General features: G+C 41.8%; 1 protein-coding gene and 98 non-coding genes across 99 annotated transcripts; 34 read left to right on the top strand and 65 right to left on the bottom strand.

Moving 5' to 3' along the window:
• Positions 1 to 26455: 26455 nt before the first annotated feature.
• LOC144060993 (neuropeptides B/W receptor type 2-like) lies at positions 26456 to 28677 on the bottom strand. Its single transcript, XM_077580994.1, has 2 exons — positions 28510 to 28677; positions 26456 to 28434 (listed from the first exon to the last, which is right to left on the bottom strand). Exon 2 carries the CDS (start codon positions 28052 to 28054, stop codon positions 27035 to 27037), a length of 1020 nt encoding a protein of 339 aa, XP_077437120.1. The 5' UTR covers positions 28055 to 28434; positions 28510 to 28677; the 3' UTR covers positions 26456 to 27034.
• An 11354-nt stretch (positions 28678 to 40031) lies between these two features.
• trnal-aag (transfer RNA leucine (anticodon AAG)) lies at positions 40032 to 40113 on the bottom strand. The gene has a single exon. It is a non-coding gene; the product is annotated as a tRNA-Leu (tRNA).
• An 836-nt stretch (positions 40114 to 40949) lies between these two features.
• Positions 40950 to 41031, bottom strand: trnal-aag (transfer RNA leucine (anticodon AAG)). The gene has a single exon. It is a non-coding gene; the product is annotated as a tRNA-Leu (tRNA).
• An 848-nt stretch (positions 41032 to 41879) lies between these two features.
• Positions 41880 to 41961, bottom strand: trnal-aag (transfer RNA leucine (anticodon AAG)). Its single transcript has one exon. It is a non-coding gene; the product is annotated as a tRNA-Leu (tRNA).
• A 1224-nt stretch (positions 41962 to 43185) lies between these two features.
• trnal-uag (transfer RNA leucine (anticodon UAG)) lies at positions 43186 to 43267 on the bottom strand. The gene has a single exon. It is a non-coding gene; the product is annotated as a tRNA-Leu (tRNA).
• A 632-nt stretch (positions 43268 to 43899) lies between these two features.
• On the bottom strand, positions 43900 to 43981 carry trnal-aag (transfer RNA leucine (anticodon AAG)). The gene has a single exon. It is a non-coding gene; the product is annotated as a tRNA-Leu (tRNA).
• Positions 43982 to 44837: 856 nt separating this feature from the next.
• On the bottom strand, positions 44838 to 44919 carry trnal-aag (transfer RNA leucine (anticodon AAG)). The gene has a single exon. It is a non-coding gene; the product is annotated as a tRNA-Leu (tRNA).
• A 1224-nt stretch (positions 44920 to 46143) lies between these two features.
• trnal-uag (transfer RNA leucine (anticodon UAG)) lies at positions 46144 to 46225 on the bottom strand. Its single transcript has one exon. It is a non-coding gene; the product is annotated as a tRNA-Leu (tRNA).
• Positions 46226 to 46849: 624 nt separating this feature from the next.
• trnal-aag (transfer RNA leucine (anticodon AAG)) lies at positions 46850 to 46931 on the bottom strand. The gene has a single exon. It is a non-coding gene; the product is annotated as a tRNA-Leu (tRNA).
• Positions 46932 to 47787: 856 nt separating this feature from the next.
• trnal-aag (transfer RNA leucine (anticodon AAG)) lies at positions 47788 to 47869 on the bottom strand. The gene has a single exon. It is a non-coding gene; the product is annotated as a tRNA-Leu (tRNA).
• A 1224-nt stretch (positions 47870 to 49093) lies between these two features.
• Positions 49094 to 49175, bottom strand: trnal-uag (transfer RNA leucine (anticodon UAG)). The gene has a single exon. It is a non-coding gene; the product is annotated as a tRNA-Leu (tRNA).
• A 624-nt stretch (positions 49176 to 49799) lies between these two features.
• trnal-aag (transfer RNA leucine (anticodon AAG)) lies at positions 49800 to 49881 on the bottom strand. Its single transcript has one exon. It is a non-coding gene; the product is annotated as a tRNA-Leu (tRNA).
• A 1224-nt stretch (positions 49882 to 51105) lies between these two features.
• On the bottom strand, positions 51106 to 51187 carry trnal-uag (transfer RNA leucine (anticodon UAG)). The gene has a single exon. It is a non-coding gene; the product is annotated as a tRNA-Leu (tRNA).
• A 624-nt stretch (positions 51188 to 51811) lies between these two features.
• Positions 51812 to 51893, bottom strand: trnal-aag (transfer RNA leucine (anticodon AAG)). The gene has a single exon. It is a non-coding gene; the product is annotated as a tRNA-Leu (tRNA).
• An 856-nt stretch (positions 51894 to 52749) lies between these two features.
• trnal-aag (transfer RNA leucine (anticodon AAG)) lies at positions 52750 to 52831 on the bottom strand. Its single transcript has one exon. It is a non-coding gene; the product is annotated as a tRNA-Leu (tRNA).
• Positions 52832 to 54055: 1224 nt separating this feature from the next.
• On the bottom strand, positions 54056 to 54137 carry trnal-uag (transfer RNA leucine (anticodon UAG)). Its single transcript has one exon. It is a non-coding gene; the product is annotated as a tRNA-Leu (tRNA).
• A 624-nt stretch (positions 54138 to 54761) lies between these two features.
• On the bottom strand, positions 54762 to 54843 carry trnal-aag (transfer RNA leucine (anticodon AAG)). The gene has a single exon. It is a non-coding gene; the product is annotated as a tRNA-Leu (tRNA).
• Positions 54844 to 55699: 856 nt separating this feature from the next.
• On the bottom strand, positions 55700 to 55781 carry trnal-aag (transfer RNA leucine (anticodon AAG)). Its single transcript has one exon. It is a non-coding gene; the product is annotated as a tRNA-Leu (tRNA).
• A 1224-nt stretch (positions 55782 to 57005) lies between these two features.
• Positions 57006 to 57087, bottom strand: trnal-uag (transfer RNA leucine (anticodon UAG)). Its single transcript has one exon. It is a non-coding gene; the product is annotated as a tRNA-Leu (tRNA).
• A 221-nt stretch (positions 57088 to 57308) lies between these two features.
• trnam-cau (transfer RNA methionine (anticodon CAU)) lies at positions 57309 to 57380 on the top strand. The gene has a single exon. It is a non-coding gene; the product is annotated as a tRNA-Met (tRNA).
• Positions 57381 to 57711: 331 nt separating this feature from the next.
• Positions 57712 to 57793, bottom strand: trnal-aag (transfer RNA leucine (anticodon AAG)). Its single transcript has one exon. It is a non-coding gene; the product is annotated as a tRNA-Leu (tRNA).
• Positions 57794 to 58230: 437 nt separating this feature from the next.
• trnam-cau (transfer RNA methionine (anticodon CAU)) lies at positions 58231 to 58302 on the top strand. Its single transcript has one exon. It is a non-coding gene; the product is annotated as a tRNA-Met (tRNA).
• Positions 58303 to 58649: 347 nt separating this feature from the next.
• On the bottom strand, positions 58650 to 58731 carry trnal-aag (transfer RNA leucine (anticodon AAG)). The gene has a single exon. It is a non-coding gene; the product is annotated as a tRNA-Leu (tRNA).
• Positions 58732 to 59168: 437 nt separating this feature from the next.
• trnam-cau (transfer RNA methionine (anticodon CAU)) lies at positions 59169 to 59240 on the top strand. Its single transcript has one exon. It is a non-coding gene; the product is annotated as a tRNA-Met (tRNA).
• A 715-nt stretch (positions 59241 to 59955) lies between these two features.
• Positions 59956 to 60037, bottom strand: trnal-uag (transfer RNA leucine (anticodon UAG)). Its single transcript has one exon. It is a non-coding gene; the product is annotated as a tRNA-Leu (tRNA).
• A 221-nt stretch (positions 60038 to 60258) lies between these two features.
• trnam-cau (transfer RNA methionine (anticodon CAU)) lies at positions 60259 to 60330 on the top strand. The gene has a single exon. It is a non-coding gene; the product is annotated as a tRNA-Met (tRNA).
• A 331-nt stretch (positions 60331 to 60661) lies between these two features.
• trnal-aag (transfer RNA leucine (anticodon AAG)) lies at positions 60662 to 60743 on the bottom strand. Its single transcript has one exon. It is a non-coding gene; the product is annotated as a tRNA-Leu (tRNA).
• Positions 60744 to 61180: 437 nt separating this feature from the next.
• trnam-cau (transfer RNA methionine (anticodon CAU)) lies at positions 61181 to 61252 on the top strand. The gene has a single exon. It is a non-coding gene; the product is annotated as a tRNA-Met (tRNA).
• Positions 61253 to 61599: 347 nt separating this feature from the next.
• On the bottom strand, positions 61600 to 61681 carry trnal-aag (transfer RNA leucine (anticodon AAG)). Its single transcript has one exon. It is a non-coding gene; the product is annotated as a tRNA-Leu (tRNA).
• A 437-nt stretch (positions 61682 to 62118) lies between these two features.
• trnam-cau (transfer RNA methionine (anticodon CAU)) lies at positions 62119 to 62190 on the top strand. The gene has a single exon. It is a non-coding gene; the product is annotated as a tRNA-Met (tRNA).
• Positions 62191 to 62905: 715 nt separating this feature from the next.
• On the bottom strand, positions 62906 to 62987 carry trnal-uag (transfer RNA leucine (anticodon UAG)). Its single transcript has one exon. It is a non-coding gene; the product is annotated as a tRNA-Leu (tRNA).
• A 624-nt stretch (positions 62988 to 63611) lies between these two features.
• On the bottom strand, positions 63612 to 63693 carry trnal-aag (transfer RNA leucine (anticodon AAG)). The gene has a single exon. It is a non-coding gene; the product is annotated as a tRNA-Leu (tRNA).
• Positions 63694 to 64130: 437 nt separating this feature from the next.
• Positions 64131 to 64202, top strand: trnam-cau (transfer RNA methionine (anticodon CAU)). Its single transcript has one exon. It is a non-coding gene; the product is annotated as a tRNA-Met (tRNA).
• A 715-nt stretch (positions 64203 to 64917) lies between these two features.
• trnal-uag (transfer RNA leucine (anticodon UAG)) lies at positions 64918 to 64999 on the bottom strand. Its single transcript has one exon. It is a non-coding gene; the product is annotated as a tRNA-Leu (tRNA).
• Positions 65000 to 65220: 221 nt separating this feature from the next.
• trnam-cau (transfer RNA methionine (anticodon CAU)) lies at positions 65221 to 65292 on the top strand. Its single transcript has one exon. It is a non-coding gene; the product is annotated as a tRNA-Met (tRNA).
• Positions 65293 to 65631: 339 nt separating this feature from the next.
• Positions 65632 to 65713, bottom strand: trnal-aag (transfer RNA leucine (anticodon AAG)). Its single transcript has one exon. It is a non-coding gene; the product is annotated as a tRNA-Leu (tRNA).
• A 434-nt stretch (positions 65714 to 66147) lies between these two features.
• trnam-cau (transfer RNA methionine (anticodon CAU)) lies at positions 66148 to 66219 on the top strand. The gene has a single exon. It is a non-coding gene; the product is annotated as a tRNA-Met (tRNA).
• Positions 66220 to 66558: 339 nt separating this feature from the next.
• Positions 66559 to 66640, bottom strand: trnal-aag (transfer RNA leucine (anticodon AAG)). The gene has a single exon. It is a non-coding gene; the product is annotated as a tRNA-Leu (tRNA).
• Positions 66641 to 67493: 853 nt separating this feature from the next.
• On the bottom strand, positions 67494 to 67575 carry trnal-aag (transfer RNA leucine (anticodon AAG)). Its single transcript has one exon. It is a non-coding gene; the product is annotated as a tRNA-Leu (tRNA).
• Positions 67576 to 68012: 437 nt separating this feature from the next.
• trnam-cau (transfer RNA methionine (anticodon CAU)) lies at positions 68013 to 68084 on the top strand. The gene has a single exon. It is a non-coding gene; the product is annotated as a tRNA-Met (tRNA).
• Positions 68085 to 68799: 715 nt separating this feature from the next.
• On the bottom strand, positions 68800 to 68881 carry trnal-uag (transfer RNA leucine (anticodon UAG)). The gene has a single exon. It is a non-coding gene; the product is annotated as a tRNA-Leu (tRNA).
• Positions 68882 to 69102: 221 nt separating this feature from the next.
• trnam-cau (transfer RNA methionine (anticodon CAU)) lies at positions 69103 to 69174 on the top strand. The gene has a single exon. It is a non-coding gene; the product is annotated as a tRNA-Met (tRNA).
• Positions 69175 to 69505: 331 nt separating this feature from the next.
• Positions 69506 to 69587, bottom strand: trnal-aag (transfer RNA leucine (anticodon AAG)). Its single transcript has one exon. It is a non-coding gene; the product is annotated as a tRNA-Leu (tRNA).
• Positions 69588 to 70024: 437 nt separating this feature from the next.
• trnam-cau (transfer RNA methionine (anticodon CAU)) lies at positions 70025 to 70096 on the top strand. Its single transcript has one exon. It is a non-coding gene; the product is annotated as a tRNA-Met (tRNA).
• Positions 70097 to 70811: 715 nt separating this feature from the next.
• Positions 70812 to 70893, bottom strand: trnal-uag (transfer RNA leucine (anticodon UAG)). The gene has a single exon. It is a non-coding gene; the product is annotated as a tRNA-Leu (tRNA).
• Positions 70894 to 71114: 221 nt separating this feature from the next.
• trnam-cau (transfer RNA methionine (anticodon CAU)) lies at positions 71115 to 71186 on the top strand. The gene has a single exon. It is a non-coding gene; the product is annotated as a tRNA-Met (tRNA).
• Positions 71187 to 71525: 339 nt separating this feature from the next.
• Positions 71526 to 71607, bottom strand: trnal-aag (transfer RNA leucine (anticodon AAG)). Its single transcript has one exon. It is a non-coding gene; the product is annotated as a tRNA-Leu (tRNA).
• Positions 71608 to 72041: 434 nt separating this feature from the next.
• trnam-cau (transfer RNA methionine (anticodon CAU)) lies at positions 72042 to 72113 on the top strand. Its single transcript has one exon. It is a non-coding gene; the product is annotated as a tRNA-Met (tRNA).
• A 339-nt stretch (positions 72114 to 72452) lies between these two features.
• trnal-aag (transfer RNA leucine (anticodon AAG)) lies at positions 72453 to 72534 on the bottom strand. Its single transcript has one exon. It is a non-coding gene; the product is annotated as a tRNA-Leu (tRNA).
• Positions 72535 to 73387: 853 nt separating this feature from the next.
• trnal-aag (transfer RNA leucine (anticodon AAG)) lies at positions 73388 to 73469 on the bottom strand. The gene has a single exon. It is a non-coding gene; the product is annotated as a tRNA-Leu (tRNA).
• A 437-nt stretch (positions 73470 to 73906) lies between these two features.
• Positions 73907 to 73978, top strand: trnam-cau (transfer RNA methionine (anticodon CAU)). The gene has a single exon. It is a non-coding gene; the product is annotated as a tRNA-Met (tRNA).
• A 715-nt stretch (positions 73979 to 74693) lies between these two features.
• On the bottom strand, positions 74694 to 74775 carry trnal-uag (transfer RNA leucine (anticodon UAG)). Its single transcript has one exon. It is a non-coding gene; the product is annotated as a tRNA-Leu (tRNA).
• A 221-nt stretch (positions 74776 to 74996) lies between these two features.
• trnam-cau (transfer RNA methionine (anticodon CAU)) lies at positions 74997 to 75068 on the top strand. Its single transcript has one exon. It is a non-coding gene; the product is annotated as a tRNA-Met (tRNA).
• Positions 75069 to 75407: 339 nt separating this feature from the next.
• Positions 75408 to 75489, bottom strand: trnal-aag (transfer RNA leucine (anticodon AAG)). The gene has a single exon. It is a non-coding gene; the product is annotated as a tRNA-Leu (tRNA).
• Positions 75490 to 75923: 434 nt separating this feature from the next.
• trnam-cau (transfer RNA methionine (anticodon CAU)) lies at positions 75924 to 75995 on the top strand. The gene has a single exon. It is a non-coding gene; the product is annotated as a tRNA-Met (tRNA).
• Positions 75996 to 76334: 339 nt separating this feature from the next.
• On the bottom strand, positions 76335 to 76416 carry trnal-aag (transfer RNA leucine (anticodon AAG)). Its single transcript has one exon. It is a non-coding gene; the product is annotated as a tRNA-Leu (tRNA).
• Positions 76417 to 77269: 853 nt separating this feature from the next.
• trnal-aag (transfer RNA leucine (anticodon AAG)) lies at positions 77270 to 77351 on the bottom strand. Its single transcript has one exon. It is a non-coding gene; the product is annotated as a tRNA-Leu (tRNA).
• Positions 77352 to 77788: 437 nt separating this feature from the next.
• Positions 77789 to 77860, top strand: trnam-cau (transfer RNA methionine (anticodon CAU)). The gene has a single exon. It is a non-coding gene; the product is annotated as a tRNA-Met (tRNA).
• Positions 77861 to 78575: 715 nt separating this feature from the next.
• On the bottom strand, positions 78576 to 78657 carry trnal-uag (transfer RNA leucine (anticodon UAG)). The gene has a single exon. It is a non-coding gene; the product is annotated as a tRNA-Leu (tRNA).
• Positions 78658 to 78878: 221 nt separating this feature from the next.
• trnam-cau (transfer RNA methionine (anticodon CAU)) lies at positions 78879 to 78950 on the top strand. Its single transcript has one exon. It is a non-coding gene; the product is annotated as a tRNA-Met (tRNA).
• Positions 78951 to 79281: 331 nt separating this feature from the next.
• Positions 79282 to 79363, bottom strand: trnal-aag (transfer RNA leucine (anticodon AAG)). The gene has a single exon. It is a non-coding gene; the product is annotated as a tRNA-Leu (tRNA).
• A 437-nt stretch (positions 79364 to 79800) lies between these two features.
• On the top strand, positions 79801 to 79872 carry trnam-cau (transfer RNA methionine (anticodon CAU)). The gene has a single exon. It is a non-coding gene; the product is annotated as a tRNA-Met (tRNA).
• Positions 79873 to 80587: 715 nt separating this feature from the next.
• Positions 80588 to 80669, bottom strand: trnal-uag (transfer RNA leucine (anticodon UAG)). Its single transcript has one exon. It is a non-coding gene; the product is annotated as a tRNA-Leu (tRNA).
• Positions 80670 to 80890: 221 nt separating this feature from the next.
• trnam-cau (transfer RNA methionine (anticodon CAU)) lies at positions 80891 to 80962 on the top strand. Its single transcript has one exon. It is a non-coding gene; the product is annotated as a tRNA-Met (tRNA).
• A 331-nt stretch (positions 80963 to 81293) lies between these two features.
• Positions 81294 to 81375, bottom strand: trnal-aag (transfer RNA leucine (anticodon AAG)). The gene has a single exon. It is a non-coding gene; the product is annotated as a tRNA-Leu (tRNA).
• Positions 81376 to 81812: 437 nt separating this feature from the next.
• Positions 81813 to 81884, top strand: trnam-cau (transfer RNA methionine (anticodon CAU)). The gene has a single exon. It is a non-coding gene; the product is annotated as a tRNA-Met (tRNA).
• A 347-nt stretch (positions 81885 to 82231) lies between these two features.
• Positions 82232 to 82313, bottom strand: trnal-aag (transfer RNA leucine (anticodon AAG)). The gene has a single exon. It is a non-coding gene; the product is annotated as a tRNA-Leu (tRNA).
• A 437-nt stretch (positions 82314 to 82750) lies between these two features.
• On the top strand, positions 82751 to 82822 carry trnam-cau (transfer RNA methionine (anticodon CAU)). Its single transcript has one exon. It is a non-coding gene; the product is annotated as a tRNA-Met (tRNA).
• A 715-nt stretch (positions 82823 to 83537) lies between these two features.
• On the bottom strand, positions 83538 to 83619 carry trnal-uag (transfer RNA leucine (anticodon UAG)). The gene has a single exon. It is a non-coding gene; the product is annotated as a tRNA-Leu (tRNA).
• A 221-nt stretch (positions 83620 to 83840) lies between these two features.
• On the top strand, positions 83841 to 83912 carry trnam-cau (transfer RNA methionine (anticodon CAU)). Its single transcript has one exon. It is a non-coding gene; the product is annotated as a tRNA-Met (tRNA).
• Positions 83913 to 84243: 331 nt separating this feature from the next.
• On the bottom strand, positions 84244 to 84325 carry trnal-aag (transfer RNA leucine (anticodon AAG)). The gene has a single exon. It is a non-coding gene; the product is annotated as a tRNA-Leu (tRNA).
• Positions 84326 to 84762: 437 nt separating this feature from the next.
• trnam-cau (transfer RNA methionine (anticodon CAU)) lies at positions 84763 to 84834 on the top strand. Its single transcript has one exon. It is a non-coding gene; the product is annotated as a tRNA-Met (tRNA).
• Positions 84835 to 85181: 347 nt separating this feature from the next.
• On the bottom strand, positions 85182 to 85263 carry trnal-aag (transfer RNA leucine (anticodon AAG)). The gene has a single exon. It is a non-coding gene; the product is annotated as a tRNA-Leu (tRNA).
• Positions 85264 to 85700: 437 nt separating this feature from the next.
• trnam-cau (transfer RNA methionine (anticodon CAU)) lies at positions 85701 to 85772 on the top strand. The gene has a single exon. It is a non-coding gene; the product is annotated as a tRNA-Met (tRNA).
• A 347-nt stretch (positions 85773 to 86119) lies between these two features.
• trnal-aag (transfer RNA leucine (anticodon AAG)) lies at positions 86120 to 86205 on the bottom strand. Its single transcript has one exon. It is a non-coding gene; the product is annotated as a tRNA-Leu (tRNA).
• A 433-nt stretch (positions 86206 to 86638) lies between these two features.
• Positions 86639 to 86710, top strand: trnam-cau (transfer RNA methionine (anticodon CAU)). Its single transcript has one exon. It is a non-coding gene; the product is annotated as a tRNA-Met (tRNA).
• Positions 86711 to 87058: 348 nt separating this feature from the next.
• On the bottom strand, positions 87059 to 87144 carry trnal-aag (transfer RNA leucine (anticodon AAG)). Its single transcript has one exon. It is a non-coding gene; the product is annotated as a tRNA-Leu (tRNA).
• A 1220-nt stretch (positions 87145 to 88364) lies between these two features.
• trnal-uag (transfer RNA leucine (anticodon UAG)) lies at positions 88365 to 88446 on the bottom strand. The gene has a single exon. It is a non-coding gene; the product is annotated as a tRNA-Leu (tRNA).
• Positions 88447 to 89069: 623 nt separating this feature from the next.
• On the bottom strand, positions 89070 to 89151 carry trnal-aag (transfer RNA leucine (anticodon AAG)). The gene has a single exon. It is a non-coding gene; the product is annotated as a tRNA-Leu (tRNA).
• Positions 89152 to 89588: 437 nt separating this feature from the next.
• Positions 89589 to 89660, top strand: trnam-cau (transfer RNA methionine (anticodon CAU)). The gene has a single exon. It is a non-coding gene; the product is annotated as a tRNA-Met (tRNA).
• A 339-nt stretch (positions 89661 to 89999) lies between these two features.
• trnal-aag (transfer RNA leucine (anticodon AAG)) lies at positions 90000 to 90081 on the bottom strand. Its single transcript has one exon. It is a non-coding gene; the product is annotated as a tRNA-Leu (tRNA).
• A 437-nt stretch (positions 90082 to 90518) lies between these two features.
• Positions 90519 to 90590, top strand: trnam-cau (transfer RNA methionine (anticodon CAU)). Its single transcript has one exon. It is a non-coding gene; the product is annotated as a tRNA-Met (tRNA).
• A 347-nt stretch (positions 90591 to 90937) lies between these two features.
• Positions 90938 to 91023, bottom strand: trnal-aag (transfer RNA leucine (anticodon AAG)). Its single transcript has one exon. It is a non-coding gene; the product is annotated as a tRNA-Leu (tRNA).
• Positions 91024 to 91456: 433 nt separating this feature from the next.
• On the top strand, positions 91457 to 91528 carry trnam-cau (transfer RNA methionine (anticodon CAU)). Its single transcript has one exon. It is a non-coding gene; the product is annotated as a tRNA-Met (tRNA).
• A 348-nt stretch (positions 91529 to 91876) lies between these two features.
• On the bottom strand, positions 91877 to 91962 carry trnal-aag (transfer RNA leucine (anticodon AAG)). Its single transcript has one exon. It is a non-coding gene; the product is annotated as a tRNA-Leu (tRNA).
• A 1220-nt stretch (positions 91963 to 93182) lies between these two features.
• trnal-uag (transfer RNA leucine (anticodon UAG)) lies at positions 93183 to 93264 on the bottom strand. The gene has a single exon. It is a non-coding gene; the product is annotated as a tRNA-Leu (tRNA).
• Positions 93265 to 93887: 623 nt separating this feature from the next.
• trnal-aag (transfer RNA leucine (anticodon AAG)) lies at positions 93888 to 93969 on the bottom strand. The gene has a single exon. It is a non-coding gene; the product is annotated as a tRNA-Leu (tRNA).
• Positions 93970 to 94406: 437 nt separating this feature from the next.
• Positions 94407 to 94478, top strand: trnam-cau (transfer RNA methionine (anticodon CAU)). The gene has a single exon. It is a non-coding gene; the product is annotated as a tRNA-Met (tRNA).
• Positions 94479 to 94817: 339 nt separating this feature from the next.
• On the bottom strand, positions 94818 to 94899 carry trnal-aag (transfer RNA leucine (anticodon AAG)). Its single transcript has one exon. It is a non-coding gene; the product is annotated as a tRNA-Leu (tRNA).
• Positions 94900 to 95755: 856 nt separating this feature from the next.
• On the bottom strand, positions 95756 to 95841 carry trnal-aag (transfer RNA leucine (anticodon AAG)). Its single transcript has one exon. It is a non-coding gene; the product is annotated as a tRNA-Leu (tRNA).
• Positions 95842 to 96274: 433 nt separating this feature from the next.
• On the top strand, positions 96275 to 96346 carry trnam-cau (transfer RNA methionine (anticodon CAU)). The gene has a single exon. It is a non-coding gene; the product is annotated as a tRNA-Met (tRNA).
• Positions 96347 to 97061: 715 nt separating this feature from the next.
• Positions 97062 to 97143, bottom strand: trnal-uag (transfer RNA leucine (anticodon UAG)). Its single transcript has one exon. It is a non-coding gene; the product is annotated as a tRNA-Leu (tRNA).
• Positions 97144 to 97767: 624 nt separating this feature from the next.
• Positions 97768 to 97849, bottom strand: trnal-aag (transfer RNA leucine (anticodon AAG)). Its single transcript has one exon. It is a non-coding gene; the product is annotated as a tRNA-Leu (tRNA).
• Positions 97850 to 98286: 437 nt separating this feature from the next.
• On the top strand, positions 98287 to 98358 carry trnam-cau (transfer RNA methionine (anticodon CAU)). Its single transcript has one exon. It is a non-coding gene; the product is annotated as a tRNA-Met (tRNA).
• A 347-nt stretch (positions 98359 to 98705) lies between these two features.
• On the bottom strand, positions 98706 to 98787 carry trnal-aag (transfer RNA leucine (anticodon AAG)). The gene has a single exon. It is a non-coding gene; the product is annotated as a tRNA-Leu (tRNA).
• Positions 98788 to 99224: 437 nt separating this feature from the next.
• Positions 99225 to 99296, top strand: trnam-cau (transfer RNA methionine (anticodon CAU)). Its single transcript has one exon. It is a non-coding gene; the product is annotated as a tRNA-Met (tRNA).
• A 715-nt stretch (positions 99297 to 100011) lies between these two features.
• On the bottom strand, positions 100012 to 100093 carry trnal-uag (transfer RNA leucine (anticodon UAG)). Its single transcript has one exon. It is a non-coding gene; the product is annotated as a tRNA-Leu (tRNA).
• A 632-nt stretch (positions 100094 to 100725) lies between these two features.
• Positions 100726 to 100807, bottom strand: trnal-aag (transfer RNA leucine (anticodon AAG)). Its single transcript has one exon. It is a non-coding gene; the product is annotated as a tRNA-Leu (tRNA).
• A 5907-nt stretch (positions 100808 to 106714) lies between these two features.
• Positions 106715 to 106796, bottom strand: trnal-aag (transfer RNA leucine (anticodon AAG)). The gene has a single exon. It is a non-coding gene; the product is annotated as a tRNA-Leu (tRNA).
• Positions 106797 to 121896: the final 15100 nt, after the last annotated feature.

Below are 121896 nucleotides of genomic sequence, written 5' to 3' on the forward strand. Positions count from 1 at the left end.
GACAGGACAGGAGCAGTAAGCCAGCCGAAGCTATCCGTGTGTGCTATGCGGTGCCAATCACCTCTGTAAAGAATGAGTGCAATTGAGAGCTCAATCTGGGAAGATAAAAGGATCACAAGGGCTGTATATGGCAATTAGAGACTTCCCTAGCACCAAGCCATTAATTCCCATGGGTGCATTTCTAACGAGGAATGCTCATGATGAACATCAATACAAATGCATGTGGACATTATCAGAGGTGTCCAAAGTTGTTGTGCATGCAGGCACAATGTGGACGGAGGCCTGTCCTTAGACCCATACAAATATTATTGTTAAATTTCATTATTTATTTTTTGCTTCTGAAAGCATTTTGTGCGCACTGTAAAATTTTTTTACATGCAGTTGTTCATTGAAAATAATAATTCCCATTCAAAACAGGATCAAGTTATTGATTTGATTGTGAAAAACATTTATTTTGCATTGACAGACATTCTTTTTTATTTGTACGGAACTAAATATACATCCAAAGGACCCAAAATAAAGTTTTTAATTTCCTTCAAATATTTAGTTTTCTCCATGCCGTCCAGGTTCTATATTTAGTTTGAGTCAAATGGACTTGTGCATGCACATTGAAAACAACAACACATCAGTACCACCATGGCATTGTACTGTAGCTGTAGCCATTTAAGGCTATGCTATATTGTTGGGCTTTGAGTGACTGTTTTGAATTTGGTAATTTGAGGGTCAACTGCTTTCAGAAAGCAGTTTTTCATTTGATATTGTGGTCAGGTTGTGTTTGTCCGGGCTCATTTGCTTGTTACACAGTCTCGGAAAATATTATAAATGGGATATTCTGCCTTCTCCGTCATCTTCTTTCTCTTCTCCTCTCTTCATCCTCACCTCATCTTTAGTTCATATGTTGCATTTGGCTCATGTTTTAAGATTAATAAATATATTTTGAGTATATACTCTGTTGGTCAAGTGTCTTATTGCATCAGGTTTATGAGATCGGAAATACAAATTATTATTATAATATATATTTTTTCAAATAAACTTAACCAGCTCAGTGTCCACCCTGAAACTTATACCAAAAGACTTCTTCTCCTCAGCATTGCGGGTTGGAATTGGGGGGTTAGATGACCAAATGATCAGTCATTTAAGACATGACCGGTTTCTCCAGTTCAGTTATGAGCATACATATGAAAGTTATTAATTCACATGAATAACACTTGTGCGTGTAATTTTCCTCTTTTCCTCAGAGATAAAACTGTAAAATGGATGTCATCCTCTGATAAGATCGTTTGTGTATCTCAAAAGCCTCATCATCGCACCTCCACTCGACTCCATGCTGCTCCTGGTTCTGAGGGTGACCCAATTAGCAAATGCCAGCATGCAAATTCGTATTTGTTTTCTAAACACAGCCCACAGAGACGAAGGTAAAAATATTCAGGGAGACTAATTGAGCGCAACATGAGATGTGCGCGTCTAAGTTTTGCGAAGCCTAACGGACTGTTGTGATGTTAAACAAGTCTCCGTCTTAAACAACACATGAAGATCCTGTGACCATTTAAAAAGAACCAAACTTTGTGAGGGGGGACAGCTGATGAAGAGTAAAGCAGCAATAACAGAGACATATTGTTGCTGCATTTTCCTTAACAATTAAAACAAATCCCAGGTGTGATAAAAATGTGCTTGTGATGAGCTTAGCCCATGGATCTAAATTATAGCACGCTTTACACAACCTTTTTTGTTTTGCTGAAATTAGCTCTTGCAAGTACTGGTAGGCCAAAGGGGAGCCCGCCAACACTGATGTTACATACACCTTGGATCAGGGAACCTGTCAAAGGAGCCATTTTAGGCCAAATAATTAATAAAAAATCTGTTTGGAGCCGCAAAACATTTGAAGATTGTGATGATGGAAACAGTGTGTTAGTTTTAGTCTAATACACTGAGGGCACAAGAGCTAGTTAGAGCTGTGCCAGAACAGAAAAATATGCAGCATCCAATACGTAACGATTCCTTTTCTTCTACCTTTCACTTTTTGAATTTCTTTTATTTTACGTATTTTAAATATATATATTTTTTTAGACTTCATTTTTCATAAATTTTTAGACTTTTTGGCCTTTCTGTCAAATTCCTGAAATTTTTGGCAATTTTATGGATATACTATGGTTATTTTCTGCCTATCTTCTTCTTTTTGTTGGACATTTTATGGCTTTTTTTTCTTTTCCCCCCTGCCTTAGTTATATACATTTTCTAACATTTCTGGCAATTTTGTGGGTATTTTATTGTAAATTGGGGGATTTCTTCTTTTGTTTTTGGATTTTATAGTTACTTTTTGAACGTTTTCTTTCCCGACTTTTCTTAAATACATTTTCTGACTTTTGGGCAATTTTGTGGACATTTTATATTTCATTTTTTTTATCTTTTTCCCTGCCTTTTTTATTCAATTGGCTGACATTTTTTGCAATTTCATGTACATTTTGTGGTAATTTTCTGCTTTCCTCGTCCTCTTTTTGACATTTTATGGTCACCTTTTGGACATTTTTAAGTAATTTAAAACTTTTTCATCGACTGTCCGTCTCTCTTTTTTTGACAACTTCCAAATTTGGACTCTGACATTTTTTTTTTAAATGTTTAATTCTTCTTTAAAAAAAAAATCTAAATCATGAATTAATTTAAAGAAAAATATATATATTAAATATATGTAAAACAATATTAATTTCTGCAAATTATTTTTAGAGATCCACAGGGAGCCACATGTGGCTCCAGAGCCACGTGTTGCAGATCACTGCCCTAGATTTTGTAATGTTATTAAAAATGGCATAACATTTTTTCCCTTTAGACAGAAAATAAACAGTTTTATGATTTTGCATTTTGCTACCTTGCCATACTTAATGTGAACTAAACCATGACATTCATGTGCCATTACAGTATTCCTTTAGTTATGTTTATTAAATATTGCAAATTGTCTTCAATGCATACAGTTGGCTTATTAAGAAATCTATGTGGTCATAAAAGCTCGTGTGCCTCTCTGTGTCAGTCCTGTGATTGGCTGCGGGTGATCAGTCATCCCGCCTTTCACCCAAAGTTTGCTGGAATGGAGCATAAAGTGGTATTGAATATGGGTGTATATGCATCAATAAGGCCTACGGATTTGACACTTATCTACATTCCCAGAAATGAAAACACTCAGCCTCACAATATAGGGTGTCAAATCAATTGCATTCAACAGGAAGTGGGGAGTGTTATTTGCCAGGGATTGGTTGACACTCACGTACATCTGTCAACAAAGCGTGTGGGTGCGCGCAGGTCACCTGGCCGATCCTCCTTGTCAAAACATTGTGCTGGAGGGCATGACCATGTGCACATTGATCTCATCTTGGCGAACAATCGGACAGCCGAGCATGCGAGTGTCACTTCTTGTCATCTTAAGTGGTGACAGGGAGGAAGGTCTGCCAATATGTGGAATATCAACACTCGCATACACACACAAACAGGTATGGAGATGAGGACTGAGGGGGACACTGCCCCACCCCCCACCCCCCATTAGACACTCAATTATCTAGCTATGTATGCTTTACTATTATTGTTTTTACTTTAACGAGTGTTTGAAAGTTTTTGTTAGTTACTTCTTTTGCCGATATGGAGAGAGGAGCAAAAATGCTGAACTATCTGCCCTTTCCTCACACTTATGAAATAATCGCAATGCCCTTGCACCCATGCACTGATCACATTTTGTCATGAGAGTCTTTTACAGTTAAGGTCAAACCAATTTGTGCTCATGGATACATTCTGAAATCCTGTCATAATTCTTTGTCTTTCTCGTCGTCTGGATCGTCTTTCTCACCTCAATAGTGCTAATGAGTGAAGCAGGAACAGGTTGATGTACTATGTCAGTAATTTGCTTCACAGTGTGACAGAAAGTGCAAATGATTGTCTCACTCTGCGCATAACAACTGGATTTTTTTGCACATGCTGGTATTTTGTCTCCGCAGCTCAACAGTGCCTGGCTGTGCTTTATTTCCCACAATGCTTGCCCAAGATGAAAGTCCCTTGCTGGACACAACATGCAACTGCATGAAGAAAGGACAACAAGGACATAACTGACAGAAAGACTGACATAGCTTTTAACTCTTAACCTATACAGGTCTGATTTACTAAGCCCGTATCCCAATGAGGGGCAGACATTTGCAGGTGTTGCTAAAGGTATACAATTACGCTCCCGTCAGAGTTCGTACAAGGTTCGCAAACGTTCACAATGACTAGACAGTTCAAAATTTCCTTGCAAACAAGAAAAACTATTAAAACTGTTTGCAAACTTTTAGTGAATGTTGTGACCTTTAACTAAGTCCTACAAGAAATTAACATTCTCTAGCTTTGCAAACCTTCACCCCTCAGTGGGATACGGGCTTATAGCAACTCTAAGGAACTTTCAGTTTAAGTTGATGATGGCGCTGCCACATGGGTAAAAGCAGTAATGTTATGCCACGAGGACAAGAGCATTGCGTCGTTTTTTTTAGCTCACGCCAGCGAGTGAAAGTCGGGCCAATGTTGATCCTTGACTGTCCTTTTATCCGGGTAGCTTCTCTTTTTCAGAGGTGGGTAGTTACATTTACTCCGTTACATTTACTTGAGTAACTTTTTGAAAACATTTTACTTCTAAGAGTAGTTTTACCACACAATACTTTTTACTTTTACTTGAGTAGATGTGTGAAGAAGAAACGCTACTCTTACTCTGCCCCATTCATGTATTAGATTTACCACATTTTCACGTAAGCGCTCTACTTGACTGACAGTGTGGGAGCATTTCCGCGGACACTTTGAGGCGCAATTCTTGTAATGTCCCATCTCGCAGTTCTGTAGGAGGTGCTCATGATTACGAAAGATAGACGCCCGGAGTTGTTAATATTACTTTAAAAACATCTCCCACCCCTCATCGGACGGGTTCGGACATTTGGTATTGGTGAGTCTGCTTATAACTCGTGTTATGGTGCGGACGGATGGATTTCAACGACGACATGCGCCGTATGTTGCTCGTCTGCTCGTTGCCAGCGGCAACGGCCATTTCTCATGCAGCGATATGGGACGTGCGCTGAACAGCGGCTTATTGGCTCCATAACTGAATCGCTTCGGGCTTAAAAAGACTTGTTATCCCCTCCCGAGGGTTGCTCCGACATGAAAGCGAGTGGCCCCGTACTCCCTACTTCCTTTCCTCCGTGACCGGGCCGGGGGTCACATGACTACAGGGAATGCGCAAAAAGTGTTTCCATGACACTTTTGTGAAATACTTCTATTTCGAGACGTCTCAAAAGCCACCTCATGAGAGCGTAAAAACTATATTTTTTGCGATATTTGAGAGTTGTTTTCGAAAATCATGTGTTTCCATTACCAGCTTGCTTTTGAGCAACTTGGCTTTTGCGCAAAAGAGGGTAATGGAAACGCACCTTGTGATTATTGCGTGCAGTGCTTACATTGACGGCAAAGCAAATAGCCTTAGTACACTTTTACTTTGAAGTTTGCCCACGTCGTTGCGTGATGGCTAGCTTGACTTCCCTTTTTATCGTAGTTGACTGACATTGACCAACATCAACACAAAGCTATCCCGAACACACATCCAATCGCTAATTTAGGGCGCTAAAAAAACGCTAATTAACTACGCTGTCATTGTATGACACGGCAGAAGTCTCCGACGTAAGTGGCTAGCGGCTACCTGTTAGCATGACCAACGATGACTGTCTGAATGTCTGGCTGCCGGCTGATAAGTAAGTTTGACAGCTTACTTTAATTATTTTTCAATATTCTGGACCAAGGCTACTTTGTAACTCACTCTCCATGTTAAAAGACAGGGAAGTGCCTTAAATTCCAGATTGAAGTCTTTTCATTATTATTATTTTATTTATATATTATATATTATATTTTATATATATTATTGTATTATTTTAAAGATAAATAGAACTTTGTCATCATTTATTTCATAAAACATTTTTGCCTATTAAAAAAAGAAAAACATTCAACTCAAAATGTCAAAATTATCTGTTTAGAATAGAGGAACACAACTTGAAGCCATTAATACCTTGTTATTTTACACATGAACCATGTAAAAATAAGAATATTGCACTTAAAAGTTCCTAAAGCTTACACGGCTATATTAGACATTTTGAAAAAAATAGTTTTTTAAATGAATGGGAAAAAGCACTTTAAAAAATAAAGACAAAGTACTATTCTTTTTTTTTGTGGCGGGGGGTGTGGGGGGGGGGGGGCTCAAAGTGCATTCTGTTCTTTCAGGCACGCCTTCCAGTTGTCATGATTTTTGACAGCTGAGAAGCACCGTTTAATGTGTGCCCTCCCGCCATTCCCAACCTCGAACTCCATCTCATTCAACTCCCACTGCTCTCATCAGCTAAACCTCTTCATTTGCATTTGTTGCTTTCCTTCCCTTCATTTTCTGCATCGCAGATTTCTTCCCAGCCTGCATCCACACGCTTCCACAATGCGTCTTCTAAATTGATACGGCTGTTGCTCTCCACTGAACTCATCCTGTCACACCTTTCTTGATGCATCTGTCTTTCCTCCCTCGTCTCGACATCCCCTTTTTGCTTCCTTTTTGCTCCATTCACTCCGTCCTCCCCTCTCCATCTCCATCCTCTGGTTCTCCTCATTTTCTGTCACTGACTCCACCATCTCTACCAGCCCATGTGATCTTTATAAAAATAAATCTACCACACTCTATAACAGTATATAGTTGTGGACCTAATGTGTTGTGTGCATTATTGCGTAACGGCTCTTGTCCAACCAGAATATGGGAGTACATTTTTTAAAAGCCTTATGGGATGATTGGCTAAGGAAAATTTGAAATGCTGCATCGTTTTATATAACCCCAGGCACTCTATGAGGTAACACAACATTCGTTTATTCCCATATAAAATATCCAGCTTACCAGATTTAGATTTTTCTTTTGGAACTCTTCACATGCTACACATTTTAGTTTTGTATTTCTTCCATTGTGTGAGTGGAGCAGATTGTCAAAGGTTAGCCAAACAAGCAGCTACATTATTTTAGCTGCAGTGTTGTACTGTATGAGACACCAGCAGCAAACTTCTCAGCAAAGCATGCTCATGTTGCGCAGAGGGTGCACGAGGACCACTCATCATGACATCCATCTCTCCACATTGATTACGGCCTACAGCATGCACAGTGAGACAATAACATTTCAGGGCCTCTTTTATGTTGTTTTGAAATAGCACCTTGAAAATGATAGCAACACTATCTTGTAATAAAGAGGACCAAGTGTCTGTCAATCTCATCTTGAGTGGAACACTAGCATTATGCTAACATTACTTTGGAAAGGCCTTGCTACATACCCACTTATTTCTCCAGCCTGCATAATTTGTCAACCATCAGCCTCGCCAGCCCCCACCCCTGAAGTTATATTTTTCAAACAATTATTACCAAAAAGGACTTAACCCTTATGTAACACAGGTACAAATTTAAGTTAAGAAAAAATAACTACTTTTGTAGACCGAGAAAATAGAGTTATAAAGAAATAACATTTGTGTTTAATAAAACAAACAGAAAAGAGAAAGATAATGATTGTATTTGCATTTGTATTATTTTATTTTTTTTCACAAGTGCATTTGAAGGCCCCTTGCCCTCAACGAATCAAAAGCAGCATAGGTCACATTCAGTCTATGAATTGAGAGGTCAGTTTAAGGGTGCTTCCGCCTTAGTACTTCCTCTTTTACCTCGCGAGTTTACGTGACACGGTTACGAGGAGGTGAAGCAGTGACATAAGCAGAAAGTTTTGGTGGTAAAATAAATTTGAGACCTGCTTGCTGTTACTTACAGTTAGTAAATACTGTTTTGAGCAGTGGCGAGTCCAAACGCTGGTTGGACCGGAGTTAATACTGCATATACTAGAGAGTCCCCCCCACCCCCACCCCATTTTTCTTTGTTGTACGTGGTGAGAGCATTCGACGGCGCCCAGTCATCAAGGCTTACTGCAACGGTCAGGTTTTTTTGTTTTTGGGGGGGTATGGACGACTCTAAGGACCAGTACACGATTATGGATCACATCTGGATGGCGAGCTAACCCAAGAACCTTCAAGGAGAAAAAACAACTTCATATTCCCTAATGGACGGTTGGTCGAGGTAGGACAAACATTTCATACATCTTTTGGATTTAGCCTACTCTTGCATGTGACAGACAGTCACACAGAACAAGTGAACTTTAAATGTTTAGAAAAGGCCCCAACAGATTTGAGTTTAAAAGGACTGAGCTTTTTTTTTTGGTGCGCACAATTTCCTTTTAATTCATTATTTTTCATACCATTTTTTAAAAAATATAGCAATACATGCGTTGCTACGCAATTGTTAATCTGTGTTGTGTCAATATTGTTGCTCAAACATATGGCTCCATAAGAATCTGGGTTCTTCTGATGTTAGTCCAAGTTTGTCAAATCTTAATTTAAAGATTTATTACATCGTTATCTCACTTAATCTGATAGGTGGGTTACAGCTCATGTGTCCCAAATGCAATGTCATGATTTGCAACATGTTTTCTAAATATGTTTTTATTTTCCTCCTATCGCCTAATATGCCTTTCAAATGCATCTTAATATCTTAAGAGTTCTTTTTGGGGCAGTTATTTTACAAAAGGTCCACATTTGCCACTTTAAAGTCACATCTTTATTCAACAAACCTGGATATTGATACAATATAAACTAGATTTGCAGGTTTCTCTCTTATCGGATGAAAGAGTGCTTGGAATATTGAGCAATAAAACACAAGTGGACTCAATTTCGGTCCTGTCAAAACATATTAGGCTCTAACTGGCTGCACTCTGACCCACAATGCAACAGTGTGAAGCCCTCTCTGTATCCTTGGATAAGCTGCCAAGTGCAAAGCGAGATGGCAACAGAATCAGTGGTGGGTCTGACTGCTGTTACTTTTATATGCAAAGAGCTCATTAGCTTCCCCAATTTTCAAAGGTATGTGCTGCTTCTAATTTAAACAACTTTTTTTTGTCCCAGTTGGAGCAATTTTTTTTAAAGAAGCTGAAAGAAAGGGGGAAAAAAACTGTAAAAAAAAAAAAAAGTATATATTTCAGAGAAGCATTTAACAATACAACATAGGATAGGAAAAATGTGCAGCTATGCCAGCAGTGCCGTTTGAACCAAACATATGCTTAGTGTTGCACCCTTACTGTCAAGGTATGAAAAAAAAAAAAAATATATATATATATATATATATATATATATATATATATATATTTTTTTTTTTTAAACAGCACTGACAGCTATACACAGTCAGCTAAGCTGTGGTATTTTGTGGACTAATTTTATTAAAGAGGGAACCATCCCTGCAAAACTATTGGTAAGGTAACTGTGTTTCTTTGCCACTTAACACAAGCTAACGCTAATAAATGTGTCCAGTCATCCATTTTCTATTGTGCTCATCCTCAGTCAACCCAAAAAGTATTTCTGTACAATATGTTGTCTAGTGTAAACATATCATTGTGATTAATATTACGTTTGTTGTTGAATATGAGTTATAATCCAGCCACTTTTATCCATCTCAGGGGGCGGCCATTTTGCCACTTGCTGTCCGGTGAAGATGACATCCATTTGCTCAAGACCAATCACGTCTCACCTTGTGAATTCACATGACCAAACAGGTGAGCCATGATTGTCATCACAAAGCCTGCAAAACTCTTTGCAAATGTATCTCGTTTTGGCAAATGTGGAAAAGAGGCAAGGGATTAGAAAGAGGGTGATGAGGGTAATTTTGCCACGGGCATTTTGTTAAATCACCTAAGTAGAGTTTGCATTGGTGGTTAAATGACATAATATAATGTCTAATTTATATCATGATCCATCTGTTCACCATCCTCCATGAACCAGGAAGTAACTTGCAAACTGAGGAACAGTTGGATAAACAAACACAAATATGGAACTCTTCTTTTTGTGTAACTTTTTTAACAAATCAGTCTAGTTTTCCATGTCTCACTATTCCTACACAGTTGATTCCAATGACAGCTCAACAGCAAGCTCTGGAGAAGCCTGATACAGATTCTCAGCTGCGTTGTAATAGGGAGACATTGAAAACAGGCTGGATAGTGTGCCCCGAGGACCAGGGTTGGAATGTACGGAATAACATTTGAATTACACATGGTCATTACAGCACTGCTGGAGCAACACATAAATTGCACATGCAAGGAGGTAGGCTACTGCATAAATGTCAAAATGTAGTATCCCAACATGATCAAACCAAAAAGGAATTCTTTGGACATCGTCATCATCCACCGTCCACTGTTTATTAGCATAAGTGATACACTGATTAATGAATTCATCGATCACATCTCCAATCATCCTTTGGCAAGTTTCGGTAATCTGTTGATCTGAAGATTCTAGCTGCCTATCAGCAGCTTTGTTGTTATTGCGATGTCCACTTCTTATGAATTATTTTGTAAGAGCAAAGCACTTTTCATTCATCTACCATCCGTTTCTTTCTTTTTTTTCTTTTTTTTAAACCACACTTGAAACCACTGTTGGCACTTATTCATCAGGCTGAAGTTCTTTGCTGCATTGACACATCATGCATGCTTTTGCATAGTTCATCTCCTGATTCCAAAGCACTACAGATGATGCTAATCAGTGTCGGATATCACCACAATCTCTTGTATTATTTATGCTGTCCGTTGTCCGTGTCATTGTTTCCCCATGAGTAACATGGTCCAAAATGCAATAATTAGGTAAATGATAAGGGTGAGAATCAGGGTAAGTGTGCCATTAACAAAAACACTTTGCTTGAGTGCTTGCATCAAGACTTACAAAGATGATATCAACAAACTGATTTTGAACATGTATCGACTGTGTCATGATTCACTCACCTAATTTGCAAGCAGCATTCGTGTAATATTCCCACTCAGTGTAAAATGGTGTAAATGTGAGTGTGAATAGTTGTTGGTCCCTATATGTGACCCGTGATTGGCTGGCCACCAGTCTCACGCATTCTTGTTGTCAAATAAAACAAAAATGCAACCTGTCTGCCTAATGTGAAAGTTCAAATAAATAAATAAATAATGCAAAAAGGTTTCAGCCAAATTTTGGACTGAACTGCTCAAATGATCTCTTTTTTGAGAAATAAAAGCATAAAAGTAAACACCTTACTTATTTATTACAAAAAAACAAACAAAAAAAAAAGGTCCTGTTCCTCCATTTCATTTTTGCTTCTCTTCAGGCACCTTTGGAAGAGTTGGTGGGCGGAGCTTCCTGGTCGCACCTGTTGGCAATTATTGACATGCTATTTAATGCTGCATGCGAGGCTGGTTGGAAGTTGGACTTTTCCAAGTTCAAACCAGGAAGTGTGTGCGGGAACACCACCTTGAAATCGGAAATCCCATTTGGGGGAGAAAAAAGGGAAAAAATACGTACCCCGACTTCACCGACAGACTACTGTACAATGTGACGACACTCTACAATGGCGACCCCTTTGGAAACGCAGACAGTGAATGGTAAAACACAATTTACTTGAGTAAAAACAAGATAGCTTTCTTCATTCAAAAATAATCGACATAACTCCACGTAACGCAGCTGTAAACTGTGCTTATGAAATAAGATAAAAACAATAAATGAAGCAAAATTGCTCCTAGAAGGCAAGTTTGCTGGAGGTCAAAATTAGTTTTGAGGTCCAAAATTAAAAACTATTTATCACTATCCGCTATTTTGGTTCTTTACTTTCGCCTCAAACGCTTTCAGGTTGTAACTGGGAAAAAACAACTCGGATAAATCCGACTCCCGACCATCCTCAAATGCAGCACCAACTCTGTGACAGAAGAAGGAAGGTGCTGGATTAGTACTTCTGATTTTTTTTTTTTTTTAACACCAACTCTAAAGCCACATAGTCCTGTCCCGTTTTTTGACAGCATGTATTATTTCTGTCCAAGTTTCCAAAGTACTGCTGTTTAATTTCTTGATATTTCTCAGCTTTGAGCCTCGGGTTCTTTATTGGTTTTGAATATTCTAAATACTACAGTAGCTGAGGTCAGAGGCTACAGCATATTGGTACATTTTTGTAGTTCAACAGGCCAAATTCTCAAGTCCTGTACAGGTTTTTTAGGACATATAGTTATATATGATTTGTTTTTGTTTTTAAGCACATAGGAGGCCTAAAATTCCGTCAGTTCTCAGCTGATTCTCTTCTGACAACCTGTTTTCTTATACAATATATGGATGCTACTGATTTTAAACATATAACACCAGATGGCAAGGTAGTTGACATCTAAATATGTTCCTTGGCAAGTCACTGTGTTTTCAACTCTTCTTCTTCAAACCTTCAACGTATTGATAGGACTGAGAGCTGTATTGGTTTTAATTGAGATCCTGGCTGTGCGACGTAGTTGAAAGTTATTTGCCAGTACGCTGCTTTCATGCTTCCTTGGCATAGCATTCTAAAATGATGGTTGTGGCATATCCTATTAAAAAGTCAAAGGAAATGGAAAACTGGTATAACTAGTGGCTTTGAGGAGGCGATTGGCGCCTTCATGCTCCCCGCCACGCTGCCGCCAGCTTGCACACCTGCTCCCCCTCAAGTTTATTGAGTTAGAAACAAGTGAAGCACGCTGTCTTCCTGGGTCACAGACAGAACCACTTTAGTCAACTGGTACCAGTCCATGAGAGCATCTGGACTGGATTCTGGGATGTGGGTGCTAATGAATAGGCATTTGTAATCATGGAAACATCAAATATGAGCATTTAGTTTATTGGAGGTGAATGTTATGACTTTTAATGTAGCTTTCTGGGTTCAGTAGCAGCTGCTTGAACACATCCTCCAATTAAGATAATTATTCTCTTCAATTTACACAAAACATCTTGTAGGACTGTTGACAGTTAGCAGCTGTCAGTAATGCTCTGCAATTTTCTCCCAGGAGTTTTTATTATGCAATTTTCTAACAAGCAAATCAAAACAAGCAGGAAATAGGAGCAAACATACAGTACATATGTCATTTGTGAAATCAATGGACACCGTTGTGGTATGTTACTGCCTATTGATGCCAAATCATGGTGGCAAAGCAGTGCTTTGGTCTAAATGAAGCTCCTAAACCCACTTCAGCTTAGTTCCTTTGCAGTGAGATTCCATAAAATGACCCATGTGACATTTTTATCAAATGAATTGAGGAATAATTATTCTGAGTCTTGGTGCATCACTGACTACAAACTTTATTTACCACTTTGTCACCTGCAGCACCAGGCAGGTAGCTGTAAGCAGCCAAGACAAACACGATGAGGATATTTATGAGGAATAAATTAGCAGCATTGGAAATATTTTAGAGATTGGAGAAAAGACAGGTGAAATTCAGCTGAGTTGTTCTGTCGGTAGATGTCTAGTGTGGTGAGTATGAAAAATGTATACAACACTCAGCCATTTGTTGTGCTGTGAAAGGGGGAGTACTCTGCTAGCTGCTATGACAGGTAAAAGGCCACAAGATTAAGCAAATTCTGACTAGCATAAAACCATTATTTTTTTTTTACAGTAGTTGACAATTAGGCTTGTTGTCAAGGTGATTATTGATATTTGTATGGTGTTCCTATTTTTTTTATCTAGTTTGTGGCTTTTAACTGAACACAATACAGAAAAATTTCATCACTTGCCTTTAGTATGATAATTGGTAAGTGCAGAATCACTAGAATCATCTACTTTTCGTAAACATGTATTTTTTTTACTCTTTTTTTTTTATTTTACTTTGCTTCTAGCTGAGGGGAACATGAACCAGACAATCCAGACTCATAACTTCCTGTTCATCATTACAAAAACATTCCGAAACATTAGGCATACAACATGCAGTAATGGATGAGAAGTCATTTCTGTGGTGTTTTTATGACCTACTAAAACATTGTGCTCCTTGCAATAAACACTAAATTGGGAATTCTTGGGTGTCATTGGACAGCGACAAAATACTTTGATATATTTTCACCTATATCAGTAATCTTTTTCTGGTACATTAATTTAACACTTTGTTAAAATGATAATCGTATGCCTGCACATCCCTGCTGTATAAATTTAGCTGCAAATATATCTGCTTAAAGCCTCCTGTAATTGGAATATGTCCCACGGGTTCAAGCGGCGCTAGCCACCAGCTAGTTCTCAGGTTAACAGGCTTTTTCCTTGTTCCTCACCCTAGCACAGTCCAGGACAATTCCAGTTGTAAGGCAGTCATGATTCTTGGTGAGCAGCGAAAATTATGTTATTGAATATAAATTTGTAAAATTAGGCATACAGATCATCACACCTTATTCATCCCTTGGTAACGTTCAACATCCTAACAGCGTGAGCGATGTCTTAATTTTGCTTGTACTTGTGTATAATATGCACACTCAATATTTAATTGTTCTTTTTAGCAAAAAATAAAATAAAATTGTGTTCCATACTCAAGAAATCATGGTAATGAATTATTATTCCACATTGCTCCTAGAATGAAGCATCAACAGGCAAACACCCGAAACGATTTGAATCGGGAAACTGCTTTTGATTTACAAGTTGTGAGTGCATTAAATTCAACCATGTCGAATCTTTAAGGCATATCAAGATAGACATCAATTTTTTTGTTTTTTTATTGGAGAGGTACATTTTTTAAGGAATTTACATTTTACATTCTATTTACAAGTTCATTCATATGCATGTAAAATGACAACAACAAACTTGTTGTTTGATATCCTCTCAAAATGAGCCGTACCATAGTGAATCAAATTATAATCCCATTGAATTGAACCAAATGGAATCGTTCCACTTAAAATTCAAACCAACCATCCCATCGTATTGCACCTCGTCTATCATCAACATAAGTATGGAATCTTCTTTTATTGGAGACGTGCACAACCCTGGCAACTATGGTAATAACAAAAGATCATGGAACTCTGTGAAGGGTTGTTTCTTTCTAGATTTGTTTTTCTATTCAGCTCGCAGCCTGACTAATGTGAGGGTCCAACCACATATCTTCAATGACTGCTTCAATTCTGCTCAAAGTGGGTGCAGAATACAGTACTAATGAAAGAGTTTCATTTTGAAAACGTTCTGCAAGGACGTCGATGCTGCTGCATCGGGAATACTTGGACCCTTGTAACACCTTCAAATGGAAGGAATATAAAACAAATACAGTACTGGCCTGAGTCTATCTGCTGTGTGATTTTTTGTTAAATCCGATATTTTTATGCACTGTTTACATTACAAAAACAAATGCGACATCTAATGTGAACGCAACGCGCCCGTGATGCAACTCGCATGCGCAAAGAGCACACGTCGAGTGACGTACACCCAAAACAACGTCACGTTGCAAGTGTTCACGGAAGTAACCAGACTCGCAACTCGCCAAGGCCAAAGCATCAGTGCCATATGCAAATTTAGCTGTGCTAACGCACACGATACAGATTGGTAGACTGGTGGATTCGTTTTGCGGACGTATTAGGAATTTGATTCCTGTGTCGTGTCTGCATACATTATGCTAATTCAGGCTTTTGATGACGTATGAATCGGATGCGTGCGGATGACCTTTCACAGTGCAGACGCATCGCATACATATCCGATTTATATCCAGATACGAAAGAGTCCCCGGTCGGGTGTGAAAAAATTCTGAATTACTTAAATTTACATCTTTCCCGTTTGTAGTTGTGTCAAACTGTTGGGACCGATCCATTATGTTTAAACGTGTTGCAAAGTCAGCTTTGAGCAGGCTTTCACTAACAAAACAGTCATTTGAGAAATGGTGTCGGTACACGTCCTTCAAGAATAAAATAAATCACTGTCTTCTCAAAGAATTGGGACGAAGGAAGCAACCACTTTTTTCCTGATCAATGTTTCCCCTCTCCACGGAGCATTTGCGAGCAGGGAGAGAAAAAGAAAGGAGCAGCCAGCTTCTCGAATTTCACTGGGCGTGACAAACCTTTACCAGACGTGGTGCCACTAACCCGAGGGGGCTGAGTCGAGTGCACTTCCGTGTCTTCTTGACGTCACTAAGTCACGGAAGTTTAATCTGCCCATTTGAAGCACACATTGTAGAAAGGAGGAGAAAGCTAAAGAAGTCGCAGACGGACTTTTTTCATTCCTGTTGGGATTGTACAGTAGACAGACCGGGGATGCATATTATTGATAGAAAACCCCTCCAAAGTGCATTTTCATACTATGGGTGTCCTTCTCCTTTGAAATCATTAAAAATCTGGTCTCAAAAATAAATGATTAAAGGAACATTTATTCAAAAAAAGATATATGAAAAATATAAATAAATAACCAGCTATTTTGTGAAATGGTTAATTTAAACTCTTCCCTGAAAAAAAAAAAGTCAATTTATGTTGAGTGATTATTAATATTTTTGCATTAAGTACAGTATCTGCCATTTTCGGATAGTCACATGATCATCGTGACGTATCTTGTGCTGTAAACACGCAAAGAATAACATGGCTGGCAATGACTACAAAGAGACTCACAAGGAATTATTGCGTCCAAAGAAGCACTCAAGTTATCAGTCAAGTCACAATGCCACAAGCCACATTGGTCACTCTGGAAATGTAAGTTGTGGATGGTCCCTAACCTGGACAGTAAACATTCGTCTGACTTTTACTCACTAGGTTAGCTACATGTTGTGGTGCTTAGCACGCTTACCCCACATTAGGGGACCCCCCACACAGAAAGACATGAATCCTGACGTGTTGAGGATTACTCCGTTCAGAACTGGCAGAGTATTTGGCAATAGAAGACAGCATTTTTCTTGCCCATTACATCAGCAAACTCCCATTCAAATAAACAAAGGCGGATGTCGTTTATGCACCGGATACAACATCACAATTATGTCCATTCATCCATCCATCCATCTTCTACCGCTTATCCGAAGTCGGGTTGCGGGGGCAGCAGCTTTAGGTGGGATGCCCAGACTTCCCTGTCCCCAGCCACTTCAACCAGCTCCTCCGGCGGGATCCCAAGGCGTTCCCGGGCCAGCCGAGAGACATAGTCTCTCCAGCGTGTCCTGGGTCATCCCCGGGGCCTCACGCCGGTGGGACATGCCCGGAACACCTCTCCAGGGAGGCATCTGAACCAGATGCCCGAGCCACCTCTGCTGACTCCTCTCAACGCGGAGGAGTAGTGGCTCCCTCCCGGAACTCAATGTCCCCCGCCTCCCCCGGTACAAGGGAGAAGTTCTGCCGGAGGTGGGCGTTGAAACTCTTTCTGATAGGAGATTCCGCCAGATGTTCCCAGCAAACCCTCACAATACGTTTGGGTTTGCCAAGTCTGACCGTCATCTTCTCCCACCAACACACCACCAGGTGGTGATCAGTTGAAAGGTCCGCCCCTTTCTTCACCCGAGTGTGCAAAACATGCGGCCACAAAACTGATGACACGACTACAAAGTCGATCATCGAACTGCGGCCTACGGTGTCCTGGTGCCAAATGCACATGTGGACACCCCTATGTTTGAACATGGTGTTTGTAATGGACAATCCTTGACAAACACACCCCTCCCACCGGTGGTGAGCCCATGGGAAGGGAGACCCACGTTGCCTCTTTGGGCTGAGCCTGGCCTGGTGTAGGCCCGGCCACCAGGCGCTCGCCAACGAGGCCTGGATCCAGAGGGAGGCCCCGGTGACCCGTGTCCAGGCAACATAGGGGTCTTTTGAGCCGTGCTTTGTCTGGCCCCTCACCTAGGACCTGTTTGCCATGGGTGACCCTGCCAGGGGCATAAAGCCCCAGACAACATAGCTCCTAGGATCATTGGGACACACAATCCCCTCCACCACGATAAGGTGCCGGCTCACGGAGGGGATCACATGACCAGGATAATGGCGTATGTTCTTATTTTGATAATTAATCGTTTTTTTCTTGTTTTTTAATAAATCAGGGAATAAGATGCCAGAGATATTTGCACTTTTATTCTTTATACATAATGACAAGTGATGCCAGTTGGCATATGACAGGGTAGGTCGAAGCCTTCTAGTATGGGAATACACAGGGTTTTTAGGACAATGACATTGAACAGCCTGGCGTTTCTCAACCCTTGCCCTCGGGACACACCATCTAGCATGTTTTCCATGTCTCCCTATTCCAACGCAGCTGATTCCAATGACAGCTCATCAGCAAGCTCTGGAGAAGCCTGATAATGAGCCTCATGAAAATGAGCCTCAGCTGCGTGGAGACTGGTCTGCCAAATTGGCAATTGCACGGTAAACCTTGAGCTAATATGAAAATCAAGATCCACCAACATTTTGTGCCACGGTGCATTTGGGCTGTCTCTAAAGTGGAAGTCAACCTTAAATATTTCTTGGCAATAAAATGTTATATGTGACCTCACTAGTCTAGTCTATAATATTACATTTGTGGAATATGAGTTGTACAGCAAAATCGGGCCACTTTTGTCCATCTCAGGTGTCGGCCATTTTGCCACTTACTGTCGACTGAAGATGACATCACAGTTGTGCAGGGCTGAGGTAACGACCAATCACAGCTCACCTGTCTTATAAAGCTGAGCTGTGATTGGTTGTTACCTAAGACCTGAGCAACTGTGATGTCATTTTCACTCGACAGCAAGTGGCAAAATGGCCGCCTTCTGTTGGATTTGACTGCCTATATCATATTCCACTAATGCAATATTAACCAGTAGTGGGGCTGCATAGAGCATATTATTGTCAATAATATTTTTTGGGGTTGACTTCCTTAAAAAAAAAAAGAGAGAGAGAAAGAGTGAAAATAACAACAATAAATAAATAAATAAATAATACATGAGTTGTCCATACACTAGCTCCAAATTGTGTGTTTTTCTTGTTATCCAAAATGCAACACAAACTTTACATCGGCATAAAAACTGCAACAAAAAAGCTAAATACTTTTCATTGGACATTAGTGTTGTGACAAGATATCCTTGGAACTCGAATGGCATCTTAAGACAGCGTAATGACTAATTTTTAAATAAAGAAGTCAAGTAAAAAAAGTAAATGAGGCAGAGTGGATAGCAAAACCTCACATTCACGAAGTTGTGGGTTCAAATTTTGACTCTCAACCTCCTGTGTGAAATTTGCTTTCTCTAAATAGTTTTGCTGCTGTTTTCCTGGTCTTTAGTCTGCCTTTGTAACTCTTCCTGAATTCAATTGTTACAATTTTTAGTTAGTTTAGATAGTTTTATCCTGTGAGGCCCAGTTCAGGTAAGCATCATATGGAGCACTGAAGGTGACATGCAAAAAGAAAAGAAAAAACTTGCAATAATTTAACACAAATCTTTGCGACGGAATGCAAAGAGTTTTTGTGTGTGTGTTTTTCTTCTTCTTCCATGTCTCCTTCCATGTCTCCTTCCATGTCTCATCAATGACCATAGAAGCAGAGAGGGTGGGGCCATTCTCTCGGACATCTTTAGATTCAAATCAGTCCTCAAATCAGGAATGTGTAATATCTGCCAAGGTGTATGTCATGTAAGCAGACAGATTGGATATTACACGTCATTGTGCATACACAATTACACACATTTACACAACTCACTGCAAAAGTAAGGACTAGTGTTTTTTTTTTTCTTAGTGTGAGGCTTGCCATCGCTGGTGCGACCAGGGAACTTTGGTTCAGCAGGGTGGGCCCTGGGAAGAATAAGAAAAAACTACAACTAGATTATTATGACCACTATATCAAGCTACTGTATGTTAAGAGAGAGATGCGACATGCAGTCTTGGGAAGGTATAAGCAGTTTCATGTTCAATAAAGGGAGACTACTCGCTGTCCCACACTTTTAAAAACCACGGGATCATTAAACAGTGACAACAATGTAGACTGAAGGGATGAAGACAGGGAGAGATGGTTCAGACCAAACCCAAGCAAAATGCTGTGTAATGTTTAAAAGGGACATAAGTAAATTTGAGTTATCTGTCTATTTCTGAAAATGTGTCTATGAGTGAGCCATTTTGCGCTTCTGCAGCATTGTCATTAAAGAGTGAATGTGGTTAACATAATAACTCGCCACACATTTGTCAAACAATGACGCAATCGGCTAGGCTGACTGAAATTTCAGACGGGGGGAAAAACACTGAAGCGGCGGCTAAAGTGCTATCATACCAAACCAGAAGGTAAGCACACTGTATTGTTAGCACAGATTAGCGCTGACTAACAGTGTGACCAACACGAGCTTTCTGATAGTAATATTTGAATTGTGTCTGGCTAAATTGTTGACGTTTACGGGGTATTAATGTTTGACGGATGAATTCATAAGTGTAAATTTTCAAAGTTTCCCGTCATCTATTAATTGTCAAGAAAACAGGCGTCCGTCATTGAGTGATTGGGGGACTTTCCATCAATATTGACGGAATGTCCACCTCTGCAAACGATACATCAATGGAATCGCTTTGGGCATTCACGTTAATAAGTGAATTAGCCGGTGGTATTATAGCAGCTTTAGCTTCTGAATCGGCAGTTGATTGCTGCATGAATAAGTGTGAGGGGTCATCTGCTTTTGATGATGGTCCATTCATCGCATGCACAGGGTGAACTGAGTTGTTTTAGCATTTTCAGGTCACAGACTTTACTTGCCTGCATGTGTGTGAGCTGGTTCTCCGTGAGGTGTGCGATGCACAATTTAATCTCTCCTATTATGAGTACTGTGTAATATTTTATATATATATATATATATATATATATATATATATATATACAATAAAAAAATAGGCATGGTACTTTTTTTTCAAAGTTAATGGATGATGACATTCCATTAAAAAAAAAAAAAAAGACAAATTAGAAAGTGGCAAACTCCAACAATGGTTGAGATTTAGATGATTAATTGAGATTTTGCGAACTTACTATTAGGCAGAGAATACTGCTAAAAGATATGGAGAAGCCCTCCATTGTATTCATTTATAAACACCCCTCATATCTAGACTAAACCACAAGCGTGTGATGGGTTTCCAGTTGACATGTTTGGATTTATTTGCTTCATATTTACATTTTTCCGTGTGACCTCAGTGTGGCCAGGAAGCGTTAACAAGAACTGCTCTCATGCATACTAATTATCATCTATGAAAGTCACTTGTGACGACGAGTAGGGTGGAGGGAACACAGACGAGACTGCCAGGCGCCATTTTGGCTTCGGGTGATCAACAAAGCGTGGGTCAAACTAATTTACCTGATAACGGTTTAATCTCTTCATCGCTCAGACGGCCTCTTAGCAGCAGAGAGGACACGCAAATATGAGCCGGATCCTCGTACAAACAAGGCTGAATGACTACCACGTATACAAATGATAGATGAAAAAGACGTGGTTCTTAATTTAAACCAAATTAAAACAACATTTGGGAGCCACACTCTAAAAGACATACATTTTGCAAGCCAACGTACCGTTTTCTCTAAAGTGTTTTCAGCAAGAGTTTTTTTTCTTTTTCTCTGCATCTTTTGAGTGTTTTTGATAATGTGATGATGTCTAGGATATTGGATGTATTGCGGCCTATTAAAGTATTACATGCATCTCTGTCCTGATTGCTCAGTACAGCCTTTGTAAACTTAGTTTATATTGATTGGTAAGACTTGAGAGAACATATTTACATTTCCACTTCAGTAAAATTTTAGATGCTACTTTTTCAGAGACAATATTGAGAATACCTTGGGCATGTCTGGCGATGAGTCCAGGGTGACGGGGGGTGTCACATTGGCCTATGACCCAAAGAAAATGTGTTTTGTTGTTGTTTTTTTTTTGCCATATATACAGTACTAGGTAAGCATAATTGCACTACTACTAGAACACAGTAGATGGCAGTGGCGTTTTCTCATTGTCCGTATCTGCACAGAGAGTACAATATGTACCTACCGATATTAATGTTAGGTTCACAGATATGAACTTTGAACTTAACAATATAACAATCTGAATGGTCCTTTTCCTCTTTGGCCCAGTGGACACAATATAAATGACTTCCAAAAACAATTTGAAATGTGAACTTGTCAGACCACAGAAAGCACGCTTTTCCACGTTGCGTCAGTCCACCTCTGATGAGTTACAGCCTACAGTAGAGGAAGCAGCTGCGTGTGTAATGGTACCTCTAAAGCAACGGGGAGCAAAACAATTTCTGTTGGCCTTCAAAAACAGGCAACATAACAAACATGTTTAATCGTTTGAAGAAGTAATACTTCTCAAGTGATTATGTGGAAAGCATGAACATGTGAGTGGAGTCTGCACAGCCTTCACACACGTACCATCAGCAGTTTAGATGCTACCAATTAGTGGTACAGCCACTATTTTACCAAAGCAGCATTTTTATCATGTACATTTGCAAGTAACAACGAACACTGTATATAGTATCATAACTTCAAAATTATAATTTTTACATTTCCAGGGTTGTTTATTATTCCGAGGGGGCATTCACAAAAAAGGTTTTAATATTTCATCAATATGCTCATATTGTTCATTTTATCTGGACCCAACCCCCCATCATATGTAAAAATAAATAAATATATATATACATGTTCATGTTTAAAAAAATATACTCTCTTGCTTAGTTTTCAGCACATATGTCATTGTATTCTGTCATATTATTCACATTACACAGCTTCCCAATTCAAATTGGGATTTATACCACGTTATATTTTTAATTGAACTTATAAAAACATGTTTCAAGAATAAATTGACCACAAATATTTCATTAAGGATTATTGGAAATATCCTATGTTAATGAGCAATTCAATTCACTAGACTCATTCATGCTGAATGCAGCGGTCAACCATGATTGTGCCCAGCAGACTGAATCATGTGCCGTTAGCGCCCCTCAGTGGTCCAAGTGCATAATTTTCTCTCTCTCTCTCTCTCTCTCTCTCTCTCTCTCTCTCTCTCTCTCTCTCTCTCTCTCTCTATATATATATATATATATATATATATATATATATATACACACCCACCTCTCATCGCTTTATGCACTGGCAGACAGTCCTGTGAGCATTTCCCTCCACCTCTTCACATTTTGGCCATACAGATGCACTCGTTCTCCTTTTTTTAAACACATGAAGTTCTTCAGGCGTATACGAACATAGCGTTGCGCGCCGGGTGGCACGTAATTGATGTTGTGGCGCGGGTAGCACACATGCAGGAGGGAAGGGATGGAAAAGTGGGCACAAACTGGACATAGGGAGAACACGCAACACAACACCAACACGCAGATACTACGCCTCATGAAAAAGAAGACAAAATGGAGCCACCGCTCCCGAATCACCGACTGTCAAAGTGCACCTGAATGAATAGTGACTGTCCGAAAAAAGTGATGACGGTTATGGCAAAATTCCTAAGTCACAGGAATGGAAAAAAAATAAAATAAAATAATTAAAAAAACGAAAGCGGCGCAGGGGCGGCGCAGGGGCGGCGCAGGGGCGGCGCAGGGGCGGCGCAGGGGCGGCGCAGGGGCGGCGCAGGGGCGGCGCAGGGGCGGCGCAGGGGCGGCGCCAAAACCCAAGCAAACGCATGTGGATAGCCAAAACAGCTACCCAGCTCCTCGACTGGCAGCAAAAGGCTTTTATTGCGCTGGCACACCTATAACCAATTCGGTAATTAATGCTCCTCCCTTGCTCCGGTTGGTGGCCGAAGCCAGGGACGAGGACCACCAATCAGGGACGAGCACCAACACACGCACACAATCCACCACTTAAAAAAATAAAGAAAGAAAAATGGCCACGAAACATCGTGGACCGTAACAATAGGCAGTATGATGTTTAGTACGGTGATTCCCAACTTAGTTATTGTGGCATGCTGGAAATTACACAATTTAATTATTTAATTGGTATGAAATTTGTTATTTGTTTACTATAAATAATTTTGTGATAAATACAGTAGTTGGCAGAAAGTACCCGTTACCATTCATACAACAAATACGACCAAAAATAACTTTGTTAAACTAAGCAGACCCAGATGTCACACTAAGTTGTGAGAAAATTGAGACAAAATCATAATTATTCAAGCATATTTACTTTTTGTGACTACAGTACTACTTGTTTGGCTTGCAGTGATATTTTTTTTTAATGTAAAATATGTTTCAATTAATTATTAACCTCAGCTCCAGCTCTCTTGTGTGGAGTTTGTATGTTCGCCCACGCTTTGGGTTTTGTCTGCCTTCATTAAAGAAACAGAACGTGGGTGTTGTTTGTCGACATTTGTCCTGTCTGTGATTGGCTTCAGACCAGTCCATTGTGTATCCCATCTCCCGCCCAAACTCATGAATGGAACTACTGTATGTAGGATTTAATTTCAAGGATTTCACTCCATCACGTTGAGCTTTATTGATATATTCATTTGTGAAGTCACATGTTACATTTATTTAATTGTTTGCTGTGTGCAGAAGAATACAAACACGTTACAGTTACAAAATCTGTGAAATAAAGAGCAAGCACTTTTCTATCAAGCACTTTTCCCCCATGTGTGATGCCTTCATAATGAGAGGAAGCAGCAGTCGATGAGATTGAAACTGCGACCTTTTGCCGGCGGGTCACTAATTCATTCTGCCACTGTTTGGCTCAGTGCTGATTGACATGACCTTGGGACTGACCCAAGCTTCCACTTTGGCCGTGGCCTTACTTTCTTTTTCCACCTAATGACAAACAACGGCATACGAGCAGGTGATTAAATGTCTGCACCGGTAGGCGTTTGTCCATCAACACATCAATGTACAGCAGGCCTAAATACAAATGGTCTGTTTCGCTCCTAAAACATGAAATGCACATGAAATAACAATGAAGCAGTCGTGTGCAATTACACAACAGTGGACCCAAATCACATTCAACGCATCTATACAACTAATGAAAGGTCACATTCAAAGGTGAGGCAAACTCGTACCAGGCTTAAATTTAAAAAAAAAAAAGTTTGCAAAGGAGAATCTTTGCATTGACATTTAAAAAGAAAAGAAAAGCGAGAACTATCCAATGACCTTGATTAATTCAAACTCCCCATCATTGACTCACAAACTTAAACAGCAAAGAATTTTTCATTTGAAACACCACAGAGACTTTGATTCATTACATTCCTTTTTCAATGGTAAACATGCATGAAAGAAGCCTTTAGAAAAATCGTTTTTTTTTTATCTTCATATTTCTGCCTTATCTACACCAACAAAAAGAAAAGACAAAAGATTCAACTTGAAATAAAAAGACCAAACAGTACTGTACATACAGTATTGCCTACATTTATTGATTAGGATGGGCAGAGATATTCAGAACAAAGATTAAATGACATGAACATCCAAAAAGGGAAACTTAACACACCCACACACAAAACTTTTTGACCTGCTTAGAATATGGGTAATACAATATAAATCAGGCACTTTTCACAAGTGGAACCAATTGATATTTTGAGGATTACGTTCAAAAAATTTGGTGTGGAAGAAAAGCTGTGATTGGAAAAGGAGTAATTATAAAAATGTTTTGCTACTTTTTAAAAGGTTTTCTCAAATGTCAAACTTGAGATTTGCTATCCCCCAATTTGGATGGGAAATATGTTAGAATGTGTATTAGGGAGCACTATCTGCATCTAGCAGGTGAGATGCAGCAATATCTAAAATAAATAAAAATATTTGATACAAAGTTTGATAAACAAAATAACATATTATTAATGTTTAGTTTAAGGCAATATGTTAAGTTACTGTTAATGCTGAACTAAATACAGTATATATGCAATAATGGTATTTAAAAAAAGACAATCTAACTGTGCTTCACATGGATAAATGAAGTGGCAATGCAAATTTCATATTTCTTTGAGTGATCTATTGTCTTTTGTCCGTATGTAAGAAACATTTGATTCATGTAAAAGCAAAAACTAAACAGCAAGATGTGACTGTTGTAATACACGTCTACATCTGCCAGGGGGCGACAAAAGCTTACAAACACATACATTAGAGATAACCAAGTAGGAGCCCTCCTTTCCCATGTTTGTGTTACATTAAGGCCAAAAGTAACACACGTCACAAGTCAGATTTTTGCAAAACACAACAGCACGTCAACAACAGTCAACATTACCACTAAAGTGATGACAAAGATTGTAATAACCTTTAGCAGAGGGGCAAAGGCGGTCTTAAACTATGCTCATTAAAACAATAATGCTAACGTTCTCCCTGTGCTTGTATGGGTTTTCAGCAGGTACCGTGTCTTCTGCCACATTCCAAAAGCATGCTTCTTAGGTTACTAAAGACTTAATAGTGAACTTTTATTTGACTATGATGTGTCAGTCTGGACCAGTGACCACCCTTTAAAGCAGGGGGAGGGAACCCTGGTCCTCGAGAGCCGCTGTCCTGCCTGTTTTCCATGTCTCCCTCCATCAACACACCTGATTGATGAACAAAATCGTTTATCAGGCTTCTACAAAGCATGCTGATTAGCTGATCAGTTGAGTCAGCTGTGTTTGAGGAGAAAGACGTGGAAAACCGGCAGGACAGTGGCTCTCAAGGACCAGGGTTCCCTATCTCTGCTTTAAAGGGGTACTTGTCTCATTGAGCCATTCTAAGCAGCTGTCGACTGAAGATGACATCACCTGAGGAAGCAGGTAATGACCAATCGTGGCTCAGTTTGCTGACCAAACCCAGAAAGCCAGGTCAGCCGTGATTGGTCGTTACCTATTTCCTCAGCACAGGTGATGTCATCTTCCATCGACAGCAAGTGACTAAATTAGTTTTTTAAAGTATTTATTGTTAATGAAGAATAATTCATTAATTATAAACCAAATATTTTTTTACTGTTGAAAATGGCTCAATGAGTCAAGTGTCTTTTTAAAACATCTTAGTGGACAATTGGTTTAATTATGAACTTCTTCCAAACAAATTAACAATACATTGGTGTTGATGAACTGCACGTGCAAGAATAAATTCTGAAAAAAGTTTCACATTTTAAATATTTAGTTGATATAAGTGCTTGAGTCTTTGCTGATTGTTTTCAGGTCCTTGAATAACGCGACACGAAATGTGGTGGGCATCATTTTGTAATTAGAAGCCAAACATTCAGATGTATGCACTTGTTTTTTTACTGGTGTAGCTTGAACAAATGTAATTTTTTTTCCTCTCCGTGGACCCACGTGTCTGCACTGCGTTCAGGCAGGCCTGCATTCCAGCATCTTCTTGAAGGCCTTCCTAAAACTGTCATCTAGGAAGGCATAGAGAAATGGGTTGAGGCAGGAGTTGGCATAGCTAAGGCTGGTGATGAAATAGGAGATCCCAATGAGCAAGGGCGTGGGCCTCAGGTCGGTGGTCAGCGCCACAATGGTGCTGAGGTGGAACGGCGTCCAGCAGAACAAACAGACGGCCAAGACGATGAAGACCATGATGGTGACCTTCTTCTTGGCTTTGTCCAGCGCTTTGGCGTTACTGTTGAGCCGCATGTTCCTCAGCTTGTAGAGCATCATGGTGTACAAGATGCAAATGGTGGAGACTGGGATGGCGAAGCCCAGGATGAGGGTGTAGATCCGACTGGCTTTGAACCATGAGCTCTCCGGTGTGGGGAAGCTGAGCACGCAGCTCTTTCTGCCATCGTTGGGGTCGATGAAGACGCCGGCAAAAATACTGAATGGCATCACGATGACGATGACCAGAACCCACACGCACAGGGAGATGATTTTGGCCGCCCGGTAGGTGCGGTACGGCATGCGCTTGGACCTCACTGTGGCCAGGACCACCAGGTAGCGGTCCACGCTCATCACAGTCAGGAAGCAGATACTGGAGAAGATGTTATAATGGTCGATGCTGAGGATGATTTTGCACAAAACCTCCCCGAAGGGCCAGTAGTGCAGCAAGTGCTCGGCAATGCTGATCGGCAGCACCAACGTGAATAAGTCGTCGGCAATGGCCAGGTTGAGGATGAACATATTGGTGACCGTCTTCATCTTGGGAGCTTTGAGGATAACGTAGATGACGGCCGTGTTGCCGGTCAGGCCCACGGCGCAGATTACAGAGTAGATGACGGGCAAGATGACATAGAGGTCAGCGTAGAAGTACAACTCGGAGGGAGGAGTGCAGTTCAAGTCGGTGCGGTTTCCCGAGGAGAGAGCATAGAAGTCAACCGTTTCGTCGCACAGCGGAGGCGACAAGACGTCGGGGTCGGACACGTTCTCCATGTTTTGGACAGGAACCAAAGAGACGCTAATGATTCATATCAAAGGATAATTCCAGAGAAACGTCTTCATGCACACTTGAGGTTAAAGATGAATCTCAAACAAGTCTGAGTGATGTGAAGTAAGATCCTTAACTATACAGCTACAATGGCTACGTTAAAAATAATCCTGACAGTTGGAATTGATTTGGAATAAACAAAAAGTTCAGCTAAAGAAAGACCCCGTCATTTTTCCTCCACATGCATCCACTTTTTTTCTTCAAAGTCCGTAAGCCCTTTCTCCTCTGAATCTTTTCTCTCTCTCCAAGTGTCCCTCCAAAAGCTGTACTACGCTCCTCTGCTGGGTGGCCCCCGCTCCCTCCTCCTGCTCCTCCTTCGTGCACCCTAGAGACAGAGAGGAATATAGTCAAAATATTGCATAGGAAATGTATTTAAGATGACAAAATCATTAGAATTTACCTTCAGTAATGAGATCCAGCAGAAGAGAGGAACAACGATGCATTTAAAAGCAGCTGAAAAGAAATTTTAAAATGACTAAATGTCTTCTGTGATGTTTTTAAATAAGCTATCAGACATTTTTGAAGAAGTGTTTGAATATGGAAAATAATTCAGCTGTCGCAGCATTCAGCCTCTTCACCCCTTTCTCGACTCCTCAGCCGCTCAAGCCACAGCATCTCTTGCTCTCTTGCTTGCTCGCTTGCTCTCTCTCTCTCTCTCTCTCTCTCTCTCCCTCTCTCTCCCTCTCATTGTGAGAGTTTTATTTCCCTGTGTTTTTTTTTTTTTAAAGAATGTACTGATTATCATCAATAACAGGAGTGATCAAATTGATTCTGACATTCACAAGGATGTCATGAGCAAGCTCGCCAGGGTCTTCCCTAGGGCCTCATCCCGTTTGCACATGCCCAGAACACCTCACCAGGAGACATCCTAACCAGACGCCCAATTCACCCACGTCAGGTTCCTCCGAAACAACACTTCTGTGAGATTTTCACCCTGCTTGTTCCATCATTGTGTTCTTTGGACAACATCCACTGCTCAAACCAACAGGTGAAGGGGGGAACATACATTGACTGTTAAAACCTTCTTCACCACGTCAGACTAATGTGGAATTTGAATCTCCAACCTAGCCCTTTCACGGCTAGTGGTTACTACACAGTAAATTCTGTAGAGTAAATGTGACTTTATTTAAAGAAAAAAAATTCCTAGGCGGTATTGTGACCCGTTTTGGGCTTTTTGATGGTTCTGACCAAGCCATTTCAAAATAAAATACTGCCCACGGGCTCTTTAGAGTGGGACCAAATAGAGTCAGTTCTTGGAAGAAAGTAAAAAAGTCACTCAAGGGTTGAGGAACGAACTCACGACCTTCAGCTTGAGAGACTGCCACACTACCATCTGAGCTATGCCACTCTTAGTGTTTGCTTTTATCCAAGAGGAGGCCAAACACATTGTTTTTGCTCTTGGAGTTACAAAGATTCCAGCTGACACGAGCGATATACTAACTTACAGCAGCAGCTGCGTAGCTCAGGGAGTAGATCGGCTGTGTCCAAAGCTGAAGGCTGTGAGTTTGTTCCTCAACCCTTGAGTGACTTGTTTTTTTTCTTCCAATTCTTTCTTTTACTCTCTTCCAAGTGTAAATACTACTCTAAAACTTAGTCTATTTGGTCCCACTCAGAATTTACTGTGTGTAGCGGACAGCTATTAAAAAGTTGTTTTCTCCCATATTAACAAATCTTTTTAGCCACTCCAGTGGACACTAGTTTCATCTTGACATACACTGCCATCCAGTGGTCAACCTTTGTAAGTGCAAAAAAAAAGACCAACAACGGGATCTCCGACAGAAGTGTACTGAAGTGTAATAAAAACACTTGAGAAAAAAATCCCATATATACTGTATATGTATAATTTGTGCATGAAGGGTGACAGAGAGAACGTCACTCTTGTTAGGGTGAAGAGCACAAATTGATGAAGCCAGCAAACACAGAACACTTGGTTTCCCCGGCAGGCTGGTAGAATTGTAAAAGTCGAGGTCAGCTCAGCATTGCCCCATCGCCACCATACACAGTGTTGATGGTGCACCACTTCCCCTGCCTGTAGATCTCTTTGACCTCACCAAACGCTTTACAGGCCTGCATTTTTACCTCAGCCACCCCTAAATCCACATTCCACTTGACGGTAACCATAAGCCACCTCACCCAAAAATTAATGATCATATTGCTTCTTTCCACCGTGCCTACAAACACCATTACCTGTGCAAATGGACTTGTTTTTGTAGTTTTTAAACATAAATACTGGTTGATTTTTTTTCTTCTTCTTTTTTTTTTTTGCTGGTTAAAGTCAGCTTTGGGATAAAAACAACAAAAGAAAATAATAATCTTTATGATTGAACGCAGTGGTTAGTTAAAGCAGTAACAGTTTTTTTTTTCAGTCAGATAATGCAGTTGTGGAAATGTCATGGGCGTGATTCAAAATCAAGAACTTGCCAGAAACGTGTAGCTATAAAACAGACATCAAACTGAGGTTCAGTTTTGAGCAACACTGTTGTCATGGAAACATGTCTGTCGTGAAACATCCAGAGAGTTTGTTGCCTCCCCGAAGTGAGGTTTCCTTCTCTACCTGCACACTCACAAAATACTTAATAAAAGTCAGCAAGGATCTGGAATAAGGAATTAAAGGAGCTTTCAGATAACTGACCACCGCTCATTTTCTTTCCAGCTTTCCCCTCTTTGAATATTTTAAAATACCGAAGCCCAGTGGAACCTCTTGACTGTGAACAAATAACTAAAATCTAAACAGAATATTTTATGTTAAAAACATCCCCAGGTCCCTCCTCTGGGCTGAGTCCATATGGTTTGTGTGCTTCAACCATCTCTTTGTTGGTTTCATCAAAAACATCAACCAGCCACCCACCCATTCAAGGTTGAATTGAGCGCAGATTTCCAACTTTCTACCTTCATTTTATCCCATTCTTACTACTCCTATGGATCACAACAATCTCATCTGCATGATTTTTTTTTAAACTAATACATATTAAAATATGTAAAACTGTCGAACACTCTTTCTGTTCCGAGTATTAGCATAATACAGCAGAATTTCTAAGGCTGAACACAAGTACATAGCTATATCTATAGTCCCTAAAATGCTTTACAGTACGGCTGGCTGGTGGCTGGTTTTATATACGGCTTAAGATGTTTCACTACAAGCTAGAATATTGGGCCTACTCTGCATAGAGTGCAGACCTCCAATGCTTGTTCAAATTCAAAACATGCCACACCGGCCTTGATTTTAAAAACACATACTTATTAGGTGATATTGTTTTAGTGCAGTGGTTTAAAGGTTAAATTGTAGACAGCAACTATCATAGCACAGAAAACTGGCTTTCACAATCTGCTGGGTCATTGAATCACTCGACTTATTGCGAAAATATAGTCCATGGTCTACAACATTTCATAAAGAAACAGTGTTTAATGACTTAAGCAATTAAAATGACAACACACAAAATGAACCTGCCTGGTCACGTCATTAATATAATGTTTACGAATTAACCTAAAAGCCAACCATTTATGACGACAGATTGGATAATTTAAAAGCAGTTAGAAGGATCAAGTTGGCAGCATTGACATCTCAAGATGACATCTCTGACATCAGGTCATAAAGCTCCTGTGATCATCCATTAACACATGCAAAGACTCGGCGGGAACACAAACATCCTGACATCAGAGGTGAGCCTGCCATGATGAATCAGACTCTAGCCTGCCAGTGTCTCTAAAGCACTCAACGCCATGACAACATCTGTGAAATAATCTATCAGTAGCTGCCCTCCAGAATTGTAGATTGAAGTCAAAAGCCCAATACAACCATGGGTCACCAGTAGTGGCTGTTGTGGAATTAAAAAAAAAACAATTTGTTCTAATACAGGGATTACACAAATTAAAATTTTAAAGACAACAGCGCTTGCACCGTTTATTGTCTTGGCAAAAAAGACAAGTAACAGATACAGTATCAAGCAGTGCTATAGTAATACCTGGTGAAGAGGAGAGCTCATGCACAGATCTTTATACTGTACTTCTCCACATGCTAATGTATCAGAACAATAAACTCACAGCAGGGAGACAAATGGATTGAGACATTAAAAATAACAAATTAGCTGAGGTATAATATCGCTTTCTTCTTCTTCTTCTTGCAATATGTGCACATTGGGTAAGTCTACTACATACCCCAGTTCAAATGCCGGCTTTTTATGATTTAAAAAAAAAAGTGAAATCATTTAGAGAGGGAAAGTAAAAATAAATAACTGAGATCATGTGATTGCACAAGTGTGCACACCCTCTCAAAACACTTCACATTGAAATATTCACTAAAATCTACTCTCTAATAATTTTCTTTTTTATTGAGTCGTCCAATTGACAGGTCATAATAATGGTGGAAAAGCCTTTGAAAGGATTTGCTGTCTGTTTTTTTTAATGTTACAAAACCCTGGCATTTGAACATGGGTTTGTAGACCTTGCTGAATAACTTTGCCCCTCAACAGATGCTGTGTTTTACCGCTGCTGCCAGTTCCTAGTCAGGCACGCGTCCTTGTAATCTAACTAAGCCAGGTGTTACTCTCCCATGATTCACTAAAGCATGAAGGCCAAGGAACACAACAGAATTTAGTTTTACCGTAATAAGATTGCACAACCAACCTACTAACCCCCCAATTCCAACCCTTGACACTCAGTATAAAGGGTTGGAATTGGGGGGGTTAGATCACCATGTGATTCCCGAGCGCAATCATTGCTGCTCACCGCTCCCTCAGGGGATGGGTCAAATGCGGAGAACGAATTTCGCCCCCACTTAGTTGGGTGTGACAATCAGTGGAATTTACCTTACCTTACCTTACTTATTGGTTGTGGTAAAGGCACAACTACCACACTATTCTCAGACAAGATCATCTTAAAAAATAAATCTCATCTAGTTTCTTTATTTATGACATTTTGTCAAATTCTTTTGTTTTTGACTTTGACAAGAATCATCGTTTTAAGGTCTTATCCTGGATAGAAGCAGCCTGTCATAAAATCCAACTACAGTCATTTCTGGACTATAAATTGCACCAGACTACAAGGCGCACTAGCTAAATTTGGGGAATACTCGAGTTTCTTACACATATAAGCCGCACCCGACTGTAAGCCGCGGGTGTTTTAATGTTACTGCACTGGATTCTCGCTACTTTCTTTTCCATAATGAGGGCGCAAATTGTCTCGTTCTGTCTCTCCTACTGTATTTGGGCTCACTTAGTTTGTTTTGCGCTGCCTGACGCTTTTGCGCTTCCTTTATAATGCGCCCCATTGTGATCTGATGGATAAGCCGCACCTTTGCTACAGGGTCGGATGCAAGTGAAAAAAGTAGCGGCTTATAGTCCAGAAATTACTGTAATCACATTTCAGTTCACACTTAGTTGGGTGTGACAATCAGTGGAATTTACCTTACCTTACCTTACTTATTGGTTGTGGTAAAGGCACAACTACCACACTATTCTCAGACAAGATCATCTTAAAAAATAAATCTCATCTAGTTTCTTTATTTATGACATTTTGTCAAATTCTTCTGTTTTTGACTTTTGAAGAATGAAGTCAAGAATCATCGTTTTAAGGTCTTATCCTGGATAGAAGCAGCCTGTCATAAAATCCAACTACAGTCATTTCTGGACTATAAATTGCACCAGACTACAAGGCGCACTAGCTAAATTTGGGGAATACTCGAGTTTCTTACACATATAAGCCGCACCCGACTGTAAGCCGCAGGTGTTTTAATGTTACTGCACTGGATTCTCGCTACTTTCTTTTCCATCATGAGGGCGCAAATTGTCTCGTTCTGTCTCTCCTACTGTATTTGGGCTCACTTAGTTTGTTTTGCTCTGCCTGACGCTTTTGCGCTTCCTTTATAATGCGCCCCATTGTGATCTGATGGATAAGCCGCACCTTTGCTACAGGGTCGGATGCAAGTGAAAAAAGTAGCGGCTTATAGTCCAGAAATTACTGTAATCACATTTCAGTTTATATATTTCCATTTGGTTTTCTTTTTGGGAGGAAGGTGTGATTCTCAATTGATTCTGACTCTTAATTGAGTTGACAACAACCTTTTTGTAATGATTTCAGGAATAACCGGATAGTGGATCCCACAAACGCCGAGACACAAAGGGTGTGGATTGACAAATTTAATTGTACACAACGGAATTCTACAAAAAGCGCTGGACGAAGCCAGAAGAAAAACAGTTAACTAAAGTCGCTTGCAAAGTATGCAAGGAAAATAAAGTAACAAAAATACACTTGAGGGCTGTAGAAACGCACAATGCGTATAAGAAAAAAAATAATACAAAACGAGCTATACAAAGCGGATAAACACAAAGCGATGTGGGAAAAACAACACGTGGATACCAATCACTCAAGCGTAAAGCTGAGGAAACACAAGACTACGGAGCAAAAAAGGCTCAACACGTGGTTAACAAGCACTCAATAAGCCGAGGAAACAACAATATAAAACTACGTGTCAAAAGACTCACGTGAGAAACTGGAAAAAATTAACGAAGCTAGAGATAAGAATTTGGAACACAAAGTCAGAATAAAGCTCTTGGGCGAGGACGTAGCGAGGTCAATACTCCGAGGAAGAGTATCGGCAGTTCCAGTCCTTGTAAAAGCGTTAATTTGTGAATGAGAAACATATACGGCGCAGGAGGACACGCCCCTCTACTCAATCAGAGACTGAAAAAAAACAGAAACACGCACAAAGAAAGCACAACCATTAACACTTTTGATATTGACCAACAGCGCCAATTTTCAACCGATTGTCTTTAACAATTCTCTTTTTTATTGTTAGTTTTCAAGATGGTTTCTCTGTTCTTTAGTTAATCGAGTCTTATTTCGTGTGTGTGTGTTTATTTGTTTGTTTGTTTTTTACCAATGATGGCCAATGTATCAAATGGCAACACATGTTTTTTGACTGATCTTTTTTCTTTCTTTTTTTGAACAATTCTTGGATTACTGTCCTTCATCTATAGAACCCAATTGATTTCAAAAGATAGACAGCTCAAGATGGCCAAGGCACCTACTGTCCAAAGTCTGTAATTTGCAGCAGTGCGCAATGTAACACACACACACACAAACACTTAGAGAGACAGGCTTTCAGGCTACAGATATGTGTGCAATCTATGGCTTGTTCAGACTCCATTAAAGCCCAGAGTAATTGACTTGCTGCTGAGAGATATTTCGAGGTGAAAGGCATGTACGAGGCAAGAATCCCCCCCCCCCCCCTTATGCATCAACCCTTGGAAACACTTGGAGACATTAAGAAGCAATGTGTGAGCTGCTTAAAGATGTGGAGGTTAAAAATGTTGACAATGATGGAGCTTAATTACCATGGATAGTGAAGAGACGTTTATCTACAGTTTAGTGTTCTTGTTGAAGGTTAGCACATAGCATAGGATGCACCTGGCATCAATATTCCGTTTTTTTTACCAGCTTTTCCTCCCAAACCTATTGTCAGTCACTTATTACCTCTCCCCACAGTGCCTCATTGCCAGGTAACCATCCAATGCGGATGGGCTCATTTTTGTTGATTGGCTGTGTTCCCATGTGACCTTGACACACTCTCTCAACAAAAGTTTTGGGGCATACTAGTGAAAGAAGAAAATGTTGACATCTCGGAATTTGTCAAGTGATGCTGTCACCTGAGAAAAAGCCTGTTTGCTTGCCATCTCTACTCAAATAACTGTAGCAATAAATTAAACTCATAGTATTTGGCTGATGTATAACTAAACTAGGGTTTACTTAGCCTAACCTTAACCGGCCCCGCGCCAAAATAATGAACTTTCATCTTAGCTCAGCACATTCAAAATTAGTTGTTTTTTACTCCTCCAAGTATGGCCAGGAGTGTGCGAGGGTTGACTGTCTTTTCTGGCTATGAGCCTCCTCGCTGCTGGTACTCAGTTGGGACATCTTGACATGGACATCTTGAGTGTGGTGAGTTGTCAATGATTTGTGTCACATGAAGGTGGGATGCATTGCTTACAATGTAATGGTGTTGGAATAGTATATGTTGTTTATTCTTCTCATTCAACCACAGTAAAAAAATCAATCTCTCCTGACACAGTTTATCCGGATTGGTGTTTTAACAACAATGACAAGCTGGAATCCAAATCCAAAATGAAATAGTAATAAGACTGTTTTTACTTATTTTCTTGTTTTAGTGTTAAGAGTAGAAGTACAGAGTAGGCTGAAAATGTACTACTACTAACCCGTTAAGAATAGAGAACGTATAGATGGAACAAAGTATGTTAAATTTGTAACTTGACATATTTTCCAGTACCCCATTGTGCTGCAGAACATTTAGCAATCTGGGATGATTTAATCTCCATTAAGATGTAGCATGCTGTATAAATGAGCTCACGTTTGCTCTGTTCTCCCTGCTGCTTAAGGCTGGTGACAGAGATAATTACCAACTCGGTTCGCATTAGAGTCCAATTCCAGCACATTAGCTTTTTCACTTCACAGCCCATCTAAGACCAGATCATGGCCGGCTCACTCCCACAATCCTATTTCTTCAACTCTGCCAGAATCCAATAATCACAAATCAACTTTTATTCTGATAAATGAGAGCAATATTGGTCAGAGTGGTCTCACCTGAGCTGCATCGTGCTTCACCACTTTGTGTAGTTTTTGTTCCTCCTTATCTGCCCACTTTGAAGACTGCAAGATTTCGTCAGCATTTTTCTCACATTGCAAACACTAGACTGAGCCCACAAAGTTAAAAACAGGCGCGTGCTTTTCTACAATGTAAAAATATCAAAGTCGTCTTGTTCACTTATTGTCCAATTCTGTGTCCCATGACTTTTGATCACGGTCACAAACAAGATTGCGTTGTTAGTAGATAAGTGCTACACAAGGCTAAATTAAAGCACACATAATTTTGCACATTGTGGGATAAGTTTATGAATGAATTCAAAAGGGTAATGTGATTTATCAAACTGAGACAAATCGGCTGATTTTGCGTCTTAAAATAGCACACAAGTCTGAAAGGCAGGTGCATCCATATGAGAGGCGACACGTTGGCAGGGGAAACTTTTCTGCATGTGTAATCATTTTGCAAATGAAAAAAATATATATTGCTACATAACGACTACTCAACACCCACCAAGCATTTTTCGGTCTAAATGTTACTTAGACGTCTAGGCTAAAAATGGTCTACAACAGGTCTAAAAAATAACGTGTTTTTTTTAGACGTCTAAGCTTAGACGTCTACGTCTAACAGACGTCTACGTCTAGACCACTCGTCTATCCTTAGACGTTTAAATAACCGCTAATAGACGTCTATTTATAGATCTCTTCATTTAGACGCTTGCTAGACGTTCACTTTTATACCAAATTTAAACTCCATTACACATATAGATGTCTGTTAAACATGTGTTATTCACAGCAAACCAATATTAAAGGAAATTTAAGTGATCAAAATTGAATGTTAAATCGGGTTGTCTAAAAAAGGGACCAAATTTAACCTGTAATCCTAAACTTGATTTAGTTCTAGGATGACAATTTACATCACATTTTTTTGGGAACTTTTATTTAGGTTTCAGTAACACGAATGTCATGCTTATTTTACCACTGGATATGAATACATCTCTTGATGTTAACAATAACCAAACTATCTTACTTAAATCTAAATCAATACATTGTTTTAAAAACATCCAACCATCACAAACATTTGAATGTGAAGATATAGTATTAATTTCTTTACACATTTTTAAATGTATTGCAATGAAAAAAAAAAAAAACAACAACAATATTATATGTGCATAACATGTACCCTGCTCTGATCCATGGGAAAATGTCACATAATTCTTCTTCAGCGACAAGAAAGTACAAGACAACAGGTTTCACTTCAGTAGCAGAGTGGTGCAGCAGGACCGTGCTGGGCTCATAATCCAAAGGTTGATGGATCCAAACCATCCTCTCCTATCTGGACCTCATTATTTATTAGCACAATCCTGAGACTAGGATGTTGTTGAACATCAAATAGTTCTTTTGAAGGTTAATCATGTGAAGTTAAAAAATTAATACTCATTGGCTCTGGCCAAGGGATTTGACAAATTCTTCAATTCATTTACTTCACTTTGGAATATTGTGCCATCTTTCACCATTCTTAGTCTGATTTCTCTGTGTTGTCACTGATTAAGTAGTCAGTCCAACTTAGTGTGGAAGGCAAAAATACTGAAATTTAGGGAAGGGTGGTAAGAAGACAAAACACAAACAGAAAATCTAATTCCTATACTTTGCTACAAACAAAACTCTAAGGAAGAAATGGCAGTGGTGGGAACACACGCTTCCTAAGAGACTTGATCCTAAATCCAGCAGCTTCGACCACTCGGCCACACTACCTTAGAAGCCATCAACAGAAAGGAAATTTTTGGGCAATTTAAGTCAAGTTGCGGTCTGAGGCGCAGACTTGGCGGACAAATAGGTTTTCACACCAACATCCAGGTTCATGCTGTCCTGCCTTGTGCATAAAGTAATGAAGCCTGCTCTGATCCATGAGCAAATGTCAGACCTACTTCTTCTTCAGCTACAACTGGGTGCAGGACAACAGGTATCACTTCAGTAGCAGAGTGGCGCAGCGGAAGCGTGCTGGGTCCATAACCCAGAGGTCGATGGATCAAAACCACCTCTGCTATCTCGACCTGGTAATTTAATAGCACAATCCTCAGTCTAGGATGTTGTTGAACTTTCACAAAGTAGTGTTTTTGAAGGTTAATCAGGTGTAAGTAAAAATTGGCTACTCATTGGCTATGGCCAAGGGATTTGACCCCTTCTTCAGTTTATGTACTTCACGTTGGAAAATTGGGCCATCTTTCACCATTCTTAGTCTGATATCTCTGTGTTGTCACAGATTAAGTAGTCAGTCCTGCTTAGTGTGAAAGGCAAAAATACTGAAATTTCGGGAATAGTGGTAAGAGGACAAAACAAAAAAAGAAAATATAAATTCTATACTTTGCTACAAACAAAACTCTAAGGAAGAACTGGCGGTAGTGGGATTTGAACCCACGCCTCCTGAGAGACTGCAGCCTTAACCCAGCGCCTTTGAGCGCTCGGCCACACTACAGTACCTGCAAAGCTGTTTTCAGTATAAATATCAGGTTTCCACAAGAACATCCAGGTTGGTGGTGTCCAACCAAACCTTGCGCATAAGGTAATGAAGTCTGCTTGGATAAGAGGTAAATTATTATTATTATTATTATTATTATTAAATGGTTGTAGACCTCATGCTTGTTAGCCTAAATCCGGCGCCTTCAACCAATTGGCCAGACTACCTTAGAAGCCATGAACAGAAAGGACATTTTTGGGCAATTTAAGTCATTTTGTGGTCTGAGGCACAGACTTGGCGGACAAATAGGTTTCCACACCAACATCCAGGTTCATGCTGTCCTGCCTAGCCTTTTGCATAAAGTAATGAAGCCTGCTCTGATCCATGGCGAAATGTCAGACCTAATTCTTCTTCAGCGACAAGAGAGTACAGGCCAACAAGTACCACTACAGCAGCAGAGTGGCGCAGCGGAAGTGTGCTGGGCCCATAAACCAGAGGTCGATGGATTGAAACCATCCTCTGCTATGTCAACCTGGTAATTTAATAGCACAATCCTCAGTCTAGGATCTTGTTGAACTTCCACCAAGTAGTGTTTTTTAAGATTAATCAGGTGAAAGTAAAAATTGGCTACTCATTGGCTATGGCCAAGGGATTTGACCCCTTCTTCAATTTATTTACTTCACGTTGGAAAATTAGGCCATCTTTCACCATTCTTAGTCTGATTTCTCTGTGTTGTCACTGATTAAGTAGTCAGTCCCACTTAGTGTGAAAGGCAAAAATACTGAAATTTTGGGAATGGTGGTAAGAGGACAAAACACAAACAGAAAATCAAATTCCTATACTTTGCTACAAACAAAACTCTAAGGAAGAACTGGCAGTGGTGGGATTTGAACCCACGCCTCCTGAGAGACTGGAGCCTTAATCCAGCACCTTTGACCGCTCGGCCACACTACCTGTAAAAATGCTTTTAGTATAAATATCAGGTTTCCACAAGAACATCCAGGTTAGTGGTGTCCAACCTAACCTTGCGCATAAGGTAACGAAGCCTGCTTGGATCAGAGGTAAAATATCTTCAGCCCAACCAGAAACGTCCAATGGCAAATGGTTGTAGACCTTATGCTTGTTAGCCTAAAACCAGCGGCTTCAACCAATCGGCCAGACTACCTTAGAGGCCATCAACAGAAAGGACATTTTTGGGCAATTTAAGTCAAGTCGCGGTCTGAGGCGCAGACTTGGCGGACAAATAGGTTTCCACACCAACATCCAGGTTCATGCTGTCCTGCCTTGTGCATAACGTACTGAAGCCTGCTCTGATCCATGAGGAAATGTCAGACCTACTTCTTCTTCAGATACAACTGGGTGCAGGAGAACGGGTATCACTTCAGCAGCAGAGTGGCGCAGCGGAAGCGTGCTGGGCCCATAACCCAGAGGTCGATGGATCAAAACCATCCTCTGCTATCTCGACCTGGTTGTTTGTTAGCACAATCCTCAGTCTAGGATGTTGTTGAACTTCTACCAAGTAGTTGCTTTGAAGGTTAATCATGTGAAGTTAAAAATGAAATACTCATTGGCTCTGGCCAAGGGATTTGACCAATTCATTTACTTCACGTTGGAAAATTGGGCCATCTTTCACCATTCTTAGTCTGATTTCTCTGTGTTGTCACTGATTAAGTAGTCAGTCCCACTTAGGCTGAAAGGCAAAACTACTGAAATTTTGGGAATGGTGGTAAGAGGACAAACAGAAAATTAAATTCCTATACTTTGCTACAAACAAAACTCTAAGGAAGAACTGGCAGTGGTGGGATTTGAACCCACGCCTCCTGAGAGACTGGAGCCTTAATCCAGGGCCTTTGACCGCTCGGCCACAATACCTGCAAAACTGTTTTTAGTATAAATATCAGGTTTCCACAAGAACATCCAGGTTAGTGGTGTCCAACCGAACCTTGCGAATAAGGTAATGAAGCCTGCTTGGATCAGAGGTAAATTATCTTCAACCCAACCAGAAACGTCCAATGGCAAATGGTTGTAGACCTCATACTTGTTAGCCTAAATCCAGCGCCTTCAACCAATTGGCCAGACTACCTTAGAAGCCATCAACAGAAAGGACATTTTTGGGCAATTTAAGTCATTGTGTGGTCTGAGGCACAGACTTGGCGGACAAATAGGTTTCCACACCAACATCCAGGTTCATGCTGTCCTGCCTAGCCTTTTGCATAAAGTAAAGAAGCCTGCTCTGATCCATGGCGAAATGTCAGACCTACTTCTTCTTCAAATACAACTGGGTGCAGGACAACGGGTATCACTTCAGCAGCAGAGTGGCGCAGCGGAAGCGTGCTGGGCCCATAACCCAGAGGTCGATGGATCGAAACCATCCTCTGCTATCTCGACCTGGTTGTTTGTTAGCACAATCCTCAGTCTAGGATGTTGTTGAACTTCTACCAAGTAGTTGCTTTGAAGGTTAATCATGTGAGGTTAAAAATGAAATACTCATTGGCTCTGGCCAAGGGATTTGACCAATTCATTTACTTCACTTTGGAAAATTGGGCCATCTTTCACCATTCTTCGTCTGATTTCTCTGTGTTGTCACTGATTAAGTAGTCAGTCCCACTTAGGCTGAAAGGCAAAACTACTGAAATTTTGGGAATGGTGGTAAGAGGACAAAACACAAACAGAAAATCAAATTCCTATACTTTGCTACAAACAAAACTCTAAGGAAGAACTGGCAGTGGTGGGATTTGAACCCACGCCTCCTGATAGACTGGAGCCTTAATCCAGCGCCTTTGACCGCTCGGCCACACTACCTGCAAAACTGTTTTTAGTATAAATATCAGGTTTCCACAAGAACATCCAGGTTGGTGGTGTCCAACCGAACCTTGCGAATAAGGTAATGAAGCCTGCTTGGATCATAGGTAAATTATCTTCAACCCAACCAGAAACGTCCAATGGCAAATGGTTGTAGACCTTATGCTTGTTAGCCTAAATCCAGCGCCTTCAACCAATTGGCCAGACTACCTTAGAAGCCATCAACAGAAAGGACATTTTTGGGCAATTTAAGTCATTGTGTGGTCTGAGGCACAGACTTGGCGGACAAATAGGTTTCCACACCAACATCCAGGTTCATGCTGTCCTGCCTAGCCTTTTGCATAAAGTAAAGAAGCCTGCTCTGATCCATGGCGAAATGTCAGACCTAATTCTTCTTCAGATACAACTGGGTGCAGGACAACGGGTATCACTTCAGCAGCAGAGTGGCGCAGCGGAAGCGTGCTGGGCCCATAACCCAGAGGTCGATGGATCGAAACCATCCTCTGCTATCTCGACCTGGTTATTTGTAAGCACAATCCTCAGTCTAGGATTTTGTTGAACTTCCACCAAGAAGTGTTTTTTAAGGTTAATCAGGTGAAAGTAAAAATTGGCTACTCATTGGCTATGGCCAAGGGATTTGACCCCTTCTTCAATTTATTTACTTCACGTTGGAAAATTGGGCCATCTTTCACCATTTTTAGTCTGATTTCTCTGTGTTGTCACTGATTAAGTAGTCAGTCCCACTTAGTGTGAAAGGCAAAAATACTGAAATTTTGGGAATGGTGATACGAGGACAAAACACAAACAGAAAATCTAAATTCTATACTTTGCTACACACATAACTCTAAGGGAGAACTGGCAGTGGCGTGATTTGAACTCACGCCCGTTGACGGACTGGATCCTTAACCCAGCACCTTTGACTGCTCGGCAACACTACCTTCAAATCTCTGTTCAGGAATATGAGTTTGTTGGCAGTGTTAAGACATTTTGGAGGAGTAGAAATATTAGGTTTTTACTGGAAAATCCAGGATAGTGGTGTCCAACCGAACCTTGCGCATAAGGTAATGAAGCCTGCTTAGATCAGAGGTAAATTATCTTCAAGCCAACCAGAAACGTCCAATGGCAAACAGTTGTGGACCTCATGCTTGTTAGCATAGTAAAATAAGCATATTGATTCAAGTCATCCACATAAATGGTGGGAAACTACTTCCATTGTTGCAGATCTGGCAGTGGTGGGATTTGAACCCACGCCTCCTAAGAGACTGGAGCCTAAATACAGCGCCTTCGACCACTCGGCCACACTACCTTAGGAGCTATGAACAGAAAGGACATTTTTGGGCAATTTAAGTCAAGTCGCGGTCTGAGGCGCAGACTTGGCGGAAAAATAGGTTTCCACACCAACATCCAGGTTCATGCTGTCCTGCCTTGTGCATAACGTACTGAAGCCTGCTCTGATCCATGAGGAAATGTCAGCCCTACTTCTTCTTCAGATACAACTGGGTGCAGGACAACTGGTATCACTTCAGCAGCAGAGTGGCGCAGCGGAAGCGTGCTGGGCCCATAACCCAGAGGTCGATGGATCGAAACCATCCTCTGCTATCTCGACCTGGTTGTTTGTTAGCACAATCCTCAGTCTAGGATGTTGTTGAACTTCTACCAAGTAGTTGCTTTGAAGGTTAATTATGTGAAGTTAAAAATGTAATACTCATTGGCTCTGGCCAAGGGATTTGATCAATTCATTTACTTCACTTTGGAAAATTGGGCCATCTTTCACCATTCTTAGTCTGATTTCTCTGTGTTGTCACTGATTAAGTAGTCAGTCCCACTTAGTGTGAAAGGCAAAACTACTGAAATTTTAGGAATGGTAGTAACAGGACAAAACACAAACAGAAAATCAAATTCCTATACTTTGCTACAAACAAAACTCTAAGGAAGAACTGGCAGTGGTGGGATTTGAACCCACGCCTCCTGAGAGACTGGAGCCTTAATCCAGCGCCTTTGACCGCTCGGCCACACTACCTGCAAAACTGTTTTTAGTATAAATATCAGGTTTCCACAAGAACATCGAGGTTAGTGGTGTCCAACCGAACCTTGCGAATAAGGTAATGAAGCCTGCTTGGATCATAGGTAAATTATCTTCAACCCAACCAGAAACGTCCAATGGCAAATGGTTGTAGACCTCATACTTGTTAGCCTAAATCCAGCGCCTTCAACCAATTGGCCAGACTACCTTAGAAGCCATCAACAGAAAGGACATTTTTGGGCAATTTAAGTCATTGTGTGGTCTGAGGCACAGACTTGGCGGACAAATAGGTTTCCACACCAACATCCAGGTTCATGCTGTCCTGCCTAGCCTTTTGCATAAAGTAAAGAAGCCTGCTCTGATCCATGGCGAAATGTCAGACCTAATTCTTCTTCAGATACAACTGGGTGCAGGACAACGGGTATCACTTCAGCAGCAGAGTGGCGCAGCGGAAGCGTGCTGGGCCCATAACCCAGAGGTCGATGGATCGAAACCATCCTCTGCTATCTCGACCTGGTTATTTGTAAGCACAATCCTCAGTCTAGGATTTTGTTGAACTTCCACCAAGAAGTGTTTTTTAAGATTAATCAGGTGAAAGTAAAAATTGGCTACTCATTGGCTATGGCCAAGGGATTTGACCCCTTCTTCAATTTATTTACTTCACGTTGGAAAATTGGGCCATCTTTCACCATTCTTAGTCTGATTTCTCTGTGTTGTCACTGATTAAGTAGTCAGTCCCACTTAGGGTGAAAGGCAAAACTACTGAAATTTTGGGAATGGTGGTAAGAGGACAAAACACAAACAGAAAAACAAATTCCTATACTTTGCTACAAACAAAACTCTAAGGAAGAACTGGCAGTGGTGGGATTTGAACCCACGCCTCCTGAGAGACTGGAGCCTTAATCCAGCGCCTTTGACCGCTCGGCCACACTACCTGCAAAACTGCTTTTAGTATAAATATCAGGTGTCCACAAGAACATCCAGGTTAGTGGTGTCCAACCGAACCTTGCGAATAAGGTAATGAAGCCTGCTTGGATCAGAGGTAAATTATCTTCAACCCAACCAGAAACGTCCAATGGCAAATGGTTGTAGACCTTATGCTTGTTAGCCTAAATCCAGCGCCTTCAACCAATCGGCAAGATTACCTTAGAGGCCATCAACAGAAAGGACATTTTTGGGCAATTTAAGTCATTGTGTGGTCTGAGGCACAGACTTGGCGGACAAATAGGTTTCCACACCAACATCCAGGTTCATGCTGTCCTGCCTAGCCTTTTGCATAAAGTAATGAAGCCTGCTCTGATCCATGGCGAAATGTCAGACCTAATTCTTCTTCAGATACAACTGGGTGCAGGACAACGGATATCACTTCAGCAGCAGAGTGGCGCAGCGGAAGCGTGCTGGGCCCATAACCCAGAGGTCGATGGATCGAAACCATCCTCTGCTATCTCGACCTGGTTATTTGTAAGCACAATCCTCAGTCTAGGATTTTGTTGAACTTCCACCAAGAAGAGTTTTTGAAGGTTAATCAGGTGAAAGTAAAAATTGGCTACTCATTGGCTATGGCCAAGGGATTTGACCCCTTCTTCAATTTATTTACTTCACGTTGGAAAATTGGGCCATCTTTCACCATTTTTAGTCTGATTTCTCTGTGTTGTCACTGATTAAGTAGTCAGTCCCACTTAGTGTGAAAGGCAAAAATACTGAAATTTTGGGAATGGTGATACGAGGACAAAACACAAACAGAAAATCTAAATTCTATACTTTGCTACACACATAACTCTAAGGGAGAACTGGCAGTGGCGTGATTTGAACTCACGCCCGTTGACAGACTGGATCCTTAACCCAGCACCTTTGACTGCTCGGCAACACTACCTTCAAATCTCTGTTCAGGAATATGAGTTTGTTGGCAGTGTTAAGACATTTTGGAGGAGTAGAAATATTAGGTTTTTACTGGAAAATCCAGGATAGTGGTGTCCAACCGAACCTTGCGCATAAGGTAATGAAGCCTGCTTAGATCAGAGGTAAATTATCTTCAAGCCAACCAGAAACGTCCAATGGCAAACAGTTGTGGACCTCATGCTTGTTAGCATAGTAAAATAAGCATATTGATTCAAGTCATCCACATAAATGGTGGGAAACTACTTCCATTGTTGCAGATCTGGCAGTGGTGGAATTTGAACCCACGCCTCCTAAGAGACTGGAGCCTAAATCCAGCGCCTTCGACCACTCGGCCACACTACCTTAGGAGCTATGAACAGAAAGGACATTTTTGGGCAATTTAAGTCAAGTCGCGGTCTGAGGCGCAGACTTGGCAGACAAATAGGTTTCCACACCAACATCCAGGTTCATGCTGTCCTGCCTTGTGCATAACGTACTGAAGCCTGCTCTGATCCATGAGGAAATGTCAGACCTACTTCTTCTTCAGATACAACTGGGTGCAGGACAACGGGTATCACTTCAGCAGCAGAGTGGCGCAGCGGAAGCGTGCTGGGCCCATAACCCAGAGGTCGATGGATCGAAACCATCCTCTGCTATCTCGACCTGGTTGTTTTTTAGCACAATCCTCAGTCTAGGATGTTGTTGAACTTCTACCAAGTAGTTGCTTTGAAGGTTAATCATGTGAAGTTAAAAATGTAATGCTCTGGCCAAGGGATTTGACCAATTCATTTACTTCACTTTGGAAAATTGGGCCATCTTTCACCATTATTAGTCTGATTTCTCTGTGTTGTCACTGATTAAGTAGTCAGTCCCACTTAGTGTGAAAGGCAAAAATACTGAAATTTTGGGAATGGTGGTAACAGGACAAAACACAAACAGAAAATCAAATTCCTATACTTTGCTACAAACAAAACTCTAAGGAAGAACTGGCAGTGGTGGGATTTGAACCCACGCCTCCTGAGAGACTGGAGCCTTAATCCAGCGCCTTTGACCGCTCGGCCACACTACCTGCAAAACTCTTTTTAGTATAAATATCAGGTTTCCACAAGAACATCGAGGTTAGTGGTGTCCAACCGAACCTTGCGAATAAGGTAATGAAGCCTGCTTGGATCATAGGTAAATTATCTTCAACCCAACCAGAAAAGTCCAATGGCAAATGGTTGTAGACCTCATGCTTGTTAGCCTAAATCCAGCGCCTTCAACCAATTGGCCAGACTACCTTAGAAGCCATGAACAGAAAGGACATTTTTGGGCAATTTAAGTCATTTTGTGGTCTGAGGCACAGACTTGGCGGACAAATAGGTTTCCACACCAACATCCAGGTTCATGCTGTCCTGCCTAGCCTTTTGCATAAAGTAATGAAGCCTGCTCTGATCCATGGTGAAATGTCAGACCTAATTCTTCTTCAGATACAACTGGGTGCAGGACAACGGGTATCACTTCAGCAGCAGAGTGGCGCAGCGGAAGCGTGCTGGGCCCATAACCCAGAGGTCGATGGATCGAAACCATCCTCTGCTATCTCGACCTGGTTATTTGTAAGCACAATCCTCAGTCTATGATTTTGTTGAACTTCCACCAAGAAGTGTTTTTTAAGATTAATCAGGTGAAAGTAAAAATTGGCTACTCATTGGCTATTTCCAAGGGATTTGACCCCTTCTTCAATTTATTTACTTCACGTTGGAAAATTGGGCCATCTTTCACCATTCTTAGTCTGATTTCTCTGTGTTGTCACTGATTAAGTAGTCAGTCCCACTTAGGGTGAAAGGCAAAACTACTGAAATTTTGGGAATGGTGGTAAGAGGACAAAACACAAACAGAAAAACAAATTCCTATACTTTGCTACAAACAAAACTCTAAGGAAGAACTGGCAGTGGTGGGATTTGAACCCACGCCTCCTGAGAGACTGGAGCCTTAATCCAGCGCCTTTGACCGCTCGGCCACACTACCTGCAAAACTGCTTTTAGTATAAATATCAGGTTTCCACAAGAACATCCAGGTTAGTGGTGTCCAACCGAACCTTGCGAATAAGGTAATGAAGCCTGCTTGGATCAGAGGTAAATTATCTTCAACCCAACCAGAAACGTCCAATGGCAAATGGTTGTAGACCTTATGCTTGTTAGCCTAAATCCAGCGCCTTCAACCAATCGGCAAGACTACCTTAGAGGCCATCAACAGAAAGGACATTTTTGGGCAATTTAAGTCATTGTGTGGTCTGAGGCACAGACTTGGCGGACAAATAGGTTTCCACACCAACATCCAGGTTCATGCTGTCCTGCCTAGCCTTTTGCATAAAGTAATGAAGCCTGCTCTGATCCATGGCGAAATGTCAGACCTAATTCTTCTTCAGATACAACTGGGTGCAGGACAACGGATAACACTTCAGCAGCAGAGTGGCGCAGCGGAAGCGTGCTGGGCCCATAACCCAGAGGTCGATGGATCGAAACCATCCTCTGCTATCTCGACCTGGTTATTTGTAAGCACAATCCTCAGTCTAGGATTTTGTTGAACTTCCACCAAGAAGAGTTTTTGAAGGTTAATCAGGTGAAAGTAAAAATTGGCTACTCATTGGCTATGGCCAAGGGATTTGACCCCTTCTTCAATTTATTTACTTCACGTTGGAAAATTGGGCCATCTTTCACCATTTTTAGTCTGATTTCTCTGTGTTGTCACTGATTAAGTAGTCAGTCCCACTTAGTGTGAAAGGCAAAAATACTGAAATTTTGGGAATGGTGATACGAGGACAAAACACAAACAGAAAATCTAAATTCTATACTTTGCTACACACATAACTCTAAGGGAGAACTGGCAGTGGCGTGATTTGAACTCACGCCCGTTGACAGACTGGATCCTTAACCCAGCACCTTTGACTGCTCGGCAACACTACCTTCAAATCTCTGTTCAGGAATATGAGTTTGTTGGCAGTGTTAAGACATTTTGGAGGAGTAGAAATATTAGGTTTTTACTGGAAAATCCAGGATAGTGGTGTCCAACCGAACCTTGCGCATAAGGTAATGAAGCCTGCTTAGATCAGAGGTAAATTATCTTCAAGCCAACCAGAAACGTCCAATGGCAAACAGTTGTGGACCTCATGCTTGTTAGCATAGTAAAATAAGCATATTGATTCAAGTCATCCACATAAATGGTGGGAAACTACTTCCATTGTTGCAGATCTGGCAGTGGTGGGATTTGAACCCACGCCTCCTAAGAGACTGGAGCCTAAATCCAGCGCCTTCGACCACTCGGCCACACTACCTTAGGAGCTATGAACAGAAAGGACATTTTTGGGCAATTTAAGTCAAGTCGCGGTCTGAGGCGCAGACTTGGCAGACAAATAGGTTTCCACACCAACATCCAGGTTCATGCTGTCCTGCCTTGTGCATAACGTACTGAAGCCTGCTCTGATCCATGAGGAAATGTCAGACCTACTTCTTCTTCAGATACAACTGGGTGCAGGACAACGGGTATAAATTCAGCAGCAGAGTGGCGCAGCGGAAGCGTGCTGGGCCCATAACCCAGAGGTCGATGGATCGAAACCATCCTCTGCTATCTCGACCTGGTTGTTTGTTAGCACAATCCTCAGTCTAGGATGTTGTTGAACTTCTACCAAGTAGTTGCTTTGAAGGTTAATCATGTCAAGTTAAAAATGTAATTCTCTGGCCAAGGGATTTGACCAATTCATTTACTTCACTTTGGAAAATTGGGCCATCTTTCACCATTATTAGTCTGATTTCTCTGTGTTGTCACTGATTAAGTAGTCAGTCCCACTTAGTGTGAAAGGCAAAAATACTGAAATTTTGGGAATGGTGGTAACAGGACAAAACACAAACAGAAAATCAAATTCCTATACTTTGCTACAAACAAAACTCTAAGGAAGAACTGGCAGTGGTGGGATTTGAACCCACGCCTCCTGAGAGACTGGAGCCTTAATCCAGCGCCTTTGACCGCTCGGCCACACTACCTGCAAAACTGTTTTTAGTATAAATATCAGGTTTCCACAAGAACATCCAGGTTAGTGGTGTCCAACCGAACCTTGCGAATAAGGTAATGAAGCCTGCTTGGATCATAGGTAAATTATCTTCAACCCAACCAGAAAAGTCCAATGGCAAATGGTTGTAGACCTCATGCTTGTTAGCCTAAATCCAGCGCCTTCAACCAATTGGCCAGACTACCTTAGAAGCCATGAACAGAAAGGACATTTTTGGGCAATTTAAATCATTTTGTGGTCTGAGGCACAGACTTGGCGGACAAATAGGTTTCCACACCAACATCCAGGTTCATGCTGTCCTGCCTAGCCTTTTGCATAAAGTAATGAAGCCTGCTCTGATCCATGGTGAAATGTCAGACCTAATTCTTCTTCAGATACAACTGGGTGCAGGACAACGGGTATCACTTCAGCAGCAGAGTGGCGCAGCGGAAGCGTGCTGGGCCCATAACCCAGAGGTCGATGGATCGAAACCATCCTCTGCTATCTCGACCTGGTTTTTTGTAAGCACAATCCTCAGTCTAGGATTTTGTTGAACTTCCACCAAGAAGTGTTTTTTAAGATTAATCAGGTGAAAGTAAAAATTGGCTACTCATTGGCTATGGCCAAGGGATTTGACCCCTTCTTCAATTTATTTACTTCACGTTGGAAAATTGGGCCATCTTTCACCATTTTTAGTCTGATTTCTCTGTGTTGTCACTGATTAAGTAGTCAGTCCCACTTAGTGTGAAAGGCAAAAATACTGAAATTTTGGGAATGGTGATACGAGGACAAAACACAAACAGAAAATCTAAATTCTATACTTTGCTACACACATAACTCTAAGGGAGAACTGGCAGTGGCGTGATTTGAACTCACGCCCGTTGACAGACTGGATCCTTAACCCAGCACCTTTGACTGCTCGGCAACACTACCTTCAAATCTCTGTTCAGGAATATGAGTTTGTTGGCAGTGTTAAGACATTTTGGAGGAGTAGAAATATTAGGTTTTTACTGGAAAATCCAGGATAGTGGTGTCCAACCGAACCTTGCGCATAAGGTAATGAAGCCTGCTTAGATCAGAGGTAAATTATCTTCAAGCCAACCAGAAACGTCCAATGGCAAACAGTTGTGGACCTCATGCTTGTTAGCATAGTAAAATAAGCATATTGATTGAAGTCATCCACATAAATGGTGGGAAACTACTTCCATTGTTGCAGATCTGGCAGTGGTGGGATTTGAACCCACACCTCCTAAGAGACTGGAGCCTAAATCCAGCGCCTTCGACCACTCGGCCACACTACCTTAGGAGCTATGAACAGAAAGGACATTTTTGGGCAATTTAAGTCAAGTCGCGGTCTGAGGCGCAGACTTGGCAGACAAATAGGTTTCCACACCAACATCCAGGTTCATGCTGTCCTGCCTTGTGCATAACGTACTGAAGCCTGCTCTGATCCATGAGGAAATGTCAGACCTACTTCTTCTTCAGATACAACTGGGTGCAGGACAACGGGTATCACTTCAGCAGCAGAGTGGCGCAGCGGAAGCGTGCTGGGCCCATAACCCAGAGGTTGATGGATCGAAACCATCCTCTGCTATCTCGACCTGGTTGTTTGTTAGCACAATCCTCAGTCTAGGATGTTGTTGAACTTCTACCAAGTAGTTGCTTTGAAGGTTAATCATGTCAAGTTAAAAATGTAATTCTCTGGCCAAGGGATTTGACCAATTCATTTACTTCACTTTGGAAAATTGGGCCATCTTTCACCATTCTTAGTCTGATTTCTCTGTGTTGTCACTGATTAAGTAGTCAGTCCCACTTAGGGTGAAAGGCAAAACTACTGAAATTTTGGGAATGGTGGTAAGAGGACAAAACACAAACAGAAAAACAAATTCCTATACTTTGCTACAAACAAAACTCTAAGGAAGAACTGGCAGTGGTGGGATTTGAACCCACGCCTCCTGAGAGACTGGAGCCTTAATCCAGCGCCTTTGACCGCTCGGCCACACTACCTGCAAAACTGTTTTTAGTATAAATATCAGGTTTCCACAAGAACATCCAGGTTAGTGGTGTCCAACCGAACCTTGCGAATAAGGTAATGAAGCCTGCTTGGATCATAGGTAAATTATCTTCAACCCAACCAGAAAAGTCCAATGGCAAATGGTTGTAGACCTCATGCTTGTTAGCCTAAATCCAGCGCCTTCAACCAATTGGCCAGACTACCTTAGAAGCCATGAACAGAAAGGACATTTTTGGGCAATTTAAGTCATTTTGTGGTCTGAGGCACAGACTTGGCGGACAAATAGGTTTCCACACCAACATCCAGGTTCATGCTGTCCTGCCTAGCCTTTTGCATAAAGTAATGAAGCCTGCTCTGATCCATGGTGAAATGTCAGACCTAATTCTTCTTCAGATACAACTGGGTGCAGGACAACGGGTATCACTTCAGCAGCAGAGTGGCGCAGCGGAAGCGTGCTGGGCCCATAACCCAGAGGTCGATGGATCGAAACCATCCTCTGCTATCTCGACCTGGTTATTTGTAAGCACAATCCTCAGTCTAGGATTTTGTTGAACTTCCACCAAGAAGTGTTTTTTAAGATTAATCAGGTGAAAGTAAAAATTGGCTACTCATTGGCTATGGCCAAGGGATTTGACCCCTTCTTCAATTTATTTACTTCACGTTGGAAAATTGGGCCATCTTTCACCATTCTTAGTCTGATTTCTCTGTGTTGTCACTGATTAAGTAGTCAGTCCCACTTAGGGTGAAAGGCAAAACTACTGAAATTTTGGGAATGGTGGTAAGAGGACAAAACACAAACAGAAAAACAAATTCCTATACTTTGCTACAAACAAAACTCTAAGGAAGAACTGGCAGTGGTGGGATTTGAACCCACGCCTCCTGAGAGACTGGAGCCTTAATCCAGCGCCTTTGACCGCTCGGCCACACTACCTGCAAAAGTCTTTTTAGTATAAATATCAGGTTTCCACAAGAACATCGAGTTAAGTGGTGTCCAACCGAACCTTGCGAATAAGGTAATGAAGCCTGCTTGGATCATAGGTAAATTATCTTCAACCCAACCAGAAAAGTCCAATGGCAAATGGTTGTAGACCTCATGCTTGTTAGCCTAAATCCAGCGCCTTCAACCAATTGGCCAGACTACCTTAGAAGCCATGAACAGAAAGGACATTTTTGGGCAATTTAAGTCATTTTGTGGTCTGAGGCACAGACTTGGCGGACAAATAGGTTTCCACACCAACATCCAGGTTCATGCTGTCCTGCCTAGCCTTTTGCATAAAGTAATGAAGCCTGCTCTGATCCATGGCGAAACGTCAGACCTAATTCTTCTTCAGATACAACTGGGTGCAGGACAACGGATATCACTTCAGCAGCAGAGTGGCGCAGCGGAAGCGTGCTGGGCCCATAACCCAGAGGTCGATGGATCGAAACCATCCTCTGCTATCTCGACCTGGTTATTTGTAAGCACAATCCTCAGTCTAGGATTTTGTTGAACTTCCACCAAGAAGAGTTTTTGAAGGTTAATCAGGTGAAAGTAAAAATTGGCTACTCATTGGCTATGGCCAAGGGATTTGACCCCTTCTTCAATTTATTTACTTCACGTTGGAAAATTGGGCCATCTTTCACCATTTTTAGTCTGATTTCTCTGTGTTGTCACTGATTAAGTAGTCAGTCCCACTTAGTGTGAAAGGCAAAAATACTGAAATTTTGGGAATGGTGATACGAGGACAAAACACAAACAGAAAATCTAAATTCTATACTTTGCTACACACATAACTCTAAGGGAGAACTGGCAGTGGCGTGATTTGAACTCACGCCCGTTGACAGACTGGATCCTTAACCCAGCACCTTTGACTGCTCGGCAACACTACCTTCAAATCTCTGTTCAGGAATATGAGTTTGTTGGCAGTGTTAAAACATTTTGGAGGAGTAGAAATATTAGGTTTTTACTGGAAAATCCAGGATAGTGGTGTCCAACCGAACCTTGCGCATAAGGTAATGAAGCCTGCTTAGATCAGAGGTAAATTATCTTCAAGCCAACCAGAAACGTCCAATGGCAAACAGTTGTGGACCTCATGCTTGTTAGCATAGTAAAATAAGCATATTGATTCAAGTCATCCACATAAATGGTGGGAAACTACTTCCATTGTTGCAGATCTGGCAGTGGTGGGATTTGAACCCACGCCTCCTAAGAGACTGGAGCCTAAATCCAGCGCCTTCGACCACTCGGCCACACTACCTTAGGAGCTATGAACAGAAAGGACATTTTTGGGCAATTTAAGTCAAGTCGCGGTCTGAGGCGCAGACTTGGCAGACAAATAGGTTTCCACACCAACATCCAGGTTCATGCTGTCCTGCCTTGTGCATAACGTACTGAAGCCTGCTCTGATCCATGAGGAAATGTCAGACCTACTTCTTCTTCAGATACAACTGGGTGCAGGACAACGGGTATCACTTCAGCAGCAGAGTGGCGCAGCGGAAGCGTGCTGGGCCCATAACCCAGAGGTCGATGGATCGAAACCATCCTCTGCTATCTCGACCTGGTTGTTTGTTAGCACAATCCTCAGTCTAGGATGTTGTTGAACTTCTACCAAGTAGTTGCTTTGAAGGTTAATCATGTCAAGTTAAAAATGTAATTCTCTGGCCAAGGGATTTGACCAATTCATTTACTTCACTTTGGAAAATTGGGCCACCTTTCACCATTATTAGTCTGATTTCTCTGTGTTGTCACTGATTAAGTAGTCAGTCCCACTTAGTGTGAAAGGCAAAAATACTGAAATTTTGGGAATGGTGGTAACAGGACAAAACACAAACAGAAAATCAAGTTCCTATACTTTGCTACAAACAAAACTCTAAGGAAGAACTGGCAGTGGTGGGATTTGAACCCACGCCTCCTGAGAGACTGGAGCCTTAATCCAGCGCCTTTGACCGCTCGGCCACACTACCTGCAAAACTGTTTTTAGTATAAATATCAGGTTTCCACAAGAACATCCAGGTTAGTGGTGTCCAACCGAACCTTGCGAATAAGGTAATGAAGCCTGCTTGGATCATAGGGAAATTATCTTCAACCCAACCAGAAAAGTCCAATGGCAAATGGTTGTAGACCTCATGCTTGTTAGCCTAAATCCAGCGCCTTCAACCAATTGGCCAGACTACCTTAGAAGCCATGAACAGAAAGGACATTTTTGGGCAATTTAAGTCATTTTGTGGTCTGAGGCACAGACTTGGCGGACAAATAGGTTTCCACACCAACATCCAGGTTCATGCTGTCCTGCCTAGCCTTTTGCATGAAGTAATGAAGCCTGCTCTGATCCATGGTGAAATGTCAGACCTAATTCTTCTTCAGATACAACTGGGTGCAGGACAACGGGTATCACTTCAGCAGCAGAGTGGCGCAGCGGAAGCGTGCTGGGCCCATAACCCAGAGGTCGATGGATCGAAACCATCCTCTGCTATCTCGACCTGGTTATTTGTAAGCACAATCCTCAGTCTAGGATTTTGTTAAACTTCCACCAAGAAGTGTTTTTTAAGATTAATCAGGTGAAAGTAAAAATTGGCTACTCATTGGCTATGGCCAAGGGATTTGACCCCTTCTTCAATTTATTTACTTCACGTTGGAAAATTGGGCCATCTTTCACCATTCTTAGTCTGATTTCTCTGTGTTGTCACTGATTAAGTAGTCAGTCCCACTTAGGGTGAAAGGCAAAACTACTGAAATTTTGGGAATGGTGGTAAGAGGACAAAACACAAACAGAAAAACAAATTCCTATACTTTGCTACAAACAAAACTCTAAGGAAGAACTGGCAGTGGTGGGATTTGAACCCACGCCTCCTGAGAGACTGGAGCCTTAATCCAGCGCCTTTGACCGCTCGGCCACACTACCTGCAAAACTGCTTTTAGTATAAATATCAGGTTTCCACAAGAACATCCAGGTTAGTGGTGTCCAACCGAACCTTGCGAATAAGGTAATGAAGCCTGCTTGGATCAGAGGTAAATTATCTTCAACCCAACCAGAAACGTCCAATGGCAAATGGTTGTAGACCTTATGCTTGTTAGCCTAAATCCAGCGCCTTCAACCAATCGGCAAGACTACCTTAGAGGCCATCAACAGAAAGGACATTTTTGGGCAATTTAAGTCATTGTGTGGTCTGAGGCACAGACTTGGCGGACAAATAGGTTTCCACACCAACATCCAGGTTCATGCTGTCCTGCCTAGCCTTTTGCATAAAGTAATGAAGCCTGCTCTGATCCATGGCGAAATGTCAGACCTAATTCTTCTTCAGATACAACTGGGTGCAGGACAACGGATATCACTTCAGCAGCAGAGTGGCGCAGCGGAAGCGTGCTGGGCCCATAACCCAGAGGTCGATGGATCGAAACCATCCTCTGCTATCTCGACCTGGTTATTTGTAAGCACAATCCTCAGTCTAGGATTTTGTTGAACTTCCACCAAGAAGAGTTTTTGAAGGTTAATCAGGTGAAAGTAAAAATTGGCTACTCATTGGCTATGGCCAAGGGATTTGACCCCTTCTTCAATTTATTTACTTCACGTTGGAAAATTGGGCCATCTTTCACCATTTTTAGTCTGATTTCTCTGTGTTGTCACTGATTAAGTAGTCAGTCCCACTTAGTGTGAAAGGCAAAAATACTGAAATTTTGGGAATGGTGGTACGAGGACAAAACACAAACAGAAAATCTAAATTCTATACTTTGCTACACACATAACTCCAAGGGAGAACTGGCAGTGGTGTGATTTGAACTCATGCCCGTTGAGAGACTGGATCCTTAACCCAGCACCTTTGACTGCTCGGCAACACTACCTTCAAATCTCTGTTCGGGAATATGAGTTTGTTGGCAGTGTTAAGACATTTTGGAGGAGTAGAAATATTAGGTTTTTACTGGAAAATCCAGGATAGTGGTGTCCAACCGAACCTTGCGCATAAGGTAATGAAGCCTGCTTAGATCAGAGGTAAATTATCTTCAAGCCAACCAGAAACGTCCAATGGCAAACAGTTGTGGACCTCATGCTTGTTAGCATAGTAAAATAAGCATATTGATTCAAGTCATCCACATAAATGGTGGGAAACTACTTCCATTGTTGCAGATCTGGCAGTGGTGGGATTTGAACCCACGCCTCCTAAGAGACTGGAGCCTAAATCCAGCGCCTTCGACCACTCGGCCACACTACCTTAGGAGCTATGAACAGAAAGGACATTTTTGGGCAATTTAAGTCAAGTCGCGGTCTGAGGCGCAGACTTGGCAGACAAATAGGTTTCCACACCAACATCCAGGTTCATGCTGTCCTGCCTTGTGCATAACGTACTGAAGCCTGCTCTGATCCATGAGGAAATGTCAGACCTACTTCTTCTTCAGATACAACTGGGTGCAGGACAACGGGTATCACTTCAGCAGCAGAGTGGCGCAGCGGAAGCGTGCTGGGCCCATAACCCAGAGGTCGATGGATCGAAACCATCCTCTGCTATCTCGACCTGGTTGTTTGTTAGCACAATCCTCAGTCTAGGATGTTGTTGAACTTCTACCAAGTAGTTGCTTTGAAGGTTAATCATGTGAAGTTAAAAATGTAATGCTCTGGCCAAGGGATTTGACCAATTCATTTACTTCACTTTGGAAAATTGGGCCATCTTTCACCATTATTAGTCTGATTTCTCTGTGTTGTCACTGATTAAGTAGTCAGTCCCACTTAGTGTGAAAGGCAAAAATACTGAAATTTTAGGAATGGTGGTAACAGGACAAAACACAAACAGAAAATCAAATTCCTATACTTTGCTACAAACAAAACTCTAAGGAAGAACTGGCAGTGGTGGGATTTGAACCCACGCCTCCTGAGAGACTGGAGCCTTAATCCAGCGCCTTTGACCGCTCGGCCACACTACCTGCAAAACTGTTTTTAGTATAAATATCAGGTTTCCACAAGAACATCGAGGTTAGTGGTGTCCAACCGAACCTTGCGAATAAGGTAATGAAGCCTGCTTGGATCATAGGTAAATTATCTTCAACCCAACCAGAAACGTCCAATGGCAAATGGTTGTAGACCTCATACTTGTTAGCCTAAATCCAGCGCCTTCAACCAATTGGCCAGACTACCTTAGAAGCCATCAACAGAAAGGACATTTTTGGGCAATTTAAGTCATTGTGTGGTCTGAGGCACAGACTTGGCGGACAAATAGGTTTCCACACCAACATCCAGGTTCATGCTGTCCTGCCTAGCCTTTTGCATAAAGTAAAGAAGCCTGCTCTGATCCATGGCGAAATGTCAGACCTAATTCTTCTTCAGATACAACTGGGTGCAGGACAACGGGTATCACTTCAGCAGCAGAGTGGCGCAGCGGAAGCGTGCTGGGCCCATAACCCAGAGGTCGATGGATCGAAACCATCCTCTGCTATCTCGACCTGGTTATTTGTAAGCACAATCCTCAGTCTAGGATTTTGTTGAACTTCCACCAAGAAGTGTTTTTTAAGATTAATCAGGTGAAAGTAAAAATTGGCTACTCATTGGCTATGGCCAAGGGATTTGACCCCTTCTTCAATTTATTTACTTCACGTTGGAAAATTGGGCCATCTTTCACCATTCTTAGTCTGATTTCTCTGTGTTGTCACTGATTAAGTAGTCAGTCCCACTTAGGGTGAAAGGCAAAACTACTGAAATTTTGGGAATGGTGGTAAGAGGACAAAACACAAACAGAAAAACAAATTCCTATACTTTGCTACAAACAAAACTCTAAGGAAGAACTGGCAGTGGTGGGATTTGAACCCACGCCTCCTGAGAGACTGGAGCCTTAATCCAGCGCCTTTGACCGCTCGGCCACACTACCTGCAAAACTGCTTTTAGTATAAATATCAGGTGTCCACAAGAACATCCAGGTTAGTGGTGTCCAACCGAACCTTGCGAATAAGGTAATGAAGCCTGCTTGGATCAGAGGTAAATTATCTTCAACCCAACCAGAAACGTCCAATGGCAAATGGTTGTAGACCTTATGCTTGTTAGCCTAAATCCAGCGCCTTCAACCAATCGGCAAGATTACCTTAGAGGCCATCAACAGAAAGGACATTTTTGGGCAATTTAAGTCATTGTGTGGTCTGAGGCACAGACTTGGCGGACAAATAGGTTTCCACACCAACATCCAGGTTCATGCTGTCCTGCCTAGCCTTTTGCATAAAGTAATGAAGCCTGCTCTGATCCATGGCGAAATGTCAGACCTAATTCTTCTTCAGATACAACTGGGTGCAGGACAACGGATATCACTTCAGCAGCAGAGTGGCGCAGCGGAAGCGTGCTGGGCCCATAACCCAGAGGTCGATGGATCGAAACCATCCTCTGCTATCTCGACCTGGTTATTTGTAAGCACAATCCTCAGTCTAGGATTTTGTTGAACTTCCACCAAGAAGAGTTTTTGAAGGTTAATCAGGTGAAAGTAAAAATTGGCTACTCATTGGCTATGGCCAAGGGATTTGACCCCTTCTTCAATTTATTTACTTCACGTTGGAAAATTGGGCCATCTTTCACCATTTTTAGTCTGATTTCTCTGTGTTGTCACTGATTAAGTAGTCAGTCCCACTTAGTGTGAAAGGCAAAAATACTGAAATTTTGGGAATGGTGATACGAGGACAAAACACAAACAGAAAATCTAAATTCTATACTTTGCTACACACATAACTCTAAGGGAGAACTGGCAGTGGCGTGATTTGAACTCACGCCCGTTGACAGACTGGATCCTTAACCCAGCACCTTTGACTGCTCGGCAACACTACCTTCAAATCTCTGTTCAGGAATATGAGTTTGTTGGCAGTGTTAAGACATTTTGGAGGAGTAGAAATATTAGGTTTTTACTGGAAAATCCAGGATAGTGGTGTCCAACCGAACCTTGCGCATAAGGTAATGAAGCCTGCTTAGATCAGAGGTAAATTATCTTCAAGCCAACCAGAAACGTCCAATGGCAAACAGTTGTGGACCTCATGCTTGTTAGCATAGTAAAATAAGCATATTGATTCAAGTCATCCACATAAATGGTGGGAAACTACTTCCATTGTTGCAGATCTGGCAGTGGTGGAATTTGAACCCACGCCTCCTAAGAGACTGGAGCCTAAATCCAGCGCCTTCGACCACTCGGCCACACTACCTTAGGAGCTATGAACAGAAAGGACATTTTTGGGCAATTTAAGTCAAGTCGCGGTCTGAGGCGCAGACTTGGCAGACAAATAGGTTTCCACACCAACATCCAGGTTCATGCTGTCCTGCCTTGTGCATAACGTACTGAAGCCTGCTCTGATCCATGAGGAAATGTCAGACCTACTTCTTCTTCAGATACAACTGGGTGCAGGACAACGGGTATCACTTCAGCAGCAGAGTGGCGCAGCGGAAGCGTGCTGGGCCCATAACCCAGAGGTCGATGGATCGAAACCATCCTCTGCTATCTCGACCTGGTTGTTTTTTAGCACAATCCTCAGTCTAGGATGTTGTTGAACTTCTACCAAGTAGTTGCTTTGAAGGTTAATCATGTGAAGTTAAAAATGTAATGCTCTGGCCAAGGGATTTGACCAATTCATTTACTTCACTTTGGAAAATTGGGCCATCTTTCACCATTATTAGTCTGATTTCTCTGTGTTGTCACTGATTAAGTAGTCAGTCCCACTTAGTGTGAAAGGCAAAAATACTGAAATTTTGGGAATGGTGGTAACAGGACAAAACACAAACAGAAAATCAAATTCCTATACTTTGCTACAAACAAAACTCTAAGGAAGAACTGGCAGTGGTGGGATTTGAACCCACGCCTCCTGAGAGACTGGAGCCTTAATCCAGCGCCTTTGACCGCTCGGCCACACTACCTGCAAAACTCTTTTTAGTATAAATATCAGGTTTCCACAAGAACATCGAGGTTAGTGGTGTCCAACCGAACCTTGCGAATAAGGTAATGAAGCCTGCTTGGATCATAGGTAAATTATCTTCAACCCAACCAGAAAAGTCCAATGGCAAATGGTTGTAGACCTCATGCTTGTTAGCCTAAATCCAGCGCCTTCAACCAATTGGCCAGACTACCTTAGAAGCCATGAACAGAAAGGACATTTTTGGGCAATTTAAGTCATTTTGTGGTCTGAGGCACAGACTTGGCGGACAAATAGGTTTCCACACCAACATCCAGGTTCATGCTGTCCTGCCTAGCCTTTTGCATAAAGTAATGAAGCCTGCTCTGATCCATGGTGAAATGTCAGACCTAATTCTTCTTCAGATACAACTGGGTGCAGGACAACGGGTATCACTTCAGCAGCAGAGTGGCGCAGCGGAAGCGTGCTGGGCCCATAACCCAGAGGTCGATGGATCGAAACCATCCTCTGCTATCTCGACCTGGTTATTTGTAAGCACAATCCTCAGTCTATGATTTTGTTGAACTTCCACCAAGAAGTGTTTTTTAAGATTAATCAGGTGAAAGTAAAAATTGGCTACTCATTGGCTATTTCCAAGGGATTTGACCCCTTCTTCAATTTATTTACTTCACGTTGGAAAATTGGGCCATCTTTCACCATTCTTAGTCTGATTTCTCTGTGTTGTCACTGATTAAGTAGTCAGTCCCACTTAGGGTGAAAGGCAAAACTACTGAAATTTTGGGAATGGTGGTAAGAGGACAAAACACAAACAGAAAAACAAATTCCTATACTTTGCTACAAACAAAACTCTAAGGAAGAACTGGCAGTGGTGGGATTTGAACCCACGCCTCCTGAGAGACTGGAGCCTTAATCCAGCGCCTTTGACCGCTCGGCCACACTACCTGCAAAACTGCTTTTAGTATAAATATCAGGTTTCCACAAGAACATCCAGGTTAGTGGTGTCCAACCGAACCTTGCGAATAAGGTAATGAAGCCTGCTTGGATCAGAGGTAAATTATCTTCAACCCAACCAGAAACGTCCAATGGCAAATGGTTGTAGACCTTATGCTTGTTAGCCTAAATCCAGCGCCTTCAACCAATCGGCAAGACTACCTTAGAGGCCATCAACAGAAAGGACATTTTTGGGCAATTTAAGTCATTGTGTGGTCTGAGGCACAGACTTGGCGGACAAATAGGTTTCCACACCAACATCCAGGTTCATGCTGTCCTGCCTAGCCTTTTGCATAAAGTAATGAAGCCTGCTCTGATCCATGGCGAAATGTCAGACCTAATTCTTCTTCAGATACAACTGGGTGCAGGACAACGGATAACACTTCAGCAGCAGAGTGGCGCAGCGGAAGCGTGCTGGGCCCATAACCCAGAGGTCGATGGATCGAAACCATCCTCTGCTATCTCGACCTGGTTATTTGTAAGCACAATCCTCAGTCTAGGATTTTGTTGAACTTCCACCAAGAAGAGTTTTTGAAGGTTAATCAGGTGAAAGTAAAAATTGGCTACTCATTGGCTATGGCCAAGGGATTTGACCCCTTCTTCAATTTATTTACTTCACGTTGGAAAATTGGGCCATCTTTCACCATTTTTAGTCTGATTTCTCTGTGTTGTCACTGATTAAGTAGTCAGTCCCACTTAGTGTGAAAGGCAAAAATACTGAAATTTTGGGAATGGTGATACGAGGACAAAACACAAACAGAAAATCTAAATTCTATACTTTGCTACACACATAACTCTAAGGTAGAACTGGCAGTGGCGTGATTTGAACTCACGCCCGTTGACAGACTGGATCCTTAACCCAGCACCTTTGACTGCTCGGCAACACTACCTTCAAATTTCTGTTCAGGAATATGAGTTTGTTGGCAGTGTTAAGACATTTTGGAGGAGTAGAAATATTAGGTTTTTACTGGAAAATCCAGGATAGTGGTGTCCAACCGAACCTTGCGCATAAGGTAATGAAGCCTGCTTAGATCAGAGGTAAATTATCTTCAAGCCAACCAGAAACGTCCAATGGCAAACAGTTGTGGACCTCATGCTTGTTAGCATAGTAAAATAAGCATATTGATTCAAGTCATCCACATAAATGGTGGGAAACTACTTCCATTGTTGCAGATCTGGCAGTGGTGGGATTTGAACCCACGCCTCCTAAGAGACTGGAGCCTAAATCCAGCGCCTTCGACCACTCGGCCACACTACCTTAGGAGCTATGAACAGAAAGGACATTTTTGGGCAATTTAAGTCAAGTCGCGGTCTGAGGCGCAGACTTGGCAGACAAATAGGTTTCCACACCAACATCCAGGTTCATGCTGTCCTGCCTTGTGCACAACGTACTGAAGCCTGCTCTGATCCATGAGGAAATGTCAGACCTACTTCTTCTTCAGATACAACTGGGTGCAGGACAACGGGTATCACTTCAGCAGCAGAGTGGCGCAGCGGAAGCGTGCTGGGCCCATAACCCAGAGGTAGATGGATCGAAACCATCCTCTGCTATCTCGACCTGGTTGTTTGTTAGCACAATCCTCAGTCTAGGATGTTGTTGAACTTCTACCAAGTAGTTGCTTTGAAGGTTAATCATGTGAAGTTAAAAATGTAATGCTCTGGCCAAGGGATTTGACCAATTAATTTACTTCACTTTGGAAAATTGGGCCATCTTTCACCATTATTAGTCTGATTTCTCTGTGTTGTCACTGATTAAGTAGTCAGTCCCACTTAGTGTGAAAGGCAAAAATACTGAAATTTTAGGAATGGTGGTAACAGGACAAAACACAAACAGAAAATCAAATTCCTATACTTTGCTACAAACAAAACTCTAAGGAAGAACTGGCAGTGGTGGGATTTGAACCCACGCCTCCTGAGAGACTGGAGCCTTAATCCAGCGCCTTTGACCGCTCGGCCACACTACCTGCAAAACTGTTTTTAGTATAAATATCAGGTTTCCACAAGAACATCGAGGTTAGTGGTGTCCAACCGAACCTTGCGAATAAGGTAATGAAGCCTGCTTGGATCATAGGTAAATTATCTTCAACCCAACCAGAAACGTCCAATGGCAAATGGTTGTAGACCTCATACTTGTTAGCCTAAATCCAGCGCCTTCAACCAATTGGCCAGACTACCTTAGAAGCCATCAACAGAAAGGACATTTTTGGGCAATTTAAGTCATTGTGTGGTCTGAGGCACAGACTTGGCGGACAAATAGGTTTCCACACCAACATCCAGGTTCATGCTGTCCTGCCTAGCCTTTTGCATAAAGTAAAGAAGCCTGCTCTGATCCATGGCGAAATGTCAGACCTAATTCTTCTTCAGATACAACTGGGTGCAGGACAACGGGTATCACTTCAGCAGCAGAGTGGCGCAGCGGAAGCGTGCTGGGCCCATAACCCAGAGGTCGATGGATCGAAACCATCCTCTGCTATCTCGACCTGGTTATTTGTAAGCACAATCCTCAGTCTAGGATTTTGTTGAACTTCCACCAAGAAGAGTTTTTGAAGGTTAATCAGGTGAAAGTAAAAATTGGCTACTCATTGGCTATGGCCAAGGGATTTGACCCCTTCTTCAATTTATTTACTTCACGTTGGAAAATTGGGCCATCTTTCACCATTTTTAGTCTGATTTCTCTGTGTTGTCACTGATTAAGTAGTCAGTCCCACTTAGTGTGAAAGGCAAAAATACTGAAATTTTGGGAATGGTGATACGAGGACAAAACACAAACAGAAAATCTAAATTCTATACTTTGCTACACACATAACTCTAAGGGAGAACTGGCAGTGGTGTGATTTGAACTCACGCCCGTTGACAGACTGGATCCTTAACCCAGCACCTTTGACTGCTCGGCAACACTACCTTCAAATCTCTGTTCAGGAATATGAGTTTGTTGGCAGTGTTAAGACATTTTGGAGGAGTAGAAATATTAGGTTTTTACTGGAAAATCCAGGATAGTGGTGTCCAACCGAACCTTGCGCATAAGGTAATGAAGCCTGCTTAGATCAGAGGTAAATTATCTTCAAGCAAACCAGAAACGTCCAATGGCAAACAGTTGTGGACCTCATGCTTGTTAGCATAGTAAAATAAGCATATTGATTCAAGTCATCCACATAAATGGTGGGAAACTAATTCCATTGTTGCAGATCTGGCAGTGGTGGGATTTGAACCCACGCCTCCTAAGAGACTGGAGCCTAAATCCAGCGCCTTCGACCACTCGGCCACACTACCTTAGGAGCTATGAACAGAAAGGACATTTTTGGGCAATTTAAGTCAAGTCGCGGTCTGAGGCGCAGACTTGGCAGACAAATAGGTTTCCACACCAACATCCAGGTTCATGCTGTCCTGCCTTGTGCATAACGTACTGAAGCCTGCTCTGATCCATGAGGAAATGTCAGACCTACTTCTTCTTCAAATACAACTGGGTGCAGGACAACGGGTATCACTTCAGCAGCAGAGTGGCGCAGCGGAAGCGTGCTGGGCCCATAACCCAGAGGTCGATGGATCGAAACCATCCTCTGCTATCTCGACCTGGTTGTTTGTTAGCACAATCCTCAGTCTAGGATGTTGTTGAACTTCTACCAAGTAGTTGCTTTGAAGGTTAATCATGTGAAGTTAAAAATGAAATACTCATTGGCTCTGGCCAAGGGATTTGACCAATTAATTTACTTCACGTTGGAAAATTGGGCCATCTTTCACCATTCTTCGTCTGATTTCTCTGTGTTGTCACTAATTAAGTAGTCAGTCCCACTTAGGCTGAAAGGCAAAACTACTGAAATTTTGGGAATGGTGGTAAGAGGACAAAACACAAACAGAAAATCAAATTCCTATACTTTGCTACAAACAAAACTCTAAGGAAGAACTGGCAGTGGTGGGATTTGAACCCACGCCTCCTGAGAGACTGGAGCCTTAATCCAGCGCCTTTGACCGCTCGGCCACACTACCTGCAAGACTGCTTTTAGTATAAATATCAGGTTTCCACAAGAACATCCAGGTTGGTGTCCAACCGAACCTTGCGAATAAGGTAATGAAGCCTGCTTGGATCAGAGGTAAATTATCTTCAACCCAACCAGAAACGTCCAATGGCAAATGGTTGTAGACCTTATGCTTGTTAGCCTAAATCCAGCGCCTTCAACCAATCGGCAAGACTACCTTAGAGGCCATCAACAGAAAGGACATTTTTGGGCAATTTAAGTCATTGTGTGGTCTGAGGCACAGACTTGGCGGACAAATAGGTTTCCACACCAACATCCAGGTTCATGCTGTCCTGCCTAGCCTTTTGCATAAAGTAATGAAGCCTGCTCTGATCCATGGTGAAATGTCAGACCTAATTCTTCTTCAGATACAACTGGGTGCAGGACAACGGGTATCACTTCAGCAGCAGAGTGGCGCAGCGGAAGCGTGCTGGGCCCATAACCCAGAGGTCGATGGATCGAAACCATCCTCTGCTATCTCGACCTGGTTGTTTGTTAGCACAATCCTCAGTCTAGGATGTTGTTGAACTTCTACCAAGTAGTTGCTTTGAAGGTTAATCATGTGAAGTTAAAAATGAAATACTCATTGGCTCTGGCCAAGGGATTTGACCAATTAATTTACTTCACGTTGGAAAATTGGGCCATCTTTCACCATTCTTCGTCTGATTTCTCTGTGTTGTCACTAATTAAGTAGTCAGTCCCACTTAGGCTGAAAGGCAAAACTACTGAAATTTTGGGAATGGTGGTAAGAGGACAAAACACAAACAGAAAATCAAATTCCTATACTTTGCTACAAACAAAACTCTAAGGAAGAACTGGCAGTGGTGGGATTTGAACCCACGCCTCCTGAGAGACTGGAGCCTTAATCCAGCGCCTTTGACCGCTCGGCCACACTACCTGCAAAACTGCTTTTAGTATAAATATCAGGTTTCCACAAGAACATCCAGGTTGGTGTCCAACCGAACCTTGCGAATAAGGTAATGAAGCCTGCTTGGATCAGAGGTAAATTATCTTCAACCCAACCAGAAACGTCCAATGGCAAATGGTTGTAGACCTTATGCTTGTTAGCCTAAATCCAGCGCCTTCAACCAATCGGCAAGACTACCTTAGAGGCCATCAACAGAAAGGACATTTTTGGGCAATTTAAGTCATTGTGTGGTCTGAGGCACAGACTTGGCGGACAAATAGGTTTCCACACCAACATCCAGGTTCATGCTGTCCTGCCTAGCCTTTTGCATAAAGTAATGAAGCCTGCTCTGATCCATGGTGAAATGTCAGACCTAATTCTTCTTCAGATACAACTGGGTGCAGGACAACGGGTATCACTTCAGCAGCAGAGTGGCGCAGCGGAAGCGTGCTGGGCCCATAACCCAGAGGTCGATGGATCGAGACCATCCTCTGCTATCTCGACCTGGTTATTTGTAAGCACAATCCTCAGTCTAGGATTTTGTTGAACTTCCACCAAGAAGTGTTTTTTAAGATTAATCAGGTGAAAGTAAAAATTGGCTACTCATTGGCTATGGCCAAGGGATTTGACCCCTTCTTCAATTTATTTACTTCACGTTGGAAAATTGGGCCATCTTTCACCATTCTTAGTCTGATTTCTCTGTGTTGTCACTGATTAAGTAGTCAGTCCCACTTAGGGTGAAAGGCAAAACTACTGAAATTTTGGGAATGGTGGTAAGAGGACAAAACACAAACAGAAAAACAAATTCCTATACTTTGCTACAAACAAAACTCTAAGGAAGAACTGGCAGTGGTGGGATTTGAACCCACGCCTCCTGAGAGACTGGAGCCTTAATCCAGCGCCTTTGACCGCTCGGCCACACTACCTGCAAAACTGCTTTTAGTATAAATATCAGGTGTCCACAAGAACATCCAGGTTAGTGGTGTCCAACCGAACCTTGCGAATAAGGTAATGAAGCCTGCTTGGATCAGAGGTAAATTATCTTCAACCCAACCAGAAACGTCCAATGGCAAATGGTTGTAGACCTTATGCTTGTTAGCCTAAATCCAGCGCCTTCAACCAATCGGCAAGATTACCTTAGAGGCCATCAACAGAAAGGACATTTTTGGGCAATTTAAGTCATTGTGTGGTCTGAGGCACAGACTTGGCGGACAAATAGGTTTCCACACCAACATCCAGGTTCATGCTGTCCTGCCTAGCCTTTTGCATAAAGTAATGAAGCCTGCTCTGATCCATGGCGAAATGTCAGACCTAATTCTTCTTCAGATACAACTGGGTGCAGGACAACGGATATCACTTCAGCAGCAGAGTGGCGCAGCGGAAGCGTGCTGGGCCCATAACCCAGAGGTCGATGGATCGAAACCATCCTCTGCTATCTCGACCTGGTTATTTGTAAGCACAATCCTCAGTCTAGGATTTTGTTGAACTTCCACCAAGAAGAGTTTTTGAAGGTTAATCAGGTGAAAGTAAAAATTGGCTACTCATTGGCTATGGCCAAGGGATTTGACCCCTTCTTCAATTTATTTACTTCACGTTGGAAAATTGGGCCATCTTTCACCATTTTTAGTCTGATTTCTCTGTGTTGTCACTGATTAAGTAGTCAGTCCCACTTAGTGTGAAAGGCAAAAATACTGAAATTTTGGGAATGGTGATACGAGGACAAAACACAAACAGAAAATCTAAATTCTATACTTTGCTACACACATAACTCTAAGGGAGAACTGGCAGTGGCGTGATTTGAACTCACGCCCGTTGACAGACTGGATCCTTAACCCAGCACCTTTGACTGCTCGGCAACACTACCTTCAAATCTCTGTTCAGGAATATGAGTTTGTTGGCAGTGTTAAGACATTTTGGAGGAGTAGAAATATTAGGTTTTTACTGGAAAATCCAGGATAGTGGTGTCCAACCGAACCTTGCGCATAAGGTAATGAAGCCTGCTTAGATCAGAGGTAAATTATCTTCAAGCCAACCAGAAACGTCCAATGGCAAACAGTTGTGGACCTCATGCTTGTTAGCATAGTAAAATAAGCATATTGATTCAAGTCATCCACATAAATGGTGGGAAACTACTTCCATTGTTGCAGATCTGGCAGTGGTGGGATTTGAACCCACGCCTCCTAAGAGACTGGAGCCTAAATCCAGCGCCTTCGACCACTCGGCCACACTACCTTAGGAGCTATGAACAGAAAGGACATTTTTGGGCAATTTAAGTCAAGTCGCGGTCTGAGGCGCAGACTTGGCAGACAAATAGGTTTCCACACCAACATCCAGGTTCATGCTGTCCTGCCTTGTGCATAACGTACTGAAGCCTGCTCTGATCCATGAGGAAATGTCAGACCTACTTCTTCTTCAGATACAACTGGGTGCAGGACAACGGGTATAAATTCAGCAGCAGAGTGGCGCAGCGGAAGCGTGCTGGGCCCATAACCCAGAGGTCGATGGATCGAAACCATCCTCTGCTATCTCGACCTGGTTGTTTGTTAGCACAATCCTCAGTCTAGGATGTTGTTGAACTTCTACCAAGTAGTTGCTTTGAAGGTTAATCATGTCAAGTTAAAAATGTAATTCTCTGGCCAAGGGATTTGACCAATTCATTTACTTCACTTTGGAAAATTGGGCCATCTTTCACCATTATTAGTCTGATTTCTCTGTGTTGTCACTGATTAAGTAGTCAGTCCCACTTAGTGTGAAAGGCAAAAATACTGAAATTTTGGGAATGGTGGTAACAGGACAAAACACAAACAGAAAATCAAATTCCTATACTTTGCTACAAACAAAACTCTAAGGAAGAACTGGCAGTGGTGGGATTTGAACCCACGCCTCCTGAGAGACTGGAGCCTTAATCCAGCGCCTTTGACCGCTCGGCCACACTACCTGCAAAACTGTTTTTAGTATAAATATCAGGTTTCCACAAGAACATCCAGGTTAGTGGTGTCCAACCGAACCTTGCGAATAAGGTAATGAAGCCTGCTTGGATCATAGGTAAATTATCTTCAACCCAACCAGAAAAGTCCAATGGCAAATGGTTGTAGACCTCATGCTTGTTAGCCTAAATCCAGCGCCTTCAACCAATTGGCCAGACTACCTTAGAAGCCATGAACAGAAAGGACATTTTTGGGCAATTTAAATCATTTTGTGGTCTGAGGCACAGACTTGGCGGACAAATAGGTTTCCACACCAACATCCAGGTTCATGCTGTCCTGCCTAGCCTTTTGCATAAAGTAATGAAGCCTGCTCTGATCCATGGTGAAATGTCAGACCTAATTCTTCTTCAGATACAACTGGGTGCAGGACAACGGGTATCACTTCAGCAGCAGAGTGGCGCAGCGGAAGCGTGCTGGGCCCATAACCCAGAGGTCGATGGATCGAAACCATCCTCTGCTATCTCGACCTGGTTTTTTGTAAGCACAATCCTCAGTCTAGGATTTTGTTGAACTTCCACCAAGAAGTGTTTTTTAAGATTAATCAGGTGAAAGTAAAAATTGGCTACTCATTGGCTATGGCCAAGGGATTTGACCCCTTCTTCAATTTATTTACTTCACGTTGGAAAATTGGGCCATCTTTCACCATTTTTAGTCTGATTTCTCTGTGTTGTCACTGATTAAGTAGTCAGTCCCACTTAGTGTGAAAGGCAAAAATACTGAAATTTTGGGAATGGTGATACGAGGACAAAACACAAACAGAAAATCTAAATTCTATACTTTGCTACACACATAACTCTAAGGGAGAACTGGCAGTGGCGTGATTTGAACTCACGCCCGTTGACAGACTGGATCCTTAACCCAGCACCTTTGACTGCTCGGCAACACTACCTTCAAATCTCTGTTCAGGAATATGAGTTTGTTGGCAGTGTTAAGACATTTTGGAGGAGTAGAAATATTAGGTTTTTACTGGAAAATCCAGGATAGTGGTGTCCAACCGAACCTTGCGCATAAGGTAATGAAGCCTGCTTAGATCAGAGGTAAATTATCTTCAAGCAAACCAGAAACGTCCAATGGCAAACAGTTGTGGACCTCATGCTTGTTAGCATAGTAAAATAAGCATATTGATTCAAGTCATCCACATAAATGGTGGGAAACTAATTCCATTGTTGCAGATCTGGCAGTGGTGGGATTTGAACGCACGCCTCCTAAGAGACTGGAGCCTAAATCCAGCGCCTTCGACCACTCGGCCACACTACCTTAGGAGCTATGAACAGAAAGGACATTTTTGGGCAATTTAAGTCAAGTCGCGGTCTGAGGCGCAGACTTGGCAGACAAATAGGTTTCCACACCAACATCCAGGTTCATGCTGTCCTGCCTTGTGCATAACGTACTGAAGCCTGCTCTGATCCATGAGGAAATGTCAGACCTACTTCTTCTTCAAATACAACTGGGTGCAGGACAACGGGTATCACTTCAGCAGCAGAGTGGCGCAGCGGAAGCGTGCTGGGCCCATAACCCAGAGGTCGATGGATCGAAACCATCCTCTGCTATCTCGACCTGGTTGTTTGTTAGCACAATCCTCAGTCTAGGATGTTGTTGAACTTCTACCAAGTAGTTGCTTTGAAGGTTAATCATGTGAAGTTAAAAATGAAATACTCATTGGCTCTGGCCAAGGGATTTGACCAATTAATTTACTTCACGTTGGAAAATTGGGCCATCTTTCACCATTCTTCGTCTGATTTCTCTGTGTTGTCACTAATTAAGTAGTCAGTCCCACTTAGGCTGAAAGGCAAAACTACTGAAATTTTGGGAATGGTGGTAAGAGGACAAAACACAAACAGAAAATCAAATTCCTATACTTTGCTACAAACAAAACTCTAAGGAAGAACTGGCAGTGGTGGGATTTGAACCCACGCCTCCTGAGAGACTGGAGCCTTAATCCAGCGCCTTTGACCGCTCGGCCACACTACCTGCAAAACTGCTTTTAGTATAAATATCAGGTTTCCACAAGAACATCCAGGTTGGTGTCCAACCGAACCTTGCGAATAAGGTAATGAAGCCTGCTTGGATCAGAGGTAAATTATCTTCAACCCAACCAGAAACGTCCAATGGCAAATGGTTGTAGACCTTATGCTTGTTAGCCTAAATCCAGCGCCTTCAACCAATCGGCAAGACTACCTTAGAGGCCATCAACAGAAAGGACATTTTTGGGCAATTTAAGTCATTGTGTGGTCTGAGGCACAGACTTGGCGGACAAATAGGTTTCCACACCAACATCCAGGTTCATGCTGTCCTGCCTAGCCTTTTGCATAAAGTAATGAAGCCTGCTCTGATCCATGGTGAAATGTCAGACCTAATTCTTCTTCAGATACAACTGGGTGCAGGACAACGGGTATCACTTCAGCAGCAGAGTGGCGCAGCGGAAGCGTGCTGGGCCCATAACCCAGAGGTCGATGGATCGAAACCATCCTCTGCTATCTCGACCTGGTTGTTTGTTAGCACAATCCTCAGTCTAGGATGTTGTTGAACTTCTACCAAGTAGTTGCTTTGAAGGTTAATCATGTGAAGTTAAAAATGAAATACTCATTGGCTCTGGCCAAGGGATTTGACCAATTAATTTACTTCACGTTGGAAAATTGGGCCATCTTTCACCATTCTTCGTCTGATTTCTCTGTGTTGTCACTAATTAAGTAGTCAGTCCCACTTAGGCTGAAAGGCAAAACTACTGAAATTTTGGGAATGGTGGTAAGAGGACAAAACACAAACAGAAAATCAAATTCCTATACTTTGCTACAAACAAAACTCTAAGGAAGAACTGGCAGTGGTGGGATTTGAACCCACGCCTCCTGAGAGACTGGAGCCTTAATCCAGCGCCTTTGACCGCTCGGCCACACTACCTGCAAAACTGCTTTTAGTATAAATATCAGGTTTCCACAAGAACATCCAGGTTGGTGTCCAACCGAACCTTGCGAATAAGGTAATGAAGCCTGCTTGGATCAGAGGTAAATTATCTTCAACCCAACCAGAAACGTCCAATGGCAAATGGTTGTAGACCTTATGCTTGTTAGCCTAAATCCAGCGCCTTCAACCAATCGGCAAGACTACCTTAGAGGCCATCAACAGAAAGGACATTTTTGGGCAATTTAAGTCATTGTGTGGTCTGAGGCACAGACTTGGCGGACAAATAGGTTTCCACACCAACATCCAGGTTCATGCTGTCCTGCCTAGCCTTTTGCATAAAGTAATGAAGCCTGCTCTGATCCATGGTGAAATGTCAGACCTAATTCTTCTTCAGATACAACTGGGTGCAGGACAACGGGTATCACTTCAGCAGCAGAGTGGCGCAGCGGAAGCGTGCTGGGCCCATAACCCAGAGGTCGATGGATCGAGACCATCCTCTGCTATCTCGACCTGGTTATTTGTAAGCACAATCCTCAGTCTAGGATTTTGTTGAACTTCCACCAAGAAGTGTTTTTTAAGATTAATCAGGTGAAAGTAAAAATTGGCTACTCATTGGCTATGGCCAAGGGATTTGACCCCTTCTTCAATTTATTTACTTCACGTTGGAAAATTGGGCCATCTTTCACCATTCTTAGTCTGATTTCTCTGTGTTGTCACTGATTAAGTAGTCAGTCCCACTTAGGGTGAAAGGCAAAACTACTGAAATTTTGGGAATGGTGGTAAGAGGACAAAACACAAACAGAAAAACAAATTCCTATACTTTGCTACAAACAAAACTCTAAGGAAGAACTGGCAGTGGTGGGATTTGAACCCACGCCTCCTGAGAGACTGGAGCCTTAATCCAGCGCCTTTGACCGCTCGGCCACACTACCTGCAAAACTGCTTTTAGTATAAATATCAGGTGTCCACAAGAACATCCAGGTTAGTGGTGTCCAACCGAACCTTGCGAATAAGGTAATGAAGCCTGCTTGGATCATAGGTAAATTATCTTCAACCCAACCAGAAAAGTCCAATGGCAAATGGTTGTAGACCTCATGCTTGTTAGCCTAAATCCAGCGCCTTCAACCAATTGGCCAGACTACCTTAGAAGCCATGAACAGAAAGGACATTTTTGGGCAATTTAAATCATTTTGTGGTCTGAGGCACAGACTTGGCGGACAAATAGGTTTCCACACCAACATCCAGGTTCATGCTGTCCTGCCTAGCCTTTTGCATAAAGTAATGAAGCCTGCTCTGATCCATGGTGAAATGTCAGACCTAATTCTTCTTCAGATACAACTGGGTGCAGGACAACGGGTATCACTTCAGCAGCAGAGTGGCGCAGCGGAAGCGTGCTGGGCCCATAACCCAGAGGTCGATGGATCGAAACCATCCTCTGCTATCTCGACCTGGTTTTTTGTAAGCACAATCCTCAGTCTAGGATTTTGTTGAACTTCCACCAAGAAGTGTTTTTTAAGATTAATCAGGTGAAAGTAAAAATTGGCTACTCATTGGCTATGGCCAAGGGATTTGACCCCTTCTTCAATTTATTTACTTCACGTTGGAAAATTGGGCCATCTTTCACCATTTTTAGTCTGATTTCTCTGTGTTGTCACTGATTAAGTAGTCAGTCCCACTTAGTGTGAAAGGCAAAAATACTGAAATTTTGGGAATGGTGATACGAGGACAAAACACAAACAGAAAATCTAAATTCTATACTTTGCTACACACATAACTCTAAGGGAGAACTGGCAGTGGCGTGATTTGAACTCACGCCCGTTGACAGACTGGATCCTTAACCCAGCACCTTTGACTGCTCGGCAACACTACCTTCAAATCTCTGTTCAGGAATATGAGTTTGTTGGCAGTGTTAAGACATTTTGGAGGAGTAGAAATATTAGGTTTTTACTGGAAAATCCAGGATAGTGGTGTCCAACCGAACCTTGCGCATAAGGTAATGAAGCCTGCTTAGATCAGAGGTAAATTATCTTCAAGCAAACCAGAAACGTCCAATGGCAAACAGTTGTGGACCTCATGCTTGTTAGCATAGTAAAATAAGCATATTGATTCAAGTCATCCACATAAATGGTGGGAAACTAATTCCATTGTTGCAGATCTGGCAGTGGTGGGATTTGAACCCACGCCTCCTAAGAGACTGGAGCCTAAATCCAGCGCCTTCGACCACTCGGCCACACTACCTTAGGAGCTATGAACAGAAAGGACATTTTTGGGCAATTTAAGTCAAGTCGCGGTCTGAGGCGCAGACTTGGCAGACAAATAGGTTTCCACACCAACATCCAGGTTCATGCTGTCCTGCCTTGTGCATAACGTACTGAAGCCTGCTCTGATCCATGAGGAAATGTCAGACCTACTTCTTCTTCAAATACAACTGGGTGCAGGACAACGGGTATCACTTCAGCAGCAGAGTGGCGCAGCGGAAGCGTGCTGGGCCCATAACCCAGAGGTCGATGGATCGAAACCATCCTCTGCTATCTCGACCTGGTTGTTTGTTAGCACAATCCTCAGTCTAGGATGTTGTTGAACTTCTACCAAGTAGTTGCTTTGAAGGTTAATCATGTGAAGTTAAAAATGAAATACTCATTGGCTCTGGCCAAGGGATTTGACCAATTAATTTACTTCACGTTGGAAAATTGGGCCATCTTTCACCATTCTTCGTCTGATTTCTCTGTGTTGTCACTAATTAAGTAGTCAGTCCCACTTAGGCTGAAAGGCAAAACTACTGAAATTTTGGGAATGGTGGTAAGAGGACAAAACACAAACAGAAAATCAAATTCCTATACTTTGCTACAAACAAAACTCTAAGGAAGAACTGGCAGTGGTGGGATTTGAACCCACGCCTCCTGAGAGACTGGAGCCTTAATCCAGCGCCTTTGACCGCTCGGCCACACTACCTGCAAAACTGCTTTTAGTATAAATATCAGGTTTCCACAAGAACATCCAGGTTGGTGTCCAACCGAACCTTGCGAATAAGGTAATGAAGCCTGCTTGGATCAGAGGTAAATTATCTTCAACCCAACCAGAAACGTCCAATGGCAAATGGTTGTAGACCTTATGCTTGTTAGCCTAAATCCAGCGCCTTCAACCAATCGGCAAGACTACCTTAGAGGCCATCAACAGAAAGGACATTTTTGGGCAATTTAAGTCATTGTGTGGTCTGAGGCACAGACTTGGCGGACAAATAGGTTTCCACACCAACATCCAGGTTCATGCTGTCCTGCCTAGCCTTTTGCATAAAGTAATGAAGCCTGCTCTGATCCATGGTGAAATGTCAGACCTAATTCTTCTTCAGATACAACTGGGTGCAGGACAACGGGTATCACTTCAGCAGCAGAGTGGCGCAGCGGAAGCGTGCTGGGCCCATAACCCAGAGGTCGATGGATCGAAACCATCCTCTGCTATCTCGACCTGGTTGTTTGTTAGCACAATCCTCAGTCTAGGATGTTGTTGAACTTCTACCAAGTAGTTGCTTTGAAGGTTAATCATGTGAAGTTAAAAATGAAATACTCATTGGCTCTGGCCAAGGGATTTGACCAATTAATTTACTTCACGTTGGAAAATTGGGCCATCTTTCACCATTCTTCGTCTGATTTCTCTGTGTTGTCACTAATTAAGTAGTCAGTCCCACTTAGGCTGAAAGGCAAAACTACTGAAATTTTGGGAATGGTGGTAAGAGGACAAAACACAAACAGAAAATCAAATTCCTATACTTTGCTACAAACAAAACTCTAAGGAAGAACTGGCAGTGGTGGGATTTGAACCCACGCCTCCTGAGAGACTGGAGCCTTAATCCAGCGCCTTTGACCGCTCGGCCACACTACCTGCAAAACTGCTTTTAGTATAAATATCAGGTTTCCACAAGAACATCCAGGTTGGTGTCCAACCGAACCTTGCGAATAAGGTAATGAAGCCTGCTTGGATCAGAGGTAAATTATCTTCAACCCAACCAGAAACGTCCAATGGCAAATGGTTGTAGACCTTATGCTTGTTAGCCTAAATCCAGCGCCTTCAACCAATCGGCAAGACTACCTTAGAGGCCATCAACAGAAAGGACATTTTTGGGCAATTTAAGTCATTGTGTGGTCTGAGGCACAGACTTGGCGGACAAATAGGTTTCCACACCAACATCCAGGTTCATGCTGTCCTGCCTAGCCTTTTGCATAAAGTAATGAAGCCTGCTCTGATCCATGGTGAAATGTCAGACCTAATTCTTCTTCAGATACAACTGGGTGCAGGACAACGGGTATCACTTCAGCAGCAGAGTGGCGCAGCGGAAGCGTGCTGGGCCCATAACCCAGAGGTCGATGGATCGAGACCATCCTCTGCTATCTCGACCTGGTTATTTGTAAGCACAATCCTCAGTCTAGGATTTTGTTGAACTTCCACCAAGAAGTGTTTTTTAAGATTAATCAGGTGAAAGTAAAAATTGGCTACTCATTGGCTATGGCCAAGGGATTTGACCCCTTCTTCAATTTATTTACTTCACGTTGGAAAATTGGGCCATCTTTCACCATTCTTAGTCTGATTTCTCTGTGTTGTCACTGATTAAGTAGTCAGTCCCACTTAGGGTGAAAGGCAAAACTACTGAAATTTTGGGAATGGTGGTAAGAGGACAAAACACAAACAGAAAAACAAATTCCTATACTTTGCTACAAACAAAACTCTAAGGAAGAACTGGCAGTGGTGGGATTTGAACCCACGCCTCCTGAGAGACTGGAGCCTTAATCCAGCGCCTTTGACCGCTCGGCCACACTACCTGCAAAACTGCTTTTAGTATAAATATCAGGTGTCCACAAGAACATCCAGGTTAGTGGTGTCCAACCGAACCTTGCGAATAAGGTAATGAAGCCTGCTTGGATCAGAGGTAAATTATCTTCAACCCAACCAGAAACGTCCAATGGCAAATGGTTGTAGACCTTATGCTTGTTAGCCTAAATCCAGCGCCTTCAACCAATCGGCAAGATTACCTTAGAGGCCATCAACAGAAAGGACATTTTTGGGCAATTTAAGTCATTGTGTGGTCTGAGGCACAGACTTGGCGGACAAATAGGTTTCCACACCAACATCCAGGTTCATGCTGTCCTGCCTAGCCTTTTGCATAAAGTAATGAAGCCTGCTCTGATCCATGGCGAAATGTCAGACCTAATTCTTCTTCAGATACAACTGGGTGCAGGACAACGGATATCACTTCAGCAGCAGAGTGGCGCAGCGGAAGCGTGCTGGGCCCATAACCCAGAGGTCGATGGATCGAAACCATCCTCTGCTATCTCGACCTGGTTATTTGTAAGCACAATCCTCAGTCTAGGATTTTGTTGAACTTCCACCAAGAAGAGTTTTTGAAGGTTAATCAGGTGAAAGTAAAAATTGGCTACTCATTGGCTATGGCCAAGGGATTTGACCCCTTCTTCAATTTATTTACTTCACGTTGGAAAATTGGGCCATCTTTCACCATTTTTAGTCTGATTTCTCTGTGTTGTCACTGATTAAGTAGTCAGTCCCACTTAGTGTGAAAGGCAAAAATACTGAAATTTTGGGAATGGTGATACGAGGACAAAACACAAACAGAAAATCTAAATTCTATACTTTGCTACACACATAACTCTAAGGGAGAACTGGCAGTGGCGTGATTTGAACTCACGCCCGTTGACAGACTGGATCCTTAACCCAGCACCTTTGACTGCTCGGCAACACTACCTTCAAATCTCTGTTCAGGAATATGAGTTTGTTGGCAGTGTTAAGACATTTTGGAGGAGTAGAAATATTAGGTTTTTACTGGAAAATCCAGGATAGTGGTGTCCAACCGAACCTTGCGCATAAGGTAATGAAGCCTGCTTAGATCAGAGGTAAATTATCTTCAAGCCAACCAGAAACGTCCAATGGCAAACAGTTGTGGACCTCATGCTTGTTAGCATAGTAAAATAAGCATATTGATTCAAGTCATCCACATAAATGGTGGGAAACTACTTCCATTGTTGCAGATCTGGCAGTGGTGGGATTTGAACCCACGCCTCCTAAGAGACTGGAGCCTAAATCCAGCGCCTTCGACCACTCGGCCACACTACCTTAGGAGCTATGAACAGAAAGGACATTTTTGGGCAATTTAAGTCAAGTCGCGGTCTGAGGCGCAGACTTGGCAGACAAATAGGTTTCCACACCAACATCCAGGTTCATGCTGTCCTGCCTTGTGCATAACGTACTGAAGCCTGCTCTGATCCATGAGGAAATGTCAGACCTACTTCTTCTTCAGATACAACTGGGTGCAGGACAACGGGTATAAATTCAGCAGCAGAGTGGCGCAGCGGAAGCGTGCTGGGCCCATAACCCAGAGGTCGATGGATCGAAACCATCCTCTGCTATCTCGACCTGGTTGTTTGTTAGCACAATCCTCAGTCTAGGATGTTGTTGAACTTCTACCAAGTAGTTGCTTTGAAGGTTAATCATGTCAAGTTAAAAATGTAATTCTCTGGCCAAGGGATTTGACCAATTCATTTACTTCACTTTGGAAAATTGGGCCATCTTTCACCATTATTAGTCTGATTTCTCTGTGTTGTCACTGATTAAGTAGTCAGTCCCACTTAGTGTGAAAGGCAAAAATACTGAAATTTTGGGAATGGTGGTAACAGGACAAAACACAAACAGAAAATCAAATTCCTATACTTTGCTACAAACAAAACTCTAAGGAAGAACTGGCAGTGGTGGGATTTGAACCCACGCCTCCTGAGAGACTGGAGCCTTAATCCAGCGCCTTTGACCGCTCGGCCACACTACCTGCAAAACTGTTTTTAGTATAAATATCAGGTTTCCACAAGAACATCCAGGTTAGTGGTGTCCAACCGAACCTTGCGAATAAGGTAATGAAGCCTGCTTGGATCATAGGTAAATTATCTTCAACCCAACCAGAAAAGTCCAATGGCAAATGGTTGTAGACCTCATGCTTGTTAGCCTAAATCCAGCGCCTTCAACCAATTGGCCAGACTACCTTAGAAGCCATGAACAGAAAGGACATTTTTGGGCAATTTAAATCATTTTGTGGTCTGAGGCACAGACTTGGCGGACAAATAGGTTTCCACACCAACATCCAGGTTCATGCTGTCCTGCCTAGCCTTTTGCATAAAGTAATGAAGCCTGCTCTGATCCATGGTGAAATGTCAGACCTAATTCTTCTTCAGATACAACTGGGTGCAGGACAACGGGTATCACTTCAGCAGCAGAGTGGCGCAGCGGAAGCGTGCTGGGCCCATAACCCAGAGGTCGATGGATCGAAACCATCCTCTGCTATCTCGACCTGGTTTTTTGTAAGCACAATCCTCAGTCTAGGATTTTGTTGAACTTCCACCAAGAAGTGTTTTTTAAGATTAATCAGGTGAAAGTAAAAATTGGCTACTCATTGGCTATGGCCAAGGGATTTGACCCCTTCTTCAATTTATTTACTTCACGTTGGAAAATTGGGCCATCTTTCACCATTTTTAGTCTGATTTCTCTGTGTTGTCACTGATTAAGTAGTCAGTCCCACTTAGTGTGAAAGGCAAAAATACTGAAATTTTGGGAATGGTGATACGAGGACAAAACACAAACAGAAAATCTAAATTCTATACTTTGCTACACACATAACTCTAAGGGAGAACTGGCAGTGGCGTGATTTGAACTCACGCCCGTTGACAGACTGGATCCTTAACCCAGCACCTTTGACTGCTCGGCAACACTACCTTCAAATCTCTGTTCAGGAATATGAGTTTGTTGGCAGTGTTAAAACATTTTGGAGGAGTAGAAATATTAGGTTTTTACTGGAAAATCCAGGATAGTGGTGTCCAACCGAACCTTGCGCATAAGGTAATGAAGCCTGCTTAGATCAGAGGTAAATTATCTTCAAGCCAACCAGAAACGTCCAATGGCAAACAGTTGTGGACCTCATGCTGGTTAGCATAGTAAAATAAGCATATTGATTCAAGTCATCCACATAAATGGTGGGAAACTACTTCCATTGTTGCAGATCTGGCAGTGGTGGGATTTGAACCCACGCCTCCTAAGAGACTGGAGCCTAAATCCAGCGCCTTCGACCACTCGGCCACACTACCTTAGGAGCTATGAACAGAAAGGACATTTTTGGGCAATTTAAGTCAAGTCGCGGTCTGAGGCGCAGACTTGGCAGACAAATAGGTTTCCACACCAACATCCAGGTTCATGCTGTCCTGCCTTGTGCATAACGTACTGAAGCCTGCTCTGATCCATGAGGAAATGTCAGACCTACTTCTTCTTCAGATACAACTGGGTGCAGGACAACGGGTATCACTTCAGCAGCAGAGTGGCGCAGCGGAAGCGTGCTGGGCCCATAACCCAGAGGTCGATGGATCGAAACCATCCTCTGCTATCTCGACCTGGTTGTTTGTTAGCACAATCCTCAGTCTAGGATGTTGTTGAACTTCTACCAAGTAGTTGCTTTGAAGGTTAATCATGTCAAGTTAAAAATGTAATTCTCTGGCCAAGGGATTTGACCAATTCATTTACTTCACTTTGGAAAATTGGGCCACCTTTCACCATTATTAGTCTGATTTCTCTGTGTTGTCACTGATTAAGTAGTCAGTCCCACTTAGTGTGAAAGGCAAAAATACTGAAATTTTGGGAATGGTGGTAACAGGACAAAACACAAACAGAAAATCAAGTTCCTATACTTTGCTACAAACAAAACTCTAAGGAAGAACTGGCAGTGGTGGGATTTGAACCCACGCCTCCTGAGAGACTGGAGCCTTAATCCAGCGCCTTTGACCGCTCGGCCACACTACCTGCAAAACTGTTTTTAGTATAAATATCAGGTTTCCACAAGAACATCCAGGTTAGTGGTGTCCAACCGAACCTTGCGAATAAGGTAATGAAGCCTGCTTGGATCATAGGGAAATTATCTTCAACCCAACCAGAAAAGTCCAATGGCAAATGGTTGTAGACCTCATGCTTGTTAGCCTAAATCCAGCGCCTTCAACCAATTGGCCAGACTACCTTAGAAGCCATGAACAGAAAGGACATTTTTGGGCAATTTAAGTCATTTTGTGGTCTGAGGCACAGACTTGGCGGACAAATAGGTTTCCACACCAACATCCAGGTTCATGCTGTCCTGCCTAGCCTTTTGCATGAAGTAATGAAGCCTGCTCTGATCCATGGTGAAATGTCAGACCTAATTCTTCTTCAGATACAACTGGGTGCAGGACAACGGGTATCACTTCAGCAGCAGAGTGGCGCAGCGGAAGCGTGCTGGGCCCATAACCCAGAGGTCGATGGATCGAAACCATCCTCTGCTATCTCGACCTGGTTATTTGTAAGCACAATCCTCAGTCTAGGATTTTGTTGAACTTCCACCAAGAAGTGTTTTTTAAGATTAATCAGGTGAAAGTAAAAATTGGCTACTCATTGGCTATGGCCAAGGGATTTGACCCCTTCTTCAATTTATTTACTTCACGTTGGAAAATTGGGCCATCTTTCACCATTCTTAGTCTGATTTCTCTGTGTTGTCACTGATTAAGTAGTCAGTCCCACTTAGGGTGAAAGGCAAAACTACTGAAATTTTGGGAATGGTGGTAAGAGGACAAAACACAAACAGAAAAACAAATTCCTATACTTTGCTACAAACAAAACTCTAAGGAAGAACTGGCAGTGGTGGGATTTGAACCCACGCCTCCTGAGAGACTGGAGCCTTAATCCAGCGCCTTTGACCGCTCGGCCACACTACCTGCAAAACTGCTTTTAGTATAAATATCAGTTTTCCACAAGAACATCCAGGTTAGTGGTGTCCAACCGAACCTTGCGAATAAGGTAATGAAGCCTGCTTGGATCAGAGGTAAATTATCTTCAACCCAACCAGAAACGTCCAATGGCAAATGGTTGTAGACCTTATGCTTGTTAGCCTAAATCCAGCGCCTTCAACCAATCGGCAAGACTACCTTAGAGGCCATCAACAGAAAGGACATTTTTGGGCAATTTAAGTCATTGTGTGGTCTGAGGCACAGACTTGGCGGACAAATAGGTTTCCACACCAACATCCAGGTTCATGCTGTCCTGCCTAGCCTTTTGCATAAAGTAATGAAGCCTGCTCTGATCCATGGCGAAATGTCAGACCTAATTCTTCTTCAGATACAACTAGGTGCAGGACAACGGATAACACTTCAGCAGCAGAGTGGCGCAGCGGAAGCGTGCTGGGCCCATAACCCAGAGGTCGATGGATCGAAACCATCCTCTGCTATCTCGACCTGGTTATTTGTAAGCACAATCCTCAGTCTAGGATTTTGTTGAACTTCCACCAAGAAGAGTTTTTGAAGGTTAATCAGGTGAAAGTAAAAATTGGCTACTCATTGGCTATGGCCAAGGGATTTGACCCCTTCTTCAATTTATTTACTTCACGTTGGAAAATTGGGCCATCTTTCACCATTTTTAGTCTGATTTCTCTGTGTTGTCACTGATTAAGTAGTCAGTCCCACTTAGTGTGAAAGGCAAAAATACTGAAATTTTGGGAATGGTGATACGAGGACAAAACACAAACAGAAAATCTAAATTCTATACTTTGCTACACACATAACTCTAAGGTAGAACTGGCAGTGGCGTGATTTGAACTCACGCCCGTTGACAGACTGGATCCTTAACCCAGCACCTTTGACTGCTCGGCAACACTACCTTCAAATTTCTGTTCAGGAATATGAGTTTGTTGGCAGTGTTAAGACATTTTGGAGGAGTAGAAATATTAGGTTTTTACTGGAAAATCCAGGATAGTGGTGTCCAACCGAACCTTGCGCATAAGGTAATGAAGCCTGCTTAGATCAGAGGTAAATTATCTTCAAGCCAACCAGAAACGTCCAATGGCAAACAGTTGTGGACCTCATGCTTGTTAGCATAGTAAAATAAGCATATTGATTCAAGTCATCCACATAAATGGTGGGAAACTACTTCCATTGTTGCAGATCTGGCAGTGGTGGGATTTGAACCCACGCCTCCTAAGAGACTGGAGCCTAAATCCAGCGCCTTCGACCACTCGGCCACACTACCGTAGGAGCTATGAACAGAAAGGACATTTTTGGGCAATTTAAGTCAAGTCGCGGTCTGAGGCGCAGACTTGGCAGACAAATAGGTTTCCACACCAACATCCAGGTTCATGCTGTCCTGCCTTGTGCATAACGTACTGAAGCCTGCTCTGATCCATGAGGAAATGTCAGACCTACTTCTTCTTCAGATACAACTGGGTGCAGGACAACGGGTATCACTTCAGCAGCAGAGTGGCGCAGCGGAAGCGTGCTGGGCCCATAACCCAGAGGTCGATGGATCGAAACCATCCTCTGCTATCTCGACCTGGTTGTTTATTAGCACAATCCTCAGTCTAGGATGTTGTTGAACTTCTACCAAGTAGTTGCTTTGAAGGTTAATCATGTGAAGTTAAAAATGTAATGCTCTGGCCAAGGGATTTGACCAATTCATTTACTTCACTTTGGAAAATTGGGCCATCTTTCACCATTATTAGTCTGATTTCTCTGTGTTGTCACTGATTAAGTAGTCAGTCCCACTTAGTGTGAAAGGCAAAAATACTGAAATTTTGGGAATGGTGGTAACAGGACAAAACACAAACAGAAAATCAAATTCCTATACTTTGCTACAAACAAAACTGTAAGGAAGAACTGGCAGTGGTGGGATTTGAACCCACGCCTCCTGAGAGACTGGAGCCTTAATCCAGCGCCTTTGACCGCTCGGCCACACTACCTGCAAAACTGTTTTTAGTATAAATATCAGGTTTCCACAAGAACATCGAGGTTAGTGGTGTCCAACCGAACCTTGCGAATAAGGTAATGAAGCCTGCTTGGATCATAGGTAAATTATCTTCAACCCAACCAGAAAAGTCCAATGGCAAATGGTTGTAGACCTCATGCTTGTTAGCCTAAATCCAGCGCCTTCAACCAATTGGCCAGACTACCTTAGAAGCCATGAACAGAAAGGACATTTTTGGGCAATTTAAGTCATTTTGTGGTCTGAGGCACAGACTTGGCGGACAAATAGGTTTCCACACCAACATCCAGGTTCATGCTGTCCTGCCTAGCCTTTTGCATAAAGTAATGAAGCCTGCTCTGATCCATGGTGAAATGTCAGACCTAATTCTTCTTCAGATACAACTGGGTGCAGGACAACGGGTATCACTTCAGCAGCAGAGTGGCGCAGCGGAAGCGTGCTGGGCCCATAACCCAGAGGTCGATGGATCGAAACCATCCTCTGCTATCTCGACCTGGTTATTTGTAAGCACAATCCTCAGTCTAGGATTTTGTTGAACTTCCACCAAGAAGTGTTTTTTAAGATTAATCAGGTGAAAGTAAAAATTGGCTACTCATTGGCTATTTCCAAGGGATTTGACCCCTTCTTCAATTTATTTACTTCACGTTGGAAAATTGGGCCATCTTTCATCATTCTTAGTCTGATTTCTCTGTGTTGTCACTGATTAAGTAGTCAGTCCCACTTAGGGTGAAAGGCAAAACTACTGAAATTTTGGGAATGGTGGTAAGAGGACAAAACACAAACAGAAAAACAAATTCCTATACTTTGCTACAAACAAAACTCTAAGGAAGAACTGGCAGTGGTGGGATTTGAACCCACGCCTCCTGAGAGACTGGAGCCTTAATCCAGCGCCTTTGACCGCTCGGCCACACTACCTGCAAAACTGCTTTTAGTATAAATATCAGGTTTCCACAAGAACATCCAGGTTAGTGGTGTCCAACCGAACCTTGCGAATAAGGTAATGAAGCCTGCTTGGATCAGAGGTAAATTATCTTCAACCCAACCAGAAACGTCCAATGGCAAATGGTTGTAGACCTTATGCTTGTTAGCCTAAATCCAGCGCCTTCAACCAATCGGCAAGACTACCTTAGAGGCCATCAACAGAAAGGACATTTTTGGGCAATTTAAGTCATTGTGTGGTCTGAGGCACAGACTTGGCGGACAAATAGGTTTCCATACCAACATCCAGGTTCATGCTGTCCTGCCTAGCTTTTTGCATAAAGTAATGAAGCCTGCTCTGATCCATGGCGAAATGTCAGACCTAATTCTTCTTCAGATACAACTGGGTGCAGGACAACGGATGTCACTTCAGCAGCAGAGTGGCGCAGCGGAAGCGTGCTGGGCTCATAACCCAGAGGTCGATGGATCGAAACCATCCTCTGCTATCTCGACCTGGTTATTTGTAAGCACAATCCTCAGTCTAGGATTTTGTTGAACTTCCACCAAGAAGTGTTTTTTAAGATTAATCAGGTGAAAGTAAAAATTGGCTACTCATTGGCTATTTCCAAGGGATTTGACCCCTTCTTCAATTTATTTACTTCACGTTGGAAAATTGGGCCATCTTTCACCATTCTTAGTCTGATTTCTCTGTGTTGTCACTGATTAAGTAGTCAGTCCCACTTAGGGTGAAAGGCAAAACTACTGAAATTTTGGGAATGGTGGTAAGAGGACAAAACACAAACAGAAAATCAAATTCCTATACTTTGCTACAAACAAAACTCTAAGGAAGAACTTGCAGTGGTGGGATTTGAACCCACACCTCCTGAGAGACTGGAGCCTTAATCCAGTGCCTTTGACCGCTCAGCCACACTACCTGCAAAACTGTTTTTAGTATAAATATCAGGTTTCCACAAGAACATCCAGGTTAGTGGTGTCCAACCGAACCTTGCGAATAAGGTAATGAAGCCTGCTTGGATCAGAGGTAAATTATCTTCAACCCAACCAGAAACGTCCAATGGCAAATGGTTGTAGACCTTATGCTTGTTAGCCTAAATCCAGCGCCTTCAACCAATCGGCAAGACTACCTTAGAGACCATCAACAGAAAGGACATTTTTGGGCAATTTAAGTCATTGTGTGGTCTGAGGCACAGACTTGGCGGACAAATAGGTTTCCACACCAACATCCAGGTTTATGCTGTCCTGCCTAGCCTTTTGCATAAAGTAATGAAGCCTGCTCTGATCCATGGCGAAATGTCAGACCTAATTCTTCTTCAGATACAACTGGGTGCAGGACAACGGATAACACTTCAGCAGCAGAGTGGCGCAGCGGAAGCGTGCTGGGCCCATAACCCAGAGGTCGATGGATCGAAACCATCCTCTGCTATCTCGACCTGGTTATTTGTAAGCACAATCCTCAGTCTAGGATTTTGTTGAACTTCCACCAAGAAGAGTTTTTGAAGGTTAATCAGGTGAAAGTAAAAATTGGCTACTCCATTGGCTATGGCCAAGGGATTTGACCCCTTCTTCAATTTATTTACTTCACGTTGGAAAATTGGGCCATCTTTCACCATTCTTAGTCTGATTTCTCTGTGTTGTCACTGATTAAGTAGTCAGTCCCACTTAGGGTGAAAGGCAAAACTACTGAAATTTTGGGAATGGTGGTAAGAGGACAAAACACAAACAGAAAATCAAATTCCTATACTTTGCTACAAACAAAACTCTAAGGAAGAACTTGCAGTGGTGGGATTTGAACCCACGCCTCCTGAGAGACTGGAGCCTTAATCCAGTGCCTTTGACCGCTCAGCCACACTACCTGCAAAACTGTTTTTAGTATAAATATCAGGTTTCCACAAGAACATCCAGGTTAGTGGTGTCCAACCGAACCTTGCGAATAAGGTAATGAAGCCTGCTTGGATCAGAGGTAAATTATCTTCAACCCAACCAGAAACGTCCAATGGCAAATGGTTGTAGACCTTATGCTTGTTAGCCTAAATCCAGCGCCTTCAACCAATCGGCAAGACTACCTTAGAGACCATCAACAGAAAGGACATTTTTGGGCAATTTAAGTCATTGTGTGGTCTGAGGCACAGACTTGGCGGACAAATAGGTTTCCACACCAACATCCAGGTTCATGCTGTCCTGCCTAGCCTTTTGCATAAAGTAATGAAGCCTGCTCTGATCCATGGCGAAATGTCAGACCTAATTCTTCTTCAGATACAACTGGGTGCAGGACAACGGATAACACTTCAGCAGCAGAGTGGCGCAGCGGAAGTGTGCTGGGCCCATAACCCAGAGGTCGATGGATCGAAACCATCCTCTGCTATCTCGACCTGGTTATTTGTAAGCACAATCCTCAGTCTAGGATTTTGTTGAACTTCCACCAAGAAGAGTTTTTGAAGGTTAATCAGGTGAAAGTAAAAATTGGCTACTCATTGGCTATGGCCAAGGGATTTGACCCCTTTTTCAATTTATTTACTTCACGTTGGAAAATTGGGCCATCTTTCACCATTTTTAGTCTGATTTCTCTGTGTTGTCACTGATTAAGTAGTCAGTCCCACTTAGTGTGAAAGGCAAAAATACTGAAATTTTGGGAATGGTGATACGAGGACAAAACACAAACAGAAAATCTAAATTCTATACTTTGCTACACACATAACTCCAAGGGAGAACTGGCAGTGGTGTGATTTGAACTCATGCCCGTTGAGAGACTGGATCCTTAACCCAGCACCTTTGACTGCTCGGCAACACTACCTTCAAATCTCTGTTCAGGAATATGAGTTTGTTGGCAGTGTTAAGACATTTTGGAGGAGTAGAAATATTAGGATTTTACTGGAAAATCCAGGATAGTGGTGTCCAACCGAACCTTGCGCATAAGGTAATGAAGCCTGCTTAGATCAGAGGTAAATTATCTTCAAGCCAACCAGAAACGTCCAATGGCAAACAGTTGTGGACCTCATGCTTGTTAGCATAGTTAAATAAGCACATTGATTCAAGTCATCCACATAAATGGTGGGAAACTACTTCCATTGTTGCAGATCTGGCAGTGGTGGGATTTGAACCCACGCCTCCTAAGAGACTGGAGCCTAAATCCAGCGCCTTCGACCACTCGGCCACACTACCTTAGGAGCTATGAACAGAAAGGACATTTTTGGGCAATTTAAGTCAAGTCGCGGTCTGAGGCGCAGACTTGGCAGACAAATAGGTTTCCACACCAACATCCAGGTTCATGCTGTCCTGCCTTGTGCATAACGTACTGAAGCCTGCTCTGATCCATGAGGAAATGTCAGACCTACTTCTTCTTCAGATACAACTGGGTGCAGGACAACGGGTATCACTGCAGCAGCAGAGTGGCGCAGCGGAAGCGTGCTGGGCCGTAACCAAGAGGTCGATGGATCGAAACCATCCTCTGCTATCTCGACCTGGTTGTTTGTTAGCACAATCCTCAGTCTAAGATGTTGTTGAACTTCTACCAAGTAGTTGCTTTGAAGGTTAATCATGTGAAGTTAAAAATGTAATGCTCTGGCCAAGGGATTTGACCAATTCATTTACTTCACTTTGGAAAATTGGGCCATCTTTCACCATTCTTCGTCTGATTTCTCTGTGTTGTCACTGATTAAGTAGTCAGTCCCACTTAGTGTGAAAGGCAAAAATACTGAAATTTTGGGAATGGTGGTAACAGGACAAAACACAAACAGAAAATCAAATTCCTATACTTTGCTACAAACAAAACTCTAAGGAAGAACTGGCAGTGGTGGGATTTGAACCCACGCCTCCTGAGAGACTGGAGCCTTAATCCAGCGCCTTTGACCGCTCGGCCACACTACCTGCAAAACTGTTTTTAGTATAAATATCAGGTTTCCACAAGAACATCGAGGTTAGTGGTGTCCAACCGAACCTTGCGAATAAGGTAATGAAGCCTGCTTGGATCATAGGTAAATTATCTTCAACCCAACCAGAAACGTCCAATGGCAAATGGTTGTAGACCTCATGCTTGTTAGACTAAATCCAGCGCCTTCAACCAATTGGCAAGACTACCTTAGAGGCCATCAACAGAAAGGACATTTTTGGGCAATTTAAGTCATTGTGTGGTCTGAGGCACAGACTTGGCGGACAAATAGGTTTCCACACCAACATCCAGGTTCATGCTGTCCTGCCTAGCCTTTTGCATAAAGTAATGAAGCCTGCTCTGATCCATGGCGAAATGTCAGACCTAATTTTTCTTCAGATACAACTGGGTGCAGGACAACGGATATCACTTCAGCAGCAGAGTGGCGCAGCGGAAGCGTGCTGGGCCCATAACCCAGAGGTCGATGGATCGAAACCATCCTCTGCTATCTCGACCTGGTTGTTTGTTAGCACAATCCTCAGTCTAGGATGTTGTTGAACTTCTACCAAGTAGTTGCTTTGAAGGTTAATCATGTGAAGTTAAAAATGTAATACTCATTGGCTCTGGCCAAGGGATTTGACCAATTCATTTACTTCACTTTGGAAAATTGGGCCATCTTTCAACATTCTTAGTCTGATTTCTCTGTGTTGTCACTGATTAAGTAGTCAGTCCCACTTAGTGTGAAAGGCAAAAATACTGAAATTTTGGGAATGGTGGTAACAGGACAAAACACAAACAGAAAATCAAATTCCTATACTTTGCTACAAACAAAACTCTAAGGAAGAACTGGCAGTGGTGGGATTTGAACCCACGCCTCCTGAGAGACTGGAGCCTTAATCCAGCGCCTTTGACCGCTCGGCCACACTACCTGCAAAACTGCTTTTAGTATAAATATCAGGTTTCCACAAGAACATCCAGGTTAGTGGTGTCCAACCGAACCTTGCGAATAAGGTAATGAAGCCTGCTTGGATCAGAGGTAAATTATCTTCAACCCAACCAGAAACGTCCAATGGCAAATGGTTGTAGACCTTATGCTTGTTAGCCTAAATCCAGCGCCTTCAACCAATCGGCAAGACTACCTTAGAGGCCATCAACAGAAAGGACATTTTTGGGCAATTTAAGTCATTGTGTGGTCTGAGGCACAGACTTGGCGGACAAATAGGTTTCCATACCAACATCCAGGTTCATGCTGTCCTGCCTAGCTTTTTGCATAAAGTAATGAAGCCTGCTCTGATCCATGGCGAAATGTCAGACCTAATTCTTCTTCAGATACAACTGGGTGCAGGACAACGGATGTCACTTCAGCAGCAGAGTGGCGCAGCGGAAGCGTGCTGGGCTCATAACCCAGAGGTCGATGGATCGAAACCATCCTCTGCTATTTCGACCTGGTTATTTGTAAGCACAATCCTCAGTCTAGGATTTTGTTGAACTTCCACCAAGAAGTGTTTTTTAAGATTAATCAGGTGAAAGTAAAAATTGGCTACTCATTGGCTATTTCCAAGGGATTTGACCCCTTCTTCAATTTATTTACTTCACGTTGGAAAATTGGGCCATCTTTCACCATTCTTAGTCTGATTTCTCTGTGTTGTCACTGATTAAGTAGTCAGTCCCACTTAGGGTGAAAGGCAAAACTACTGAAATTTTGGGAATGGTGGTAAGAGGACAAAACACAAACAGAAAATCAAATTCCTATACTTTGCTACAAACAAAACTCTAAGGAAGAACTTGCAGTGGTGGGATTTGAACCCACACCTCCTGAGAGACTGGAGCCTTAATCCAGTGCCTTTGACCGCTCAGCCACACTACCTGCAAAACTGTTTTTAGTATAAATATCAGGTTTCCACAAGAACATCCAGGTTAGTGGTGTCCAACCGAACCTTGCGAATAAGGTAATGAAGCCTGCTTGGATCAGAGGTAAATTATCTTCAACCCAACCAGAAACGTCCAATGGCAAATGGTTGTAGACCTTATGCTTGTTAGCCTAAATCCAGCGCCTTCAACCAATCGGCAAGACTACCTTAGAGACCATCAACAGAAAGGACATTTTTGGGCAATTTAAGTCATTGTGTGGTCTGAGGCACAGACTTGGCGGACAAATAGGTTTCCACACCAACATCCAGGTTTATGCTGTCCTGCCTAGCCTTTTGCATAAAGTAATGAAGCCTGCTCTGATCCATGGCGAAATGTCAGACCTAATTCTTCTTCAGATACAACTGGGTGCAGGACAACGGATAACACTTCAGCAGCAGAGTGGCGCAGCGGAAGCGTGCTGGGCCCATAACCCAGAGGTCGATGGATCGAAACCATCCTCTGCTATCTCGACCTGGTTATTTGTAAGCACAATCCTCAGTCTAGGATTTTGTTGAACTTCCACCAAGAAGAGTTTTTGAAGGTTAATCAGGTGAAAGTAAAAATTGGCTACTCCATTGGCTATGGCCAAGGGATTTGACCCCTTCTTCAATTTATTTACTTCACGTTGGAAAATTGGGCCATCTTTCACCATTCTTAGTCTGATTTCTCTGTGTTGTCACTGATTAAGTAGTCAGTCCCACTTAGGGTGAAAGGCAAAACTACTGAAATTTTGGGAATGGTGGTAAGAGGACAAAACACAAACAGAAAATCAAATTCCTATACTTTGCTACAAACAAAACTCTAAGGAAGAACTTGCAGTGGTGGGATTTGAACCCACGCCTCCTGAGAGACTGGAGCCTTAATCCAGTGCCTTTGACCGCTCAGCCACACTACCTGCAAAACTGTTTTTAGTATAAATATCAGGTTTCCACAAGAACATCCAGGTTAGTGGTGTCCAACCGAACCTTGCGAATAAGGTAATGAAGCCTGCTTGGATCAGAGGTAAATTATCTTCAACCCAACCAGAAACGTCCAATGGCAAATGGTTGTAGACCTTATGCTTGTTAGCCTAAATCCAGCGCCTTCAACCAATCGGCAAGACTACCTTAGAGACCATCAACAGAAAGGACATTTTTGGGCAATTTAAGTCATTGTGTGGTCTGAGGCACAGACTTGGCGGACAAATAGGTTTCCACACCAACATCCAGGTTCATGCTGTCCTGCCTAGCCTTTTGCATAAAGTAATGAAGCCTGCTCTGATCCATGGCGAAATGTCAGACCTAATTCTTCTTCAGATACAACTGGGTGCAGGACAACGGATAACACTTCAGCAGCAGAGTGGCGCAGCGGAAGTGTGCTGGGCCCATAACCCAGAGGTCGATGGATCGAAACCATCCTCTGCTATCTCGACCTGGTTATTTGTAAGCACAATCCTCAGTCTAGGATTTTGTTGAACTTCCACCAAGAAGAGTTTTTGAAGGTTAATCAGGTGAAAGTAAAAATTGGCTACTCATTGGCTATGGCCAAGGGATTTGACCCCTTTTTCAATTTATTTACTTCACGTTGGAAAATTGGGCCATCTTTCACCATTTTTAGTCTGATTTCTCTGTGTTGTCACTGATTAAGTAGTCAGTCCCACTTAGTGTGAAAGGCAAAAATACTGAAATTTTGGGAATGGTGATACGAGGACAAAACACAAACAGAAAATCTAAATTCTATACTTTGCTACACACATAACTCCAAGGGAGAACTGGCAGTGGTGTGATTTGAACTCATGCCCGTTGAGAGACTGGATCCTTAACCCAGCACCTTTGACTGCTCGGCAACACTACCTTCAAATCTCTGTTCAGGAATATGAGTTTGTTGGCAGTGTTAAGACATTTTGGAGGAGTAGAAATATTAGGATTTTACTGGAAAATCCAGGATAGTGGTGTCCAACCGAACCTTGCGCATAAGGTAATGAAGCCTGCTTAGATCAGAGGTAAATTATCTTCAAGCCAACCAGAAACGTCCAATGGCAAACAGTTGTGGACCTCATGCTTGTTAGCATAGTTAAATAAGCACATTGATTCAAGTCATCCACATAAATGGTGGGAAACTACTTCCATTGTTGCAGATCTGGCAGTGGTGGGATTTGAACCCACGCCTCCTAAGAGACTGGAGCCTAAATCCAGCGCCTTCGACCACTCGGCCACACTACCTTAGGAGCTATGAACAGAAAGGACATTTTTGGGCAATTTAAGTCAAGTCGCGGTCTGAGGCGCAGACTTGGCAGACAAATAGGTTTCCACACCAACATCCAGGTTCATGCTGTCCTGCCTTGTGCATAACGTACTGAAGCCTGCTCTGATCCATGAGGAAATGTCAGACCTACTTCTTCTTCAGATACAACTGGGTGCAGGACAACGGGTATCACTGCAGCAGCAGAGTGGCGCAGCGGAAGCGTGCTGGGCCGTAACCAAGAGGTCGATGGATCGAAACCATCCTCTGCTATCTCGACCTGGTTGTTTGTTAGCACAATCCTCAGTCTAAGATGTTGTTGAACTTCTACCAAGTAGTTGCTTTGAAGGTTAATCATGTGAAGTTAAAAATGTAATGCTCTGGCCAAGGGATTTGACCAATTCATTTACTTCACTTTGGAAAATTGGGCCATCTTTCACCATTCTTCGTCTGATTTCTCTGTGTTGTCACTGATTAAGTAGTCAGTCCCACTTAGTGTGAAAGGCAAAAATACTGAAATTTTGGGAATGGTGGTAACAGGACAAAACACAAACAGAAAATCAAATTCCTATACTTTGCTACAAACAAAACTCTAAGGAAGAACTGGCAGTGGTGGGATTTGAACCCACGCCTCCTGAGAGACTGGAGCCTTAATCCAGCGCCTTTGACCGCTCGGCCACACTACCTGCAAAACTGTTTTTAGTATAAATATCAGGTTTCCACAAGAACATCGAGGTTAGTGGTGTCCAACCGAACCTTGCGAATAAGGTAATGAAGCCTGCTTGGATCATAGGTAAATTATCTTCAACCCAACCAGAAACGTCCAATGGCAAATGGTTGTAGACCTCATGCTTGTTAGACTAAATCCAGCGCCTTCAACCAATTGGCAAGACTACCTTAGAGGCCATCAACAGAAAGGACATTTTTGGGCAATTTAAGTCATTGTGTGGTCTGAGGCACAGACTTGGCGGACAAATAGGTTTCCACACCAACATCCAGGTTCATGCTGTCCTGCCTAGCCTTTTGCATAAAGTAATGAAGCCTGCTCTGATCCATGGCGAAATGTCAGACCTAATTCTTCTTCAGATACAACTGGGTGCAGGACAACGGATATCACTTCAGCAGCAGAGTGGCGCAGCGGAAGCGTGCTGGGCCCATAACCCAGAGGTCGATGGATCGAAACCATCCTCTGCTATCTCGACCTGGTTGTTTGTTAGCACAATCCTCAGTCTAGGATGTTGTTGAACTTCTACCAAGTAGTTGCTTTGAAGGTTAATCATGTGAAGTTAAAAATGTAATACTCATTGGCTCTGGCCAAGGGATTTGACCAATTCATTTACTTCACTTTGGAAAATTGGGCCATCTTTCAACATTCTTAGTCTGATTTCTCTGTGTTGTCACTGATTAAGTAGTCAGTCCCACTTAGTGTGAAAGGCAAAAATACTGAAATTTTGGGAATGGTGGTAACAGGACAAAACACAAACAGAAAATCAAATTCCTATACTTTGCTACAAACAAAACTCTAAGGAAGAACTGGCAGTGGTGGGATTTGAACCAACGCCTCCTGAGAGACTGGAGCCTTAATCCAGCACCTTTGACCGCTCGGCCACACTACCTGCAAAACTGTTTTTAGTATAAATATCAGGTTTCCACAAGAACATCCAGGTTAGTGGTGTCCAACCGAACCTTGCGAATAAGGTAATGAAGCCTGCTTGGATTATAGGTAAATTATCTTCAACCCAACCAGAAACGTCCAATGGCAAATGGTTGTAGACCTCATGCTTGTTAGCCTAAATCCAGCGCCTTCAACCAATTGGCCAGACTACCTTAGAAGCCATGAACAGAAAGGACATTTTTGGGCAATTTAAGTCATTTTGTGGTCTGAGGCACAGACTTGGCGGACAAATAGGTTTCCACACCAACATCCAGGTTCATGCTGTCCTGCCTAGCCTTTTGCATAAAGCAATTAAGCCTGCTCTGATCCATGGCGAAATGTCAGACCTAATTCTTCTTCAGATACAACTGGGTGCAGGACAACGGGTATCACTTCAGCAGCAGAGTGGTGCAGCGGAAGCGTGCTGGGCCCATAACCCAGAGGTCAATGGATCGAAACCATCCTCTGCTATCTCGACCTGGTTATTTGTAAGCACAATCCTCAGTCTAGGATTTTGTTGAACTTCCACCAAGAAGTGTTTTTTAAGATTAATCAGGTGAAAGTAAAAATTGGCTACTCATTGGCTATGGCCAAGGGATTTGACCCCTTCTTCAATTTATTTACTTCACGTTGGAAAATTGGGCCATCTTTCACCATTCTTAGTCTGATTTCTCTGTGTTGTCACTGATTAAGTAGTCAGTCCCACTTAGGGTGAAAGGCAAAACTACTGAAATTTTGGGAATGGTGGTAAGAGGACAAAACACAAACAGAAAATCAAATTCCTATACTTTGCTACAAACAAAACTCTAAGGAAGAACTTGCAGTGGTGGGATTTGAACCCACGCCTCCTGAGAGACTGGAGCCTTAATCCAGTGCCTTTGACCGCTCAGCCACACTACCTGCAAAACTGTTTTTAGTATAAATATCAGGTTTCCACAAGAACATCCAGGTTAGTGGTGTCCAACCGAACCTTGCGAATAAGGTAATGAAGCCTGCTTGGATCAGAGGTAAATTATCTTCAACCCAACCAGAAACGTCCAATGGCAAATGGTTGTAGACCTTATGCTTGTTAGCCTAAATCCAGCGCCTTCAACCAATCGGCAAGACTACCTTAGAGACCATCAACAGAAAGGACATTTTTGGGCAATTTAAGTCATTGTGTGGTCTGAGGCACAGACTTGGCGGACAAATAGGTTTCCACACCAACATCCAGGTTCATGCTGTCCTGCCTAGCCTTTTGCATAAAGTAATGAAGCCTGCTCTGATCCATGGCGAAATGTCAGACCTAATTCTTCTTCAGATACAACTGGGTGCAGGACAACGGATAACACTTCAGCAGCAGAGTGGCGCAGCGGAAGCGTGCTGGGCCCATAACCCAGAGGTCGATGGATCGAAACCATCCTCTGCTATCTCGACCTGGTTATTTGTAAGCACAATCCTCAGTCTAGGATTTTGTTGAACTTCCACCAAGAAGAGTTTTTGAAGGTTAATCAGGTGAAAGTAAAAATTGGCTACTCATTGGCTATGGCCAAGGGATTTGACCCCTTCTTCAATTTATTTACTTCACGTTGGAAAATTGGGCCATCTTTCACCATTTTTAGTCTGATTTCTCTGTGTTGTCACTGATTAAGTAGTCAGTCCCACTTAGTGTGAAAGGCAAAAATACTGAAATTTTGGGAATGGTGATACGAGGACAAAACACAAACAGAAAATCTAAATTCTATACTTTGCTACACACATAACTCCAAGGGAGAACTGGCAGTGGTGTGATTTGAACTCATGCCCGTTGAGAGACTGGATCCTTAACCCAGCACCTTTGACTGCTCGGCAACACTACCTTCAAATCTCTGTTCAGGAATATGAGTTTGTTGGCAGTGTTAAGACATTTTGGAGGAGTAGAAATATTAGGATTTTACTGGAAAATCCAGGATAGTGGTGTCCAACCGAACCTTGCGCATAAGGTAATGAAGCCTGCTTAGATCAGAGGTAAATTATCTTCAAGCCAACCAGAAACGTCCAATGGCAAACAGTTGTGGACCTCATGCTTGTTAGCATAGTTAAATAAGCACATTGATTCAAGTCATCCACATAAATGGTGGGAAACTACTTCCATTGTTGCAGATCTGGCAGTGGTGGGATTTGAACCCACGCCTCCTAAGAGACTGGAGCCTAAATCCAGCGCCTTCGACCACTCGGCCACACTACCTTAGGAGCTATGAACAGAAAGGACATTTTTGGGCAATTTAAGGCAAGTCGCGGTCTGAGGCGCAGACTTGGCAGACAAATAGGTTTCCACACCAACATCCAGGTTCATGCTGTCCTGCCTTGTGCATAACGTACTGAAGCCTGCTCTGATCCATGAGGAAATGTCAGACCTACTTCTTCTTCAGATACAACTGGGTGCAGGACAACGGGTATCACTTCAGCAGCAGAGTGGCGCAGCGGAAGCGTGCTGGGCCCATAACCCAGAGGTGGATGGATCGAAACCATCCTCTGCTATCTCGACCTGGTTGTTTGTTAGCACAATCCTCAGTCTAGGATGTTGTTGAACTTCTACCAAGTAGTTGCTTTGAAGGTTAATCATGTGAAGTTAAAAATGTAATGCTCTGGCCAAGGGATTTGACCAATTCATTTACTTCACTTTGGAAAATTGGGCCATCTTTCACCATTCTTAGTCTGATTTCTCTGTGTTGTCACTGATTAAGTAGTCAGTCCCACTTAGGGTGAAAGGCAAAACTACTGAAATTTTGGGAATGGTGGTAACAGGACAAAACACAAACAGAAAATCAAATTCCTATACTTTGCTACAAACAAAACTTTAAGGAAGAACTGGCAGTGGTGGGATTTGAACCCACGCCTCCTGAGAGACTGGAGCCTTAATCCAGCGCCTTTGACCGCTCGGCCACACTACCTGCAAAACTGTTTTTAGTATAAATATCAGGTTTCCACAAGAACATCGAGGTTAGTGGTGTCCAACCGAACCTTGCGAATAAGGTAATGAAGCCTGCTTGGATCATAGGTAAATTATCTTCAACCCAACCAGAAAAGTCCAATGGCAAATGGTTGTAGACCTCATGCTTGTTAGCCTAAATCCAGCGCCTTCAACCAATTGGCCAGACTACCTTAGAAGCCATGAACAGAAAGGACATTTTTGGGCAATTTAAGTCATTTTGTGGTCTGAGGCACAGACTTGGCGGACAAATAGGTTTCCACACCAACATCCAGGTTCATGCTGTCCTGCCTAGCCTTTTGCATAAAGTAATGAAGCCTGCTCTGATCCATGGTGAAATGTCAGACCTAATTCTTCTTCAGATACAACTGGGTGCAGGACAACGGGTATCACTTCAGCAGCAGAGTGGCGCAGCGGAAGCGTGCTGGGCCCATAACCCAGAGGTCGATGGATCGAAACCATCCTCTGCTATCTCGACCTGGTTATTTGTAAGCACAATCCTCAGTCTAGGATTTTGTTGAACTTCCACCAAGAAGTGTTTTTTAAGATTAATCAGGTGAAAGTAAAAATTGGCTACTCATTGGCTATTTCCAAGGGATTTGACCCCTTCTTCAATTTATTTACTTCACGTTGGAAAATTGGGCCATCTTTCACCATTCTTAGTCTGATTTCTCTGTGTTGTCACTGATTAAGTAGTCAGTCCCACTTAGGGTGAAAGGCAAAACTACTGAAATTTTGGGAATGGTGGTAAGAGGACAAAACACAAACAGAAAAACAAATTCCTATACTTTGCTACAAACAAAACTCTAAGGAAGAACTGGCAGTGGTGGGATTTGAACCCACGCCTCCTGAGAGACTGGAGCCTTAATCCAGCGCCTTTGACCGCTCGGCCACACTACCTGCAAAACTGCTTTTAGTATAAATATCAGGTTTCCACAAGAACATCCAGGTTAGTGGTGTCCAACCGAACCTTGCGAATAAGGTAATGAAGCCTGCTTGGATCAGAGGTAAATTATCTTCAACCCAACCAGAAACGTCCAATGGCAAATGGTTGTAGACCTTATGCTTGTTAGCCTAAATCCAGCGCCTTCAACCAATCGGCAAGACTACCTTAGAGGCCATCAACAGAAAGGACATTTTTGGGCAATTTAAGTCATTGTGTGGTCTGAGGCACAGACTTGGCGGACAAATAGGTTTCCACACCAACATCCAGGTTCATGCTGTCCTGCCTAGCCTTTTGCATAAAGTAATGAAGCCTGCTCTGATCCATGGCGAAATGTCAGACCTAATTCTTCTTCAGATACAACTGGGTGCAGGACAACGGATATCACTTCAGCAGCAGAGTGGCGCAGCGGAAGCGTGCTGGGCCCATAACCCAGAGGTCGATGGATCGAAACCATCCTCTGCTATCTCGACCTGGTTATTTGTAAGCACAATCCTCAGTCTAGGATTTTGTTGAACTTCCACCAAGAAGAGTTTTTGAAGGTTAATCAGGTGAAAGTAAAAATTGGCTACTCATTGGCTATGGCCAAGGGATTTGACCCCTTCTTCAATTTATTTACTTCACGTTGGAAAATTGGGCCATCTTTCACCATTTTTAGTCTGATTTCTCTGTGTTGTCACTGATTAAGTAGTCAGTCCCACTTAGTGTGAAAGGCAAAAATACTGAAATTTTGGGAATGGTGGTACGAGGACAAAACACAAACAGAAAATCTAAATTCTATACTTTGCTACACACATAACTCCAAGGGAGAACTGGCAGTGGTGTGATTTGAACTCATGCCCGTTGAGAGACTGGATCCTTAACCCAGCACCTTTGACTGCTCGGCAACACTACCTTCAAATCTCTGTTCAGGAATATGAGTTTGTTGGCAGTGTTAAGACATTTTGGAGGAGTAGAAATATTAGGTTTTTACTGGAAAATCCAGGATAGTGGTGTCCAACCGAACCTTGCGCATAAGGTAATGAAGCCTGCTTAGATCAGAGGTAAATTATCTTCAAGCCAACCAAAAACGTCCAATGGCAAACAGTTGTGGACCTCATGCTTGTTAGCATAGTAAAATAAGCATATTGATTCAAGTCATCCACATAAATGGTGGGAAACTACTTCCATTGTTGCAGATCTGGCAGTGGTGGGATTTGAACCCACGCCTCCTAAGAGACTGGAGCCTAAATCCAGCGCCTTCGACCACTCGGCCACACTACCTTAGGAGCTATGAACAGAAAGGACATTTTTGGGCAATTTAAGTCAAGTCGCGGTCTGAGGCGCAGACTTGGCGGACAAATAGGTTTCCACACCAACATCCAGGTTCATGCTGTCCTGTCTTGTGCATAACGTACTGAAGCCTGCTCTGATCCATGAGGAAATGTCAGCCCTACTTCTTCTTCAGATACAACTGGGTGCAGGACAACGGGTATCACTTCAGCAGCAGAGTGGCGCAGCGGAAGCGTGCTGGGCCCATAACCCAGAGGTTGATGGATCGAAACCATCCTCTGCTATCTCGTCCTGGTTGTTTGTTAGCACAATCCTCAGTCTAGGATGTTGTTGAACTTCTACCAAGTAGTTGCTTTGAAGGTTAATCATGTGAAGTTAAAAATGTAATACTCATTGGCTCTGGCCAAGGGATTTGACCAATTCATTTACTTCACTTTGGAAAATTGGGCCATCTTTCACCATTCTTAGTCTGATTTCTCTGTGTTGTCACTGATTAAGTAGTCAGTCCCACTTAGTGTGAAAGGCAAAAATACTGAAATTTTGGGAATGGTGGTAACAGGACAAAACACAAACAGAAAATCAAATTCCTATACTTTGCTACAAACAAAACTCTAAGGAAGAACTGGCAGTGGTGGGATTTGAACCCACGCCTCCTGAGAGACTGGAGCCTTAATCCAGCGCCTTTGACCACTCAGACACACTACCTGCAAAACTGTTTTTAGTATAAATATCAGGTTTCCACAAGAACATCCAGGTTAGTGGTGTCCAACCGAACATTGCGCATAAGGTAATGAAGCCTGCTTGGATCATAGGTAAATTATCTTCAACCCAACCAGAAACGTCCAATGGCAAACGGTTGTAGACCTTATGCTTGTTAGCCTAAATCCAGCGCCTTCAACCAATCGGCCAGACTAGCTTAGAGGCCATCAACAGAAAGGACATTTTTGGGCAATTTTAGTCATGTTGTGGTCTGAGGCGCAGACTTGGCGGACAAATAGGTTTCCACACCAACATCCAGGTTAATGCTGTCCTGCCTTGCGCATAACGTACTGAAGCCTGCTCTGATCCATGAGGAAATGTCAGACCTACTTCTTCTTCAGATCAAACTGGGTGCAGGACAACGGGTATCACTTGAGCAACAGAGTGGCGCAGCGGAAGCGTGCTGGGCCCATAACCCAGAGGTCGATGGATCAAAACCATCCTCTACTGTTCTGGATATTCAATCCCGTAGCATGTGGGAGAATTTAATATTCTCAGGAATATCCGAGAATACCTCTGACAATCCAGAGGTTGAGATAAAAAAAAATTATGACGACGTCGTTAAAAATTCCTCAGGAGTCGGTAAATAACATCTCTTTTCACCGGGTACATCGGCTTGGAGCCCCTAGGGGCAACAGACCCCGTCCTATTATCGCCAATTTTGAGCATTTTAAACAGAAAGAATTTGTTAAAAGTAAAGGACGGGAGCTTAAAGGGACCTCATTTGGAATTAACGACCAATTCCCGAGAGAGATTAATGAGCGGCGAAAGGTACTGTTTCCTATAATGAAACAAAATAGGCAGGAGGGTAAACGGACTGCGATGGTCGTCGATAAACTATACATCGATGGCCAACTATTCCGGCACCCCAACTCCACTCCCTGGCTGTTCTTAATGGCATTGGTGGAACTAAACTTTGTTTGATTATTAGATGTATACATATACTGTATATGTGGTTATAAAACCTTAAATATGAATACTCATTATGTTTAGGCGATATTATAAATATATTATTAAATACATAACTATATCTAAAGTATATTTAAGCAAAAATCTCGCTTAGGTTACCAGTTATTGGTGTATTTTTATGTTTAATCCCCCGTTAACTTCCTTTACTTTTACCTCCCTACCTGTTTTTTCACTGTTATATTTACTTACTCGTTACCTCATATTTTACACAAATTACATAAACCACCTAACCACTTTGATTCTATCCTATAACATACTAATACTGACAAATGGCCTATGCAGATATATACACAGGACTGAGTCTATATTGTTTGTTTGTATAAATTAGTTCTGGTTTCCTGGAATGTTTGTGGCGCTCGCTCAGAAGCAAAAAGAATAAAAACTTTAGACCATCTCTTAAAATTAAAAGCAGATATTTGCCTCCTACAAGAAACCCACCTACAAAAATCTGAAGAAAAATTACTTATTGATAAGAGTTTTAGCCAAGCGTACTCTGCCCCTTATAATAGTAGACAAAGAGGAGTCTGTATACTCATACATAAGAATTTACTCTTTACTTTAAATAATACAATAACAGACCCAGAGGGCCGATACATTATTATTCAGGTGACTATATTTAATAAAATATATACACTTGGTAATTTATATGCCCCTAATAATGATGATCCGGCCTTTTTCCATGAATTTTTCTCTCAGCTGTTTGATTTAGCAGCGAACTCTACTATTATTATTGGAGGAGACTTTAACACAGTCTTAAATCCATTAATTGACCGTTTAAATAATACAACATGTAGACAATTACAATCTACTAAAGTAATAGGGGAATATATGGATGACTTTGGCCTCGTCGACAGCTGGAGACTTAAAAACCCAAATAAGAAGGAATTTACCTTCTTTTCCGCTGTGCACCGGTCTTTTTCAAGAATTGATTATTTTCTTACAAATAACTCTATTGCTGATAAAACTGTTACAAAAATACATCCTATTATTATTAGCGACCATGCACCAGTCTCCCTTTCCCTACAAGTTGATTATACCTTTAAACCACCACCGACATGGCGGTTTAACATCTCACTGCTAAACGACGCAGAGTTTGACAAAATTATAAGAAAAGAATGGGCAGACTTTTTGGAAATAAATGACTCTCCAGACCTATCGCCATCTCTTCTCTGGGAAACTGGGAAAGCAGTAATTAGAGGTAAAATTATATCATATTCATCTTATAAAAAGAAACAGGATCAAAAATCTGAAAAAGACTTGGAAGATAAAATTAAACAACTGACGGATGAGTACGCAATAAACCCAAATAACCAAATATGGACTGACTTACAAAATACAAAAATACAGTTAGACGATATGCTAACTAAAAAGACAGAATTTATAATACAACAATTGAGATATAACAACTTTGAATATAATAACAAATCAGGTAAATTTCTTGCAAACCAACTTCAACGCAATCGGGAAAAGTCTCTTATAACGGCGATTAAAGGGACAACTGGTGAATGCACACAATCACCAGAAGAAATTAATCACATTTTTTATAACTATTATCGTAACCTATACTTAGAAACTAACAAGCCTAACCCTGATCATATTGAGGCATTCCTCAGTAGCTTAAACATACCTCAGTTAACTACTGAATATAAAGACATGTTAGATGTGCCACTTATTATAACGAGTTGTACAGTGCTCTAGATAGTATGCCTAATGGCAAAGCACCTGGCCCGGATGGTTATCCGGCTATATTTTTTAAGCACTTCTGGTTAATGCTTGCTCCACTATTCTTAAGAGTAGTAACAGAAATTAAAACTAAGGGTTACATACGCCCACACATGAATACAGCAGCAATTAAACTTTTATTAAAGCCAGAAAAAGACCCCACCCTTCCATCAAGTTACCGTCCGATTTCACTAATTAATACTGATATTAAAATTATCACTAAGGCTTTCACATCTAGACTAGAAACAGTAATCTCGACAATTATTCATAGCGACCAAACAGGCTTTATTAAAGATCGGCACTCTACTAATAATATTAGGAGACTCTTTAACCTTATTAGCATGTCACAGCGGCATGATAAAAAGGCAGTTATTATATCATTGGATGCAGAAAAAGCTTTCGACAAAGTTAACTGGTCCTTCCTCTTTGCTGTTTTAAATAAATTTGGCTTTGGGAAATCATTTATCCACTGGGTATCAGTATTATATGATTCTCCAAAAGCTACAGTTACTACTAATGGGATTATATCTCAGAGCTTTACTTTACAGAGAGGCACAAGACAGGGATGCCCACTATCCCCTTTATTATTTGCAATATTTATTGAGCCACTTGCATTAGCCATACGCCAGGAAAGAAGGATTCAAGGAATTCACTCTGGGGTAACAGAACATAAAATTAATCTATATGCCGATGACATCTTACTTTATTTAGAAAAGCCGGCTACTTCGCTAGGGGAAGTATTTAATTTAATAACTAAATTCTCACAGTTATCAGATTATTCTATTAACTGGACAAAATCAACACTTCTACCTATTACAGAAAATTCATGGAACCCTGCAAGCCAGGACCCACACTACTCATTTCCTATAGGTAATTTAAAATACTTAGGCATAAAAATCTCACCTAAATTAACTGATTTAATTCATTTAAACTTTTCTCCACTTCTGGATAACATTTATAGTGACTTGGAGCGCTGGAATAATCTTCCTATTTCTCTAATAGGACGAATAGCCACCATTAAAATGAAAGTTTTACCTAAAATAAACTATTTTTTCTCAATGATTCCATTTAAACCTACGGCTAAATGGTTCCAGTTGTTGGACTCAGCCGTAACAAAATTTTACTGGAATAAAAAAAAAGCAAAGATTAGTCTATCTACTCTTCAGAAAAGCAAATCCAAAGGTGGTCTAGAGGCACCAAATTTTATGTACTACTATATAGCTAACCAGCTACAATATATCGTTCTATGGGCACAACCCAACAGAGACACTAACTGTTGGTTGGAACTAGAACAGAAGGATTGTAATAACCTTAGACTTCGAGATTTACTCTTTATTACAACATCAATTAAGCGCCATAATTGTTTTAAAAACCCAATGATTTCCGCCACCGTGACTGCCTGGTGGAAGGCACTAGAATTGACAAAAGCCCAAGTGGAGCCCTGTGGACTTTCTCCCCTATGGCATAACCCCGACTTTCAACTTAACAACCAACCGTTTCATTTAGCTGTGTGGGAGCAGAAAGGAATTACACATCTCCACCATCTCTTCTCAGATAATATGTTTATATCATATACATCCTTGCTCCAAAAATACAATATAGAAAACGGAAATTTTTTACATTATCTACAAGTTAAAAATATGATAAAGAAAAAAATTCCAACACTTCGGGGTACGCTCCAACCGCCTGTTTTAGCTAAAGATATAAACAAACTTTCTCCGACAACAACAAAAAAAACTTTCAAAAATATATAAGTTACTTTCATATACTGATAAAATGTCTTTACCCATCTCGAAATGGGAGACAGACTTGTCTATAGCACCGGAACCTGACTTTTGGATTCAAGTTTGTGAAAACGCATTTAAAATGACAAAACACACAAATTTACAACTTATCCAATATAAAATTATTCACAGAACATACATTACTCAATATATGATGAAGAAAATGGGACTCTCAGACTCCGACATTTGTCTCCAATGCTTACAAAACACTACAGACACTTATGTTCATGCTTTATGGTTATGTACTCCGGTTATGTATTTCTGGACTAAAGTCTTAGAAAAACTTTCCGCTATTTTGGACTGTAGGATACCTTTATCTCCAAACTTGTGTTTGCTAGGTGACCTAACAACAACTGACTTACCACATAAACAATTTCAATCTACACTTGTAGCCCTTACTATCGCTAAAAAAACAATTCTTGTTAACTGGAAAAATAAACAAACTCTGAATATCGACCAATGGTCTAACCTCCTCATGAATCACATTTTAATGGAAAAAATATCTGCCTCAAATAAAAACCAAATATCAAAATTTATAGAAACATGGTCTACGTATATAGAATTTTTTAACCTAATTCCGGTTACTTAATTCTGTCTGTTAGCGAGAGCCACTACATCGTGATAACTTACATTGATGTTTCTGCATCTGGCAATTTATTATTATATTATATTATTAGTATGGGATTTTTTTTTAATGGGCTTTAGGTGAACTGATGAATACACACACGCTCGCACGCACGCACACACACCCACACATAACACATACTCACCCACATACAAAAAAAGGGTATATATATATATATATATATATATATATATATATGTGTATATATATATATGTATATGTATTTAAAAAAAAAAACATTTATTAAATTTTTTTTAATTGATTTGTTGGATTTTTTAAAAAAAAAAAAAAAAAAAAAAAGGAGAGCAATGATGATGTCAAATCGAATGAACAATACTGAGCTCTCCCGGGAAAAAATAAATAAATAAATAAATAAATTTTAAAAAAAAGAAACAATCCTCTGCTATCTCGACCTAGTTGTTTGTTAGCACAATCCTCAGTCTAGGATGTTGTTGAACTTCTACCAAGTAGTTGCTTTGAAGGTTAATCATGTGAAGTTAAAAATGTAATACTCATTGGCTCTGGCCAAGGGATTTGACCAATTCTTCAATTAATTTACTTCACTTTGGAAAATTGGGCCATCTTTCACCATTCTTAGTCTGATTTCTCTGTGTTGTCACTGATTAAGTAGTCAGTCCCACTTAGTGTGAAAGGCAAAAATACTGAAATTTTGGGAATGGTGGTAACAGGACAAAAGACAAACAGAAAATCAAATTCCTATACTTTGCTACAAACAAAACTCTAAGGAAGAACTGGCAGTGGTGGGATTTGAACCCACGCCTCCTGAGAGATTGGAGACTTAATCCAGCGCCTTTGACCGCTCGGCCACACTACCTGCAAAGCTGTTTTTAGTATAAATATCAGGTTTCCACAAGAACATCCAGGTTAGTGGTGTCCAACCGAACATTGCGCATAAGGTAATGAAGCCTGCTTGGATCAGAGGTAAATTATCTTCAACCCAACCAAAAACGTCCAATGGCAAATGGTTGTAGACCTTATGCTTGTTAGCCTAAATCCAGCGCCTTCAACCAATCGGCAAGACTACCTTAGAGGCCATCAACAGAAAGGACATTTTTGGGCAATTTAAGTCATTGTGTGGTCTGAGGCACAGACTTGGCGGACAAATAGGTTTCCACACCAACATCCAGGTTCATGCTGTCCTGCCTAGCCTTTTGCATGAAGTAATGAAGCCTGCTCTGATCCATGGCGAAATGTCAGACCTAATTCTTCTTCAGCGACAAGAGAGTACAGGCCAACAAGTACCACTACAGCAGCGGAGTGGCGCAGCGGAACTGTGCTGGGCCCGTAACCCAGAGGTCGATGGATCGAAACCATCCTCTGCTATCTCAATCTGGGACTTTAATAGCACAATCCTCAGTCTAGGATGTTGTTGAACTTCCACCAAGTAGTGTTTTTGAAGGTTAATCAGGTGAAAGTAAAAATTGGCTACTCATTGGCTATGGCCAAGGGATTTGACCCCTTCTTCAATTTATTTACTTCACGTTGGAAAATTGGGCCATCTTTCACCATTCTTAGTCTGATTTCTCTGTGTTGTCACTGATTAAGTAGTCAGTCCCGCTTAGTGTGAAAGGCAAAAATACTGAAATTTCGGGAATGGTGATAAGGGGATAAAACACAAACAGAAAATCTAAATTCTATACTTTGCTCTAAACATAACTCCAAGGGAGAACTGGCAGTTGTGTGATTTGAACTTACGCCCCTTGAGAGACTGGAGCCTTAACCCAGCACCTTTGACTGCTCGGCAACACTACCTTCAAATCTCTGTTCAGGAATATGAGTTTGTTGGCAGTGTTAGGACATTTTGGAGGAGTATAAATAGGTTTTTACAAGAACATCCAGGTTAGTTGTGTCCAACCGAACCTTGCGCATAAGGTAATGAAGCTTGCTCAGATCAAAGGTAAATTATCTTCAAGCCAACCAGAAACGTCCAATGGCAAACGGTTGTGGACCTCATGCTTTTTAGCATAGTAAAGTAAGTATATTGACTCAAGTTATCCACATAAATGGTGGGATACTACTTCCATTGTTACAGAACTGGGATTTGAACCCACAGATCTTAAGAGACTGGAGTCTAAATCTAGCGCCTTCGACCACTTTGCCACACTACGCCTGAAGACACGAATAGAAAGGAAATGTTTGGGCAATTTAAGTCAATTTGTGGTCTGAGGCGCTGACTTGGTAGACAAATAGGTTTCCACACCAACATCCAGGTTCACGCTGTCCTGCCTAGCCTTGTGCATAACGTAATCAAGCCTGCTCTGATCCATGAGGAAATGTTAGACCTTGGCTACTCATTGGCTGTGGCCAATGGATTTGACCCCTTATTCAATGAATTTACTTCACTTTGGAAAAATGGGCCATCTTTTACCATTCTTAGTCTGATTTCTCTGTGTTGTCACTGATTAAGTAGTCAGTCCCGCTTAGTGTGAAAGGCAAAAATTTCGGGAATGGTGGTAAGAGGACCAAATACAAACAGAAAATCAAATTCCTATACTTTGCTACAAACAAAACTCCAAGGTAGAACTGGCAGTGGTGGGATTTGAACTCACACCTCTTGAGAGACTGGAGCCTTAACCAAGCACCTTCAACCACTCGGCCACAATACCTTAGAAGCCATATTATTGCTTATTGTGAAATGCAAAAATAATGAAATTTAGGGAATGGTGGTAAGAGGACCAAACACAAACAGAAAATAAAATTCCTATACTTTGCTACAAACAAAACTCTAAGGAAGAACTGGCAGTGGTGGGATTTGAACCCACGCCTCCTGAGAAAATTGGGCCATGTTTCACCATTCTTAGTCTGATTTCTCTGTGTTGTCACTTATCAAGTAGTCAGTCCCGCTTAGTGTGAAAGGCAAAAATACATATTCCTTCAAACTTCTACACCTTTTAGCTAAAGTTATCCTTCCTCAAATAAACAAGAATAATTTGTGTGACAGTATCAACAATAAAGTACTGTAAACATTCTCATTTTTACTTCAGTTTTTTAAGTATTTACATTTACAACACAATTTTTTTTTCTCTTAAACAGCATTTTAAGATTGTTAGTATTCTTTTTAATGAACACACATCATTTACAAATCCAACCTATCTCAAGACTTCACGACTCGACCCAACCTCGTAATAGTCTCAATAGGTCGAAGGTGACTTGTGTTTCTCCTCAGAACGCCCCTGTCAGTCTCTACCATGTAGGATCTGGGAGTGCTGGCAGGAGTACTTCACCTGTAGACCCTGCCGTTGTATTCCAAATTTTTATTTAGTTTATTTTTTATTTAGTTTATTTGCTAGTTGTGGTAGTCGTCTTGTATTGTGTCTCCAATTGTAATGTTTTGTCTGCTAACGCCTCCCATCTTCCTCCTTCTTCCGAAAGGCAAGCAAATTCAGCCTTTTAAGGTCCAACTTGCTTGTAAATTGAGGTAGAGTCGTGCGTAGGTTTCTTCCCTTTAACAGCTGAGCTGGCGAGAACCCATTATCTAGTGGGGTTGCCCTACATGCCAGCAATGCTCTGTGAAGGTCGGCGTCTTTTTTCCACATGTCCTTGATGGTGCAAACAGCACGTTCGGCCTCCCAATTTGCTTGTGGGTAGCTGGGGCTGCTTTTGACATGTGTGATCCAAGCAGGCTTTATTAGCTTATGCACAAGGTTCGGTTGGACACCACTAGTCTTGATATTGGTGTGGAACTGTTTGTCCACCAAGTCTGCACCTGAAACATTTTAAAATGTTCCAACAATTTCCCCTTTCTGCTGATAACCAAGTGGTCAAAGGGGCTGTTTAGGCTCCAATCACTTCGATGGCGTTAGTTCAAATTCCGTTACACACAGTTATTTGTCAATGGAAGTAGTATACTCCAATTTCTGTGGATGACTCATTTAATTAGGCATTAGGTCCAGAACCACTGGACTTTTTGGTTTGTCTTTGAAGATGCTTCCTTTGATCCAAGCAGGCTTCATCACGTTATGAATAAGACTGAGTTGGACGCCACTAACGTGGATGGTGTTGTGGAAACTTAATATTTATCCGATTTTTTTAAGGCGCTGCATTCAGGCTCCATTCTCTCAGGAGGCATGGGTTCAACTCCCACCACTGTCACCAATTGTATCCAATCAGTTCATACGCGTCACACAAAATGCTTTCATAACACCACAATGGAATCATGGTAATTATTAGTCACATCCCGGAGGAGGAGGTCTAAAGTTAATTAGAGGTGTAATTGTTCCGCCAATAATCATGTTTCAAGGCGACACAACCTAATCATAATTTTTCTTTATCTTTGTGTCAGCCACACGTGAACCAGCACTGTATTCCTTCAACATTTCAATCCCTAATGGAAAATGCACATCTGTCTTCTCCAAGTTCACACTGACCCAGCTTTTTTTTTTTAAGTGAGCCTGACAAGGTCCAATATTACAGAAAAGGTATGAGGAGCAGGTGGTAATTGTCGCAGAGGCAAGACTGCACCTTGTAGGAGGCAGACAAACTCTACTTTTTGTCATCTTGTGCATCTGAAACCGCATTATTTAGCATTTATCAAAATAATTGAATTACTTAATCAATTGCTAGATATACAATGTACTTGTAATGGGGGGGGGGGGGGCGTAAACAAGCGCATTCAACATGTCCTCTATGTATCGTGGCGGACATGACACGGAATATTGTCACCGTGGGGGGAGGGGCGGTTGTGCGTCTACCAAGTTTAAACCTCCACGATCACAAACGATGCTCCTTAAACACGTCATCAGCGGCGGCGGAGGGTTGTCTTATATTATTGTATTAAATGTAACTTAAAGCCTCCACGTTCACAATTTGATGCCCTTCAGCATTCAGCCACTAACGGCGACGGCCGAGATACTCCGAAGGCACTTCCGAAGACAGCCTGCCAACAATCATAGTTTTTCGGGCCTCTACTTTATTTACAAGTGTCTCCAGCTCATTTTTTTTTTTTTCATTTGTGCCTCATGCTTCATAATGTGATTGTCTTATCATGCATCGTTATCATTGCCACCCGCCAGCCCTGTTTATACTAATTTGCATATTTATGTGCGGGCGTGGAGAGGGAGGAGTCTGGTACTATGCATTTCTGCATTGATTGAGATGTATGAAAGGAATGTGCTTGGATTCATATGTACGCGCAGACGGGATTTTTTTATGCGTGCGAAGTTTTCTGGAAATGGACGTACAGCGTGTTTTAGTATGAAAGCCATGCAAGTCTTAGTACATGAGGCCCCACGCCTTGTCGACTTGAGTGTCTTATTGTCATTATGAGCTTATGTAAGACTTGGCCATGGTCCACGACGTCTGCAGCTTTCTTATCAAGAATTGTGGAACCTGCAGTCCTCGGTTTTCCTTGGGGGTGTTTGATAAATTACAGATCAGACAGTGAGGTAGGACATCAGTTTATGCCTTGCCTCTTTTGACTGTGGATAATACAAAACCAACTCTTTGTTTCATAAATCAAGATCTACATCCTCCACTTCACTTTTGTGGTATTAATCATTTTTGGCAAAACACCAGAAAAGATATCTGGAAATGAAGTAGAGTGACAATGAACAGAAGAGGGATGGGCAACTTAAACGATTGAGAGGGGCCACAATTTCTCATCAGCTTACTTTCATTCGGTTGTGAATGGTTCTGACAATATAATGCAAATGAATCTCTGAGTACTGTAGATATACCTTATAAGAGAACAATTATAATCAAGTTCTTACCGATGAAATGCGTATGTAGCATTTCTCCCAAACCCAGACTATTAACCGTACATCACACACTGTGGCATTTTCACCGTGGAGGAAGGAAATCATGTGAAAACGCGGCTGAGAAATCAATTTATTCAAATTAGGTGCGCTTCGTGAGTGGCAATGCAAGATGGCCTCCAGTGGCTTCACTTCAGTATGCGGTATTAGCCCATTATACATGCGTCTGTGGGATGGAGGTGTGACCATGTCTGCCATCCTGTAATGTCGGACAATACAACACACGTTTAGTTCGCATTATGTCCTTAGACACCTTTGGGGTCATGTGCGCAAATTGGTAGGCTTCCGACTTGTTGTCAGAGGTGGAACAAGTATGCCAAGCAAATATTGTCGTGACAGACACTGGCAGTGATGTCACCCTGCATCTAATCATCTGAATGTGCAAAGCCGCAACATTTGTTTGAATGCGCACTTTTGAAAGGTACAGCCACAAATGCCAGCTTGATTTTAAGGCCTCTGAAATACGAATTTGACAGGAAGGCAGCATGTCTTCTGTCATTCTAAAAAACTTTGCATACCATATTGACACAAATTGTGGACTCTGATGAGATGGACAAAAATGATAAGCAGTTTTGTCGTCCACTTTAACAGTTGCCTTACTACTAATTTGTGCCCACATTTCCCACTCAGTAACAGGTGTTGCAACTTGGTACGTGGAAATATCTCTCACCAAGGTCACGGTTTTACTTGACTTCGATCATATTCATATTTAATATTTGTAACAGCCAGCAGGGATTGAAATTCCACCATTGCAGATCAAATATTAAATAAGAGATTGCAGGTGTGAAAAGAAGGATATGAAATAGAATGGCATGAGTCAGTGCATGGCAACAAATATACCAGTAATGTTTTATTTACACTTTTAATTTGATTGCTCGGTTCAACGAAGCCCACAACACATCGCTCATCTGTTTCAGCATTTAAGACAAGCAGGATTTTTCTTCCTCGATGCAACATGGTCTTTTTTTGGTCTCTGTGATCAGCTGTTTACAGCCCCCCCTTAGGTCAAATCTGCGACCCAACACTTCAAACACTTTCGTCAGCGTGTCTGAGCCAAAGTGCACCACCATAACAACCTCTCAGGGTCTGTTGTGAATGTGCGGCCCGGTTGCAAATGAAAAAATGTGATGACACCTCTCCCAAGTTGAGAAAATGGAATGCGGAACAACATCACTCAATTTGATAGCCACCAGAGTGAAGAGTCTGGGGGCGGCAGCAGCTGTAGATGCCACATGCAAATGGAGATTATTTTACAGTTAGGTCAGTAAATGAAACTCAAAATCACATCCATAACTGATTGATTAATTAATGACATCAGGGAGCTTTCTGTTTCACATCATAATCAAATCAAATTTTAATTATATAGTACTTCACAAATTACAAATGCAACACAGAGTGCTTTAACAAGGGAGATACCAACAAATATATAAAAAAAAACACTTATACACCACTGAACCTCATTACGGCTAATTGGGCAGAGCCTGCCATTATGTGCTGTATAAAAGTGTTTGATTGTCATTAGGTCTTGGTTTATTTATTTAGTTAGTGACGCAAAAACTTCAAAAATATCAATTCCCATGAAATTCATAGGAAGCGTGACATCAGAGGGGGCATTCCGTCAATTCTGATGGAAGTTTCTTCAATCCATCAATAACAAACATTGTTGACGAATGACGAGAACCTTCGAAGAAATTGATTTGGGCTTTTCATCCGTCAATGTAATCGTCAATAACTGGGTCAGTAGCACCGACTGAAAGACTCCCATTGCGCTGATAATTGAAACTTGGTTATGCTTGAAGCGTCTGTGAGGTCCGCACAACCCCACGCGGCGAAATTACGTCACTTTCAGCAACCACACCCATCCACGCAGCACCTGCATTGTCCACATGTTCCGCACCATGTACCTACGAAAATTTGTAACCTATTGAAGACATTTAACATTTTCAATTTATATTTTTACTGTTTATGAATTTACTTATAAACATATATTGGAATATAACTGTGTATTGTAATGAATATAACTGTGATGATGTTGTTGTGAAGTACAGTATATTGGAACTTTTTCACTCCCTGCAGCTGGTGAGATAGGAATGTGATGGGAGTAAAATTCTCAAAAGTTCTCATGAAGATAACACTGTTGGGCTGAGGGAGTCTAGGTCTAATGGCATTACCTATCTAATCATATATTTCCGGCTTTGGACGGGGAACTGGAGTAAACATGTCAGTAAATCACTTGTCTGTCTATTATAATTACTAACCTTTTGTCCAGCCTCAGAGGAGGAGTATGCTTTTTTCATCTATAAAACGACTGTGTGTTTTCATATTGACACACTCGAGGCTTAACATCACATTTGAATGTAAGCATTAAATCTTGTGTCTTTAGAAGCTTCTAAAATAAACTCTTTGCAAAGAAGGCTTTTTCATCAGATCTCTTATCCAATTATTTTGAACACGCAAAGATTACACTTAGTATAGTGATCAACTAATACCTTCACTATCCAGACAAACAGTAATATAGTGTAGCAACATTCACAATCAAGGAAGCATCTGTTGAGGAAGGACGCATCTGTACTCGCTCCTGCACTCGCTCGTGACTTCTAACTATTTTGACATTGGGATTTTTAACTACAATGTTGCAATATGCCTGACGAGATAAAAATCTTCTCTTACAAAAACTCAAAGAAATGGTCACTGAAATGCTTGAAATGAAAAAGAGCATCGAGCCACTTCTGCATGAAATTCAGCAGTTGAAGAAAGAGACATCGTTGTATCAACGATGTAATAGTTACAGGTTACAGATTAAACCACGCCGCGGCACTCCGGCGAGAGCTGCGGCAGGCACAAATGCAGTTGATTCTGACCAAATTTTAGCGAACGAGACTGTGGAACAATTTGACTCAGATTTGGGATTAATTGTGGATCCAGCGCACATTCAGATGTGCTTTTCGCTTCCAACTGGGGCAACACGACGGCAGTTCTGATCAGGTTTGTTGACAGGAAGAAAAAGATTGCTCTATTGAGAGATAGCTACTATCTTAAAGTCAAACATGTCTACGTCAATGAAAATCTCACAAAACAAAATGCTGACATTACCAGAAGGGCGCAATAATTGAGAAAGAATTGACTTATCGAGAACACATAGATAAAAGACTGTCTGATCTTCATTCAAACTAAAGACTCATCTTCTCAGAAGAAAATACGGATCGTGAAAAGAGTTGAAAAATTGGTGGAGTTTGAGAGACAATAACTGCAATCTGTAACTCAAATCATTAAATTGTGGATTATGTTTTACCCAAATGAGATTAGTCTGTAACATATTGCTAATTAACCCAAAACGGGAGCTGTTATGATTTGAATAATGTGAATTATAGCATATGATTACTTGCTCACACTGCCATGGTTAACTTGTTTATACACCTGCATTGATAACATGTATTGCTGTTCCTGTAAGAATGTAAACATTGTCTGGCTCTATTTCTTTTTGGACATTTGATGTTACATGCAAGGCTGTTGTGATAAGGTTGTATTGTGGCTGCAATGTATCTGCTGTAAATTTTGGGTTGGTAAACATGGTTCCAGGATGGAGCCGGCGGGGACTACTCAGCTGGTGGGTGGGCGCTAAGGACTGTCAAGATCTAAGCATCATCTGGATGCTGGCAAAAGTGGTGGGCCGGTGGCTGAGCTGACCAGAATCAAGTGAACATTGCTGTGGACGCAATGGGCAGAATGCAAACCGATCTGCTCTTCTGGAAGCAACAACATGTGAAAGCTGATCCAAGGTCAGCGAAGACGCTACTGGTGAACGAGCATGCGCTCGCCTTGGCTGCTCGCCTGGTTGGGTGGGCCTGTTGGTGGCATCTGGGAACCGATTTACCGATTCCAAATGTTTGGCACTAGCTGCAACTTATACATGGACTGTACTCAAAATAAACTGAGCGAGGAGTGTGCAGACTTAAGTCTGGGATTGATAACAATATGAATCGACCATCATAATCAATTTATATGACTGATGCGTATTGTAAGAATTGATGGGGACGCGTGTTACTAATAAGCCGTGGCTTCTACCCGTCAGCCCTTCTTTCGGATGTCAATGTTGCAAATGATATAATGTGATCGATGTAACCTGTAATAAAGTTTCTCGCTAGCTTGCCACTTGGCCTGATTACTTATGCACTGCTACAATAACAATCTGGAATTTCCAGGTTCCGCAGATAAACTAAGAGAAGAAGAAGAAGAATTCCTCAGCGTAATGTAAGCAAACCTAATTTTTAATACATAATTTGAGCTGGTCATATCACTTAATAAAGTGTGTGTATTTGTATTTTTCAGCAGTTCGTCATGATAATAATGATGACAGTGTGACGGACTGATGAAATTCACTGACAGTCCTAAAAGAGCCGCTGTAATTCGGCGATGTCTGTAGGACGGTTAAAATAACAATCACTGATTGACAATTAGTTTGATTCGGCTTGAAATAATAACAAATTGACAATGACGGATGGGTGTCTTGGCCGTTGATGAATGATGGACTGTTAAAATTTATTGAGACGCCCAACTCTGGGACAGGTGGCATGTTTCATTCAGGAATTCGTTCTTAGTTAGTAAGTAGTTCTGGTTGCAAAGCTGAATTAAAAACATAGATAAAAGTCCTAATTTTTTCTTATTTCTTGTTGTTTGAGTCACATTGGACCTAACTCATCTTCGCCCCGGAAAACACATGATAGAGTTGCCGCTTTCTAGTGTTAGATATTGTAGCATTTTTAATTCTTCATTTTATTTTATTAACCATTGTTACACACTATGAACATCCCAATTCTTTATATTAACCTTGTCGAAATGTTTTGTGTCCTTAGTAGAGCAGAAGGTGTTGATCTCGATATGGTCTGACCTTGGGCTGGTGCACATTGATTGGTCCAAAATTCCTTGTTTTATTTTGTACACGCACATTTCGGTCTTGAAAACAAAATTTGCTTTGAAATAACACACACACACACACACACTCTTTACTTTCTTCATCAGTCACGGCCACCGTAATTTTGGTTCAACTTGTTTGTGACATTTTGTTATGGGGAAAAATAGAACCTTCAACTATATAGCATATTCAGTCCCGAACACACACCCAAATCTGACCTTGTTTACGCCACTGCTCACGGAAAAGTACCAGAGAGTATGTTTAGTCTATAAATGAAAAGGAGGAGGTCTTTTTAACTATAAGAAGCTATTGTACACGTAGAGGAGTACATTTGACGCTCTGAATCCCACGATGTTTAAGTGATGATAGAGGCTGTTATTTGTCCAGAGATTCTCTGTTTTTTTATTAAATCATTTTTGAAAAGGTGTATTTTTCTTACATTAAATCTATCTTCATTTTTGGAACACGCAAAGAGGACAAAATTCCTTAATTCCTTCACTAGTCCTACCATTGTGTCCATTCTCCATGAACCAGGAAGTAGCCTATCCAAATGATTTCAAATTCAACAAATTTTCAGCAACCCCATCTCCAACATGCCATCCCTTTCCCGTAATTGAAAACATAAACATTGCTAGCATTGTTTCATCTTGGATCATCATCCTCAGGCAGCACATGGTATGCTTTTTGTTGAATTAGAGCTGTTGTTTATGATACAGTTCAAAATTTTATGTTGCACCAGGTGTCAGCTTTTCACAGGACAGGAGTAGGAAACAAACACTTCTCTTCCCCGAGGTGAAATAAGCACCAAGCAGCTATTAAGCAAAATTACTTTGCAGCCAGTGTCGTCTCTGTTTCTACTTCATTGGAATCTGCTCCTCCTCAGCCTAGGACTTTTATTAGGGATTTACCCGAGGGAAACCAGTTTGCTGAAGTGCAAGATCACTTCAAATGTCAAATCTTTTCACATGAGATAAACACTTTGACAAATTGGCAATATTAATAATTTGTGATTCGCTCAGAGAGAGAGAGTGAGAGACAGAGAAAGAGAGAGAGTCATTGAAGAGCGATTCTTGTTTTTGTTCTATGAAAGATAAATATTGTAAAACCGTGCAAGGAAACTAAAAACATTGTCTCTGTATGATTTGCAGCAGAATTCAATCAGGTCTTGCTTTATGTAAATCATTTGTGTAGCTCACCTACTGCGAAGGTGAACTTATTTCGGTTCTTTGCTCAAGGTTTCTGAACTTTGATAGTTAGTAACTTTTCTAGAGTTGGAACACTGCTTCAAAATGAAGAGTTGAAAAAGAGAGGTAGAAGCAGCTCACCGGCTGCACTCACACATTTATCACGCACCCAAGCGAGTTATATTTCTCGGCTGTCTCCTACTCTTAGTCCTGGCGCTAAATAAGCTTAATATAAGTATGCTTGAGGCGACGCATGTGGCTTGGCAGTACTTACAATAATAAATATTTAATTTGGGTCATAAGAGGTTGTAGGCAAAACAAAACTCGTGTAAGACTACTGTTTGCCTTCAATCTTGCACAGGAAATTTCATCACCGCCATAATGGCATGCTACAGATAAATGGAGATAATTGATTGAAGTAGAAACACTTTTTAAAGGATTTTAAATGCTGGATTGAATGGACGCAATCTAATAATTATCCGTTAACAAGCTGCTGCCGAGGAAAAACATATAAAAAGTGATTTTTTTTCTTATGGGGTGAGAGTGAACACGCCAAGCAGTGTCGCCAAGTGGGCAACACTGCTTGGAGACACTTGGCTACAAAGTGAGGCAAAAGCACACAACTGACTAGATCTTGCGGACCTTGCAAATGTTGGGTGGGGGGGGGGGGGGGGGGGGGCTTTTGTTCCAGAGGAACTGGCCAACAAACTGAAATTTTGTCCAGAAGTTTCTTCTAAGCACTCTACTGATACACCAGGGAGCTTTTTTGACCTCTTCCTCTCCCCTGCCATGAAATATTCAAGACGATGCAAGGCAGAAGAGTGTGGGAAAAAATGTGTGTGCGTGTGTGTGTTTATCAAACCCATGAAAAGAAAACATGTTTTACTACTTTTCTTTTCTTTTTAAACTTGCCTCTGTATTGCTCTCTGTCAGCCGTGTACTGTACTGTAGCACATGAGTTCGGGTCTTTAATTATTGATAAAGCAAATATTGAATGTGCTGTGGCAATGCCACCTGGCTGCCGTCCTTCGGGCTGAATCATGACATACTCAAAATGAGATCAAGGAAGTTGGCCACCTCTGTGTGGGTTTGATTTTGTATTGGCAGATCACATATGCAAATATGTCGTCTTGTCTTTGACAAAGTTTTCCAACTTATTATTATTTTTTTTTTTACTTCTCAACTTGAACAAGAGAGAAAGATGTTCATGAAAGTGAAGCATATGCTTGGGACTAATTAAAACCCCTCACTGCTACAGTGGTGAGAAGAGATTGATTCCTTATCAAAGCCTCACTGAGCTTTTCAGCTCCCATTGCTTGCGTTCATGTAAGGATTTGCATGACGCTAATCGCCACACAAAACACTTTGGATTTGATTTGATTTGATTTAATGCAACTCCAACGAACAGTCCTTGGTTAGTTTTTTTTTATTCAACTCAACTTTTGGTTTTAACCAAACAATGGTTTGTACAAAAGATAACCTGAAAGGGAGACTTCCGAGTCATTAAACCAACCTCAAATAGCACTCATAACAATTTTTGAAAATATAAATATGTATTGATTAAAATAGACAGACCAACTGGCAGACACACAGATAGACAGATTAACTTTATTACTTCTGCTTTATTTATTTCCAATTTTTCACACAAGGATGCAAACATGCAAACAAAAAGAGGAGACCTTTGAAAGTGAATTATTTCACAGGAATGTTACCGCGGTGCTCTGGCTCTGCAAGATCCTTAAACTCATTTGTCATACATTGATCCTGTGCCACCCTTTATATCCTCATAATAAAACAATGAAGAGTGGAGCGCCTACCTCTATCGATCTCCTGGGCTATGAAAAAGCTTTAACATACTGTGAGGTGAAATTTCATACAAGGTTGACGGTCAACTCTAAACTAACTTTAATGCAAAGTCTGGTCTATCACTACAAAGACAACAAGACATGGGAATCGAATGGATCCTGCATACACAACTAGATTATCTAAGCACTTTTGACCCATAATCAAAAGTAGATGCAAGGCAAGACCAAGGACAAAAAAAACAATGTGAATAAGACAGAAAAAAAAAAAAAAAAACACACTACAAATATGCATATGGAGAGCAAATCAAATGAGCAAATGAGGAGACACACTTACCAAGATGTTAAGTCTTGAAATGTAAAAGCCATTGAAGCCTCAATCTCGTTAAAGAACATCCGGTCGTTGAAGAAACAATCCATCATCAAAACTCACATCGCTGACAAGAATGTCATTGGGAACCCACAGGGGAGGAGAAAAAACATTGGAGAATGGACTTTTTTCCCACTTTTCTGGATGAGTGGCTATTCAAACAAAGAAAGGTTTAAAAAAATAAAAATAAATTCAGACAATCTAGAGCACGTAAGTCATAGATCTCAAACTCTGGTCCTCGAGGGCCAGAATCTTACATGCTTTAGAGGTAGCCCTCTTCCAACACACCTGATTCAAGGGATGCGCTCATCAGCAAGCTCTGCAGAAACCTGATAATGATCCTGATCATTTGATTCAGGTGTGTTGGAGGGGTGAAACCTCTTAAACATGCATTCAGGACTGCATTTGAGACCTATGACGTAACTTAGAAATGCTGGACATAATTGAAAGCGAGTTTAGGGTTTGAAATGGTTGGTGCTTAAGGATGTTGGATCCACACACACCAGGACAATGACAGTCCGACCCTTGATCTTTTAAACCTTGAACAGTGGTGAGTTTTAGCTGAGCAATTTTTGTGTGTGTCACAGCAGGTGGTAAAAAAAAATGTCAACAAAGTGTATCTATTTGTGTGAAAGGGTGTCCTTTAAAGGGCGGCATCCCACATTTTGAAACATCTTCACTACTTTCTGTTGCTTCAAAATAACGATGAAGTACAACTTGATCTAGCCTTGAAACTTTTTTTAACTGAAACGTTATGAAATAAAATACAGTCACATTACATCATCGCCATTCAGAACCAAAAATGCAACCGTTAACAAAATTAAAAAGGTGGATGGTGTATATTGTTGAGCAGGTTTGTTTGTAAAATCTCAATTTTCGTTTTTAAATGGTTTCTCTTAAAGCGACTGAACATCCTTCCTTGCATCAAATAAGTGACTAGTTCTTTGTTTCAATTGATTGATTGACTGACCGATTTGATTGATTTTGCATTGACAAATAAAATCCCTGAATGCTTTAGGGTGCCTTAAGAGAGGAAAACCTCCTCCCTGATCAACCTTATCGTGGTGATCCGAGCAGCTAAATTGTCTGGGGCTTTGGTGCCCCTGGCAGGGTCACCAATAGGGGCTTTTCCACCGCCGGAACTTTTGGAGAACTTTTGAATTTACCTTGGTAAAATTCAGTTTGAGTGTTTTTGCACCACCAACAATTTCCGGGGTACTTAAATTCCCCAGGGGACATCCGAGTACTATCTCAGCAGCAGGGTCTTGCTGAGCCAGGCTGGAACTTTGAGGGGGCGGGCTGCACTAATGGAGGCCCAAAACTGCTTAAATTCAAAATAGATGACTAAATAAATAAATAAATGACTAAAAGTGAAAATAAAAATGGATATAAAAAATAATTTAAAAAAATTCAATGAAAAAAAATATATAAATGGAAATAAAAAATAACAAAAAAATACATACATGCATAAATAAAAGCAAAAATAAATACAAAAATAAAAAACGAGATTCTAAAAATAAATATAAAAATAAATGTTGAAATAAATACAAAAATGAATATATCAATAGAATTAAATATCAATCAATAAATAACGCTCTGCTCTCACATTTATTTATTTCATGCTGCAGAAAATCTGCCAGGACGAAATGTTATTCAAATGAGGGGGCGGTCCTAAGCGTGTCTTGGGTTGGACTCTGCCGTTGCAAACTGCCTTTCATTGACCGAGTGAGCGACTCGGCGAACAAGGAAGTCTCGCCGGCTTGCATTGGGGAGCTCCAGCAATGGACGACTATCTTGTCACTGTCACATCGACGTGTTGTCGAGCAACTCAAATCGCAAGTTGCGGTGACAGTGGACAAAATAGTCGTCCAGTCCTGGAGCTCTCCATATAAG

This window comes from Vanacampus margaritifer, chromosome 1, assembly GCF_051991255.1.
Source record: "Vanacampus margaritifer isolate UIUO_Vmar chromosome 1, RoL_Vmar_1.0, whole genome shotgun sequence".
Taxonomy (NCBI): domain Eukaryota; kingdom Metazoa; phylum Chordata; class Actinopteri; order Syngnathiformes; family Syngnathidae; genus Vanacampus; species Vanacampus margaritifer.

Coding starts and splice junctions, on each gene's coding strand:
- LOC144060993 (XM_077580994.1), bottom strand. CDS start 28,054: ATGGAGAACGTGTCCGACCCCGACGTCTTGTCGCCTCCGCTGTGCGAC.